General features: G+C 40.7%; 3 protein-coding genes across 17 annotated transcripts; 1 reads left to right on the forward strand and 2 right to left on the reverse strand.

Annotated features, from left to right (window-relative positions):
• The first annotated feature begins 945 nt into the window (after positions 1–945).
• PSAL (photosystem I subunit l) lies at positions 946–2,175 on the forward strand. Its single transcript, XM_010270014.3, has 2 exons — positions 946–1,344; positions 1,520–2,175. The coding sequence occupies exons 1-2, from the start codon at positions 1,183–1,185 to the stop codon at positions 2,009–2,011; spliced, it is 654 nt and encodes a 217-aa protein (XP_010268316.1). The 5' UTR covers positions 946–1,182; the 3' UTR covers positions 2,012–2,175.
• A 2,870-nt stretch (positions 2,176–5,045) lies between these two features.
• Positions 5,046–37,208, reverse strand: LOC104605294 (eukaryotic translation initiation factor 3 subunit H-like). The gene is made up of 12 exons (XM_010270013.3): positions 37,054–37,208; positions 36,875–36,954; positions 34,245–34,361; positions 34,006–34,109; positions 28,666–28,732; positions 24,251–24,384; positions 24,116–24,164; positions 23,444–23,515; positions 23,220–23,321; positions 23,068–23,135; positions 5,769–5,921; positions 5,046–5,333 (listed from the first exon to the last, which is right to left on the reverse strand). Exons 1-12 carry the CDS (start codon positions 37,061–37,063, stop codon positions 5,276–5,278), a joined length of 1,014 nt encoding a protein of 337 aa, XP_010268315.2. The 5' UTR covers positions 37,064–37,208; the 3' UTR covers positions 5,046–5,275.
• A 7,730-nt stretch (positions 37,209–44,938) lies between these two features.
• LOC104605293 (uncharacterized) lies at positions 44,939–91,810 on the reverse strand. Of its 15 annotated transcripts, XR_016081152.1 has the most exons (9): positions 91,190–91,609; positions 90,989–91,065; positions 90,721–90,919; positions 53,242–53,609; positions 52,043–52,104; positions 51,504–51,733; positions 47,510–47,666; positions 47,258–47,426; positions 44,939–45,516 (listed from the first exon to the last, which is right to left on the reverse strand). XR_016081152.1 is itself a non-coding variant. In XM_088896303.1 (7 exons), exons 3-7 carry the CDS (start codon positions 91,011–91,013, stop codon positions 66,474–66,476), a joined length of 720 nt encoding a protein of 239 aa, XP_088752429.1. In that variant the 5' UTR covers positions 91,014–91,065; positions 91,166–91,184; positions 91,440–91,609; the 3' UTR covers positions 65,905–66,473. The 15 variants fall into 15 exon arrangements, 7 of the variants coding, with proteins under 7 accessions (XP_088752429.1, XP_088752428.1, XP_088752427.1 ...); XM_088896303.1 differs by lacking the exons at positions 44,939–45,516; positions 47,258–47,426; positions 47,510–47,666; ... (1 more) ...; positions 52,043–52,104; positions 53,242–53,609 and adding exons at positions 65,905–66,623; positions 66,704–67,113; positions 91,166–91,184 and having other exon boundaries at positions 90,721–90,824; positions 90,889–90,919; positions 91,440–91,609; XR_016081151.1 differs by lacking the exons at positions 44,939–45,516; positions 47,258–47,426; positions 47,510–47,666 and having other exon boundaries at positions 51,014–51,733.
• Between the last annotated feature and the right edge of the window lie 52,369 nt (positions 91,811–144,179).

Below are 144,179 nucleotides of genomic sequence, written 5' to 3' on the forward strand. Positions count from 1 at the left end.
TTCTCATGGTCTTGTTCAAGTAGAGTTTAGAAGCGAAGTGAAGGAGAAAGAGATCATGTGCTTTGTCTTGTCCATTTTCATCATTTTGAAATATCCCCTCTCCCATATGACTTCAAAAGGATATTTTAGTAAATTAACTTCCTCTATTAATCCAACAAGGAAGGGGCCAAGTATGCGTGGAAAATGTAATTGCATTCACATATATATATATATATATGGTGGTGTAGATAGATATTAGATGGGATGAGGGTGCTCATTGGTGGATAGTGATTTGGGCAATCTTCTTTTTATAAAAGGAGGTACCGCGTGTTAAAAAGACAAAAGCACCCCCCCAGGAGATTGGAGTCCAATTTCAAACATATGTCAGCCAATTAATTGCCTTTTATCACCGATATGGGTTGATTGGAGTTCAATTTTTAACCAGTGTTTTTAAAACAGGACTGAACAGGGTGGTCGGATCGAAAAATTGGGAATTAGTCATTTCAAAATGGCTTTTTGGTCAAAAACCATTGATTTTGCCAGTAAATCATTGGCCCAGTTAAATTGTCGAACCATCGACCCAAACAATAATTTTTTGCCTTTTTTTTGTTAGAACAGGCCATTCATTCAGATCGGATGATTGGACCGTTTGACACGGGAACAGGACCCAGAACGGTTCCCTGTCCGGTCCAATTTTAAAATCCTTATTTTTATTCTTTAACCATTTGGAGTGGGACTTTCACTATGCATCATCATCACGATCATGATCGTGCTTGAGACCTCATATGATAATCCAACGGTGGAAATGAAACAGTCCTAGAATAGATACTCCTTGTCACTATCTCAGTCAGTAAAATCTAAAGCTGAAAGGAAGATAAAGGCCCAGAAAATAAAAGTTAATCAGAGCGCAGTAGGGCCTATTGCTTCTAATTAAACTGGCCACAAGGTCCATCGTCATTCAATATGAATGGATAAGGGATAAGGTGACATCCAATGAGAAGGGATAACAACCACTAGAATAGATACTCCTTTTCCCATGAAATCTTAATTTGATTCAGACACACACACACACACAGGCCACGTTCATCTTCATCTTCTTCTTCTTCATTCAATCACTAATTCCTTCCTATACAATCTTATACTAGAGACCCTCCCTGGTGGTAAGGAAGTAGCTAGCTATAGCTAGGAGACAATCATCAAACAATGGCTGCCGCTTCGCCAATGGCCAGCCAGCTTAAGAGCAACTTCGCATCATCCCTTACAAGGGGACTGCTCTCTCCAAATGGTCTCTCGGGAGCTCCACTGAGGGTCTTGCCTTCCAGGAGAAAGCCTTGCTTCACTGTCAAAGCTGTTCAGGCAGACAAGGTGAGAGAATCATACATACAATATTAATTTCTTTATTTCTTCTTTTTTCCAGTACTCCCAAGTCCCAATCCATCCATTATGATCAGAAACCAAGCCATTTTAAATTTGAATTATGAAACAAAAATGAATTTAATTAGAGAGCTTCTAATTAACAATAGTTGTGTGGACGGTGCAGCCAACTTATCAAGTGATTCAACCCATTAATGGAGACCCCTTCATTGGAAGCCTAGAGACACCAGTAACATCAAGCCCATTGATCGCTTGGTACCTCTCCAACCTGCCGGCCTACCGGACGGCAGTCAACCCACTTCTCAGAGGTGTTGAGGTGGGGCTTGCCCATGGCTTCCTCCTTGTTGGACCCTTCGTCAAGGCTGGGCCTCTACGGAATACAGAATACGCAGGAGCAGCAGGATCTCTAGCTGCAGGAGGCCTAGTTGTGATACTGAGCATTTGCTTGACCATGTATGGGATTGCATCCTTCAAGGAAGGCGAGCCATCCACCGCTCCATCACTGACCTTGACGGGAAGAAAGAAGAAGCCTGATCAGCTGCAGACTGCAGATGGCTGGGCCAAGTTCACTGGAGGCTTTTTCTTTGGAGGCATCTCCGGAGTCATCTGGGCTTACTTCCTCCTCTATGTCCTAAACCTTCCTTACTTCGTTAAGTAATAAAGTAGGCATTTGATTTTATCTTCTCTCTCTCTCTTCATGTATCATCGATCTTTTTAATTAATTAATACCTGCTTATTCAATTCTCAAAGGACATGGGATATTTGTATATTTGATGACGTTTGATTACCTGAACAACATTTCAGAAATTCCTTATTTTGAAACATGTTGATCCATTCATCTTCCCCTTATCACTGATCTATGTGATGAAATTACTTACACAAATATATATAAAGGAATGAAGAGAAAAGGTGAAGACAAGTCAAAACAAATGGGGGGTGTTTGATAGTAGATAGAAAGAATGTGAAATGAAGAAAACTACCCAATAAACAATATTACTTAAATGGAATTAGTGATGAAGCTAATAAAAATCAGCTTTAGAATAGCCATTATAATAGGTGATTTACATTTAGGGAAAACAGTACACTGATAAAGTAATAAAGGAAATAATATAGAGGGAATCAAGGGATTGCAAACAACTATTGATTGAACTAATGAGCAGTAGCAGAAATTGCAAAATGGTTATTTTAATGTAAAACAAATGAATTTGAATTTAAGTATCGAAATGAAAATGTAGGAGATGTGGAAATCACAAGCAAAGTAATAAGATAGATATATAGTACTGCTACTCAACTTACAAAACCAGCAAAGTATTCTCTAAAGTTTCATAGAATTGAACAACAAATTAATATAGGATGATTCGCAAGCAAATCTGATAATTGAATCTTAAATGGCCGGGTTTTTATCATCCAAATTCCACAATACAACTACTAGAACAAGTAAAATAAAAAATTAAAAAAAAAAGTTCAGTGATTAAAATAAATTGAAGCAAAAATAGGACTATAAAATTAAATGGGTTATGATCTTTCCTATCAATCAGTGATGGACTGTTGTTCACACCAATGGCAAGCTTAGAGGATTGATGGCGTTAGGTATGGAAGTTATGTAGTCGACAATCATGGCCTGAGAAATATAGAATTCATATGGCTAGTTGATAGTGAGTTTTTAATGGTTAGTTTTGCATTAAATGCTCCAATTATTAAAGGCATCAAGTTCTTTCCTTTAATTTTAAAAGCCTAAAGCTTTCTTTGATAGTTGAAAGAATCATCTCTTTGGGTGAAAATAACCGAATCTTTTTGGAATAAAAAATCTAGTTACGAGAATCCCTCTCAAGACTATTTCACTTTTGTTTTTTCAGACAAGTGTGTTTTTTTCTTTTTCTATCTCATTTTTTACCTTATTAATTTTTAAATAATGGCACAACTGCCCTCCATTCAAAAAGAAGTGCTATTCTAATGTTTTTCTCTATTTTTCCCCTCCTTCCCCATTCACTTGAATTTGGATTTCCTGCCCACGACAAATCTACCCATATAATATCGCAATCACACATGAAGAACATCATGTTATTATGCACAAGGAGATATTCCTAATACACGGAGGTAGTGTTTTGTGAGTAGGCATTGGTAAAGTTTTTGTGGGCAGGAGATCCAGATTTCATTCTCTCGACCTGCAGCAGCCCAAGGTGTATGCTAAAAGATATGCCATATTTTCTCACTTTCTTTGCTAAGTTAATTAAAAAAAAAAATCATATGTTCGCTAGATGCTCATCATGTTCTGTTTTTTATCATTTTGTATTTTCTTCACTTTTCATTCTTAAAACATAATGATATGCAACGATTGGGAAACGCAACACAACATATTGAGTTGTACCAGTCCGATATAAGCCCGTATTGGTCCATTTCGGGTCTGGATGTGTATCAATCTGTATGCTCCGTATATCAGATCCTCAACGAAATGCAAAATATTGGCCAATACAGACCTGATACGTTGGGAAATTTTAACCTTGCACTCAGGTACCAAGTATGCAACGTTTTGGGTGGGCATAGGCATGGGACCCAATATTTATTCCTAGAAAGATGTTCCTAATGCATGCTGAAACGTGATGTGAGGCAAGTGTGAGGTACACTCTATGAGATAAGTCCAGATCTGCTCTTCATATCTACCTCACAGGCACATCCCACCGTGTATTGAAAACATCTCCCGTACTAATATGTTATTATTCATGAGATGTTCCGAATGCATGGTGGGATATGCGTGTATGGTCAATGTGAAGTGCACAAAGGGTTACAACACCCTCTCTGGTGTGGTATATTGTAAGGTTTTAGGGTATTTTTTTCACAAAACAAGGGGCTACTGCCATTAGGGATTAACGATCCGTTTGGTTGTTGAGAAGGAATGGGATGAGAAGGGAAAATTTATTTTCTCATTTTGGCATTCTAGTGTTTGATTGCTAAGAAGGAAAAATTACTATTCACCATCTTCCTTTGAACTCAAACCAGTGGCATGGACAAGGTGAGTTCCAATCTCTCTCTCTCTCTCTCTCTCCTTTTTTTTCCTCATCTTTTTCTTCGCTTGCCACTGCTAATTGAACCAGTAAATGTGAGAGTGAATGCAAAGAAGATAACAAATCCCATGAACGAGCACAACCGGAAAAGCAAGTTGGAGAAAAAGCTTGCTGCGACATGAATACTCTTTTACCAAAACCCTCAGAAGCTCAGCTATTGCTTGGCAGAGGATTTTGCACCGGCATAGACCGTTGTGAGCAGAAAAAGCTTGCTGCATGCAAAGAATGAGAAAGAAATGCGAGAGGAAATACGAAGAAAGGAGGGTCTGGAGAAGAAACCGAAGGCCGCTGCGCGTGTGGTTTCCTTTACCACTGGGGTCGCACCGTTTCAGTGCGACCCTGCGTTCCAAGTTTTGGGAAACAGCGTCACACTATTTTTCAGTCCGTCTCACAAAACAAACGAATGAAAATGGGAATCTAAGAAGAATATTCCCATTTTCTCTTCTCGGCCACACCAACCAAACAGACTGTAAGGGGATGGGGGAAGGGCTACCTCAATTGTATAGCCCTAAGAAAATAAAAAAGAAAAAAGATAAACTCAAAGGTAAGGTTGTGTAGACAAATGGATTTATGATATTAAAAAGAACTAAGAAATAAATAACAAGGGAGCCGATGAACTCGAAGCAATTATTTTGTGCAGAGAAATAAAATTATGATTGATGACTCGCCAAAAAATCGTCTCCTAAAAACTCAATTGCCTACTAATACTGGTATATAACATCTGTTAAAAACATACAATGGATCAAATTGCTGAAAAGGCTCAACTTTCTTCTGTTTTCCAGCAACAATACAACAGTCTGTAAAAGTACCCCCCCCCCAACTCAAACTAATACCTCTACATGAGCTTTAGCTGGCTTCAGTCAATTCTCATGCAAAGCCTTCATTAGATATAATCTGTTGAAGCTCTGACCCACAACCCTGCAAATTTCCATTTCCAAATCATATAAACAATTCGCAACCATCCTCTAGCAAGATATAATTAAAAAAAAAAACATCCACACCAATCAAAAAAGAAAATGAATAGAAGCAATGTTTACATGTACCACATGAAAGCAACAGAGATATGAACAATTAAGCCAACTTCAAAATGCATACACATTTACACATGCAATCAGATGAAATAGAACTGTAAACTCCCTATTTCTGAAATACCTAACAAATTGCCACATCAATACTTTAGCCTTAATTAGTTATGGTATAACTTCAAAATCCATGACACCAAACGGAACGGAATGGAAAAACAGATGATGATAACTTCAAAATCCATCTATTTCAGTATGCATGACCATAAAATCCACATGTTTCATAGTTAAAGTTACCAAACCAGCTGCCAGTAGAAGGCATATAGCATACCCATTGATTTGATTGCAATAGTTAGCAATTTGATTTGTTATTAGAAAGCTATCCAATCGTGATGGCTCTGGAACTGGCTTAAAGATGGAGTTTGAAGGATCCTCCTCAGGCAATGGTTCTTCTCCTGCAGCTTTACGTGCCATGTTTTCTGCCCTGTAAAAATTAAAAAGGAAGAGGTATTAGAAAGAAAACTGAATGTAAACCAAAAGCTCTATAAAAGGAAACCTGCTAAAGTTCTATCCAAAATAATTTGAAGAGTGAACCTTGAAAAAATAAAACCAAAAAAGAAAAAATTAATAAATAAAAATGAATGAGGACCCATATAACACAATGTTGGCAAGTTGGCAAAAGTGGTCTCTCTTCAACCTCCGTAGGATGCTAGGGGTAAATGTACTAGATCTAGAAGAGACGCAAGAAAAAAAAAACTATGAAATAGATCCAATTCTCCATCCAACACCTGCGGGCACAAAGGCCACAAATTAGAAAAATCATATTTTCTGCTGCAACCGGTAACATCACTTCCAACCACCCAATGAAAACACAAACTCCACCCATTAAATAAAAATCAGATCACCTTATTATTTTGAATTTAAACAAAAAAGTATATTGGGAAAGAAATCAATGGGGTGAACAGTCCATCCAGGAAGGCATGCAAGTTTCCAAGCCTAAGGCTTTAAGTCCAAGCCTGGCCCAGAAATTTGCAGGCCAGGCCTGGGTTCAATACTAATTGGCCCAGTCCAGAATTATATGTTTATTATCTATTGTGATACTTACCTTGACCTCACATCAATAGGACCTTTCCAAATTTCTTTTGACAAGTAATAGAAATTTTATTGAAGATCAATAGTAAGAGTGCAACATGACTGCTTCCCACTGAATTACATATGAGCCCAAAATAACGGATTCGTATGCACCCCTTGCATAGCTAGACAATCAGCAAACCCATTTGTGGATCTCCTTTCCCACTGAATTCTGACTGTTAGATTTGTGGTTAACCATTTGAACCTTCTCAAAGCCCCCCCATAGGACCAAGCTGCTGACATCGGTTCTTGCAACCACCCGACCCCTTCAATTAACAACTGTTGAAAGCACAACTCTTTAGCAATCTCTGATCCTTGTAAAGCTGCTTGGACTTCTGCATTAACAGACCCCCCCCCCCCGGATTGCTAGACTACAGCCATCAATGTTTAGCTTGACAACACCTTTTTTTTTCTGATCAATAACAAATTCATTAGCAACTTCATTAATTCAGCAAGAAAATAATTACAAAGAGGAAGACAAACACTATTATCTTCCAAATACAACTTGAGCCCCTCAAGAAGAAAAGAAAAAGGAAAGGAAAGGAAGAAACAATTAATTACAATTTAGCCCAAAACATTGAATCCCTTTCTTCCCCTTGTTTAGCTAATCCATCAGCTAAAGAGTTAGCTGATCTTTGAACCCACCTCATCTTCACTTCCATCTCCCTCACCAGCCACTTAAATTTTTTCATCTCATTACTGTAATTCCATAGGCTACTATTATCTTTATTCAACCACCCTATCACCACCTCCAAGTCCCTTTCAATTATGAGTTTTCTGATATTCATCTCCTTAGCTTTCTGGATTCCTTCCATAACTGCATAGATCTCAGCATTAAGGGAGTCCCCCACTCCAATTGGGCCTAAGCACAAGGCAAAAATGACCCTATTCTCATCCCTGAAGACACCTCCAATACCTGACTGTCCAGGGTTCCCCCTACTACTCCCATCAAAGTTTAGTTTAAAGAATCCAGCAGGAGGGGGGGTCCAAGGCACACTCAATACTGATTTGATCTGTGAACAGTTTGCAATTTCCTGTGAATAGCACTAAGGATTTCAGCCACTGTACAACCCTAATATGAATTATAGCCCTCAGTTCTTCAGCCCCTCTCTCGACTTCTAAGAAAATCCTGGAATTTCTTTCTTCCCATAGTGACCAGCATACTGCAGCCCTTAGTCCTCTCCACATAGTCCTTCCTCTTTTCACACGCCACTTGAAAAAAGAAGAGGAGAAAAGACTATGCATGTCTGATGGAGGATTCCAACTACACCCAAAGAGAGAAAAGGCCCACTCCCAAATAGACTTTGCAAATTGGCAAGACACCAGTAAGTGGAAACCAGTCTCCCCCTCCGCTTTGTAGAGAACACACCAATGTGGTGACAAGCAAGTAATGGGTCTCTTCTTTTGAAGCAAATCACCAATGTTAATTCTTTCCAGAAAGGCTTTCCAACAAAAACTACAAGATTGGTGGACTGGCTTAAAACCTCATTAATAGGGAAAGGCGGGGTAACAGGATTGGTGGACTGGCTTAAAACTTTAAAGAAGGAAGTACAAGAAAAAGAGCCACTGGGGGTAGGGGTCCAAATTCTAGAGTCCACCTTAGAGGGGTCTAAGAAGACATTATCAAGAAGTTCGAGGAGGCTCAAAATACTATCGAGATTTGAGTCCCTCAAAACCCTTCTCAGACCTAGGTTCCACCCAAGCCCAGAACTAGAAGAGGAAGGGGTGATGAAAGAAGATACTGCCTCATTTTTAAAATCTGAAAGAGCATACAAAGAAGGAAACCGGTCTTTTAGAGGTGCAGTCCCCACCCAAGTTTGTTCCCAAAATTTTATGGAGTTACCTGAATTCAAATCATACCTGATAAGAGGGGAGAAAACTGGTAGCAGATCATGAATGGCTTTCCAAGGAGAGGTGCTTATGGTCCTAGCTCAGATTCCAGCATCCCATCCATTTTGCTCCAGCTCATGTATGCTTGCCACTATTCTAGCCCAAAGCTTCTCCTGCTCCAATGGAAATCTCCACAACCACTTCCCCAAAAGAGCCATATTCCTTTTTCTAATGTTCCCATGTCCCAAACCACCACAGTTTTTTGCTCCTAGTCATCACCTCCCAACTAAATCTATGATCCCTCTTCTCCTCTCCCGGCTCCCAAAGGAAATCTCTCATCATCCTCTCCAACTTGCTAGAAACCTTCATTGGGATTTTGAATACAGACAGGAAATAAATGGGTAAGTTTGCTAGTGTGGCCTTAATCAGTGTAGTCCTTCCACCAAGAGAGAGGTAATTTTGTTTCCAAGAGACAAGTCTCTTTTCAAACCTTTCCACCACCGGGTTCCAAAAGTTCTCTCTTAGGGTTATCGCCTATAGGCAACCCAAGGTAATTCAAAGGCCATTCCGAGACTTCACACCCTAACACTTCTAAACTCTCCCTAATCTCTCCCTCCAAATTCACACCCACTACACAGCTTTTCCCAAAGTTCACCTTCAAATTTGACATTTGCTCAAAGAGTTGTATCACCAACTTCATGTTCCTGATGAGACCCACATTACCTCCTTCACAGAACAAAATCGTGTCATCAGCAAATTGTAAGTGAGTGAGGGGTGTTTCCTCCCTTCCAACTCTCCAACCTCTAATAAGACCCCTAGAATCTTCCCTATGTATCAACTTCCCCAAAACATCAACAATTAGAACGAACAAGGGAGAAAGGGGATCTCCTTGTCTTATACCTCTAATGGCTGAAAAGAAATCTACCACTGTCCCATTCACTAGCACTGAATAATGACAATTTCGAACACAACCCATGATCCATTTACACCATCTAGCCCCAAACCCAAATTTTGGTCATAACTTTCCTCAAAAATTCCCAGTCCACCAAGTCATAAGCCTTTTCCAGGTCCAACTTACAAACCACTCCCTCCTTTTTGTCCTTCTTGAAACTCTCCACACTCTCATTAGCAATGAGAATTTAATTGGTAATTTGTCTTCCACTCACAAAGGCTCCTTGATTTTGTCCAATGATGTCTGGCAATACCTCCTTCAGTCTTAAAGACAACACCTTTGCAATAATCTTGTACAAGCTATTTACCAAACTGATTAGCCTAAAGTCCTTTGGGTGGAAGGCATCTTTCTTTTTTGGAATCAAAGCTATAAAGGTGGAGTTCACACCTGGGTTAACAATCCCTCTCCTATGAAACTCCTCAAACACCAATAGAAGATCACCTTTCAAAATATCCTAACAATCCTGATTAAAAGCCATTGTGAACCCATCCGGCCCTGGAGCTTTTGTTCTATCCATAGAAAACACAGCCTCCTTGATCTCTTCCAGATCAAACCCTCTTTCCAACCTTCTCCTGTTGTCCACTCCTACATCTGGTCAGTCCAACCCTTCTACCCACACCCCACTACTTACAGGCCTTCTTAGAATGGATTTGAAGTGTTCTATACATGCCCCAGCTATCTCCTCTTGTTGTGTCAACTCCACTCCATTCACTACCAATTTGGAAATAAAATTTCTCCTTCTCCTTCCATCTTCTAAAGAATGAAAATATATGGTATTTCTATCGCCCTATTGCAACCATTTACACCTAGACTTTTGCCTCCAGCTTATTTCCTCCTTATGTAGGCAGTCTTCTAACTGCCTTCTCAAGTCTCTTCTAAGTTCATTGTTTTCCTCTCCAAATTCTCCCCCTTCTTCTCTAGAGTCCAGACTTTCAATTTGGTCCATCAGAGCTCTCTTTCTTTCTTCTACCCTCCCAAACTCCAAAAGATTCCACTCAATCTTTGCTTTCAAAAATTGTAGTTTCTTATGGAATCTCATCCCCTCCCATTCCACCATTGGGTTACACTCATACCGCCACTCCCTTCCTCTCTCGGTAAACCCAAGATAAAGTAACCACATATTTTCAAATCTAAATGGGGCAGAACCTTCACTCCTTTCCTCCTTACATATTACTATGGGCCAATGATCAGAATTCACCCTAGGGAGAGCTCTAGATGCCACATTTCCCCAATGTTCTTCCCAGTCCAAAGAGAACAAGAACCAATCCAACTTGGAACAGATGGGCCTAGAATGGAGATTGGACCATGTAAGTGTCTTATGGGCTAGGGGTATCTCCTTGAGCTCAGGCATCCACAAACCTGTTAAACTTCCTCATGCTAGTTGTCACCCTCTGATTAGTCTTATTGGTTTCCTCCGAGTATTTGATCACATTGAAGTCTCCACCCACACACCAGGGCCCATCCCACAGCCCTCTAACATCAACCAATTCCTCCCACAACTCCTTTCTCTCTCTTTAATCATTTGGTCTGTAAACATTTGTAAGCACCCACACATAGCCATCCTCTTGTTGTTTGAACTTAATAGAAATTGAGTATTTTCCAACCAATTCCTCTAAGCCTTCAACCACATCCCTCTTCCACATTGTTATTATCCCTCCTGAAGCACCCCACGAGGGAGCAGCCAACCAGTTAATCCCCTAGCTTTCCATACACTCTTTGCCTATCTAGTATTAAACTCCATTCTCTTGGACTCTTGTAATAGTACAATGTCTGGGTCATACCTCTTTATTACCTCTTTTATCATCGCTCTTTTCCTCGCACTTCCTAATCCCCTCACATTCCAACTAAGTATCTTCATTCTCACTTCTTTCTTAGTTTTGTTCTTCACCTACCCACTACCTTCCCCCTTTCCTTCTATCTCCTATTACCTCGAACTTCTTGTCACCTTCCATATCTCTTTTCAATCTCTCAACTTCACTCAATTTTTTCTTCTTTGTTCTAATCTCCTTCTTCCTCTACAGCAGGCCTTCTTTCAGCACATTCAAGTCTTCCAACCTACACCCCAACTTCCCCACAAATTCTGCTAACATGTCCCCTTTCTTAGAATCCTCCTCCACTATCCTTTCTGCAAGATCCCCTCCAATTCTCCCCTCCTCTCCTTCTTCCTCTCCACCTGATCCATCCCCTCTTCTCTCCTCTAAAATCCCCGTTCGTCTCAACTCTTGTTCAACTTCCTTAAAGATTTTTTCAATAATTTCCAAAATTTTCTCATTCCTATACCTTCCTTCCAGCATCTCCCCACAGTCCTCCCCTCTCCTTTCTAAACCCGTTAAAAGCCCACCACCTTGACTGGAAGCACATACAAGGGCTGTTGAGCTTGGGACAGGAACGGAATCTAGAACATAGGACACAGAGAACACAATAGAAGCACAAACTTAACTCAACTGGTTACCTTGGTTTGACTGGAAGGATGAATGGGGACGCAAAATGTTGTCACTGTCCACCCTTTCTTGTTCAGAGGGTTGGTCACTGTCTGTCTCCCTAAGTTGGTTGGTAGACCTTTCTGTCCTTTGGGCATTTTGGCAATCTATCCTCTCTACCCATTGTCTATCCTTATTGTTGTGTTCCCGCTCTGCCTCAGGTTCTCCAAGTTTACCCCCTTTTTTTGCATCTTGCACAATCAGAAGCCTTGGGAGCGCAATAGTCTAACTAATGTCTTCATTCCCCTTACAAGACTCGGCTCTTCTTCCATCAACTGTCAGATTCCTCCAGCCATCTGAATTCAGTCTCCAATCCTCCTCTAAGTCCTCCTAGAATAAGCTTGTAATGTTTAGCCCACCCAAGTCACCTATATCGCACTCCCCAATATCCTTCACACTTCCGATGCTGCTATCCTCATCCATACTGTCCTCAATCTCTTCGTTGTCTACTCCATAATGCACCCAGCCTTCGTCCCATTCCTCCCTTTCATCATTTCTCTCCCTTGCATATCTGGGATTTGGTTTCTCTAAAGGGTGCCCCACAGAACAAGGCTTAGTAGAAATCTGCTGAATTAAAAAAATATGAAAGAAAGTAGTTTCTTGAAGAGAGAAGGAAGAGAGAAGGAGAAGAAGAGAAGAAGAGAAGTTGAAAGAAAAGAAAGCAATAATCTGGCCGCCCCCTTCACTTATTATTTATACTAAAATAATAGAACAGTACAAAGACAACTATGCCCTTATAGGACGGCAAAACATAAAACATATATAACACTCAAAAAACATAATAAAATTTGGACTCACATAACAACTGTGGTCCCCACCTCTTATCTAACAACTAACATAAAATGTCTACTCAGAAAAACATCATAAAACTAATTAATCTTCAACACTCCCCCTCAAGTTGGGAGTAAATGTCACACATTCCCAACTTGTGTAGATCATGTCCAAGCTTGTTCCTTGCCACCCCTTTAGTGAGAACATCAACCAGCTGCAACTCTGAAGAGACATAAGGCAAATACACTTCTCCGATTGTTACCCTTTCTCTTATAAAGTGTCCATCAACTTCAATGTGTTTTGTCCTATCATGTTGAATTGGATTGTGGGCAATATTGATTGCAGTCTGATTGTCACAGTATAACATCATAGGTTCCTCTGCTTTCACCCCAATCTCACTCAAAAGAGATCTAACCCAAAGAAGTTCTGAGACACCATGAGCCATGGATCTATACTCAGCCTCTGCACTTATAGGAGATCAAGTTCTGAGACACCACCACTTGACCTTACCACAACCGCTTGCTTCTTACTCTTATAGGAGATCAAGTTAACACCTACAAAGGTGCACACTCCTGATGTAGACCTCCTGTCATCTAACCATCCTGCCCAATCTACATCCGTATAGGATTTTAGCTTCAAATTCTCATGATTTGAGAAAAGACTGCCTCTGCTAGGGTGCTTTTTCAGATATGCAAGTATTCTCTCAATAGCTTCCCAGTGTTGAACCCGAGGTGCATGCATGTATTGACTCACAAGACTGACAGCATAAGAAATATCTGGTCGTGTCATACACAAATATAGCAGTCGGCCCACCATTCTTTGATATCTCCCCACATCCTTTACCAATTCACCATTAATTCTGTGATTTGGATCAATAAGAGTGTCTGCTGGTTTGGTCCCCAGCTTTCCAGTCTCTCGTAGTAGGTCAAGTACATACTTTCTCTGTGAAATGAAGATCCCATGCTTGAATCTTGCAACTTCAATCCCTAAGAAGTATTTGAGCTCACCAAGATCTTTGATCTCAAATTCTTTTTGCAATGATTTTTTGAGATCATCAATCTCCTCCAGATCATTTCTTGTCACCACTATATCATCCACATACACAATCAGAATTGACACCAAAGCATCTCTCCTCTTCACAAAGAGAGTATGATCAGACTGTGTCTGTGTGTATCCAAAACGGATGAGTGCCCCTCTGAACCTGTCAAACCAAGCCCTAGGTGACTGTTTTAGTCCATATAGAGATTTTCTGAGTCTGCTCACCTTTCCTTTACCAACATTTTCATAAAAGCCTGTTGGAATGTCCATATATACCTCCTCCTATAAGTCACCATTGAGGAAAGCATTTTTGACATCAAGCTGGAACAAGGGCCATGAATAGGTGGATGCTAGAAATAAAAGAATACGAATTGAACTCATCTTAGCTACTGGTGCAAAGGTTACCAGATAATCAACACCATAGGTCTGAGTATACCCTTTTGCTACGAACCTTGCCTTGTACCTCTCTATCTTGCCATCGGCCTTATACTTCGCTGTGAATACCCATTGACATCCAACTGTCTCCTTGTCTAAGGGGAGATCAACTATTTCCCAAGTTTGGTTTTTGACCAAAGCATCCATCTCATCTTGCATGGCTATTTTCCACTCAAGTTTGGAGAGAGCCTCTAACATTCCTAGGTATAGACACTGAATCCAGGGAAGAAAGAAAAGCACGGTAGGAGGGTGATAAGGCATTGTAGGAAAGATGGTGTGAAATGCAGTGGGTTGTACACTCTCTCTTACCCTTACGAAATGCAATGGGAAGGTCAACGTCAATGGGATCAGTTGCAGCAATGGTGTTAGGGACAAAAACATTATCATCAGAAAACATAGCAGGCTCAAGAGGAATACCTGGAATTGTATCTGTCGAATCTAGAGTTTCAGAAGGACTGACAGAGAGTGGTGTGGGTCGAGGATGTGTGGAGTCAACCATCATCTGTCGGCGTTGATATTGCTGTGAGGCTGCCCGTAGTGGCTCAGGTAATGAAACTGTGGATGCAGGTGCTGGCTGAACTGATGGTGTAGGTGGTGGCTGAACTGATGTAGATGTTGGTTGAATTGATGGAGGTACCACAGAAATAGGAAGAGGAACAGATTGTGAGTTCTCCTCCCCAAAACTCTCCCCTTGAGGAGAACCACTCGAGAAGAAGAATGTGGAATCAAAAAAGGTAACATCCATAGTGATAAATATGCTCCTCGACACTAGGTCATAACAACAATACCCCTTTTGGTTCTGAGCATACCCAAGAAAAACACATTTCTTGGCCTTAGGATCCAATTTCTTGCGATGAAGGCCAAGAATGTGAACAAAAGAAACACAGCCAAAAACCCTCAGAGGTATATGAAATATCTCTCCATCTGGAAAAAGGAGGCTAAATGGCACCTTAAACCCCAAAGTCCGTGAAGGAACACGGTTAATCACGTGTACGGCGGCTATAAGAACTACATCTCCCCATAACTGCACAGGAACTAAAGCACACACCATAAGACTCCTTGCCACCTCCACAATGTGTTTGTTTTTCCTCTCAGCAACTCCATTCTGTTGCGGTGTATATGCATGTTAAGGGCCCGCGAATAGGATCTCATCACAGGTCGGTCCACGGGGAAAACCTCCTGTTTTCCCTTGTTCCTCCATTTTCTTGAAGAACCTATCTTGCCGCCCTAAAAGGTGATTTGTTCAAGAGATCACCAACTCTCCTTTGCTCTCTTTCTTGACTGAAATTTTCGATGATTTTATTCAATATTCTCAGTTCCTTAAATAGGAGATTACAAGAGTCCTCCTTGTAGGAAGACTCCCTGCTAATCTATACCACTTACAGATAAGATAGATAAAGTCTCCCTAGATAAGACTCCCTACTTAAGATAGATAAGACTCCCTAAGATAGATTAGACTTCCTACTAATCCTTACTGAAAACAGATAAGATAAGATGAACTGAAAACAGATAAGATAAGATGGACTGTAACTAGCTAGAATCCGATGAGAACACCAATTCACTATTGCTGCCGGCGGCAATATTTCTTCCCAATAAACGCGTCCATATCAATGCACAACTGCTCTGATGAACTACACTATGTTCTAAGAGATACGTGGTCAGGTCCTTCTCAAAGTACTCACTAGCATTATCTTATCTAAAAACCTTAGTTCTCACTCCAAATTGTGAGAACCATCTGGTGGAATTGTCGTACTAAGTTAGGAACCTCATCACGTGATCTCATCAAATATTTCCAAGAATTTCATGTATAATCAGCCACAAACAAGAGAAAGTAACGGAATCTTCCAATGGAAGGGATTTGATATGGCCCCCCATACATCAGTGTAAACAATATTAAAAGCAGAAGTACTTCTTTTATTACTTAGTTTATAAGACTGTCTACAATGCTTTCCTAACTGACAACTATCACACTCCAAAGTAGATAATTGAACAGACTCAAACAATTTTGGGAAGACATTTCAAAGAACTAAAAGGATGATGTCCCAAGCGATTGTGCCAAAGCATAATCTGGTTTACTGACTCTGACCCACTACTACTGTTGCTACTAACATGATGGCCCTGATGTCTCGGAATCTCATCCAGAAGGTAGACTCCATTCACCTCACGACCACTCCCAATCATCTTCTTTGACTCCAAATCCTGTAAAACACAATTACCAGGAAGAAAGGTCTCAGAACAATTCAATTTTTTTGTCAAAAGCTAACAGACAATAGGTTGGTATTAAGTCTAGGGACATGTAAAACAGAGGACATAGTTATATCATTGGTCACTCTAACTGTCCCCTTCCCAGCAATGGGCATATGTGAACCATCTGCTATAGAGACTGTCTCTACCAGAGCACAACTGATAGGAACTGAAAATGGTAGGGCATTAGTCATATGCTCAGATGCTCCTGAGTCAATAATCCTGGGAGGTCCCTCCTTAACTGAAGTGGATGCGAGATTCGCAGTTGCATATGAACTACCTGTATGTGCAAAGGAAGTGGTGTAGTTGGCTCCTGCATTCTGCTGTCCATCTGGAAGGCTAGAGCTGGGTGAACCTTTCTTACTCATAAGCTGTCCAAACCTCTCCAATTCTAATCTCACTGCTGCTACTGCAATGGATTCCCAATCAGTTTGGGAGAGGACTTGAAGAGTCTCCTATAGTGGCTACATTTGCATTTCCCTTCTTGTTTCTTATCCGACCAGGCATAAGATTTGGATAAAGCTTCCAACAAGTGTCCCTGGTATGCTTAGGCTTCTTGCAATAATCACACACCAAGTCCTTCTTATTTTCCCTTCTAGTCTCACTACTCCCCTTGTCTCCATTCGGCTTAGGTTTTGTTGTACCAACCATAGCCGACTAGTCAATCCCAGGCTATCTCATCATTACATTCCTCCTACTCTCCTGTCTAGAGACAAAAGTATAGGCCTGAGAGAGTGTCACACCCTCCCTAGAAAGAATTTGCTGCCTAGCAATGTCAAAATCAGGGTTTAACCCTGCCAAGAACTCAAAAACCCTATTCCTCTCTACCAATTTGTGATAAGTTGTTGCATCATTTACACTTTCCCATACCACAGTTTCTAAGTGATCTATTTCTTGCCATAGGGTTTTCAACATGGAGAAATACACAGCAAGAGGTTTTTCTCCTTGTTTCATACTTATCACCTGATTTCTTAACTGATAGGCTCTGGCTTCATTTTGCTTCTAAGAGTAGGTTTCAGTCACTCCATCCCAAATCTCCTTAGCAGTATTAGCCCATAGGAATTTTTTTGCAATATGAGGTAACATAGAATTACACAGCCAAGACATTACCATGTAATTCTCGTGCACCCATCGGGAAGAGTCTGTATCAGGTTTCTTCTCCTCCCTAGTGAGATACCCAAATTTTCCACGGGCACCAATAGCCATCTTAGCTGATTGTGCTCACTCCAAATAATTTGTACCATCAAGTTTTACTATAGTAATGATCCCAGACCCAAAAATATCACTACTACCTCCAACACCCAATCCCACAGTACCGGTAGATTTCATTTCAGTATTCCAACTCTCCATTTTACTTCAAACAGTTCAACAGTAAGAAAAAAAAAATAGATTGAAGACCTTCAAAAAATAATTTAATACCACACACAGAAACCAACCCTTCCGAAAGAAGAAAACCCTAGCTTGAGGGAAATCTCTCTCCTCCCCATGCCTCCCAACAGAGAGAGACATGAATCGATCACTCCGGGAGGCCAAGAAAATTTCAAAAACCAAACCGCCCTCTTCAGAAAATCAAAAGAAAACTAACAATACTTGGGCGCCCAAGATCATATCAAAAACAAAGGGTCCAACTTTTCTGGGACTCTTCACCATACTCCAGTTCTTCTTGATTTTGATGTCGAAAAGTAGATCACCTTCCTGGTGTCTAGATCCCACCAAAAAATCCAAGAACTGGGCAATCTATAGCAGATCGATCAGCCCTTTACTACTTCATACAGTCGGCTGATCTAGGGCTGCATGAGAATGCTTCAAGAAACCCTAGCCGATGCTCTGATACTGAATTAAAAAAAAATGAAAGAAAGTAGTTTCTTGAAGAGAGAAGAGAGAAGAGAGAAGGAGAAGAAAAGAAGAAGAGAAGTTGAAAGAAAAGAGAGCAATAATCTGGTCGCCCCCTTCACTTATTATTTATACTAAAATAATAGAACAATACAAAGACAACTATGCCCTTATAGGGCGGCAAAACATAAAACAGCATATATAACACTCAAAAAACATAATAAAATTTGGACTCACATAACTATTGTGGTCCCCACCTCCTATCTAACAACTCACATAAAACATCTACTTAGAAAAACATCATAAAACTAATTAATCTTCAACACGCTTCATGATTCCGGTGAGGTACCCACCGCAGTTCACTGATAGCCACATTCCGCCACTATAGTTTTCTCCTCTCTACAGACACCATTTTAGAAGAAGATAGACTGTGGGCTTTGTCTACCATCGGCCCACAAACTATCCCCTTATCCCGACCCACATGAGGCTTTAAGTTATCACGTGGGTCATAAACTCGTCCCCCTGGTTAGTTGTTCGACTCGCCCCTTCCCTTTCCCATATCTTTGCCCCAACCCACGTGATGCATTAAGTTATCACATGGGTCACTGTTAATACCCCCGGGTTTAACCATCAACCCGCCCATAACTCCAACCGGCTTAGATTGAACCATTTGATGGCTCGGACTGCTTAATTTCTTCCCCACATCAGCATATGATGGGTCGACCACCTGATGTTTCATTTTAAAAATTTTTGAAATATTTCCTTTTTTTATGTGGCCGCCCAAAACCCCTTTCAAGCCCGACTCTTCCTCTTCCCTAAAATGTTCCCCCTGTTCTTTCCCATCCCCTCCCACTAAAGCTTTGCCACGTAAGCAGCCTTCATCCATGTCACTTTCTTCTGTCACCCTCTCCACAGTGATGCTTCCACTTCTGTCAGAACCCAAATCTTCCTCTAGAGCCCCTCCGAGAAGAAAGTTACCAATCATGGAACCTCCTCCGGCTTCATCCCTCGGATTTTTACCTTGACCGCCGTCAGGTCCCTGAGACTGCAGTCCTCCATTGCTCCACCCATCGTGTGGACTATTTTTTCAACGAACGATTTGTTCCAGAGGTTGAACAGCACCCCAAGAAGCTTGATGCCAAAACAAGCTACAGTAATGTCTCGCTCATTACAAGACATACACCATTCTTCAACAACTATCAAACCTTCCTTCATTCCAATAGCAAAGAGTTCTATCTTCACCTCCCCTGTGTCGAGAATAGCTCTGTTTTAACAGATAGGCATCACAAGAACGGATTCTCTAATGCTAAATTTCCTCCTTATCTCCTCTGCAACTAGCTATTACAAGACATACACCATTCTTCAACAACTATCAGACCTTCCTTCATTCCAATAGCAAAGAGTTCTATCTTCACCTCCCCTGTGTCGAGAATAGCTCTGTTTTAACAGATAGGCATCACAAGAACGGATTCTCTAATGCTAAATTTCCTCCTTATCTCCTCTGCAACTAGCTACCAGTCCGCAACCTTCCTCCTAGTTGTCAACACAAATTTTTCCCTCAATTCCTGCTTGTCCACTTCGAACTCAAAATTACTCGATTTAACAGAGAACGCAAAGTATTCCTCCACTACCTTCTGAGTTTTCTGCTCTCCCTTTCCAACCTGAACACCCTCTCCCACCCCCACCTCTGTTTTCTCTATTGAGATTTTTTGTTGAACCTTTTCATTCCTCTCCATCACTACCAGATACTCTTGCAACTTATCTGCAAAACTCTTCCACCATGTCTTCCTATTTCCTTTCAGAATACACATGTACTTCCTGTTACTTTTCCCAAAACTTTCTGTAATTGTTGCGTACCACCCCTTTCCATTGTTTCTCAGCTCCGCTACATAATTTTTCCTTCCCCTATTCAATTGCCCTTTCCATCTGACTTGTTTCTTGTTATATGTAACTGCATCCACAAAACCCTTCAACCAAAACATTGCATCCTTGCAAAGAAAAATAGTGGTCTTCTTCTCTTCTCTGATCTTCAAGCACTCCTGTCCCTTGTTTCTGCAAGCATCAAACATGTACTTTTTAGCTTCAACCTCCAGCCTTCTTCTCCATGTAGTCGCCGACCTGAACTCCATCTTTTTTTCTTTCAATCCTCTAGCCGCTTGCTTAGCTTGATAACACCTTTTTCAAGGGGTATCCACACCGCCATCGGCTTATCCTTCACAACTAAGTTTTTTGCAACCAAATCCCAATTCCTCCAAATATCATCAAATGAAAAGTGTGAGAAAAGTTCCAAGGATTTAGCCCAGTTTATAGCCCTATTGATTATGCAATACCAAATGGAAGCCTCACCCCTCTCCTTTTCATTGAAAATTCTGGAATTTCTTTCCTTCCAAATTGTCCACACTAGAGCAGCCCAAGCACATCCCCACAAGATTTTACCTCTCCTCTTTGGCCACCTAGAGGTAATAGGGTCAAGTGGACTGCTAATTTGCAACAGAACAGTCCACCTACAACCAAATAGACCAAAAGGCTTCTTCCAAAAGCCTACAACAAAATGGTAGGATATTAGTACGTGGTAGCAACATTCTCCATTTGCTTTGCAAAGGATAAGTTAGGGGAGATGATAAGATTAGGTCTCCTTTTTTGCAAATTGTCCAAAATGTTTAGTTTTCCAAGAGACAACCCAAGAAAGAGCTCCCACTTTAGAGGGGATGATGGGCTTGGACCAAATTCCTTATTATGGAAAGGCTGAAGGTTAGTAACTGAGCACAACAAAGAGAAAAAGAACCATAAGGAAATAAGCCTAATGGGTTAAGGGGTGAAAATCTGACCATTAGGTTTAGAAGTGTCCAAGCATACAGTATCAAGAATTTTGAGAAGCATGGTAGCCTGGTCAAGATCAAAGTCTCTCAAGTCTCTCCTAAAAGGCTAAAGCCCATGTTCCAACTTAAGCCAAAAGACTAGGAGAATGATGCAAACCTCTAAATAGCAAGATGCAAACCTTGGCAAGGTGCCAACTAGCTGGTTGGTAAGGTCTCCAGATGGTTGTAGTGGAGACTTGGGATCGAACCCCGCCTGAACCTAGGTTGGGGGATGGGCTACCCCCCGTTGTGTAGCCCTTCAAAAGATCTCAAAAAAAGAGGCAAACCTCTAAATGGGTTCATTTTTAAAAAGAGATAAGGGATACAAGGAAAAAAGTCCTTGAGGGTAGAGTTTCCAATACAAACATCTTCACAAAACAGAACAATATCTCCAGTACACATTGTACTTAATCAGGCTTAGGAATTGGGGAAGAATGCTATGAATAGCCTTCCACAGAGAGTTTAACATAGCCTACCAAGATACACCAAAGTCGCAACCATAAATTACACATCCATGAACTACAACTTTATGCCAAAGCCTCTCCCTTTCCAAAGGCCATCTCCACAACCACTTACCCAATAGAGCTGTTTCTTTCCTAAATTACCTAAACCCAAACCACCTTGCTCCTTTCTTTTACACACTAATTCCATCCTAACCAAATGATGCTTTCTTCCTTCACCAGGCTCCCACAAAAAATCCCTCATTATCTTCTCTAATTTCAAAAACCTCCCCATGTGGCATCCTAGAGACAAAAAAAAAATAGATTGGCAGATTTGCTATTGTAGATTTTATCAAAGTAATACGACCCCCAAAAGAAAGTTTGTCTTCCAAGCTACCAATTTTTTGCACAGTTTCACTTCCAGATTCCAAAACCTTCCTACCCTTGGGTTAGCTCCTAAAAGCATACCTATGTATTTCAAGGGCCAGCTAGATGTAGGGCAACCTAAGGACTCTGCTACTTTGACCAACTCCTCCAAGTTTAGCCCCACCACACAACTCTTCTCAAAGTTGATCTTCAACTTAGAAACGAGTTCAAACAATTTTACCACCCTTTTCAAGTTCCAAGCCTTCCAGGGGTCCCCAGTCTCACAAAAAATAATTGTATCATCTGTAAACTGAAGATGAGTTACAACAGTGCCCTCCCTACCAACCCTCCAACCTCTAATTACATCCAACCTATCAGCTCTCAAGATACGTCTACTAAACACACAAGCTATTAATATAGAAATGGAGAAAGAGGATCCCCTTGTCTCAACCCTCAAGTAGCTGGAAAGAAGTATCTAACCACTCCATTAACTAAAACCGAATAGTGGCAAGTTCTTAGGCAACCTTCAATCCAACCACACCACCTCTCCCCAAACCCATAACTCCTCAACATTTCCAACAAAAAAGACCAATCAACCTTATCATAAACTTTCTCTTAATCCAATTTGCACACAAATCCTCTCTCCCCTTCTCTTGAAATCCTCCACACTCATTCACTGTTACAATTTGATCCGTAATCTGACTTCCTTGAATAAAGTCTCCTTGTGATTGATTTATTACATTGGGTAAGAAGGCTACACTTATTCTTAACAACATTTTGGCCACAATTTTATATAAGCTGGTCACCAAAATTTTATTCCTATTTTTTTGATAAATGAAATTTTATTTTATTCCTATTTTCAACTCCTTAATTTACTCATCGCTCTCTTCTTTAAGCCTATCCCAAAAGGCCCAGATGTAGATGTACGCTTCACACTCAGGGTGCAGACCAGGCAGGAGCTGGGCTTACACTAAACCCCTTGTACAAGATGCTAGGCAAGGCCCATGATAACCCCTAGAAATCAAGAGAGGGCAGATACTCCACAAAAATAATTGGAGCACTGATTATCAGTATAAGAGTGGGAATACTAATAGTCTGAAATGAGTAGTGAATACAATGTGAAACCCTCAAAACAAAAAGGTCAATTATTTATTTACACGTTTACTGTGTACTAGAAGAACATGAAAGCAGGCCTACCCAAAAGAAGTTCCTGGACTTAACGAGGAAGCCAAGAAAGATGCAATTTTATTACCTTCTCTTTTGAAGCCATGCCTGCTGTTGGGCTTGTTGACGGGAGAGGCTCCGATAGTAAAATTGGAACTAGGAGAGGAAAATGTTTCTCTTGTTAGTACAAAAGATATAATATCAAAAAAGAAATAATACAAAGCCAGAGAAAGCACTTACTTTCTGCTGTTCCATTGATAAATCATCCATGCATTCAATCAAAAATTCTACATTCCTCTCCAAAAATGGACCGGTGGATAATTGTAAACGATCATAATCACACTGCCTCAGCAGAGCAGAGGCAAAGTAAGTAGAACAGGGTGGCAGAAAGAAATATAAATGCATGCACGTCTCTAAGGAGATACAGGTAGATTTTGATTAATTGAGAACAATAAAGAACAAACCTGGGAAACTGGTGTCTCGGCCTCCAGCTCTGTCATGAAGGCACTGATAAGTGCAGAATTTGAAACTTTAATCTGTACAGAAATACAACTATAAACATCTAAACAGACAATAAAAACAAGGGTATTATATTAACAACCAGTAAAGACAAGAGACAAGACATCTAATTCTTCTGAGTAATTGGCGTTGTATCAAATAATAATTTTGGTCGAATGGAATAATAACATAAATGATTATGGATCATGAAGAGAACCATTTCATGCCCACTGTAGGTACAAGTAACATCCATAAATCACAGACAAGATCAATGTATAGATCATAAAATGCTGAATCCAACCTGCTTAGTTGTTGATTTTTAGGCTCCAATACTCTATTACACATTAAGATACAAGATGCCCAGCTTACGAATCTTGTACAATATATTACATTGAATAAATATTTTACCGTTATTTATCAAAAAAAAAGATATATTGCATTGTATAATAAATGAATAAATATAGGTAATGGGATGTCTCAGAAAATTCTATATAGTTGGAAAAAACTCAATATAGACACTAATATGGGGAACAGATCTTCACGTATGGAAAGTAGAAACAAGCTTCTTTTTCTAGATCACAAAGCAGAGAATTCTAGTGAATTATTTAAAATAGCGATTAGGAGGCCTGGAAGCATACAGGTATTTCCTCAAAGATATTCACCCATGACAAATGCTTCTCCCTCAACCTATTTAAGCAAAAAAAAAAACATATAAGATTCCAAATAGCAAGTTCCCTTTTATAGACAGACCATGAAACCAGAAAAGCCCATACTTCTCTCCAGTAAAGTTATTATTACGGTAAAGATCCATGAAAGAATCTGTGAGCTTCATGGCCTTGAGAGCTAAAACTCCTTGATTTGTCCGTGTTGGATCATAAATGATGCACACACACCGCCTTATATTCTCCTGCAATAGTAAAATATCAAACAAAAATAAGTAACCCTTAATTAATCATAAGAGAAATTAACAAAACATGTATGTGCACTACAAACTTCTTAAGAACTACAGCAACATCTAAGTGAAGAAGCCAAGAATTTTCACCAAAAGAAACCAATGTCACCCTTCATGAGACAAGGTTAAAACCCAACATGGATTATGACACCATTGACTCCAAATAAGAATTAGGATCAATGAAACACTACTTAATTAAGAATAAGGATATGTGAGACAGATTAAAGATAAAGACACCAAGGTTCACAATGAATTGTATGACTATCTGGTTAGAAACTTAGAATTCATTTTATAACAGAGGGGTATTACTGCTACCTACATTTTGTTCCAAGTACTCACCCACTAGGCCTGCCATGCCACCTGGACTATAATACCTGTACCCATGGCCAAAGGACAAACCTTTTTACAATGTTTTAAAAGGGTTTTCAATGTCCTATCCTAAGTTCTTTATTCCTCCCTACCTCTTCATTTTTTCATCTCAAATATAGTGCTCCATTATGAAGAAAGGAAAAGGGAGAAACAGGGCCAATTCATTTAGGTATGCACCTCCTATCATTTCAAGAAAGAGTATCCAATAAGTGGCTGCTTCCACTGTCAAATACAAGCCTTCTTCCTCAAACAAGTGTCTACCCACTCTTAAAAAATGTGAGTGGCTAACTCCACTCTCAGAAAAAGTGCTAATTTCAAACATATGTCTACTTATAAGAAGTACTCACTTCAAAAGGTGTGGGGCCCATATTAATCTTTCTAATTCAAATACAAGACTCCCATTGATGTGGTCCCATTCTTTTAGATAAAATAGATTGTCAAATACAAATTAAACCTGATTTATTTTTTTAAGTTTAACAAGAAACTCAAATTAGTTATACCAGATAAACAATGAATCTCAAACAAAGGGATATATAGGTGTAGTTGCCCCATACTTTGTACAGGGTCATTCTCTAGCAATATATTTAGTCCATTTAGTTTGCGGGAATGGGGGTCCGGAATCGGAATCAGAACCATCCATTCCAATTCCGACTGTTTGGTTGGGCGGAATCAGAATCCCATTCCCATTCCTCATGGAATGGCATTCCCCCATTTGAGGGAATGGCCATTCCCTCCCCTTCCCCTTGAATGAGAATCAATTCCAGCCAATTCTAATTCTGTTTCTGATTCCAATCTGAACCAAACAGGTGAGGGAAATACACTTCCGATTCCTGTTCCAAGGGATTCCAATTCCGACTGTGCCAAACAGACCCTTAAAGGCATAGGCCCAATGCCCAGCCCAGCCTGAACTTATGTTTAAAGCTTGAGGTCCAGACCAAGCTGGGCCCAGGCCATCTCTCTTATCATAGGCGTTAAGTTAAAACTCAGCATGGGTCTGGCCCATGATCACTCCTAACCCCCTTGCACTTAGGTGCGTTTCACTTAACCCCTTGTTTCTAAACATAAAGTGCCCCTTTTTTCTTTAATTTCAAATATCCTCTGTTGAGTTAGATACATAACCAAATACTAAGCTACAACCCATACATAACCAAAAGCCCTATCTTTTATTCCTCCCTACTTCCACATATTTTTTCTCCTCCAGGTCCTCCTATATGATGTAGTCCATGAATCCATGATTAGAGGGGAGGTGAAAAAAGATAGAAACATGACCAGATCTACACCTTGTAAAGTTCTCAAGGGAAAATAGGGTTTTCCTCGGCCAACGAGGCGCAAATGGCCATGGGGTATTTACAGCATCAGTAGTTTGAAAAATATTTAGTTTTTATAAATTGAAAAAAGAAATCTTGCAAGTTTCTTTTTTGAGAAACATAGTTGTCAAGGTGACGCCTAGGCGGGCACATAGGCAACAAGGCGCCCTTGGAGGCTCAGCTCACCTAATTTCCAAGCAGTTTTGTACTTCCTATTATAAAATACTTTTTATTCTTTATTTTTCGATATTATAATTATAAAACAGACATTATTAAACTAAAATATTCATTTTATGTGCATATATATGCGACAATGAACCCCCAAGACTTCAAAACCAAGAACCCTAAGACTTTTTCTTCTCTTTTCTTCTACTTTTTCTCCAATATCTTCCATACCTTCTGCATTTTTTTATCAGGCAGAAAATATAAAGTTGTAACAGTACAAATGATGACAGGGATGTCATCCCTAGGAGCTTATCAAATTACAGTTACAAAGAATTCTCAAAAAAGTACATCAGGTTACAATTTAGCCCAAAACAAGCCATCTCTATCAGCTCCTTGCTTTTCCAATACATCTGCCATTCCATTTGCAGACCTTCTTATCCACCCAAAAGTGGAATTGAATCTCTTTGCCAAGGTGTCAGTCTCCCTAAAAGCATGTCTGTATTTCCATGGAGCTAATCTGATATTCTTGGACCAAGATATGACTAACTGAGAATCTCCTTCCATTTCTAATTCCCTTACTCCAACTTGTACAGAAAGTCTTAATCCATGTATGAGAGCCATCACTTCAGTTTGTACTGAATCTCCAAAGCCAATTGGTCCTGAAAATAATGCCACCACCACTGCTTCATGGTTTCTAAAAACACCTCCTATTCCTGCCTTTCCTGAATTACCCAATGAGCTACCATCAAAGTTAAGCTTCAGTTTATATGGACTGCTTTTCCTTTATATCATAGCTATAGCTCATTGACCATGCACTGCTCTTTGGGGTTTCTCCACTGTTTACTTGTATAAATTTTCACCATTCATCAAAAAAATCACATGGAAACCTCCTACCACCTTGCTTCTCTAGTAGCTTGAATGGAGAAGGATAAGCTAAAACCTAAAGGTCCTAAACATGACCTCAGCAATAGCAGAATCCCCTGTACCAATAGGTGATGTAGAACCCAATAGTTCTGATACCAATTGATGTAAGAATGTAGGATCACCCACACTGATAACAAATTGTAGTACTAGCTGCTCTGACACCAATTATATATGACTTAAATGAATCAAGGATGGGTCTAGGAGGGTTAGGGTGGGGCTAGAAGTAATGTGGAGATTGGTTAGATTAGAAAAGGTTTTGGGATTAATCACACGAATGGCCAATCTGTTCCAAGACAACAAGCTAATTTGAAATAGGCAAAACAAGTACATGATAGGAATCTTTCAATAAAACTTCATACAGTTAGAATGGATACTTGCAGAGGGCAACCAAGTTCGGTTAGGTTTGATGCAAGACTTGTATATAGTGTCTCACTGTACATGATAAACTAATAGAAGCAACATAAATAGGAAGCATAAAAAGCAACATAAATGGCAAGCATTACATCTAAACAAGAGCATCAAGCATGGTTAAAAATCCAGGTTCGTAAAAGAACCATTTTTATAAGATGTGTAAAAAATACATGTTTTTTACACTACAGAAACTTGTTTTGATTAATACAACAGCAAATTTTTCATAGCAGTACTTTCATTATTCAAGAAAGAATGCATAAGCAACCTTTTTCTTTCAACAAAGATAAATGACAATCGAATGTCAAACCATTTTCTCTTTAACCCCTATCAATTTTGCTTGATTGTTTCATTTATCGTCTAACCTTTATCTTCTCTAGTTTATCTTAAATTATTTCTTCCATGGGTTATCCTATTGTTCCTTACTTTTCCTTATTTTAAATTATTTTATGTTTTACGCATTCCCATCCCTCTATAAAATATAATCTCTGTAATGATAGATAGAATATCCCCACATATTTAATTACTTATGTCTGTTATAGTCTCTCTTAATTGTTACTGCTATAGATTATTATACCACAGCACTTTCTATCTGACACCATTTTCTTTTTCCCCTTTCCTTTTATTTCATTTTTTTATGGATTGTTCCCTTTTCCCTTTCAATCACACTCTTCTTAAAATGACATGCAAGTTCTGCTTTCATGTTTATGCTTCTGCCACTTCGGTGATTTGAGCTGGTTTTTCCCTTCTCCACATCCTAAACAACAACCAAAGCAGAGATTAGGGAGTACTTTTTGCCTTTGCTACAAAATTTGCCACCAATAGAGGCCATCAAATAAACCTAAGTCATTGGCATTATGTGTTAAAATCATAATTCATATAAATGGATTAACAAATAGAAATCCGCGTGGGTAGCAATTAGGATCTCAGATCAGATTTCTCTTATATATGTTTTTCTTTCTAGCATTACTGGTTCTTGACCTAGAGAGTAAAAATAATTCTAACATAGAAAATGTGTGATGCACTACCAAATCAAAAATAAGAGGTCCAAGTTTCATTTCACCTGGTAATTCATAAATGTCTCAATCAACTCCACTGTCTGGAAAGATCCTAACAAAGTTGACTGATACCTGACAAATTTGGATGATAGAGGTAATCAATCACTGCAAAGGCACAAGTATAAAAACAAGTGTGCAACTGGCCTTTACCTTTTTTAATCAATAACACCAATCTTTACATGGGAAGAAAAGAATGGGAGCCAAAAGACTTAAAATAAAAAGGGCAATGACTTGTTTAATTACTGTTATTAGTTCTTGCTTATAAAGGAATAAAAGAGTTGATTGAAGATATAAAATTCTAGCCATACCTTAAATACAAGTTTTCTTTATGCAACCTTGTAACATAATAAGAGGCTTCAAGCCCAATTAAATGCACTTGGAAACAAAAATACGAATAAGCTCACAAAATAATTAACCATGCTATCAGTCAATTACACCAAGGAACATGTTCAAGTGACATAAACAGATAAACTCCAAATACAACCCAAAAATAAATAAATGAACAGCAAAGTTTTGTGAGCTTCAGAGGTATATGAGTTTCTATGAAGAACCAAAGTGAAAATCATTCTTGCCATTAATATAATATCAAATTTAGAGACCTACACAGCTACATTCTAGAAGCAAGAACTCAGGGTTCCCATATAAATATGTATAGGACCAGGTAAAAAAGCTAGCCTAAGAGACACAACTTCATTTAGCCACTTGGAATCTAGGAACATTAACTAGAAAGAGTACAAAATTGATAGACATTATGGGAGTAGAGAGAAGCATTAGGACCCAATGGGATTCCCAAGTATGAATTATGAGAAGGTGTAGGAGAGGTAGGCTTATTATGGCTAACTAAGCTATTCAATAAGATAATGTAAGAAAAGATGTCTGATGATAGGACAAAGAGTAATGTGGTGCCTATATTTAAAAACAAAGGAGATATATAAAGTCATAATAACTATCAAGGGATTCAGCTCATGAGCCACACTATGAAATTTTAGGAGAGAATAATTAAGCAAAGAGTATGACATGAAACAAGTATATCAGAGAACCAATTTGGGTATATGCCAAGGAGATCAACCATGGAAGCTATCTTTCTTTTGAGAAGATTGATAGAAAAGTTAAGAGAAAAAAAAAAAAAGAGAGATCTTCATATGGTGTTAATTGATCTAGAGTAAGCAAATGATAGATTTACTACAACTTACAAGAGAGCTAATAATGGTAGGTCTTGGGAAAAGAAAGGGATTCAAAATAGGTATATAGACCTAACTAAGGAAATGCATGATGACATAACGACCAATGTCAGAACACCTATGGGAGAGACATCAAATTTACAATAGGCCTTTACCAAGGTTCAGCACTTAGAATGGCAAGGGCAAAGAGTAGACCAAAAAGGACATGAATAGAAGTAATAAGGAATGATTTAAGTGTGAATAATTAAATAATGGATATAGCATCAAACAAAATGGACTGGCAAAACAGGATTCATGTAGCCAACCCCATATAGTTGGGATAAGGCTTGGATGATGATGATGATTTGATAACCACTAGCCAAACTGAATGACTTGTTTTGCTTTTATTAAGAAAAATAATTTTCTTAAGAAGGTAAAGCATTTTGTAGTATTTTATCAACTAAACAAATTAAAAAATAAAATATATATTTTTAATAAATAATTAAATAATAGAATACTTGAGGGCATTATAATCAACACAACTTCAACTTCAACCTATAAGACCCTTGAAACTCCTTGGTAACTTACCACAAGACAAAGCAACAAACCATTCAGTTCAGCGAATTCAGCTGTCATCTGATGACCCATTAGTATTCTAATAGTCAGAAAGAACCCTAGTCAACTTTAGCAAGGGAATAGCACAAGTTAAGCACACAGAAGCAACTACACTGCTACAAAGTGAGATGAAAACATTGAAAAGGCCTCGTTCGTTAGTCGGTATCTCGTGGTGGGTAAGTTGGTCAACCAGGTAATTGACCAACTCTCCTGCATTCAAGTGCTGCTATAATGGGTTCCATGGAAAACAAACTCTCCAGAGAGTATCAGTTCCCCAGGTAACCAATACTCTCCCGCCAAAACCATTAGTCATCTCCCGACTCTGCCTTTACCCAGGTAAGTGGAAACACAACTGAACACTAACACCAAAATTTACCCGGGCAACTCTTGCCCAGGAATAACTTGTCCAAGTAAGCACATTACCCGGGTATGGAAAAGCAAACGAGGCCTTAGGTACAACATCACAATCACTGTGGTTTCCAGGGTAGCATGCCAAAAAATTAAGCACAAAGAATAACATTCTAATAACAAGAAAAGACTTCGAGTTGTATTTTTCTATCAGGATGGAGCCTTTTCTTTTCTCAGGAACCCTTTCATTGTACTTTCACTTCTTAATTCCTTTAATCATCAATAAACTTCAGTTATGGATCCAAAAAAGGAATAGAGGGAGAACAAAGTTAGACAAAAATAATACCATGAAAGCTAGAAGGCTCTACTAATGTGACTCTCACAATAATAATTTTTCAGTACCCTATTAATCTAAAAAAAATACGCACTGGAAAATATCAAAGATATGGCAAACAAATGCAACAAATTCCAAGGAACGAACAAAAATCAACTCATTTACAGATAAAAGAGTGGACGGAAAACTTGAGTAAGAGCCTATGCATTCCTTCAATTGCTTCCTCCGAGCATTGGGAAGAGACAATGTTAAAAATAAGTAACATGACCCTGTACATTTTGGCTTAAAGCAGACTGCCTCCTTAAACCAGTTAGAAATCTTGGTAGATTCTAAATTTATGGCAGAAGTTGATTCAAGCAAAAATATGGGAAGTTTATTGAACTGCAAACTGGAGCCGTTGAAGCACAGAAATCTACCAAGATAGTATGGATGAGGGAGCTGGGAGTTCAGATAAGGTGGACCCCAAGGGAAGGAAACAGTATAGCAGGCATCTTAGCCAAATAATGAGATAACAAAACCAATATGTTTTGGGGGATAACCAATGGAATATAGTAAAAGCGTGTACTGGGCTACCAGGACTTGAGCTGTGTTTGGCTTTTTTGTACAGTTATTTACATTCTTTTGATAGTTAATAAAAGCCCATAGTTAATTAGTTAACAATCAAAAAAGAAATATAACAAGAGAGAGAATATAAGTTTTTTTAATAGAAGGATAATATAATGTTATAAAATAAAATTTATTAAACAGAAAAAAGAACATTACAATGAAAGTAACCAGAAGTAACCCAAGAGAGAGAAAGAACACTCCAGCTCTCAACCTCACCTCCAGACCAAACAAGCCAACCAATCAAACAAGAAGATAATGACACACCAAGAACCAAACTCTCTGACCAAATAAAAAAAGGACAAAACAAACAACCTAATTTGCAACAGATTCAAAGGAAAGATAATAGAATGTTGATCTAAAGAAAACTTAAAAATAAAGGAAAAAATATTTGTATAGCTATAAGATGCCCTATGATATACACAGTACTTTGTGCCGAAAACTTGATCCTTAAAATACCTTTAGTTTTGAAGAATTAGTGGTTTCCAGAACTTTGCTTTACAAAGGAAGAGATTTACCTGGGATATCAGGACTTGCCAGTGATAACACAAGTTCCTCAGAATTTTTGTAAAATATTGCAGGCATACTTTCAATGAATTTCCTTCAGATGAATGTTGTTAACCCAGTATTCAGAGTTTTTACTGTTTTCCTAAATTTGAGTGTGATAATCAGCAAGGAGTAGTATTAATGTTTTTTTCCGTAATTTCTTAATCTTTTTTTCCCAAGTTTTTGCTGGATTCCAAAGGTCACATCTCCAAATATCATCAAACAGGTCATGACTAATGCATGCTATGGTGCCAATTGAGGAGTCTCAGACACAAGCTGCATTCTTCAACTAGCCAAAATGCATCAATCTCCAAATGTATGTCTGAATACAATGAACTAGTATGAAATTCAGCAATAAGGTTTTGCTACCACATTGCATATGTTGGGTTAGGAATTTAGGGAAAATTACAAAAAAGCACATGCAAGGGTCTTATACAGGATGTTCATCATAAACCAGCAAAGCTTTCACTGCCTTGACATGGAAACCATGTTGCTGTTTTTCATTCTGAAGTTGAACATGATTGTAAATATCACTCCAACGAACAAAGGCATATATCATGAGAAGCCATTGTGACCAAACATGCATATATACTACCTAACCTCCACAAAAAAGAAAGTTGTCAAAATTTTACTATTTATGATATGATTCACAATTTGAATCATGAATCATAAGGGTTTCAATTTGAACCTTATGATGTCTAAGTCCTTTTCTACAAAAATCTTACAATTTTTATTTAATCCTACAATTTGATTCATGAATGTTATAATTTATACGGTTCATGTGATTTAAATCAATTCAATTAAGAATTAGTTCTCTACTATGTCATTTCTTTGTTTCTTTTAAGCTTTGCCAAGGGAGACTTCTTTTAAATTCCTTACTAGAAGATGACTTATATAGGTTATTTAAGACCTTTTAGAAACCAACAGTGATTTTATATTCCATCAAATGTATGTTTAAAACCCATTGCATGTGAATTATTTGACTTTCAATTTGAGCTAGATTATATCATCTTAGGTTTCCAGTGTACAAGGGTGGTAAACCCTACTGTTTTATAAACATGTATGGTAGACATGGATTAAAAAGACTAATGTCACTTTTCTATGTATATTTAGATTTTTAGTGTACCCATTTTTATTTTTTTGACATGTAAACAAAAAAGAAACAATCTTACAATTATTGATAAGATTCACAATTTGTTTCTATTCAGCTTTCTATATATGATTTAAAGTAGGATAATGGTGTGCAGGACATTATTACAACATGTACAGCTATTTTGACCATGCATGTGAAAAAGCCAATGTTGAACCAAATATTTGTATCCTAATGTTGCATACCAACTTCAGATGAGTGGTTTCTTTTCCTTTATTTTCCTCTTAAGTCAACATAAGATCCCACAGAACTTAATAGAGATGAGTTGCCTGCTATCAATATGCATAGCCAATTTATGTAAGTCTATAAGAAAGTGAAAAGCTACTAGTGACAGGCTTATTACCAGCTGTCATCAGAAAAAAGCTTCTGATTAACATGATTCAATATAAATCCAAACAGCATGTATATCACTATAGAATTACACTAAAGTACCACTATATTCTTGAGCCTTCAAAAACTTTAGAAACTGATTTTTCAAATATTTTCTTAATCTAAGGATTTTTATCCAAGAACTACAAAGAAAATAGCAATGCACTGAAGGCCACCTAGATTTTCTTGGAGTAAATGCCACAATATGTAAAGAACATACCATCCAACAGTATTATTGTCAACATTAACCTCTCTCAAGCACCTCATCATCTCAAGTTGGTAGTTGGCGCCATCTGCTTCAATCTCCTCATCTTCCTCCCGAATCTGAAGTTTCATATGCACAAACATTTCAGTCAAAAAAGGAAAGAAGTACATCTCAAATCTAACGTTTCTGTAACTGGAACTTGTGTGATAGATACTTGCTAACATAACTTAATTTAAAGAGAGCAGTTTACCCACCGGAAAGGGGAAACAGTTGGTTACTTCTAGAACACTACCAACATCTAAACCAAGAAGCTGCCCAGTAACCAATGCGGGAGAAAACTCCTTGCAATGTTTAATTATCTTCAATATGGCCTGTTTTGTGAAAGTTTGAACAAAAAGACAAAACCATGAGGTTACACCATATCTGCTAGAACTTATAGAATGTGAAACCAGCAGCACATGGACCAAAAAAAAAATATCAGAAGTTTAAAACTCTTAATCCCCCTACTAAGACACAATAACATGTATGCAAATGCTTCATTTTCCCTTTCTAACAAGTGATGATGGTGTATTAGTAAATACCAGGGAAGATAACTTTTAAATGTTTACTCATTGGCATGTTTAGTTTACGTGGGCAGATTCATGCATGTCAGAATGAGATATTCAATTCATTCACTGATCTACATAACCCCATGGTGGCACTACAAAACCAAGCAACAATCCAGGAAGGAAATCCTTCTACGTAAAGAGCATAGCCCAGCGAAACAAACATCTCATAGCCATTAAAGACAGCCATTACCTACCACTTCTCCAACTAATCTGATCTAACCTTAGCAATAAGATTGTAAATAGAAGTACTTCAAGAAAATCAAAACACTGTGGAGACACCCCATCCCCTAGCCAATTTTCATGCAGCAATTGAGCTAAAAAAGTAGTAAGTCCAATCTAGAATGATGACTTGATTCCTAACTATTAGCTACTTCTTCTGAATAATATTCGGAATCTTTCCAACTGGATCACAATAAGAAGCATGGAGCTTAAGCATTCATACACGGGTGAAATTATCTTTTTTTAAGTAAAAAAAAAAATTATTAAAGAAAACAAAATAAATGGTACAACCTCCATCAGTGTCAAAAGGCACCACACTCACCAAAAACAACTCACCCACACAAAAAACAAAACAGACACAAACTGAGCAACAACAGGAACCCTACATGAAATCATCCAATTCGTCAAAAAAAAAATTACACAAACAGATCCCCAACATGGACAATTATTCTTCATCAACATAAAAATATTCCTCTCCTCCTTCCTTGTTCCAAATTTCTCCCCCATTCCCCTTAAAGATTTCAAAAAATCTCTTCCTTTCTCTTCTTCTCAAACTCCTCAACTGCCCTTCTAGCAAAAGCCTCACCTCCCAAGAAGAACAACCCCAAAGATTTGCCAACCTCTACCTCCCTATCAACAAGCTTCTTTAAATCCAAGCTTCCTTGCTTCACCCTTCTGCCCTAGAATCCTACAACCCTCCACTTTTATATGTTTCCTCTTCTAAAGGGATCACCAAAGGACCTGGCTTCCTTTCCAGAACCTGCAAACCCTGGCCATCTACTCCCTGAAAATCAGATCTTTGCCCTTTGGGTTTGACTCCCCTTCTTTTGTAAATCTTTTTAAGTTTATTAGTTGGCCCATCCCCAACAATATCATCTTTAAGATGCGAGAAAACCATAGTGACATGAAAGAGTCTTACTCAAATATTTTTCCTTCTTCGAATCCAAAGCAACTGACTTGCAAATCTCCAGCTCCTTCCTCCTACATCCCAAATCAACACCCAGCTTTCCAATTAACACTTCATCAACTAAGAGCTTCTCCCTGCTTTCAGGAAGCTCTAACCAATTTGGCACAACCAGAATCCAAGCCACCACCACTCCTTTTCACCTTATATCCTTCTTCGGTTTTGCCTTACAAATATTATTTCTCTCCACCCCATCCCTGGATCCACCCACCTCCCACGTCTCCACTCTTTGAAAACCATCCCCACCCAAATCAACACCTCCATCCCTACCCTACTTAATTGGCTAAACCGAATCACCAATGAGGCAAGATTCCCCCAACTTCACAGCTATCTCCTTAGATGAAGCCCCACATTCAACCACCTCATGATCACCATCAGGAGGATTAGCAAAGATCACCACTGACTAGCAAGTAGCAGAGGACCGAGCAGAGAATGTATCGGATATTTGGACATGGTACTTTTAACAGGAAAGATATCAGAATTTTGTAAAATTATCTTAAATAGAGAATGTATCAAACTTTTGACCATTGGATTTTTAATAGGGAATATATCATAAGTTTTGAATCATTAATCTCCATTACTGCAAAAATAATCTTAAGGGATTATCTGAAAATGGATAAGTGGCTACTATTTTAATGGGGCAAGATCATCTTCAAACCAAACTCTGTGGCACCAATACCCAACCATTTTACCAAGCATATAAATCTATTTTTAGAGTAGCACTAAGAATGTTTACACACGCCACAAGAAGCCCGCACCATAATTTTCTCTATCTACAACGGATTAAAAATAATCTCTGCCTAAAATACTCGCAACGTAAAATAGGAGATAATGCACCTCCCGCCCTCCTTGCAACGTAAAAGAACATAAATATAACAAAGACGAAACATGAATAAGGTAGCCAAAAGCAGTATTATTAAGGGGATTAAGTAAGCAAAGAAAACACAAAGGCATAATCAAAGAAAATCTGCAAGTAGCGAGAATTTAGACGACCGCAGTGACAACTAAAAGAAAAACCAAATAGCGAGAAGAGAAAGCAAAACACTGAAGAAAAAAAAAAAAAAAGAGGGAGCCAGATATGAGAACAGAATACCAGTCCCTCGATTTGAACTACTCTGAGCGGCGAAGCGACCTCCTCTGAAGCCGCAACTTGGAGGAACGACCGAGCCATGGCTACAGAAAACAAGGAAAGATCTCTTCAATAAATGTATGTTACCAGGCAACAAAAGATTTTGTAACAACAAGGAGGAAAACAGAGAGAGGTGTACGGACGGTTTGCCATTTCCAGCTTCCTCTGGTGCGGAGAGAAGTTGTAAAGTTGCAGAGGAATGTAGTGAAGCTGTAGGGCTCCGCCTGTACTGTCCGAGTCCGCTGAGGAACAAGGGCGATAAATCCTTAATTCGCAAGAGAGACCCCTAACGCCTTTCCTATGCATAGGCAAGCAAAAACCGCAGGGAAATTACAAAAAAGAAAATTAAAATTATTTTAAGGAAGATTGTTACTTTGTTAGTATAATATTGAAAGTATAAAATATAAAAACTTCCCTTGAAGTTTCTGACAATTATAAAAACCTCTCGTTCATTTTAGCAAAATTTCCCTCACTTTTTTTATAAAAGTAATAAATATCTCCCTTTTGTCAATGATCAAAATGGAAAACGTTAAAAGAGATTATATATTTTTTCAAAATACCTATTTTACCCTTTCCCGTTCGAACCCAGCGGCGGATCAGTGAGAACATTCAAACTGTAATACAGGGATTGAAACTGTGTGTTTTACTATTAATCAAACAAAGGTTAAGAATATTTTATTTTACTATTTTTTATGAGAAATGGAGAACAGTTTTCTTTGCCAAGGGCTTAGATTCAATCATACAAGCATCCTCATTTCAATCTTGTATATTATGTGTCAATGATAAAGAAACATTATTGTTACTTAAATTTAAATAAGGGGGGAAACAAAGCATAACAAAATTTTAAAGATAGTCCATGTAATTTTAGAGGCTTGTTTCATTAAGTAAATGCAGTGGCACGTTTCATTTCGGAAGTGTGAGGGGACCCTCTTATTTTTTATTCCTTTTAATCAAAAACACATCTTTTTGGTGATTTTCCCAATGGGAACCACAAGATTTGAATACAAGGGCCAAGGTACACACACTATGAAAAGGTGCTAACATTGTTGGGACAGGTGACCTTATAGTATAGCTTCAAAAATGATATTGCTACAAACAAAACAAGCCCAAAACCCTTCCCTCAAAAACTAAATCTAAGGCTTAGTTAATGGATTCAACAGCTAATCAAGATAGAGCTCTTAATTATTAACTTCAAGAAACAAATGAACATTATAATAGCATTAGTTGTAGGGGTTATCAGTTAAAAACGGATATAACACAATAAAGGCAAATAACTACTAGTGAGAACTAAGAAGATAGCAACTGAAAATATATATAACAATCAAATGTATAGACTGCTATTAGGTTAGTAGTGGTGCAATTAAATAAATAATAAACACTTAATGTAAACAAATTCAAAATGTAAATAGCAACTGAAAGTAAAGTAAATGACAATTGTACTAGTGGTGTGTGCCAAGATTAGCACTTGGAGAGAGGACCAACCACCAATAGGTTGTTAAGAGATGGACTAGTAATAAGAAGGTAGTTGCGAGAAAAAACTAGCTACTCAAGCAATATCAACTTGAGATTAGAGCGGTTGTTAGAGTACTACTAGAAAGTTAGTGAGGCTAGTAGCACAAGAACTGCACTATGAAATCTATATCTTGCATATATAAAGAAAGTAAACAAAATAAAAGTGCATGCTCTACAAGATAATTAGATGTTCAAGTTTTGTAGTTGTGTAGAGATGTTAGTAAAGTAAGTAGCAAATACACTACAAGAACTTGAAGAAAATAAAAAATACACAAAAGGTACAAGGCAACGGATTTTTATAAGTACCTCAGCTTGGTCAACCCATCATAAATCAAAGGTAGACCTTATCGGGTTAAACCAATTATTTACAAAATCATAAACAATTCAGGAGTTGGAACCATCCTAGAATAATAATATTTAAGAATACTCTATGAGGATAATTAAGAGCACATGCATTAATTAGCTAGGTGCACATGGGCAAAATGGGCAAAGTGGAAAGAATGAGAAAACTCTAGAAGACGACCATAAAGACTATAAATAGGGCCCCATACCCATATGCCGACCCATTAATAACCCAATATCCATTAACACTACATATACATTGGATCTATGATCAGGGAGGGTGATTTGGCCTCTCAAGTCCTTAATGACCTTTAATAGCATCAGTTGGCCCTCTCCATGTTATTGGCATGTGTCATTCATGAAGCCTAAGAAAGTTTCCCTCATGCCAGACTTGGACTCCTCCATGTCCTCCTTCGTCTCATTGATGGCCTCCTTAACTTTGGCCAAGTGCACTTCCTAGCTAGCGCTTGGTCCATGGATGCTTCCATAGACTTGGCCTTACTCTTCTTCTTGTTTTGCTCCACCCTTAGGATGTCCAACACCTCAAAGGTCATGTCCTTTCTGTCTTCAGCCATTTGCCTTGCTAGTAGAGATTGTAGAGGCTCTGATACCACTTGTCATGTGCTTAGTCTCCCTTTTAGCCACATACGGCCTTGCGGTTGCACTCCTTGCTTCCACAAGTCAGCCAAACTCCTTGAACACATCTTTGGCTCTTGGACCAAGAGGCCCACTCACAACTCTCACACAAAAGGCAAAGCTAAAAGGCATAAACAGAGAGAGAAACTCACAAGGGTTTAGTTCAAAAGCATTCTTTATCAGCTCAATGATAAGGGTACAAAACTAACTCTTGGACTCCTTCGATACATTAGAAAAATGGGGGAGGGTTCCTATTTATAGGCACTCACACCTCCTATGGGGCACAATCCTAACCATTCATTTTCCACCTTCTTACCCTAGCCATTGGATTGCGCCTCCTTATCCTAGCCACACATTTTCACCTCCTTATATTAACCACATGTTCCACCTCCTCAAGTGGAACCTTCTAGGCATCTTCCTAGAAAATTCCTTCATTGGGCATTTACAAAGATAAGCCTAGCATATTCTAGACCCAAGACTACTCTACGTTATTCTACAACATTCTACACAATACAAGAAGACTCAAAATGACTCTAGAAAGTTATGTAGAGATAGAACTCCATATTCTTCAAGATGGCACTAGAATGTTCTAAAATACCTTGGGCAGGACTAGAAATCTCTACAAAGCTCATGAAACCTCTAGCCTTCAACTTCTTTGTAGCTCTATTCAAACGGGTTGTGACACCTCGCTCTCTTAGGCATTTAATAAGGGAACAAAGAAGAGAGAATCAAGGGGCCTTATCTAGAAAGGCTTCGGAGGAGAGAGAAGTTGAACCTAGACAATAGGGCATATAGATTCATCCAAAAAAGAGAATTAATAAAAAAAGAAAAAGCAAGAAAACAACAAAAAGAAACCCTAGAAGTCTTTCCCATTCAATTTGAACAAAAGAAAGCCCTAAAATCCTTTTGGCCATAGATTTGAATAGAGAAAAACCCTAGAAGCTTTCATCCATTCGATTCAACAAAAAGAAAAACCCTAGAACTCCTATCCCTCTCTCTTAACTGAACCCCTCCCCCTTATGCCCCAGCAGAACCCTCAACCTCCTCTTTCCCCATTTGGTTTTTGAGAATAAAAGAAGAACCTCTTCTCATTCCTCCTTTCTCTACCCAACCAAACCATAGTTCCTCTCTTACTCTCATCACTTATAGTATTGATGAAGATGGTCGTTTCAAGCGACTCTTCTTAGCATTCCATGCATCTCTCCATGGATTTTGCTATGGGTGTCGGCCATTGCTATTTGTAGACGAGGCACACTTAAATGGGAAAAACCAGGGGAAGCTTATAGCCGCCACTATAATAGATGCCAACAATGGGATGTTCCCCATCACAGTAATCAATGATGATAGAGATGTTGTGATTGTTTCGGATAGGGCAATAGCTTGGTGGATGTGGTCCAGCGGATTTTTCGACTAGATCTGCATGCCTTCTGTTGTCGACACCTCATGGAGAATCTAAAATCGTACATGACACGACTTCGTTTATCGAAGGAGTTGTATGGTGCAATAAAGGCTATAATGTTTAAAATCATGTATGCGAGATCTACCGACAAGTATGGCTCACTAATGGGGAGGCTTTTTACATTGAATGAACACGACAGCAAGGTAAGGTCCACTGAACCTGAGCATTGGGCGAACTCCAAGTTCCCAGGAATGTGGTATGACCAAATGTCGTCCAATATTGCAAAGACGTTCAATGGATGGGTGCCAGACATTCGTGATCAGCCTATAATGATCATGCTGAACACATTTCGGTTGAAATTGATGGAACTCCTTTGAAGGCAACATTTTGAATCCCAGGATTGCACAACACTGGTTGGAAAAAGGATCGAAGAGAAGTTGCATGTGACAATTCGCAATAACATCTAGCTCTAGAAAGTGTGCACATGCATGCACGACCATATCATACACGGGGTGGAATGTGTATGAATTTGTTGACCCATACTACACGATTGAAAAATAGAGGGTCATATACTCTCAGCCGATACACCCCATGTCATTTGATGAGTTGCATCCAATAGCCATGTCATCGGTTGTGAGTGCAGACATCGATAAATCATCATCTACTATACTTCGCCCACCGAAGACCAAAAGAACACCGGGCCGACCCCGGACCAAACGGATTGAGTCCCAACCTATTGAGAGAAGGGAGGTTCATTGCAGACGATGTGGTAACACGGGACACTATAAAAGTGCATTTAAGGTACCCATTGAGTAGGGGTATCATCCCTACCTCACCCCACCCCCACCCAACCTTTCCTTTACTTTATGTTTAGTACCTATCTGGAAATTTTAATGTTAGTAGTTGTATCCTCCCTATCTAGAAATTTTAATGAAAGAAGTTGTGTACTTTTGATACTTGTTGGGACGTCCAGGAGACCTCCCCCTACCCCATGGAGGTGGTTTCACCGCCTGTTTACCCCGTTCCCCCCTCCGGGACCGCTTCTGGAAATGGCAGGATCACCTAGAGATTGCTCTGAAGGGTGCGGAGGGGTGCGATGGCCACCAAACCCACTCCCCCCTACTACCACTCACCCACCGAGTATCCCGACACCTTCCGATCGCCCATCGGCCCGATGGCCCGGGCGAACCACCATCGGCCTTCCCCATTGGCCCGGGGCATCTCTGCCTCCTCTAAGGACGTCCAAGAGACCTCTCCCCACCCCGTGGAGGTGGTTCCTCTACCCGTTTACCCCCGCGCCCCCCCTCCGGGACCGCATCTCCGAAATGACAGAATCACCCAGAGGCTGCTCTGACGGGTATGGAGGGGTGCGATGGGCACCAAACCCACTCCCCCTGCTTCCACTCACCCACCGAGCATCTCGACACCTTTCGATCGCCCATCGGCCCGACGGCCCATGCTGACAGTGGGAAACGGTGGTTCAACAAAAGCATCGTTTCCCACCGACGGCCTTCCTCGTCGGCCCGGTGTCACGGGGGTAGTTCTACAGCGGAAGAAACTCGTGCGGCGTCCAGGCCGAGGTTGGCCAGGACAAGCCTTATATGTGCTTGGAGGCTAGGAGTTGCCCGATGAGATGGCTCCACCAAGGTCAGTAGCACTGGATCATGACCTCAAGTCGCATGGCCGGGGCACTCGACTGGCTCTGGCTGGTCCATGGAGGTGCCGCTTACATGCTAAAGGGGGAAGGCCAAGATGTGAGGCGACTGGGCACCGATGTGATGGGTCTCCTGTATGCTGATGATGATGGGCACCTGTGTGCCATGTTGATAGGCAACCGCTGGGCCGAAACACACTCGTGCGCTATGGGCAACGGGATAGCTCATTCAGGTTGGGCAAGGGGCTGGCGTGGTGAAGGATCATACTTGAGCCAGGCCCGCATGCCAAGCCTCCCTTGAGTGTCGGTAATGCAGTGTCGGTCCATGTAGTGTCCCCATGAGCATGTGTGCGCACATGAGAAACCCCGGTAGTCATGCTAGCCATTAACCAGGGCTGCCCCGCAAGGGATGATGGTCTAGGAGTGCCAAGGTTAGGCACCCAAGGAGGCTGACCACCCCTCCTCAAAGAGTACGTTAAGCTTTTAGAGGTCTGCCTAAAGATGACATCAATTCTCCCAAAAATCTTACAGACAAAAATGATAGTGGTGTCCCTTAACGTAAGCCCACAAAGCGTAGGCAAGGCTAAGCTTGTGCCAGACCATGATAGGCTCCCCTACTCAATCCATTGTCATCCTCGACAATGGTCCTTCTATGAATGGGCGTCTGTGTCCCGCGCCATCCACTTGTCTGCCAGTTCTAGGGCTTGCCTGGTCAACCCGAGTCTTGCCTATGTTGGTGTCCATTTATGGGGACAGAACCATTTCACCATGCCGGCCTGTTTGGACTTCACCCCCTGTGTGATGCTTCGCGGAGGTCCGCCCCATGTATCATCTTTACCTCAAGGTTCGACCATCTTCTTGGTATCTTTTCGGTGGTGCTATCAAACACAATGTGATAGGTCTAATCCTGCTGTTGGCGATGTGTCCTAGGTGTACCCTTTCACCATGCTGGCCTGCAGACTTCACCTCGCCGTGTGTGGGTTACTCAAACCTAGTCATAGCATGCTCTATTAGCCCTCGAAACTACACTTTATCTCGCTGGTTCGGGCTACATCTTCGCTCCAAGTGGGCCCCAATGTGTGATGCCTCAAGGAGATCTGACTGAGTTGTGGGCGAGTGTGGCAACTTTTACCCATGATGTTGCTGAAAATGCACTCGCCTTGTGATGAGCTATTGCTGCTACAAGTGTTCCACCTGTTGTTGAGCTGAGCATGTCCTTCGATGCTTTGCCGATGTAGGGACGCCATGCTCTAACGGCTAGTGTACTGACCGCTATCCGCAAGAGTACAGAGTCGTGCAAGTAATAAAGTAAGGAGTACAGAATCATTCCCACGAGGAATGAATTATTTAGCCACCTATTAATTTCTTCTCAACTTGTTTAAAGCAATAATCAATTAGGTTGCGAATTAAGGAATTTAAACTAGCACTACTAATTAAGGAAATTAAATGACAAAAACAAGAACTTGAACGAAATCAATAACAAAGTTGCTAGGGAATAATCCTATAACAATCATCAAGATTCAATACCAATAAAATCTCACGAGGGTTGTTATATTCCAAGGTGTTTCCTAAAAGCACTAGTCGATCTTTCTCAAGAGTCGATTAGCTAAACCTATGTTTAATTAAATGAAATTACAATCAAGGAATTATCATTCTCTCAATTGAAATTCTCTTTGCATAAACACAAGCTGTTAATACACTTATAAGGAAATCCTACCAACAAATGATTTCTCTACCTAATTATTGGCCGAACAAGTGTTATTAGTTCCACCTCGATTATCATCTCTCGATGCATAATCTTGATTAAAGAACGAATCATTGGTGATCAATCAATGATAAGTAATCAGCACAAATAACACAATATAGCAAGAACCTCATTGATTTTACTAATGACTGAAAATCAATGCATGATCAAGTATCAATCCCTAACAATAGAAACCTAGCCACTCATGATGTAATTAAGAACAACCAACCTACCCTAATTAATTTTGGATCAAACCACTTTCAATGATACGAAGAGTACTGCATACAAGAGTTGACAGAACCGATTCAGCAAACAGATCTTGAAGTTGTCCAACCGAGGTGAATTCAGTCTTGGGTTGGCGAAACCCTAATTTATGAGCAGCCTCTCTCGAGCGCAGCCCACTCTATCTCTGAATGACATTTCCTATATCTCTATCGGAAATTTAATCACTAAAGATGCATTAAGAACCAAGAATTCGCCGGTCATCAATTCAGGTATGAATGATTGCCAACCGAACCATGCAAATTATCTCTAAGATGCATGCAGTCCGTTTTTTGATTAGATGATCTGATTACCTAAACTCTTTCTCAAGCAATTCAAGTAATCCAATATGCAAGAACAATTCGGCCAAGATTATTCTATAAATTAAAACCCTAATCAAGAATCCCAAGAATAAAACACACTTAATCGGATATGCTCAAGTTTAATTACAAATCAAAATTAAAACTCATTATGGTTTGCATAAAAGAAAAAAAGAAGAAAAAGATTCAATAAAGAAACCTCAAGAACCCTAATCGAATCTAGGATACCAAATTGCAGAACCAAAGAGGAAGATAACTTAAGATCTTGCATCAATCTTCGATCTCCTTGCTGTGATTCTCCTCCAGTTCGCATTCAACAACCCTTCTCTTCTCTCCAATAGTTCTTCTTCTTTTTCCATTTTGTCTCCAAGGGTTCAAACCCTAATCTCTTCTTTTTCTTTTGTTTTTATATCCTTCTCTTCAGATAAAACCATGTTCTCGTGTAAGTGGGAGAGTGGTGAATTCTCGGATGAAAACTTGCAGGCTAAGGAATTGCTCTATCACGTCAGTAGTCCGGTTGTAGATAATTCAGGCCCGATTTTGTCCTCAATTCAGTCCGTATCTATCATAACTCAAAACATTAAAGTTGTAGAAATTTTTCTTATCTTTCCAACGCATCTTGAATCATCTTAATCTGATTCCGGGTGGGAGAGTTATGCCCAAATTACTACGCGGCGCCGAAACTGTCCAGAATTACCCGATTAGCCTTGTTTTCCACTTAATGCGTCCTTTCGTGTCCTAAATCGAAATATAAGATTAATGAGTCCATTTAGGCACTAAAGAAGTATAAAAGACTACATATTAAAAGATAAAAAAATGATAATTTTCATTCTCATCATGTACCCACATTCCTATCATTCCAATATTGTGGCTTCAACCAAGGACCCATGATGCAAAACTGCCACCTCAGTGATATTCCTTGACCAACCGTCGACACAAACCAATTCGGACTGTTGTCCCTACCTCAATAGTGCATCTGACAAGATACGGAACAATGGCTCATCTGTCATGAAACCAAGATGTAGGTGCACCGCCCACAACTCACTAAAATGAACAACAACTGATGTCCGTGAGGAAGCATGACACTCCCCCACTCAAACCACCACAATATGCCTTCCATGAAAAGGCTCATGCGTCTGCCCCCCGCATGAGCACAACAACCAATGCGCCTGCCCCCGCAAGGGCGCGGTTTTGGGGTCATTGGAATGGGGACACGATGAATGGCCTCTTGCCAGGCCTGATGTGCACTGCTTGCTTGAACCCAGGTGGAAGTGCCTAGGGACTACACCCCACAATGTGATGCTTGTTGGGATGACCGCTTCAACTGGCTTTGTGCTAATCTGCTTTGATACCAACTGCGATAGTAGTTGGCTAGCTCGCTATGATACCAACTGTCATGGGGGTAGTTCTACAATGGAAGAAACCCGTGCGGCGTCCAGGCCAAAGTAGGCTAGGACAAGCCTTATATGTGCTTGGAGGCTAGGAGTTGCCTGATGAGATGGCTCCACCAAGGTCAATAGAACTGGATCATGACCTCAAGTCGCATGGTCGGGGCACTTGGCTGGGCCAGAGCACACCTGTGCGCTATGGGCAACAGGATAGCTCATTCATCTTGGGCAAGGGACTGGCATGGTAAATGATCGTACTTAAGCCAGGCCCACATGCCGAGCCTCCCTTGAGTGTCGGTAACGCAGTGCCGGTCCATGCACTGCCCCCATGAGCATGTGTGTGCCCATGAGGAACCCTGGTAGCCATGCTAGCCATTAACTAGGGCCACCCCGCAAGGGATGATGGTCTAGGAGTGCCAAGGTTAGGCACCCAAGGAGGTTGACCACCCCTCCTCAAAGAGTACATGAAGCTTTTAGAGGTCTGCCTGAAGATGACATCAATTCTCCCAAAAATCTTACAGGCGAAAATGACGGTGGTGTCCCTTAACGTAATTCCGCCAAGCGTAGGCAAGGCTAAGTCTATGTCAGACCGTGACATCGGGGCATCTCCGCCTCCTCTAAGGACGTCCAGGAGACCTCTCCCCACCTCGTGGAGGTGGTTCCACCACCTGTCTACCTCCGGGACCGCTTCTTTGAAATGGCAGAATCACCCGGAGGCTGCTCTGGCGGCCTTCCCCGTGAGCCTGGGCTTCTCTGCCTCCTGCCGGAAGGTATCTTCGATGAATTTACAAATATTTCTTAGTCAAGAAAAAAATATCTTCTCAGCAATTTATGTTTATATACTGATATTTAAAAAGTTGAAATAACTACAATAAGACACCAAAATAGTTCACCAACATGGAAACGAAAGGGGGGGAGTCTTTTAACATAATATTAAAAACACTAAACCTACATATTCACCAATAATGATAAACTATTTCCAAAAGACCAATGTAAGGAGAATAATAACAAAAAGAATATAAACAAGTTGCCTAACTGTAGTCATCCCTTCAGTAGCTAACTCACGAACTAATTTCATAGACTCAATCTACCTTATGCAAACATTGACTGCTCTCTCCACATTTTCAAGGAGTTCCAGAACATCACCATGACGATTTCCCGATGTAACCTCATTCGACCAACCTCAAGGAATCACCCACTCAAAAAATTGCAACCACCAATAGAATCACTTTCAGTTGTTGGGCTATCAAACACCTGCTCCTGCAAGTGCAACACCTGTCATTAGCAATATACATGCCTTATATTGATGCTAACAAATAATATCATCCTACTAAAATTATTACCTCGGATTTTAATAGATAGCTATAAAACAACTTTTGTGGGTTATTCCGAGTTGTCGAAATTTGAAGGATGCAAATTTTCTTTTGCAATAGCAATACTTAGTATCATATTGCAAACTACTCGGAGATTCATTCCCGACACTCCATTGGCTATTCATACCTACAAATGTTCAATAACCCACGGTAATGACATTCATATCTTAATCCACATTAAACACTTCATTTTCATTAGAACTGAACTAAGCAACATTCAAATATTCATTTATAGAGGTCCTTACAACAATCAATTAAGGAAAAAATGTAACAAAGTAAATTGCCTATGGTCGAGCAGCATCAACAAATGAATGGGTGGCCAAACTAGAATGAACCAGAGACATAGAGGTCGTACTGGAAACACGGGGGAACCACCTCCACAGCGGTTGAATGCAGGGGCTTGAGAAACCTTCCAACGACCGCTGAAACCAACTTCGAGCGTCCTTCCAATGGTCAATGCAAGGTGCCTCCAACGGACGATGAACAGTAAATTGATGCTCCTACTTCCTCTGAATGGTGAACATTGAGTGTTGTCCACGGTCGGTGACCAGTGAACATAGGGTGAAGCTCCGGTGATGAGTAAGAGATGAAGCTCTGGTGATAAATGGCTCTGAGAAATTTTGAAATAGGGAAAACGTTGTAGCTCCAGTGATCTGGTGAATAACGACCCTGAGAAACGGAGAAGGGCAAAATGAGGAAGAAGACGATGGGAGGATGTTGTAGTTTTCGGCTCTGAGAAACGGAGAAGAGGGTGTGTGCTGCAGGTTTGAAATGAGGAAGAAGATGATGAGAAGACATATCTTTCTGTAGAGCTCTGGTGATCTATGATTAACAGATTTGAGAAACGATGGGGATGTCGTAGGTTCGAAATGAGGAAGAAGATGATGAGAAGACATTGTATCTTTCTGTAGAGCTCTGTCGATTTGTGATTAACGGGTCAGAGAAACGGCGGGGATGTTGTAGGGTCGAAATGAGGAAGAAGACGATGAGAAGACACTACTGTAGAGCTTTGGTGATATGTGATTAACAGATCTGAGAATCGTAGGTTTGAAATGAGGAAGAATACGATGAAAAATGCTGTTGGAGTGGAGGGGTATAATGGGTAAAACAATAAAATTATGATGACGTGGGGAGGGGGAGCAGAAACAAATTTCATATTTGTTGGGTGGGGGCGACATGGGTTTCGATTTCCATATGTCCCCAATCCATATTTCGATTTTTGAGGGGGAGCTACCTGAAGATTAGAGTTGTTATAGAGCTAATTAGGAAGTGTCATAAAAAAACCAATCACGCGGAAACAATAAAAAAGAGAAAAAAGTGAGAAGTTAGTAACATGGAATCCAAAAATAGAGGAAATCCAAAGAAAATCGAACAAAGGAAGATAATTTAAAATAAAAATTGGAATCAAAAGGTGCAAAAACATCAAAAAATTAAGAGGAAACTCACAAATTCCCTTCCCATTTGAGGGCTAGAAGTAGGGATGGCAATTTTCCCCATTTCCCTGATCCCCATGGGGATCCACCCCAAATGGGGCGGGGATGGAGATGATTTTCCCCCCGTGGGGGATGGGAATGGGAAAATTTTCATCCCCATTAGCAGGGACAAGATGGGGACAGGGGGAGCATTCCTCGCCTCGCGGGGACCCCGATCCTCACCCCGCGGGACCCCCACTAATATATATGTATATGTATGCATACGTTATATATGTATATGTGTACACATACATCTATATATTAATATATTTTTTAAAATATGCTTAAATATTTTATAATGGAATTGTAAATTTTAATTATTTTATTTTTATTTTTTAGATAAAATAAAAAACAAAAACAAAATGGTTAACATTATAAAAAATCATAGGGAATGGGGATAACCTTGCCCCTGTTAGCAGGGATGGGGATGGGGAGAGGCTCCCTGTCCCCACTCCACCCCACCCCATTGCCATTCCTAGCTGGAAGCTAAAGCCAAGGGACCAATGAACCCTATGGCTGCACTAGGTTCTCTAATTCTTCACCATTCGAGGGTTAGAAGTTGAAGCCAAGGGACTAGTGAACCCTATGGTTGTGCTAAAGTTCTCCAATCCCTTATCATTTGAGGCCTAGAAGCTAAAGCCAAGGAACTAATGAACCCTATGGCTGCGTTGAAGGTTATCCAATTCTTCACCATTCGAGGGTTGGAAGTTGAAGCCAAGGGACCAGTAAACCCTATGGTTGTGCTAAAGTTTCTCCAAACCTTTATCATTCGAGGGTTGGAAGTTGAAGTCAAGGGGCCAGTGAACCCTGTGAAGGGTTGAAAGCTGAAGCCAAGGGACGACTGAACCCATGGCCGTGTTGAAGGTTCTTCAACCCCTTACCATTTGAGGCCTAGGAGCTGAAGCCAAGGGACCAATGAGCCTTATGGCTGCATTGAAAGTTTTCCAATCTTTCAACATTTGAGAGCTGGAAGCTAAAGCCAAGGGATGAATGAACCCTATGGCCGTGTTGAAGGTTTTTCAACCCCTTACCATTTAAGGCCTAGAAGATGAAGCCAAGGGACCAATGAACCTTATAGCTGCATTGAAGGTTTTCAAATCTTTTAGCATTTGAGAGATGGAAGTTGAAGCCAAGAGACCAATGAACTATGACCACGTTGGAGGTTCTCCAATCCCTTTCCATTCAAGGGCTAGAAGTTGAAGCCAAAGGACCAATGAATCCTATGGCCGCTAGGGGTGTTCAAATTCGGTTGATAAGCTGAAAACCGAACCGAACCAAATTGAATAAACTAGTTCGGATATCGGTTTGGTTCGTTTTTGTTTTTTAAAAATATCAATTTTCGGTTTCGATTCAGTTTGGTTGAGATTTTCAATTGAACCAAACCGAAAACCGAATTAGTGTTTATTTATGCTAATTAATTATTATATTTCCTAATAATGACCAATTTGGCAATTTCCCATTGGGCTTTAACTGTTTGTGAATAACTTTTGATTAAGGGAAATTGTCCAAAACTCACCATGAGTTTTCAACATTCCTCTTAAGCTCATCACAACTTTTCAAAATGTTTAAAACTCACCATCTCACTAACTTGACGATAAACAGACTAACGGGTGTTAATATATTACCACTTTAACCTTCATAGAAAAAAATAAATTAACGGGTGTTAATATATTACCATTTTAATATTTAGACATGAAAAAAGGAAAAATGTCAAAAAATTATTTTCAAATATAAAATACATAAAAACATAGAAATTACAAAAAAATATAAAAATTGCAAACAAAATAAAAAAGTATTTTCAAATTATAAAAACTATAGAAATTGAAAAACACAATCAGAAAATAAAAATTATAGAAAAACACAGAAATTGCAAATAAATAACAAAAAATACAGGAAAATGTATAGATTGTAGAAAATAGAAAAATGAAATAAAAAACATTAGAAGTTATAACCAAAAAACAAGAAAATTGAAAGAACATTTGTCCTATAATTCACCATTCAAGGGTAATTTGGTCATGAAAAGTATTATTTATGCTAACATGGACACCTCATTAATGGTGCATCAAATTATGATGACGTGGACACCTCTGTTATTTATGTATTTTACATCAAACCTTGGGGAAGGTCTTTTATAATTTATGAAATGGTGCACCAAATTATGATGTATTTTACATCGTCCAGCACCTTGATGTATTTTACATCATTCAAGCATATGGATGGCTTGCGACAAGGCAAGCCCTGTGGCAAAAGGGGAAAGAAACCCTGCGGTTGCGACAAGGCAAGCCCTGCATTTGGATGGCTTGGGCGGAGAAAGAATGGTGCGAGTTCCGAGGTCATACCTATGGCTATGGGGCATGTTAAGGGTGGAGGTATGTATGAGTACGACATTACCTGCCCACCACTAGCCACTAGCATAGCATATCATATAGCCACTAGCCATATAGAGTGGCCTACGCTTTCATTGTGCTGGCTACTGCCTTGCCTCTTCCTACCTGACAATGCATTGATTGTTTGTCCTTTGTCGTGGAACTTGGAAGAATGCGTTTGTGGGGGCAGGCAGCAGTAGGGCCTCTGTGACATAGACTCGATTTGCTAATGGGCGCCTTCCATGCGCATCCACCCTGCATCGGAAAATGTTCCTAGATGTTTACGTGAGGCGCGATCCGGTAGAAGCCCTTGGGTGAATTGGTCGTGGTGATTTTGGTTCCAAGTTTTCCAACAACTGCCAAAAAAAAGCACGGAGGGAGAAGGTAAGACTGAAGCAATTGCTCTGCTCTTTCTGTATTTCATTCGTTTCCCCCTTCACTGGCGCCTATTGACAGTAATTTTGGCCATTTGGGCTTTGTTTTCAACGGATTTTTTTTTTTTGATAATAAATAATATATGGTTCTTTTTCTGATGTCAAGAATAAGTAACTTGCTAGTAGTGCCTTCAGAGCAGAGGGGTTAGGACTAATAAATAACATTAGAGATAGCTCTATCTAAAACTAAGAAAAATTGATTAACATGGAATATTGAAAGCTTGAACTGACCGAATATGACCTCATTTGATGATTACATTGTCCTGAGGAAAGTATATATTTGGGAAACAATCCTGGAAAATACAAGTCAGATGTTCTGTTAACCCCCAAAAATATGGCCGTCTTTTTTAACAGCCTGTTATGATACTGCTTAACTTTGAGAGCATCAGATAAGATCTAGTGTGGATCGACTGATACAAGCCATTACGTGTCGATACAAACAGATATCTACAAACTCTAATATTAAAAAATGCGATATATTTGATATGACATTAAATATTAATATGTTCAATAATTTCAACTTGAAATTAAATAGAATAATATTAAAAATTAATATTTATAATTATAAATGAAATAAAAATTCTATCAATTTTATATTTATATCAAAAATTGATTTTTCATTCTAAATAAATTTATACAAATAAAAATGTTAATAATAGAATAATTATTTTAGTACTTAAAATTCATACATTTGTACATGAATATATATATATATATATATATATGTATTATAAAAATTAAAAATTTTATTTACAAAATATTCAAGCATACAATATTATATTGAATCTATCGAATACACTAATTTAAATTTATATAAAAATGATTTTTATTTCAAAAAATGTATTAAAATAAAAATGCTAATAATAGAATACTTATTTTAGTAATCAAAATTTATGAATTTGTGTATAATATGTATTTTTAATATATAGATATGAAATATTTTAAGTTAAGATTATATATTTTATAAATTATCAATTGATATTTTAATTTACATTTTATAATAAAATTTATTATTTACAAAAAAATATATATTGTTTATCATACATTTCAAAATTTAATATTTTAATATTGAAAAGTAAAAATGGTAAAATAAAAAATAATTATTATAATAATTATATATATTTTGTTTCTTAGACTTAAATAGAATATAACATAATAATGATTCTATGCATGTATTAATTTGTAAAAATCTATATAATACGAGTCTTGGACTCTTGATTGATGGGTTATCAACAAAATTATGTGGTATCTATATATTCCATTATATTAATTGTAAAATATTTTCTTTATATATACCATTAAAATATACATTTATTATGTATTTATATATCATTTGTGGTTATTTTGACCTTACGATTAGTATAATTAATATATTTTTAAAATTTCTATATATTTTTCTAATGTATCCATGTATTTTCATATATCCATACCTTTCTAAAGTCTATTCAAATTGTCCGATATGATACTTTGATCCTTAAGAAAAAATACCTCGAGGAAGATCTATTGTTTATAGATACAAGAGTAGGCTGTAAGGATAAAAGGATAAAATAAGTATGAAGGTTTTAGCATTGTCATTAAGTGCCTGTTTGGGAGGCTTACATGCAGTGGCTTCTGGCATTACATAAGCTTAAGAACCTGGAATGCCATAAAGCCATGTTTGGTAAAAACCTGGAAAGTCGAAAATAGGCTTACAAAAGCTGCGAAATTGACTTTCTGATGAAGCTATTATGTCAGGTAGCTTATCCAAAGTGGCTCGGTCAACGCAGACGCCTTCCAAAACGGGCTCTAAATGATTTAACTGACAAAATAACTACCATGTCAAGTAGGATTTGACAAAATAACTTTGACCCAAACAATGTTGACTAGATTACTAATGTGTCAAAATTTCCTGGATAAATGTATGAGTTTTAATAGTTCACGATGCATCTTTTTCTGCGTAAAACTAGATAATGTATCAGTGACCTATTCTTGGATATTCTTGTTCAAGTTCTGTTGGAAGTGTTCTTTAAAAGTGCATCATAGTGAGAGGATTAGGGGACTTGGAATTCCAGATTACCTTGTTTTACCATTTTAGTAGGAAATAATTTATTTCACAAGTTTCTTATAAAATTGGGCTTATGTGTTGTTTATTGTTTACTGTTTACCACTTGGACTGATTAAAACTAGGGCATGTTTAAAAGAACCAGACAAACTCAGACAGACCAAACTAATTAAAAAATATGAATATTGAGATCTAAACCAAAGTATAGGAGCTTACTAAATTTATTATTTACTTGCTATTACCAATGCTAATACTTTTTCTAGGATATTCTTTCAGGTGGGTCATGTATCTTTTTTAGGCCATAACCTGACCACAGAACAGGGTGATCCAATACTTATAGCTCATTTCCTAACAGGCCAGTGGGTTCAGAAATCATGATGAATCCTCATATAGAATGCCGCATCTCATACTTTAAAAACACTGAATTACATGTGAATTCATTTCTTAGAACTTATTGAAGGAAACTAGTTCATCATAGCACTATCTATTAAAATACACAGACTTAATATCTGCCAAGGTGATAAATATGTCCTACATGGATATCTCCCCCCCCCTCCTTTGCATAAAACAGGCCTCAAATGTCTTCCTAAGATCTTTACATTATTCCACTATTGCCACTCAATACAAAAAACTAATTAAAAACAAAATCATCATAATTTGTAACATATTAGAGCTTTTCAAATCAGTTGCAAGATGCTGCAAAAAGGCATTACACCTAAACTTATCAACTTCAAAAATTATCCTATCTTTCTAAAGTGGCATTCCATTCTATTAGTCATCTTTCTACATTGCAATGATGGATACATCCTTCGATGCCATGTTTTAGAATTTATGTTGTCTCTAGGCAATAGGCCTTTAGTTGGTTTCTAAATGAAGCTGCAATGCAATTTTTGTTTTGTTTCCTGCCAATTGAAATGAACTTAAAAAATCTTTGTAGCATAAGCAAGACACTTTTAAAAGGCTCTACTGAAATTCTGAGTTTTCCATCTCAAACAGAAGGATTTGTTTTGCAACTATAGTCTTAATATTTTCAAACTATCTAATTCCAGGTTCGACCAACTGAGCACAATTGACGAGATGGAAAAAAGTTTTGGGACTTCAAACATCATTTAAATGGTAAATATATCAAGTGTATCTACAAATGGTAAAGATGAAGCCAAGAAATAGAGAAAAGGACAAAAGGCTTTTTTTTGTTAAGGGGAGGGATGAACGTATCTCTAGGCAATAGGACACAATGGGTAGAATGCATGCGCAAGGATGTGTTCTGAGGCAAGTTCACATGTTGAGGCCTTAGCTTAGAATTCATCCAAAGTCGATAAAAAAATCCCAAGATATCATAAAAATATGAGGTGAAGATTTTCTATATAAATGCAACTGTTGGAACATTATGATGGAATTGAATAAGGACCTTGTGGAAAAGCATGTCAATGCACCTAAAAAACAGAAAACTAAGAGAAAAAAACACTTTTAGTTAAAAACTCACACCATCAGCATGCTCAAGAAGTACTACTATTCCAGTTGTTAGTGTATGCACTCAATACTAATCAGATTTATGTATTTTGACATTTATTAGTCAATAAAAGCATATCATTATTATTTCATGTGTGTTTTGGTATTGTTTTTGTGTATAACTGTTTAAACTGGACATTTACGAGACTTATGTTAATTTATAATGTTGTAAGTTGTGGGATAAACTTGGAGAGTTTACCTACCAAGGATGATATTGTTGTACTGCTGAATTGGTGGAACAATTTGCCTTAACTGCTAGGGTTAGACCTAAGGTACAATTAGTGGGTGTTTTGCTAAAACACCGAAAAAGGACCATTTCCAATTATGACATGGAGCAAACTTGATAATGGTACTGCACTAAGTGTTAAACTGGCCTGCTTTTGCGGTACTAACCAGTTAGATCCTCTAAGGGTCAAATACTAGGGTATGTTGGAGTAGTTTGGAATATCACTTTGAGTGGATGATCAATGTGATAGGATCAACCACTTTGTTAAAAAGAGAATATCCTGATTTACACTCTCTCTAATTGAAACCTAAAACTATCGGTAATATATTTCAATGTGTTTTGAAATCAACTTGCAAAATGTATTTATATTTATAAATAGTTTATTTTATGAAAAAGGTTTGTAAAAAGTTTTAATACAAAGATCCATCTAAACAAAGAGTGTGACTGCATTTCATAATCAAGGAAGAAGTCCTTCCTTGTGAGCAATGTATAAGGGCTAAAACCTAATCGCCTTGTTTCTCATTCATTGGCTTTGGATTTCATAGGGAGGCTGAAACCAAAGTGCACTTACGTTTTAAGTGTTGGGCCGATTCTAAGCCTAAATAGATTGGGTAAGAGGCTCACTAGGTATATCTAGTGAATTTGGCCCATGTAGAGAACATGGGCCAAACCCATATGGATTAATGTGAGAACTTAGTGGGTCCCATGCCGTACAATATTCAGGTCTGATGAGCTAGTTAAATATGTGAATTAAGTAACTTGAGTGTAATGGTCCAATTCATATTAAAGACTATTGTGAATAGTCACATGACTAGTTTGACTAGATGTCTGGATAATTGGACTACATGGGTCGAATTTGGAATGGGCTTGGACCTTTTAGATAGATAGATAGATAGAAAACTGCACCATCTTCAGTTCTTGGACTCGATTTGGACCCGAATTTTGGGCGTGAACTACCACTTTGGAAGCTGCAATTATGGTATCTGCATCAGGTATGATTCCAACATTAATCTGGGCATCAAATTTGATCATCTAAATTTCTCCATGAGAATTTCGAATTCTCCATTCTTAGACTGATAAAAGATTTAATTTCACATCCATAAAACCGAGCAAGGTTCAACTTTTTTGGGCTTAAATTATCCCTTTTTACACTAGTCAAATGACTGACACCATTGAATTCTTCCGTCGGACCTTTGCTAACATTTTTTATTAGTCAGGACATTTCCACCTGTCACACAATCTCTAAGTGAGTGATGAATGAATCAACCAATGTTTTACTATGCCTTATCATGCCAGCACACAACTTGACATGCATGTAATGGTGTGCCTTCATCCCTGTTGTTATTCTAGAAGCAAAACAGTCATTTACAAAATTCAAGGATAAGACCTGATGAAGGGTGATTTGGCCAGACCTCCTAACTAGGTGACACGTGTACGTGATTCAGCATACACGACAGCTCGGCATAGGCGAACCGGTACATGAACATGACTTGACACAGGTGACAGCTCAGCAGGTATCAGCTCGCGGCAGAGCGAGCTCGAGTACGCCGATATCCCGAGCTGCACTCCGAGTTAAGCTCATCCCAGTTCGCGAACTAGAACAAGAAGTTCGCTCCGGGCCCAAGCAAGTGGGCCACCTCGAAGATAACTCGTCTCAGGCAGAATCACCTCGGCACGCCACCAGTAGCTCGTCACAAGGTAGCCCGCTACGGGAAGTTTCTCATCTGACAAAGCTGTACTTGCCAGACTACTCCCGCGTCCCTCGTCTAATGGCACAGCGCCTGCCAATTGAGAAGGCTGCGCCCCTGTCTCCCACCTGGTGGCGTCGTGCCTATAGGTTGTCTCCTGGCTGGCGGGACCATACCATGCAACGGTCACTGTAGCCCGCCTGCTCTCTGCCTTGACAGTAACGGCCAGCCACTCCGAGGTACAACCTGATAGCGGATCGCCACAGCAGGGATTCAGGATCAACCCCACCGAACTTGTCAGACGCCAGTATATAAGCACTCCGACCCCTCAGAGGCAAAGGTATCGCATATTCACCACTCTCTAGCTCTCATCTTCTTGCATACTCATTCTCTTTCTCAGCTCGCTACCGAGTTCTAACTTAAGCATCGGAGAGTCCCCGCCGAGTGTTCAACCCCGGGTCCCTTCGTCCTTCTTGCAGGTATCTCTTGCCCATTGCCAACTAGAAGCCTCGCCACTTCCAGCTAGGAGTGGCCGGATTGCGCATCGTCAATTGGCGCCGTCTGTGGGAAACGTTTCAAAAGGCTTCTCTACCAAACTTTCACCAGCATCAATGGCGTCTTCTAGCAACGCCGGGCTTAACAACGAAACAAACACCTCTGGGGGGCACCTCCAAGCTCCCACTATACGTATTGGACAGTTTACTGTACCCCTTAACACCTTCAGAGTTCCCAGGTTGGACCTACCCCAGGTCGCCGAAGCTGTGAACTCCCCACTCCCTTCTGCAGTGAACACCAACTTCGCTGAACCCGCCGTGGTCCCCCCTGCGGTGGAGCAGAGCCAGCTTGGTGACTTGGTGCAGTGCGTACGAGTCATGCAAGCCCAAATGCAGCACGTCCAACAACTTTAGCATCACCAACAACAAGTCATGTGCCACTTCTACCAGCAGCAGTTCCCAGAGCTGCAACAGAGCCAGCAGCCAGCCCAACCGCGGTGCCCCATAACACCGCTGAACCAGCAACCGTTCGATCGCCACAGAAGTAGCCGACCTCCTCACAGCAGCCCAAAGGTAAGGCGGGAGCAAACACGGGGGTCACGAAGGCCGTGCCCCTCCTTTCGGTACCATCTCCCCTCTCTCCTGACCTCCTAACGGATCCCATGCCAAAAGGCTTTAAAATTCCCCCTCTGGACAAGTACGATGGGTCGTTCGATCCGAATGACCATGTGGACTCCTTTCAGTCCCAGATGCACCTCGCTGGAGCTAGCAAAGCCTGCATGCGTGTCGCCTTCTCCACGACCTTCAGAGGAGTAGCGCGCACATGGTATAGAAATCTCCCATCCGGGACAATCCGGAGCTGGGCGCAGTTCGTGCAAGCATTCACCTCGCACTTCATCACTAGCGAGAAGTGTCAGAGGTCGCAGGAAAGCCTTCTCAACATCATCCAGAAAGAGGGAGAGTCCATCCAGAGCTACATCAAGCGCTTTGACGACACCTGCCTCTCGATCCCAAACTTGGACCCCGCAGTTAGACTCGCCACGGCCAAAAGAGGAGTCACTCACTGGGAGTTCAAGTGGCACGTGGTAGTGAACAAGCCTAAGGACATCACCGCCTTCTTGAAGCTCACCGACCAGTTCATCAAGACTGAAGAGGAAATGAATTAGAAGGCCAGAGCCCCAGCGGAGAAGAGGAGGAGAGACGACGACAAGGCACACCACGTAAACAGTAAGAGGAAGAAGAGTAAGTCCCCACCCAAGGGAGACAAGTCAGGTTGGCACCCCCGAGCTCCTCCAGTTGAGAGGACGAATTACACCCCTCTCAACGCGAGGCGAGGGGAAATCTTAACGACAATTAAAGATGCACCATTTGTAAGGTGGCCACCCCGGATGAAGGGGGACCCCGCCACCAGGAATAAGAATGTATATTGCCATTTCCATAAAGACTACGGTCATAGTACCGAAAACTGTAAGTCTCCGGGACGAGATTGAGGAACTCATCCGTCGCGGGTGCTTAAAGAATTTTGTACAGAAAAGTAATAAAAGGCAAGCAGATCGACAGGGGTAAAAGAGGAGAGATGCCCCCGAGTCCAGTAACAGGCGAGCCGAGCAGCAAGAACCGCCCAAAGAAAGACAAGTCCGCGGGGTGAAAAACACAATTACTGGCGGATCCATCGTCGTGGGTTGCACCTCGGCAGCAGGGAGGACCTCGGTCCGCGAACTGGAGCATGATGAACGGAACCCACCGAAGCGCCCATGACCTACAGACCCCATATCTTTCACCGAGGACGATGCGCGAGGAGTCCAATACCCCGATGACGACGCGCTGGTCATAAGGATGAAGATCAATGACTTCGAGGTCAGACGCGTCTTGGTGGATTCAGGAAGCTCAGCCGATATCCTGTTCAGAAGCACCTTTGACAAGTTACAGCTCTAGGAGAATGACCTCTAGCTTGCGAGAACCCCTCTAGTGGGCTTCAGCGGAGAGGAAGTTAGGCCCCTCGGCCGAATCTCATTGCCTGTAGAGATCAGGACGTGGCCCAACGTCGCAAGATTTAAGCACACCTTCCTGGTAGTAGCCACACCTTCCCCATAATCACCCTTATAGGAAGGCCCATCACCCACACGCTTCGCGCCGTGGTGTCCACCTACTACCTGACGATGAAGTTCCCCACTGACTTTGGCATAGGAGTAGCCCGAGGTGATCAACTCGAGTCCCGAGGTGATCAACTCGAGTCCCGAAGGTGTTATGTGGTGGCCCTCAAAGGGAAAACCAAGCTAACGGAAGGTGCTGAGCTCTAGCGGCCCAGGGAATACCCTGAAGAACAAGCCACGCCGATCGAGGAAACGGTCTCCTTCCCGACCTCAAAGGAAGACCCGACCAAGACCCTCCAGATCGGAGCAATAGTAGTGGAACCCCTTCGAACTAGGCTGGTAAGTTTCCTACTCCAAAATTTAGACATATTTGCATGGTCCATGGCAGAAATGCCCAGCATAGACTCGAAAATAATTTCTCACAAGCTAAATACTGATCCCCTAGTCAGGCCCGTTAGGCAAAAGAAATGCAACCTCACCCCGGAGCGTTGGAAGATAGTCGACGAGGAGGTCAGAAAACTTCTCGCAGCCGATTTCATCAGGGAGGCCCATTACCCGAGCTGGGTGGCTAACCCCGTTCTAGTTAAAAAGGCCAACGGTAAATGGCGCATGTGCGTTGACTATACCGACCTAAATCGGGTTTGCCCAAAGGACTGTTTTTCGCTCCCCAAAATCGACCGTCTGGTGGACGCGACCTCAGGGCATGAGTTGCTGAGTTTCCTACACGTACTCGGGCTACAACCAGATCAAGATGGACCCTGTCGACGAAGAGAAAACGGCCTTCATTACCCAACTAGGCCTGTACTGCTATAAGGTCATACCCTTCGGGCTGAAAAATGCCGGGGCGACCTACCAGAGACTTGTAAATCGAATTTTTGAGCCACTGATTGGCGACAAAGTTGAATGTGTTAGATAGTGTATGCCCTTAGCTCCAATCAGATTGATGTGCATTATGACATTTATTGTAAATGAATAAAGTACATATTTGATTCATATTATTGTGGTGTGTTTCTGTGTATTACCCTTAAACTGAATACATAATGAGACTCATGTTAGTTTAGAATGCTCATAGCCATTGGATAAGTCTGGGGAGATTTATCTTGCTAAGGCTGACACTGATGTGCCGCCAAGTGTTGGGGAGGCCTGTCTCAGCTGCCAGGGTGAGACCCGAGGTACATGTAGTGTAGGTTTACTTGAAACCCTGAACCGGACCAGATTTCCAGTATTGCCATGGACTTTGGAGATTAGTGGGTAAAACTAGAAAGTTACACCTGACCCCTAGACTCGATTATGATACTGCACTAGGTGTCGGATTGGGTTGTTTTTGATAAACCAATTAGTGAGATCCTTAGCGGGGGTCAAAACCTGGGTATGTTGGGACAGTCTGAGAATTCATTTGAGTGGGTGATCATAGTGACAGGATCAACCCCTTTGTCTAAGAATTCATCTGCCGGCAGTCGATTTCAATCGTTGAAATTTGTTTTGCAAAATATATTTATATATGGATATACATATATATATATTATGGTTTCAAAATGTTTGCAAAAGGTTTTAATTCCCGGGATCCATGTGAACAGAGAGTGCAGCACTGTACTTTGCAGCCGAGAGAGAGGTCCTCTTGTCGGGCAGTGTATGATCATTATAAGCTGAAAGGTTAAGTGTAAGACAATTGAGGGTAATACTTGATGGGCTAATCTTGCATTTGCCCACAGTCCCTGGGTTTTAATAAGGTGTTTGACCCAGGGACCACTTAGTGTAAGTGTTGGGCCCATTAGGAGTCCATGTGATGGGCTTCTGGGGGTTCACTGTCTTTTCAGTGAATTCAGCCAGGCCTTGTAACAAAGGCTGGGCTGATGGCTGATGTGTAGATCAATGTTTGGGTCCCATGCCATACAAAGAAGCCCAATTGGGCAGCAGGTTGGAAGAAGTTTGAGCACTTAGACTTATTGGGCCTAAAGCCCATTTCGAACAGGCCTAGTTTGACTAGTTAAATAAGGGCGTGGATCTAGGATTAAATAAGCAGATAAGATTAAATCAACAGATAGGATAAGGTCTTACCCTATCCACTCAGAGAGTCCAGATCTGGAAACCTCCTAATGAGATTAGGAGAGAGCTGATCTAATCTGCAGATAAGATAAGGGCTTATCCTTATCTTTTAAAGAGAACTCCTAATCCAAATACAAATTTGGATTAGGAAACTCCTAATGAGATTAGGAGCTTTCTTTAAGCCTATAAAAGGAGGAAGGGGGCGAACCATTCAGATCATCCTCAGCATCCCCAGAAATCTCAGAGATAAGATCTCAGAACATCCAGAGAGAAGACGACAACAATGTGACTACGCCATTTTCTCCCAGCGATTTCCTCCAGTTGCCGCCACAGCCAGTTCGATCTCCTTCCTTTGTAGGAGCGATCAAGAAGTGTCTTGATACCAGTCTTTGGAGAAAGGCTGATAAGAAGTCGTGCTCACTGCCTCCATCGAATTCTTGTTGAAGAATTCGGTTCGTTGGACGGACCCTGTTGATTCTGCTCCACCATTCACTGTGTCATCTTTAGTGGGAGCAGTCTTTGGAGTCTTTCTTTGGGCGTGAACACCTTCTTTGGAGATATTGCATCTTTGTTGGGAGATATTGCATCTTAGTGGGAGCAGGTATATCCCTCTCCTGCTGTTTTGGTTCAGATCTGGTTCGGTTCTTGGTTCAAGATTGGTCCTTGAAAAATGCAGTTTTTCTAAAATAGGGAATGCGATTCCTACATGGGAGAGAGAAAATTTTGAAACTTCGCCCTACCTTCCTGCAGGGTTCGGCCATCTATATGTTGGATCTCTCATCCCTTCAGAATGTTATGTAGACAACATGGTCGTCAAGACCCGACTTTTGAACTATTTGATAAGTGACCTGCAATGCGAATTTGAAATCTTGCGCAAGTATAATATGAAACTAAACCCGAACAAGTGTGTCTTCGGTGTCACATCGGGAAAATTCCTGGGCTACATAGTTAGCCGACGTGGTATCGAAGTTGAAGGAGGTTCAGAGGCTGAATGGTCATATAGCTGCCCTGAGCCGCTTCATGTCTAAGTCGGTAGATCGCTGCCTGCTTTTCTTCAAGGCCATTAAGAAAAGTAAAGACTTCGAGTGGACTGAGGAATGCCAGTCTGCCTTTGACGAACTAAAAAATCACCTGACTAGCATCCCAGTTTTAACCCGACCCGAGGAGGGCGATGTTTTAAAACCGTACCTCTCCGCAAGTGACAAGGTAATCAGCTCGGTACTGATAAAAGAAGTAGATCGGGTCCAACGACCTATCTATTACGTGAGCAAAGTTTTGCAGGATGCCGAGACTAGGTACCTAGAGATCGAGAAACTGGCATATGCGCTGATCACGGCAGCTCAGAAACTTCGGCCGTACTTCCAAGCCCACACGATTGTTGTCCTTACCAATCAGCCTCTGAGGCAAGTACTGCTCAAGCCCAAGGTATCTGGGAGGCTGACGAAGTGGGCTATAGAGCTCAACGAATACGACATTCGGTACGAATCTCGAAGGACAATTAAGGCCCAAGCCCTGGCCGACTTCGTAGCAGAATGCACTTTCAGCACTACCACACCTGAACTGATGGAAATCAAGTACGTGAAGGAAGCCTCCACAAGTGCGGAACCAACCCCAATTAGAACAAAGTCAACTTGGGATGAAGAGCATTGGATCCTCCACGTAGACGGTTTGTTGAATTAGCAAGGAAGGAGTCATCATATACGGACCAGGTGGAGCGAAGCTGGAGTATGCCCTTCGCTTCGAGTTTGCGGCATCCAACAATGAAGCGGAATACGAAGCACTGATAGCTAGACTCATGCTAGCAAACGAAGTACAAGCGAAGCACATCGTCATCTGCAGCGACTCGCAGCTCGTGGTTAACTAGGTAACCGGCGATTACGAAGCTCACGACCCCACAATGGCCGCCTAACTTGCCAAGGCCAGGGGGTCCTATGCGGCTTCTAATCGTACTTCATCAGGCAAATTCCAAGATCTGAGAACGCTAAGGTCGATGCATTATCCCGGTTAGCCAGCACAAGCAACAATTCCATGAGGACCATTTTTATAGAGAACCTACCCCGGCCTAGCATTCTCGGGGGGGCAGAGGAGGTAGCTCCTATTACACAAGCAGAGCTGACCTGGATTGACCCACTCGCGAGCTACCTACTGTACAGGACCCTCCCTGAAGATCGCAATGCAGCTAGAAGGGTAGAGCGACAGGCAGCCAAGTACATCATTATAGATGAACGGCTATACAGAAGATCCTACACGCTCCCCTATTTGCGCTGTTTACGACCCTCAGCGGCCGAGCTCGTTTTCCACGACTCTCATGAAGGGCTTTGCGGCGGACACTTGGGGGGCAGGGCCCTCGCCCAGATGCACTCGAGCTCGTCAAGAAATGTGATAAATGCCAGAGGCACGCCAATATCCATCACCAACCCGCTGCCGACCTGAAGTACCTCACCAGCCCATGGCCCTTCGCATAGTGGGGAATCGACCTTCTTGAACCATTCCCACCAGTGACAGGATAGAGAAAATTCCTGGTGGTAGAAGTGGATTACTTAACAAAATGGGTAGAGGTGGAACCCCTAGTGACAATCATAGCTCGAACGGTACAAAACTTTTTCTGAAAGAATGTAGTATGCCGCTTCGGACTACCTCGAGAGCTCATCTTAGAAAATGGCAAGCAGTTCGAAGATATTAAGTTTCAAGACTGGTGCGCCGAGATGGGGATACAGCAGAACTTCACCTCGGTAGCGCACCCTCAAGCGACGGGCAAGCAGAAGTCACGAACAGAGCTATACTCCGTGGACTGAAGGCCCGCTTAGCCCGAGCTAAAGGGTTATGGGTGGACGAACTGCCCAGTGTACTATGGGCCTACCAAACTACTACCAAGACTTCCACGGGTGAAACCCCCTTTAACCTCACCTATGGCACGGAGGCGGTGATCCTGGCTGAAATCGAAGTACCCATGTTACGCTTAGAAGCATACAACAAAGAGGCCAATGATGACGAGCTCCGCACCAACCTCAACCTAATAGAAGAGGTACGGGACCTCGCGTATATCCGGACCGCAACATACCAGCAAAAGGTGGCTCGGTACTATAACAATCGGGTCAAGAAGCGGCACTTCCGTGTAGGCGACCTCGTCCTTTGGAAAGTAATGGTACCTGAGCCCAGAGCGGGTAAGTTGGGGCCGAACTGGGAAGGTCCCTACCGGGTAAAATGAATACTCGGGGAAGGCACGTACGAGCTCAAAACGTTGGAAGGAAAGCAGGTGCCTCGAGTCTGGAACATTAGCAATCTAAAGCAATACTACCTGTGACCGTTGGTCCAGAGTGGACACCGAGTCGCTCTACTTGGGTAAACTAAGTCCCAGTCGCCTCTACGACATGGGCGAACTGAGTACCAGTCGCCTCTACGGCGTGAGCGAACTGAGTCTCAGTCGCCTCTACAGCATGGGCGAACTAAGTCCAAGTCGCCTCTATGGCATGGCCAAAGCTTAAGAGTGGACACTGAGCCGCTCCCAGAGCTTAAGGTCCAAGATGTCGAACGGATAAGGACCTCCGCACCAACTAAGTCCTAGTCGCCTCTACGGCATGGGCAAAGCTTAGGAGTGGACTCCGAGTCACTCCCCGAGCCTGAGGGCTATGAAATCGAACTAACGGAGGCTCCAAACAGTGCGTAGGACCTCACCCCCTCGCCTGCTAGAGTCTAAAGTGCAGATAGCTCGGGCATCAACCCTACGATACCTACATCACCTCTGCAACGATCACTGTTCGGGTCCATTAGAGGACCTACGTTCAAACAGACGGATTCTATACGGACAGCTGGAGGCAAGAAACTTGGGAAAAATCTTACCAAGGTTACCCCCACTCGCTACCAAGCCCGGTAGCCTGATAGTTCAAGGTAACTCGCGTAATTCGGGATGACTCCCACTTCAGTTACCCTCGCTTGTTGCCAGCTCGGTAACTCGACAGCTCGGGTAACCTATATACGTATGGCTTGGACCAGAAAGGAACCATTCTAAGCAAAAAAAAATATTTCATTAAGTACTGAGTTTTTTATAAAAAACCAGGCCTAACGGCCCGGGAAAATACACCAAAAAGGGAAGGAAAAAGAAAAGGAAACAGGGCTCAGCCTCCCGGGAACATAAACTCAAAGTTCAAAAAAAAAAGAGAGAGAAGAACAACCCCAACATCAAGGGTCCACCACTTCCACGTCCTCGTCGGTCTCCTCCAAGGAATCGGGCTCCTCCTCCTCCGCCGCATCCGCCATCTCCGGGGCCAAACCCTTCATTCTGATGCCATCGAGGCAAAGGCCAAAAAACTTCTTCTGGACCAGATACCGACAGAGCTTGAACCCCGAGTGATAGGACTTCGTGTCGTACTCGACCTGAAGGTCGCGGAACTCCGGGGACTCTTTAAAGCGGTCCACCACCTTGACCCTTTCTTCCTCCATGACAGCGTCGAAGGTTTGAGCTCGTTCGTAGAGGGTGGCCTTCAGACTTCAAACCTCCTGCCGAAGGCGCTCCCTATCCTCGGCCGTCCTTGAGGACTCCTCCCTGTAATGAGTGTTCTCCTCGATCAGCCGGGAGATCCGTGCTTCCTGGTCTTGAACAAGTAGCCCTTGGGCCTCGCTCCCCTTCTTGGCCTCCGTACTTCCGTCCTCTGGGCGTGGGCATCCTTGGAGTGAACGGCCGTCTGACAAGCCATGGCATGGAGGGCAGAGATCAACTGCCAATAGAAAGCCAGGGTAAGTTAAAAAAAAAAGAAGGGGGGAAAAGGAGAAGAGAAGAAAAAGAGCAAACACTTACCACCATGCAATGAGTCGTAGGCAGCCCCAGGAGCCGCCTAGGGTGCATCCCCGACCATTCCGCGATCTCCTCGTGGAAGATCAAATCCCGACTCCTCTGCATGGCCAAGACATAGTTGGTGATGCTCTCATTTCGCCCCTCGGTAGGAAACACTGGCATGGCAGAGGGATCAGTTGGCGCAGATGGCGGGTACGGCCCCGTAGGAGGGACCTCTTCTTCACTGCCTTTCGCGGCTACTCCCTCAGGGGGTGTGGGTGGGACCTCCGGCAGTGGAACGAAGGACAGGTCCGCGGCCTCGAACTCGGCGGCCCCAGAAGCAGATGCTTCATCTTGGCGAAACCTCTTCTTCCTACGCTTGTCCCTCTGAGAATTCAAAAGGAGGCGACGCGCATCCACGTCCGACATTATAGCTGCAAAAAAAACAAAGAGGCATTAGCCCAACTCGCAAAAATAACAAAGAGTCTAACGGTGTCGGTTGCTCAATGTTTGGCTGCTCCACATCTCTATCACATCGTTGATCTCTACGGCGTGTACGTTGGAAGACACGAAAGGGAGTAAGGTCCGAAATAGAAGGAAGAGATACCTGAACCTGCTTCTCCTCTTCCACACTACTACTCTCCCCCTGAGGAGAAGTAGGGAAGAATGGCTCAAACTCAAAGAATGACACATCCATAGACACAAAAAACTTATGACTAACAGGATCAAAGTAGCGATTCCCTTTTTGAGAGGAGGGATACCCCAGTAAGATACAAGGAATGGACCGAGGGTCTAACTTACCTCGAGATGGAGACAAATCATGGACAAAGGCACGACAACCAAAGACTCTCATGGGAATGGAAAATAAAGGGGACTAAGGGTACAATAATTGATGAGGGGCCATGTGGTTCAGCACTTTAGAGGGCATGCGATTGATGACATAAGCAACTGCAAGTATAGCAACCACCTAAAATCTTTTTGGAACATTCATGTGTAACATCATCCTGCGAGCTACCTCAAAGAGGTGTCTGTTTTTTCTTTCTGCAATACCATTTTGTTGTGGTGTTCTGGCACAGGAGATCCTATGAATAGATCCGTGGGAGACAAAGAACTCATTGAGCTCACCATGGAAGTATTCTTTTGCATTGTTGGATTGGAAGATCTGTATTTCAACATGAAACTGCGTAAATACCATCCTCTAGAAGTCTTTCACAATCTTTGGAACTTTGTCTCTACTACGCATAGGAAATACCTATGTATAGTGAGAGTAATCATTGATCAATGTGATAAAGTACTCATATCCGTCCTCAGAGAATACATAAGTTGGCTCCATACATCAGACTACACAACATGAAAAGGAACATTTGATCTTTTATTACTTGAGTGAAAAGTTGTTCTACATTGTTTGCTCAACTGACATGTTTGACACTGGAACTCTAACACTGAACATGACTTAAATAAAACTGGAAACAAAGACTTTACTATTTCAAAAGAAACATGACCTAAACGACTTTACTCTAAGGATGACACCAAGAGACCAGTTTTGTTGTCGAGAATGTAGAGACCATCCACTAGGCTCCCTCTACCAATCGTCCTCCCAGAAGTTAGGTCCTAAAAAACACATGAGCCAGAAAAAAGGTTACACTACAGTTTAAAGAGCTTGTGATACTACTAATTGAAAGCAAATTTATAAAAAGTTGAGGGACATGCAATACACAATTCAGGTTAAGGCCATGGGGAAGAGATATTGATCATTGGCCTGCAATGGAGGAAAATGAATCATCTGCAAGTCTCACTCTATCGCTTCCCGACAAAAGGCTATAAGTCTGAAACAAGTTTGGCTTACCGGTTATGTGGTTGGAGGCCCCTGAGTCAATGATCCAAGGGGAACCCGTGGGAGTGACATGGAATGCGGAAGCTGTATTACCTAATGTAGATGCAAATGAAGTAGAGGGACTACCAGTGACTAAGCTATCCATTTGTCGCAAAGCCCTACTATAAGACTCCGGGTGTTCTCCGAAGGAATTCATTATATCTTCCTTGGGGTCAGAATTATTAAGGTGGTCCCAGGTAGTACCGGCAACCTGAGTATCTTGGGTTGCCACATGTGTTGCATTCTGTGCTGTGTTCAACTTCTTCTGACCTTGACTTTTACCATGTTCCTGGTTCTTGACTACCCACTTGGGTTTCCCGTGGAGTTATTATTCATCACAGCCAAAGCAACTTGTTGCTCTCCCTCAGCTGTAACCATCACACTCCGCCTACTTTCTTCCGACTGAACAAGGGAGTATACCTCGTGAACCGACGACAACTCTTTGGTTCTTAGGATCTGAACCCTCAAAAATTCATAGGCAGGGTTCGATCCCAACAAGAAGGCAAACACACGTTGCTGAGAGACCAGCATCCTGTAGGCCTTAGCATCATCATCATGTTTCCACTCTATAGCCTGATAATGATCCAATTCTTTCCATATGGAGGTAAGGGCTGAATAGTATGAAGACAAACTACGGTTTCCCTGTTTATAGGTTGAAGATTCAGCTTGTAACTGGTAAACCTTGGCATATTGCCTTTGCTCAGAATAGGTAGTTTTGGCTTGTTCCCAGATCTCACTAGCGGTGTCTGCCCACATAAAGTTCTTCTTCACATCAGGTTCCATGGCTGCAAGGAGCCAAGACATCACCGTACTGTTTTCTTGGTCCCACCTATCATGTTCAGCTGTCTCACCCTTGGGTTCTTTCACCTTTCCATTTATGTAACCAGCTTTTCCCCTTGTCGTTACATAGAGTTTTACACTTTTAGCCCACTCCAGGTAGTTTAGACCATTTAAAGGGGTAATTGGCATGGGAAACATCATGTTTTCACCTCCCATACCAGCTGTGCTGCGGGTCGGTGTAACCCCCGATGAAGTTGATTCATAATTTGCCATAGAATACTACTGAAAACAGTCCAAATCCCACACAACTATACAACAGTCACAAGCAGAATACCAACCCTCAAGGAATTTACTTCTGGGATGTAAGGAAGAGAACTAGAAACTGCTGAAATCAACTCTGAGATGGTTCAGTCATTAAACTAGCCCGGTAATCAATCCAACACAGCCAAGGCAGACATTACTGTCAGTTCGACTACAGCCCATACTGTCTAACAATTTGTACGAAGGTGCCAACCAGAAATCGACTTCACAGCATCGAACAGAGAATGAAAGAAGTCTCTATCAGCATCGCCCTTCTTCAACTAGGGTTTCCTTGATATTACGACCAAGGAAGAACCCACAAGAGGTGCCGCTAGTAATCTGCTAGGGTTTCTTTGTCTTCCACGTCCAGGAATTTAAAGAAGGAAAAAAACGGCGAAGCAGGTTCAAAACAGGAGGGAGCGAAATTCTTTTACAGTCCAAAAACCTAGCTCTGATACCATGTAATCATTCATGGAGAGTGGGAGACGAGAGAGAGAGAAAGAGAAGGAAAGGGAGATACGATTGAGAGGAGAAGAAAACTATCTCTGGCTGCCGCCAGTTCTCTATTTATATTAACTTAATAAAAAAGTAGAAATTACAAGTATACCCCTAGCGGCACACCCTAGAAACAAACTAATAAGAAAAAAGGAAAAATAACTAACTGACAGTATCTTAAGAGGACAACCTACTAATAGTAACTATAAAGTAACAATTAAATAAGCCTTACAACAGTTTTCAAAGTGCCAAGGTGAGGCTAGGTGAAGGGGGAGCACCTTGCCACCTAGTCACAAGGCGATGGATTTTTTTTCAAGTTCAAAACATATATCCTAGGGTGGTTCCCTAGGTTCCATAACCATATTTCCTTAATAATTATATAAAATTTTCATAAGAAAATTATAAACTTCATCTTGAAGTATACAAAATCAACATATTCATAAGAAAAGGTAGAAAGAAAAGAAAATCCAAAAAATATGGGTGTTGAACCCCTATTTTGTTATAGGAAAAGAAGAAGAAAATACAACATTTAGCAATGCTTGTGTTGATTATACCCCACAAATAAGAAAATAACAAAAAGAAATTAGTATATAAACACACAAAATGAATATTTTAGTTTAATAATGTCTATTTTATAATTATAATCTCAAAAAATTAGGAATATAAAAGTATTTTATAACACAATGTACAAAACTGCATGATGATTAGGTAAGGCGAGTCTCCAAAGGCACCCGCCTAGGTGTCGCCTTGATAACTATGAATTACATAACACTTGTTTATATTAATTTCATAACATCAACATATATCTCTATTAACAAGTGTCTTATTTCATTTTTATCAAAATTTTTAGAGTGAAAGCAATCAAATCAATTTAAAAAAAAAATCTAAAGAAATTAACAGAAAGCATATATATAATCAGTTTTTTCTCTCCCAGTGTACCGTGGTCATAGGGCGCAACATTTTATACTGTAAGTGTGCATAACTTACAACAGTATATGTTGATGAATAAAGATATATATGCATAACTTACAAAAGTACAGACAAGATGAGTAAAGGGTGAAGCCCACATGGAAGCACCCCCCCCCCCCCATTACAACAAAGTTGGCCTTAAAAAAATATAGGACCTTGGAAGGGTAAACTACATATGGACCTCACATTTGGCATTTTCTTGCACAAGTGGTGCTCTCATATTCATATCCTTTTTTTTTCTTGAGAAAATAAATAAAAAAATATAGATTTGAATCTGAGAGCACCACTTGTTATCCAATGATCATGGTTTCAAACGTCGCCAAATGTCGCTAATGTCGCCCATCGACATATGTTGATGTCGAGGCTCGCCAAATTACATTATGTCGGTCAACATTTCCTATATTTCGGAAATGTCGACCAAATCGGTCCAAATAACCAAAAAAATACAGTTTTTCCTAATATGTCAACTAATGTACATAAAAAATATAATATATTAGTATATTATATTAATATAATACAGTATATTAATATAGATTATTCCATTAATAATTTCTATTTAATATTTCAAATAAAATATTTATAAAAAAGAATTAACAAAATATAAAAACAAAAAAATAAATAAATTACTTTATAATATAAAACATAAAATATTTTTTAAGTAATAAAATATTAACTAGTTAGTATTTTTTAAAATATTTATTAAAATCAGAAAATGTTTATTAAATTTTATAATAAACCATATTCTACATTAAATATAAAAAATCAGAATAAATTTAATAAATTTTATACTAAATCATAATTTATTATAAATTTAGTATTAAAAATCATAATAAATTCATTAAGTTTTATAAGAAATCAGAATTTATCATAATCTTAATACTACAAAAAGGAGAATCAGTTTATTAAATTTATAATAAAACATAATGTATTATAACTTAATATTTAAAAAATCAGAATAAATGTATTTCTATATACTAGTGTGAAATAAATATATTAGAATTTATAATAAATCAGAATTAAAAATAAGAAAAGAAAATATCAGATAACCTTGTAAGAAAAACAAAATGCATAATAAATCAGTAAGTCGTCATTTACTAATTTGTTATTGATCTTAGTTTCTTAGCTTTATATAATGGTTGGGAATAAGATAATAGTCTAGAAATATGTATTAATGCTTCTTCTATCATTTTACAAAATATCTTTGCATATTTCCACATATTTCATAACATTTCCACAATGTCTCTAATTTTTACAATATTTCCCCTCGACATTTCCGACATATATCCTATATTTTGGTAAGCAACATTTCCATCGACATCGACATTTTAAACCTTGCCAATGATTTACCAAGCAATGCCCACTAACAGCTCCAAATATATATAAAAAAAGGAAGATGTACCCATTTATAGATGGAAGCAAGGAATCTGATCTTCAGTCTACAGTCTACACTTTTCTCCCATCCCCTCATCTCCTCTCCATCTCCACTAATTCTTTCTCAGTAAACACATGTTGTTTACAACTTGTTTCTCTTCTGAAATTAAGCACTTGAGCATCATCTCTTTATTGCATTTGAATTGTGATACCATGCAAACATAAGTTTATATTTATAATTTGGGCATCCTCGGAGGTGTCTGCATCCTGAATAATGCATAAACAGAACCTATACCCTATACAAGGTTTATGCTTTCACAGATGCATCTACATGGGAGGTGTATGCTTTAGGTGTATTATAACTGTCTTTACCATGTGTCAGGGCATTTTTACATGTGAATTACTCTCTACGGAAGGAAACTAGTTCATCATAGTATTATAAATACACTAGACTTGGATATCTGCCAAGGTAACATATGTCCTACATGTATATCTTTTCCTTTTTTTGCCTTTTACTTTCTCATAAGCAATCACTAACTGTCACATATGCATAAAATAGATCTTAATAACTTTATATGATCTTTATATTATTCCACTATTGCCACACAGAACAGAAAACCAATTAAAACCAAAATCCTTACAATATTTACTACATTAGAAAAAAGGAATTACCAAAACCTTATAAAATTTAAAAGTTATCCTACCTTTCTTTCTAATTTGTCCAATATATGGCAAGCTAATCCATCATCTAAAGAACATGAGTCTTAATGAAACTGTGGACTAAGAGAGAATAGTTTTACCAACATTTTTTTCTTGGGGATGGATGAATGAAAAACTACAAAAAATAGAATAAAAAAATGAATGTATTCGAGAATGAATTAGGAGTAGCTTCAATTAGTAAAAGGATGAGATGTAGTCAATGGAGATGGTTTGGTCATGTGCAGAGATGACTACTATGGAGTGACTTCATGCAGGTAGAAGGCTTCAAAAGGTTAAGGAAAGACCAAGGAAAATATGGTCTGAAGCCATAATACCTGGATACCTGTAGAAGGTATCATATTGAGTTTGATGCTTGAATTTTTAAAGTAAATTCCATATCTGAGACCATATCCAGATGTTTCACCGCTTTACCTCGGTAACAGAGTTCTGAAGTGGTAAGAAATTACCTGAGGACTTAGAATTTGATAGAAAACATAGCTCAAGAGCACAATTGATTTGTGTAGCTGACCAGAAACAGTTGGAATTAATGCTTAGTTAAGTTGATTCTTTTTTATTCTCAGGGGAGGGGGTGGGAAAGAAGATATCCTATAAGGTAGGGTTTCCCCCTAAAATAAAAAAAGAAAAAATGCCATTGAGTTGCACATGGCATATCACCTTTGTTAAGGTAAACAATTCAAGCATATAGCTCAAACGATAAACAGGGGGGGGGTAAGGTAGGAATGCATTCAATACCCATTGAATTAACCACCCTTCTAGTAAGAGACAGATTTAATAAGAAACAGTAAAAAATAGATCCTTGTGTCCAAAAAAAAAAAGATAGTAAGGTCTGAAGCAGTATAAAAATTACTAACGTCTGCCTGTTAGTTACAAATCTTCTCAGGGTCTTGGAGTACCCTACACAACATGGTACATCCTTGTATGGTGTCATTTTTATACTGCTAAAATGAGCTAGGGAATCTGGCAAAGAATTTGTAGCTCCAAGGAATCACCTAAAATGAGCAATTCAAGTTAGTGGCTAGAGACTTTGCTTCTCTAGCCAAGATTCTTAGCATCCATGGTACACCCTTGTATGGTGTCATTTATTTAATCACCATTTGACAACCACATGTAATTCTTTCCATTTAGCTGTTGAAGCAAACAACAATCCCTGTATTAGGAATAAATTGAGCTTTTAATGAGTTCCCAACACCAATGGACCCTAACAAACTAAGTAATGCTATAGTATTCTATAGTCTGCTAACCTTTTTTCCAGAGCATTGATAAATTCTTTAAATACCTTACTTAACAAAATCTAATTTGCAATTGTCATCATTATCATTGATTTTTTTTGTCTAATAATCACTCATTCTTATTTCCATATGTTCCACAAAATAGAAGCTCTAGTATAAAGGCCATTACCCAAAGTTTCGTCCCAGTTATCTGGGGTCTTGGGATAAGTGGACTGGATAGTCCTAATCTTTGGCATTGTTGCCCATATAGTGCCACAGCATTGCCACCTTCTCATATGACAATGACCATTTGAGATAATAAAAGATTCTAACATTTGAAGGCACTATCCATGATGTCCTAAACAGGGAGATAAAGTCGTTCCACAACTGAGATGCAAACTAGGCTAACTAGCAGGACAAGAAAACCGATTAATACTATCTCCACTTTTAAAATAGAAGATTAATGAAATCTCTAACATTTGTCGGCAGACTCCATGATGTCCCAAAGAGGGAGGCAAAGTAGTTCCATGCCTACTTATCAAAAAAAGATTCCATGCCTGAGATGCGAACTGGCAGGACAAAGAAAGATTGATTAATAAAAGGCACCGAGTCATACATCTTCTTTGGAAACATCTCACAAGTATTGACAATTTGGAGTCTAACCTCCCAGTAGAATGTAGAAGGATTTAACCTTGGGCATAGAAGGATCCTCCCAAATGACTTTAGTAGGAAAGAATCGAGAAAAGCTTTTCTTTTCTTTTTTTCTGGTGAAGTGTTCTAAAAATTAAGCACAATGAACTACGGAGAAACAAATAAGTTTTTCCAATTCCCGAATGAATTTCAGATTTTTTCGGTGTCAGGGATATTGGTACTTTTTGTGTTTTTCTAATTGTACGTTTCTTAACAATAGAGCTTTAAGTCCTAGAAATTTACTGTTAGTGTTACAACAAATTTACTTTTTATGGTAACTTCAGACTTTCTATCTACAGTACTTGTAATTACAAATTAAAGTAAACTTATGAATTACTACTCTCATAAATTTCTGATTTCTTCACAATAAGTTAACTTTAGTAGGTTTTTAGTGTTTTTTCATCAGTAAAAAGAGTTCATTACATCATATTACACAAATTTTCCCAACATAGAAGAGGCCTATCAACTCCTTGTTTTGCAAGTAAATCTGCCATCCCATTGGCAGTCCTCCTTCCCCATCTGAAAGTCACGTTGAATCTTTTTGCTAGGGCATCAATTTCCCTAAAAGCTTGTATGTATTTCCAAGGGGCCAATCTTTTTTGCTAGGGCATCAATTTCCCTAAAAGTTGTTTTGACTCAGTGCCCTAGCCCAAAATAGATTCTAAAATGAAACCTGAGTTCTTTATGGCAAATCAATAAATAGAAGCATTGTAAGTGAAATTTAAAAGAGTTGATTTCGTAAAATAAATTTTGCTCAAGTAAATTGTGGTTGCTTCCAGGTACTTGTTCTTTCTATTCCTTCTCTCGTTGATTTCTTATTCAAAGTTAGCTGTCTCTTTTCTGTTCACTCTGATATTTCTAACATCGTTGATCATTCTAGGTGTACAGAAAATTGTCATACTTGCTTCTCCATCTCCATTATTCATCATTAATCACCCAAATCTCTTTTCATCACCCCAGAGGGCCTACCACTATATCCGAAATTTGTAAGACTCCTACCGTATCCTACATCACTTCAGACACCAAATTCTCTTGTCTAAAACAGATATAGAGAGGGAAATCTTCCAAAAGGCCTATAGTTTTAGAATCTCTAAACTCTTCTTTCAACCCCAAGTTCCATGACCCTCATTTGCTAAGGAGAACAATTTGGAAATGGTCTAATTCTTGTTATTGGACAAGGCATATAAATTCCAACATAGGTCTAAGCAAGGATATGTCCAACCATAGACCTTCCAAACAAAGTTCAACCTAGATGGTATAATAGGGTCATATCTGAAAATGCCATCAAATGTATAGTAAATTGAACTTTTCTCCGGCTTTAACTGTGTGAGTCACCTCAGGCTGTTTCGGACCTGTATGGGGCCAAGTTTGGATGCTGAGCAAGAGGTGGTTATTGAAAAGATAGGTGTTTTCAAAGATACTGATGGAGGGTAATCCAAGTCCAAGGGTTGGTGAAACATATCAACAGGTAGATTGGGGGTTGAATTGGGGCATAGAAGAAATATTGCTCAGGGGCAGTTTTAGAGATTAAAGTGACATTGGTAGGAAGGATCATCGAAATGTCATCCCCTTTCATTCAGATATATATTTGAACAGACTGGATTTTGGATTAAGTATTGGAATTTGGATTCTGTAAACAGCCACAAGGATGTTTACTTCGACTGACATTACTGAAGCAATCAAGAAAAAGAATGAGGTTAATGATGCAATCCAATTGTTTGAGAAAACTGGGTGTTGGAATTGGAAACAAATAATGAGGAATGTGAGGATGTAAAGAAGTTTAGGGAGACCTCTCTAGTAGTTTGCAGATTTAGTAGGAAGAGGAAGCACCAAGACATCTTGGTTTCAATTGTCTTTGCTAGATTTAAAGGCTATCTATTTGCGATTGGGCCAAACAAGAAATTAGTGGTGTCCCAGACTACAACTTCTATCAAATCTATTACTTGCCATAAAGACTTCGGTGTTGAGAAGTATACAGCTAATGGTTTCTCCCCTTGTCTCAAATTCTTCACATCACCTCTCAACTTGTAAACCCTGGCCACATTTAATTTTTGGGAATAGGGTTCAGCAACACTATCCCAAATTTCCTTTGCTGAATTCATCCACAAATAGTGTTGACTAATTTGTGGTTGCATTAATTTCACAAGCCATCCAATAACAGTATAATTTCCTTGCATCTACTTTTCATATGACGGATCATCTTCTGGAAGAGCCTTTTTGCTCCCGGAGATAAAACCCCATTTGCCTCTACTACAAATATGAATTTTTACTGATTGTGACCAAGCCAGACAAATAGTTCCATCCAGCTTGACTGTGGTCACAGCCAGTAGAGAGTCTACAAAGGCTCCCGGAATTTGTCCGGCTTCAGCAACATGCTTGTTTTCAAAGTCTGAGGAATTCATCTTCTTAAATATTTCAAAAATGACTTCAAACAACTTCAAATAACAACAAATGAAGACAAAACAAAAATTGTGGTTGTGAGCCAACCTTTATGCAGCCGTACCAGTAACCTGCGTCACACTCGGAAGTTGGGAGAAACAGAGAAAACTCAGATGCTCCTTGTAGACTTCATAGAACACCAATCCACTTGATTCGATCGTCAAGAAGAAGAATGAGAAGGCCTTCAGTCACAGAGTGCCCAGGTCAAACTCCCTGTGGGGCCCGCAATCAGATTTCTCTAGAAAATTAGGGTTTCGGGCAACACACTTGAATCTGCCAAGAGGACGACAAAACCAGTCCCCTTCTCTCCATAAACCACTAACAACTGGGCTAAAATAGGTTTCTTTAACTATTCATACGATTCAGTTCTCCATACACTGTATGGGGAAAAACGGTGAAAAAAGGGAATAAACGAGCCTGCTCTGATACCAAGAAGAAAAACAACCTTTTGAGAAAAAAGAACTGTTTAGAAAGTTGCAAAAATTCAAAAGAAAGTAGCAAAAATCAGAGTTCAAGAGGAGAGAAGAAGAAGCAGAAGGTGGTGGCAACTTGGGTTCAGAGAGAGATTTTCGAACATAATCTCTTCTCTTACTCCCTTAACTCTATTTCATTAAGTTAAACTTTAGTAATTTACAAAGAAGCCCCTAGCTGGGCAGAAAATTAAAAAAACATAACATAAGAAAGAATAAAGCCCAGATTAAGGCCCATTACAGCAAAGAACATAAAAGATAAAAAGGATAAACAGCCTATGGGCCATTTGGCCCATCTTCTCTACAGAATTGAAAGTTATAAAATTACTTTATTTTATCTATCTATCTTAATTTTTTATTTTACATATAAATTATATGTTAAAAATGAAAAAAAAACATTTATTATATGCAAAAATAGAGATTTTTTTTATCAATAACAAAAATTTCATTAATAAAAAATAAGTAGAGATATTATTTATATGGAAAAGTAGAGATATTATTTATATAAAAATACTAATAAATTTTTGCAACATAATAAAAATTGAAAATTATAATTATAAAAAACTGAAATAAATAATTTAAGATTTACTGTTTCCCACAAAATTAATAAAAGATGAAAATTATAAAATTAAGTAATTTATCTACTTATATGATTTATATGTTTTATTTTACAATTATATGTAAAATAAAGCAAATATATGTTAAAAATGAAAACATATTTATTATTTGAAAAAAAAAAATTATCTATATAAAAATACTAAATAAATATATTTTCTCAAAATTTTAATAAAAATTCAAAATTATAAGTGATAATTATTGTATTATGTGTACATGCTTTAGGGTCCCATTAGTGTTGATTGCAATGTTTCTCTTCATATACCTATCAAAGTGTACATTTCTCATGTGCTTATACCTTTTATGATTCAAATATAGATTTAGTGTTATTAATGTAATTTGTATGCATTTCTTAGCATATTCAAGGGTTCTAATATCTTTTGTCAGTATACATGTGTTTCCAAAATGTAGCCATATCTAAGTTGTCTGATACAAAACTCGATACTGATACTTTGATTCTAGATCATAATACCTTATATATTCTATTCTATTCATAATACTTTTCCTAGAAGCTTTTTTTTTGGGTTTGTGAACAATTCAGGTTTGAACATTGACAGAAAGAGTTCTAAAATACTTGAATCGAATTGAGATGCTGTTTAGATGATAAAAAATCTACTAAGGTGCTTTGGTATGTGGAAATATTGTGGCATGTAAGAAACTATAGATAATTGATAAATTGATAAATTGAGTTATGATGCTGAGTATAAAGCCATGGTCCATAGTGTATCCAGCCTTTGTGGGTTAAGTTTGTTGGGAGAAGTTGGATATACTTGTGGATGTCCATACAAAGCTGTAATATGATAATAAAAATACTATATATGTAGTTCATAACTTAGATGGAATTTGATAACACTTTTTCAGACGTTAAACTTGATTTTCAGATGTGTGACTCGTTTCCATTCATGTCTAAACACGAACTCTGAAAGGATAAAATAGCTCTAAAATGGTAAGACATGGCCCAATCACTTAACACGGTTAGATGCATTTCAAAGCTTGGCCAAAATCCTAAATAACCCTAAAACATTTTGAAATGACCCATGTTTCCATTTCTTAAACTCATTTTGAAATCACCAAAGAAAAACCTTTCATCATCCCCTTTGTTTGAACACCAACCCAGCGAAGACCAAACACACTTGAACTCCAACCAAACCACATGTAGAGAGGGGGATTTTATCATGTTTCTTTCCTTCCCTTTCTTCTTTCTCTTCCTCCTTCCTCTCTTTTTCTTCTTCTTCTTCAACAGATTGAACCAGTCCAACAGCCTCTCTCTCTCTCTCTCTCTCTTTCTTCTTCCTCTTCTTTTCCTATTTTTTCCTTTCTCTTCTTCCTTCTCTCTTCTTTCTCTCTTTCTTTCCCCAACACCTTCCTCTTCACAGCCGACAGTTTCCATTCAAGTAGAGCATCACCAACAGCACCCTGCCTCCCAACTTTCTTAACAACATTTCTCTTTCTCTCTTTCTCCCCTACTTCATCCTCACCCTCATCCTACTACTGAAACCGAATTGAGCATCATTGGATTACCTGTTTACCCATAGTCAAATTAGTCCCAAATCTCTACTCTTCTTCTCATCAACCAAATATAGTAGAGGAGATAGAATGGATCAATTGGTCATTGACTGATTGCTACCACCAGCACACCATTGAACCTGACCTTCAATTTATCTCTGCTGCAGCTACAATTTACAACTAGTCCGTTCCAACTTGAACAATCTATTTTGGGCAAAATTTATAGTTTCAGACATTAGAATATCATCCCAACTCAGACACTTATTTTTTCAGAGGCTTTGAAAAGCAGAAAAGCATTTCTACTAGTTTTCAAACTTCAGACCTGAAAAATTGCTTTTTGACTTTTTCGGAAATCAAACTTCAGAGTTATCAAATGCCACCCTAGTTCAACATGATAGAATTATTAACATATTGTGATTTTGGTTAAATTTTCATTGGAGAAAAGGTTACTTCCAATAAAAATTCTCATGCTTGTGATAATCAAAGGTCAAGTTGCTAATTTCCTTCCCAAGGATGCTGTCAAAACTAAATTAGAATGTCTTATTCAACACAATACTCCTTATCACTTTCTAGTAGATTGGCATGCAACTCTAAAGCCAATTCAACATAATAGAGCCTTGAGTTTTTCAACCTGGGAGATGGAAACTTCAAACAACGTAAGCATGTCAATATATTCTATGTGAAGAAATAATTGGAGCCACATCCAATATTCTTTACACATGATTTTGTTCAAATCCTCAACTATAAGGATAAATCAAAAGAGAAGAGAAGAGAAGAGAAGAGAGAGAGAGAAAGAGAGAGAGAGAGAGAGAGAGAGAGAGAGAGAGAGAGGAAGCCCACTTGCTAGAAAAACCACCAAATTTTCTTGTAAAATTTTTGGTAGAAAACCAAAATTCAATGAAAAACACATCCTGATATAGCTCAGGATTATCAAAAAAAGCTTTGCAGATTGAAGTAGATAACACAAATAACTCCAGTGTGCTATACTGTTTCTCAACTATTCATTAGTAACAACTAACAATCAAGTAAATTGTCCATGCTTGGCTTTACAATGAATACTGGATGGAGCATGCAGAGAAGAAAACAACTCACCATCATAACTTTCTTTCTTTGATTTTGTGACTGACATTATCTAGTCGATTTGCATGATATTAAACCCAAAGCCAACTGCAACTCTAGCTAGGGTCAAAATATTAATACTAATCTGCATCTCATGCTAATGTGCTATTGTTGTCATGATTAGGCATCTCTTTCTAACTAAAGCAAATGTATCCCTAACCATATCTTGCATTTGTCATTACTTGCCTAGGAAATGGTGGCAAGATTATTATTCACTAAATCAAATGTACATTCACTCAATTTAGTTGGAAAACTGTCACTACCTTATTTCTATAACTGTTGTCACTATCTAAACTGCTTAACCTACTTGCACCCCATAAGAAGAAAATAAAGAACAGTAATCCATGAATTCAATATTTATGGAAATTCGGCAGCAGTGGGGGTTAACTAAGCAAGATATAAAAAAATCTGTATCATAATCATATCCTGGTAGCTATATATAGGGTTAGCCTTTTTGTTTATTGATATGGGGGCAGGGGGTGATGTTAAGTCTTATGAGCTGATTGCACATCCTTTGTAGAGAGAGTTAACTTTTCTATCTAAAGCTTCCCTACCAAACCTGTGGTGAAAACTAGATCTGATTTCCATCCACCTTATCTAAGGTCCTTTTTCAACCCATTAAAACGATTTGTAAAATTTCTACTAAAAACCTTAGTTCTTAAGGTTTTGAGAGCTCTTGTCTTTTTGTGCTAAACCTTCTCAAACCCCTTCCAAATTCAATCCAATTTTTGTTCACTGCATAAACCTTCATCTAAACAGCCTGAAGAAATTCCATTCCAACCTTAAGGATATTGAAATTTTTTGTTTCTCTCTCTAGATTTCAGCATTAAAATAGACATACTCCTAGCCTCTCAACCCCAAACATTGGACTTAATCCTTTACCATCATCACTTTTTTCTTTAATTTCTTAAATCTGTTACCAGTCCAGCTAGGACGAAATCAGCCCTACATTAAATAGTGTCCCTCACTCAAAAATATGTTAATGAATGCTTGAGAAACCACTTGGACAATGAAAGACCTTGTCTTGTCTCTTTTGATGACCTTTGTGCCCTGCCTTTGGTAGGCCTAAAGTTTTAAATGGAACCTTTTGTACCTAAAAAACAATCATTTCACCTAATTGGCCATCCTAAAATTCCTAGTGAAAACTATGCCTTTGTCACAATTAAGGTGGGATCCAAAAGACGGGTGGCAAAAGGATGGGTTTGGTGCGGGTTGAATACCAACCCAATTCATTAACCATCCACAGCAATTGATGACTCATATTTCTAATAGGTAGATGGCTTGCAAACCAACCCAATCCACATATTTCCTAACTTACTCATCTTACCTGTTTATATTTTAAACTATGCTAATCAATCTTTATGGGTAGAGAGAGAAAGGAGATAGAGGAGAGATAACTCACATAAGCAAAAGGAGAGGGAGAGTAGGGAGAAGAGAGAGAAATAAAAGGAGAGAAAGGAGAGAACTCGTCAACCTTTGTTTGGCCAACAAAAAAGGGAAATGCATGTGGAGATGCATTAGAGCAACTACATTGTGGACTATTTGGAAAGATTCCTTCTAGAATCTTTCTTGACAAGGAGAGAACTATTCCAGCAGTGAAGGAGTGTATATTAACTAAAGCTATACATTGGTTGAGAACCCTATACTCCTTCACTCATTTTTCCTTTGATGATTTTTGGAGAAACTGGGTTGTAATTAATAGCTAACACGACTTCTCAGAAGAATAAATCTGTAACAGTATGGGTACCTCCTCCGGAAGGTTTTATTAAACTGAATTTTGATGAGAGCAACCGAGGCAATCTGGGTTTGACAAGGATTGGAGAGGTCTTGAGAACTGAGGAAAGCAATATCTTATCTTTGTTTTCAGGCCTGGTGGAAGTAGGTGATTCTACAAGGGCTGAACTGTTGGTTGTTGTAAAAGGAATTCAGATTGCCAACCAACTTGGGATAGAAAAATTACAAATTGAAGGGGACTCCAAGGTGATTGTGGGTTGGTTGCAGAACCCTGGTTCAATTACTTGGAGCTATAGGGATCTCATGAAAAAATTTAAATGGTTAACAAGACACATGACAATTAGAGTCCAATGGGCAGGTCTATAACTTTTTTTTTTGGTTTTTTCTTGTTTCACTGTAATGTCTAGGAGAGGCTACACCTTGCGCCTCTCCAAGGGATGCTTGTAGCAGCTTATATTCTTTGATTAATGAATTTAAAATTCAATTATCAAAATTACAGGAGAGAGAAGAGAGAAACATGGGGGGATAGAGGATATAAGAGAAAATCGAAGAATAGGAGATAGAAAAGAGAGAGGAGAAAGAAATGTAGGAGAAAGGAGGAGAGAGAGGAGAGAGAAGTGTAGAAGAGAGAAAGAGAGAGAGATGATATGAGAGAGAAGAGAAAGGATAGAGAAAAGGAGGGAGCATAGGGAGGAGAGAGAATGGATAGAAGAGAAAAGAGAGGAAAGTGAGTATGTAGAAGAGAGGAGAAAGAGAGAAAAGAGAATAGGGATGGAAAAGAATGGGCAAAACGAGGGAAAAGAGAAAGGAGGAGGGGAAAGAAAAGAGAGAAAATTTGGGGAAGAGAATAAAAGAAGAATAGGAGATAGAGAAGAGAGAGGATAAAGAAATGTAGAAAAGAGGGAGAAATGTGGAAAGAGAGGGGGAGGAGAGAGAAAAAGAGGGAGAATAGGGAGGAGGGGGAATGGAAGGGAGAAAAGAGAAAGGGAAACAAAAGAGGAACATTAGGCAAGAGAAAGGAGATAGAAATAAAAATTGAGTGAAACTTCCTTCATGCAGCACTTGAAGCAAAAAGGAAAAAAAGAACTTTTTTGAAAATAAATAAAGAATAAGCTTTTTAAAGAAAAACAGCAGAGATTATAAAAGGTGACAAGGTATCATCCGAAGACTCCATAATCAAACTAACCCAACCCAAATCCAAAAAAAAGAGCCCTTAAACAAAACAAAACCAAATAAACCCAAAACCTCTCACATGCACAACCCAAAACATAACCAAAGTCCCGATCTAAGACTTATCTCCCATCTTTCCAAAACTAATCAAGCAGACAACCCATCAAACCCCTTACCATATGCAATCCTCATACCCTTCCCTCCAATCCTTCATCAGTGGGAATCAAGACATCTTTTTTCTTCTTCATAGCTTTTCTTGTCATCTTTACCCTTTTATTTACCACCCAAACAGCAATCAAGGAGGAAGATGATGGATTGATACCATCATCCATCAAATCCCCAAACTTTTCCATCAATTTGGATCGACCCATGTGATCAACTTAAAAAATCACGTGGGCCACCCTCCCCCACTTTATTAGTCTCCTAACCCTATTTCATCCCCTATTTGTTCCTCTCTCCACCCAGTTTAACCTTATTAATCTCATGTTGCACCTTTTCTTCCTAAGGGCCCCATCTTATACATGAAAATGCACCCTTTTTAACAATCTCCATGAAAGTCATAACATCCACCCCTTTCTCTATTTTCAAGAGAGATTAAATTGTTTTCCTTTTCCAAAGAAGCCCCCGTATCGACACTCATTGTAACGAATTAGCTTCCTTAGAAACTTGACCCTCAAGCTTCCTACCTTTCTCCTCTCTCACTACTCCATGTGTCCTCCAGTCTTCCAAGATTTCATTGTCTTCTACCTTGGAGCAACTCTTCCAAAATAACCCTTCGACTTCCAAAAAAATCCAGACCTTGAACCAGAGACCATCTATGAGCAAGTTCAAAGTTCGAGGAACATCTTCAGGATTGGGTATCCACAGGTGGCGTGGCCTTCCCTTCTTGCAGGATTGGGTACCCACAAGTGAAATTTTATTTCGCGTGTGAAAATCGCTTCTAGCGGGATGAGGTATCTGCATGTGAAGTTTTTTGTCACGTGAAATCTCTTCTCCAGCTTTCGTCCATGCCTACCAACTCGGCGATCTTCTGGAAGGAACTATTTCTCTTCTTCTCTCTCATTCTCCTCCCTCTGTTTTATCAATCACCACCGTTGCAACTCCAGGCAGCGGCGGTTTCTCCGCCTGCCCGCTCTCTCTCTCTCTCTCTCTCTCTCTCTCTCTCTCTCTCTCCTTCCTTCCCCTTTTTCATTCTCTACTCCTTCGTCTTCTCACGTCCCCTCCCTATCATCGCCGCCAGTGGTTGACTGGACCGATTTCCCCATCTCCTCCAACGAACTGAAGAGTTGACCGTACACCGTTCACCATCCCTAACATCTGACACTCGACATAGTGACGGAAACAACAAGAAATAAAATGACCCATCCCTTCTGAATATTGTTCATTGATTTCCCCAACAAGAACAGAGGATCTAGAAGCAACGCCAACCTGTTTTTCCTTCCTACTTTTGGTGATTTCTCACCATTTTTGGATTTCCCCGACTGCTCATCGATTCTTCGTTCTCCATATTCTTCACTAGTTGAGCAAAGTCACAAAATATCCATCATCCGAGCTGTCCCTCTTCTAAGCTTGGGAAAAACTTGCATCCAAGGAATTGCTTCTTCTCCCATGCTCCCGGTTACAGTTCATGGAGATCATTTTTGTTCCAGCTAGCAGTATCCGACTATAGCAGACTGAAGCTCCTTTTTCTCATTTTTTTATCCTTTTTATTTTCTTTCTTTGTGTTTTGCAATGGGATGACGAGGATCTGTAGAAGTTACCAGAGACGGTGATGAAACTCTGAAGAGCTGTTCTCGGTAAATTCCCTGGCCAATGACGAATGAAAAAGGGAGAAGGATTGAAATGTGCCCTTGTTTATTTGTTATTATCGTTATTTTTTTCTTTATTTAGATCTCCTTCATGCTTCAAATTCTTCAGGTTCCTATTAATCGTCGTTAATTATTTACTCCTCGTTTTGGGTAAATCGAAGTCTTGGAGTGTTTTCATTAGGGAATTGTATGATTAAAAATTGTGTTTGCCTTATCAATTGTTTTATTCGAATATAATACTTTTTAATACTTCGAATTAACTGGGTGTATCGATTTAAATAGATTCTTTCAGTTAAGTCTCCTAGAAGGCCAGAACCGTAATGGATAATAATTACAAAAAAAAGAGAAATAATAATGAAAAGAAAAAGGGAATGAGAGAATGAAGAATGGTGATAGGCATATGATATTAGAACAAACTCTGTTTGTAGATTCTGAGAGGGAAGAGTGATTGGCGAGAGGATTTGATTAACTAAATCTAAAGAATAAAAAAAAAAGGAAAATGAATAAGTAATATAATAAAAAATTGGGAAATGTGAAATGGATAGACTGATTTAATAGACTCGGACATGTCATGGGAGACTTAGGGGAGATAAATGGAAGAAAGAGAAAAGTAATAAAAAAACATACAAATAAAAAAGGAGAGGAAAACAAGTAGAAAATGTAAAAATTAAAAAAAAAAAGTAAAAGAGCAAAATAATAATAATATGTAAAAAGTAAAGATGAAATGAAATGGGGTTCCAAAAGAAAATAACACAAATAATTGTTTAAATAAATTCAAAAAAAATAAAAACATAAAAAATATAAATATAAAAGATAAAAATATAAAATATGAAAATAACACAAATAATTGATTCATGGAAGATATTCCTAATGCAAGGTTGCAATGGGCCACTCGAACGATGCGAGCACCAACCTACCCTATAGAAGTTGAATTCGGTTGGGGACAAAGAAATCAATGTTTATTATCCTAAACTAGTTTTGTCAAATTTAGATCCAAAACCAGTTCTCAGACTATCATAATATATACAAGCCCGTGCTCAACACGGGTAACTCCGCTAGTAGGGGCATTAACATATTGGACAAAAATTATCCAAAAAATAGTTCTTTGATAAGTGGGAGGGTTTAGGTGGACTACAATTGGATGGGTTGGATCAGAAATGGCCACCTATAATCCCAGATTGTTTGAAGCTTCCTATTTCCCTTTCAATAGATCCCTCAACATTGTGTTTCTACATGTTTGCACATGAGTGTGGGCACAGATTGATCATAAACATATTATAAATATAAAGGAGAGTACACATAATACTGTAAATAAACAATGCATATGTATATATACATAAACATAAATACACAATGCACATATATACATGGAGTAAGCATATTATAGAAGCCTCCGTAGGCTCAGGAAGGCTCAGGCTCAAGTTAAGTTAGTCAGTTTTCAGGTTCAAGTCTAACCCAAGGACCATTTATTCAAGCTTGATCTATGAAAAGTTAGGGTTTGATCAGGTCCACCCTAGTTGCAGCTCTAAGTGCCGTTAATGGGTCAACTTTGGCTTGGACATACAAAATTCCAAGTTCAATATGACTAATATTCCAATCCAAATCAAACATAAATACATGTTTCAGACCAAAGCAAACTTGACTAAAAATTTTCTTTGATAAGTACGGTATACATACCATGGAGATAATCAACCAAGAAGAACTTTTATAAAGTCTTTTTGTCAAAACTCATGAATAGGAACTAGGTATTCTGAATAGGGAACATCCTACCTTGGGTTGAGCCAGCCAAAATCGACATAGGACCAAACGTTTACTAGGTGCAAAATCTCAATCCAGTCCACAATAAAGAGAAGTGTTCTACTGATTCTTGCAAAGATCCAATTGATGGTACTGGAGAGAACAGTATTGATTTTATAGGATTAAGGGAGACGCTTTGTTTCTTGCAAAGATTCAATTGATGTCCAAGGATAAAGCGCTTTTGACACTTCGAAGGATTAAGACCATGTTTTTGGTTCTTTTTAAGATGAAGGATTTTTTTATAAATGGAGATCTGATATTGAAATGAGAATATAGAATGGATGTTTCAATGAGCTTAGGTGAGCTAGATTAAATTTGTGTTTGTCAGATTAGGCTCTTTGGTAAGGTGAGGAGAATTTTGTAAAGAGTTCTTGGGCCGCAAAGCTCTTGTTGCATAGTTTTCAAGGTGCCAAGGTGAGGCTAGGCAACAAGGGGGCGTCTTGTCGCCTAGTTGCCTAGGCGATGGATTTTTTTTATGTAGAAAACATAGATCCTAAGGTAGTTCGCTAGGTACCATAACCATATTCCCTTAATAATTATTCGTAATTTTCATAAGCAAATTATAGAGTTCATATCAACATATTCATGAGAAGAAAAAGAAGAAGGAAAAGAAAATTCAAAAAATATAGGGGTTGAACCCTTATTTTTGTTATAGGAAAAGAAGAAAAGAAATAGTAGTAGAAAATGTGTTGATTAGATAAAATTTTAAGTTCCTCCTTACTTATTGATTCAGGTTCTAAAGCCTTTGAGGGTTCAATACAACATTTAGAAATGTTTGTATTGATTCAACCCTAACAAATAAGAAATTAATAAAAAGAAATTAGTATATAACCACACAAAATGGATATTTTAGTTTAATAGTGCCTATTTTATAAATATAATGTCAAAAAATAAAGAATAAAAAAGTATTTCATAATACATAGTACAAAATTTCTTGTCGATAAGGTGAGGCAAGCCTCAAAGGGTGCCTTGTCGCCTAGGTGCCACCAAAATCAACAATTAAATTGGATTGCAACTTGGACAAGATTTTTTTGGAATCTCAAGAAGACCTCTCTCTCTCTCTCTCCAAATCAAGTTGGCATGTTACCAAATTTTCTAGTTATAGTTTTCCAATACTAGTAAGTAGTACTAATGCCAAATTTTAAGATGCAGCGAATTACAATTAAATTATAACTCACATTTTATGCATACGTTAAGAATGTAAGAACCTAACATGGACTTGTTTGTGCTTGCCACAAGGGGCTCAATACAAAGCGGTCCATACACCATGAGTAATGTGATTAGGAAAGCAAAAAAAAAAAAAAAAAAGATTGGAACTTTCACGTGCTTGCTTTATTGAGTGCTTGAATATGCGACTCTATTTTTTACATTTTTACTTTATATGTTATATTTACGTTTTTTATTTTGAGATGATATCCTTCTTAAAACATTTAGTTTTAAATTTAAGTATGCATTTTTCATTAATATTATTTTACAAATTTTCTGATTTTGTTTTGCATTTTTACATATTTTTTGAAATTTTTGAAAGATTTTCCTTGCTTCAATAAGGGGCATGCCTTGCCTTGCGTCTTGCACCTTGGGTGCAAAAAGGTCCTTGTACTTTTTTTTGCACCTTATGCTTTGAAAACACTAATTAAAATGAAATTATAAATTGCTATTTTCATTGGTAATTATAGGTGCACCAAGTATGGTCAGGTCTAATTGGGTCAGACCCAATTGTCCTATTTGGATTGGTTTTGTATCCTTCATACTGTCCCAATAGTGATTGATAGATCTAAATGGAAAAAAAAAATAACTAGATCCAAGGCTGTAACCATATAGGGTTAACAGGCATAACTAATGTGGGATGGAGAGTACTCATTCCTAGCCATAGACAACATTCAAACCTTTGCAAGCCTGGAAAGCTAAGCTAATTCACTTAAAAGAATGGGAAATTAACAACCTTTTGTTTCAAGAAGGATCTAGAATTGACTATACTTAAAAGAGTGGGAAACCTTTTGTTTCAAAGGATCTAGATTCTAGAACCGTTTCCACTTAAAAGAGTAGGAAAGCTACAAGCTTTTGTTTCAAGAAGGATCTAGAACCCGTTCCACTTAAAAGAGTGAGAAAATTACAACTTTTTATTTTAAGAAGGATGTAGAACTGGTTCCTCAGGTGAAAACAGAATATCATGAATGGATGTTTAAGCAGGTGGACCTGTAGTCCAGCTCTCTAATCTTCACTAAAGTGCAATAAGAATCTTGAATTTCGTGGCACATGGAGAAACTCCAACCATCAACTTTTCAGCCAATGAAATACATCCACTGACAGCATAAGATAGGTTTAAAGTTGATATAATGTCCTCAACAGGAAAGTGTAGGACAAGACCATTGCCGTACTGATTGAACTTTGTTTATAGGCAGGTTGATCATCCAATTTATGCAATTTAAAATATCAGTATAACAAAATTAATTAACACTTGATTTAAATTAGAAATCTCCAGAAGTCAAGTTGGGTTAGAGAGACAAGGTCGTTCTAAAGTTTTCATAGGGTGATAAAGATTAGGGAACACGGTTGTCATAGAGAGCCGTTTTCCACCAAAAAGGGAACTATTGTTTGGACTTGTCAAAGAGAACAGCTGTCAACCTCTAAGACTTAAGTTTTGACTGTGTGGATCTAGCTGAAGAAACAAACCAAATCGAGAAGACGCAACCCCTGTTAGGAAAATCATTTCAAGGAGTTCTTTCCTTTATCCGTATTTTACCAAGAAAAGGAATGAGAAAGACAACAATAAAGCACAACTCTTAAATGTCAACCAGACAACATTCAAGAAACCCTATATATCACCACTTCCAGTTTGCGTGTTTCCACAAGCAACACTCAAAAAGCTCTAAATGGAGTATAATAAACATTATGCACTTGAAACAGAAAAAGAACTCAGAAAAAAAAAAAACAAAAAAACAAAATAAAGAGAAAACGAGATGGGTTAAGAATCTACCAGGGAAGTTGTTCAGAAATGAAATCCTCCATGGACGCACCAATATTTCATGTGGAAGAAGAAAGAAACGAGCTTTGAGAAGCAAATCGAGTGACAACAAGAGAAAGCACGCTTGTAAACAGCCATGCCCTTGCATGAATGCCGACAAGCGTGCTCTCTCTCGTTGTCAAGCAATTCCGAGACAAAGCTCGAACCAAATCTGCAACAAAATAAGAACCGTTACAGATAAGAACGATCGTCAACTCGGAATTTTTCACTCAAACTATACCTCCTCTAATACCAAGTCCCATCATTCCACTTTTCAGAACATGCTAGATAAGTCCAGATCTTCAAAACCTCGAAACCCTGAAAAAAGAAAAACCAAAAATCAGAACTCAAACCCGATAAAACCGAAATCTGACAACTAAAAGAGCCAAGAAAAGAAAACAAAGCAACTCATGCCCACCCAAAAACAGCCGAATAATCTCACCAGTTTAAAGTCGCGTATGAGAGAGAATAAGAGGAAGAAGCAGAAGAAGAATCAATCAGTAAACCTCAAAACATAATAAAAAAAAAGAAACTCACACACGGTTCTGCAAACTAACTGACCATCAGAAATAATCTCCACATAAGAAAAAAATCAACAAAAAACTAAACCAAGAGAGAAGCTCATGAAAGATTTAGAAGAAGAACATGAGAAAGCAACCAAGCAAGAAGAAGAAGAAGAGTAGAAGACGAACCTTCGAAGCAGAAATCAGAAAACAAAAAAAAAAACAAGAGAAGAGAGAACAACTAATGGATGATCCAATCGAGTCTGAAGCGTTCGTGACCTTCTTCTATTCCTTCTTTATAGAACCATTCTGAGGCTAATTTTCTAGCTTTTTCTTTAAGAAAAAAAAAGAATCTATTCCGATACCTTCAGAAAATCGAACGTAAATATCTCTCATGTTTCTTCTTCTCCTTTCTTTTTCTACAGTTTCATTTTACAAGAGACGAAACAACAGTTAAGTGGGATTAGAGCAAACAGGTGAGGAGAGGTAAAATCAAGTAAAAAGAAAAAATAAGAAAATAAAGGACGGAACTGATGATTACGGAGAAGACGGTCTCTCTCTCTTGATTGCAGGTACTATTTTCAAATCAACCTCTTTTTTACTCCAAGTGTGTCTACCTTTATCGTACGACGCGTGTCACATTCAACGGCCTTCTATCGTCCACGTATCGCTATGTACTTGCATAATTTCGTAGACCGAGGAATATCCCAACGGAGGGTTTTAATTTAAATCCCATTTAAAAAAAAAAAAATTACCCGAAAAGAAAAAGATGGAAAGTTTTTAAAAGCTGTACGGTCAGATGCAGTGCTTGACGCTAGCTAGAAAGTAGAAACCCCTTCCTCTCTCCCTCAGGCTCAGGTTTCGGCTATCAAATTTACGTTTTTGTCCCTGTGATCTTCGTCTATTAACGAGAGTGTCTGTATTTTAGATGGGACATTGTCCTTTGGTTACTTGTCGGTACGAGATTCCATGAGACCGGCCTCACGTGAGGATGTCGTTGATGTGGCAAAACCTGTGGGACCCGGTGATGTGAATATTCTGATCCAATGGGTGATTGCGGAGGCCTGAAGAGAGGTCGATCTCACCGGGTGGCTTTTTGTTTTGTTTTTTAGTTAACGTTTATGGTACATGAAAGCATATTAATGTGGTGGGTCCCACTACAAGGATAGTTATCGCATAGGGGAGGGGGCCGGGGAGTGATTGGGTGAAGAAAGACTGAAAGCGATGAGATCATCGGGGTGGTCACGCTGGAGAAACCGTGCGACCAATTACGTGTGTATCGATCATTGGTTGCAAGTTGACACACTTAGACCCCTAGATTGTTCATCTAGTCAGTGGACGAACACGTCAGAATATCAGGGTTAACTCGGCGCGACAGACTCCGCATGGCATGACCGTTGCTCGAATTGGGAATGGGAGCGAGAGCGACGCCTTAAGGTACCATGGGCGGAAGTCTTGCCACGTGGCTAGACTTGAACTATTTACAATGATAAAAGTGAATGGTACGCCACGTCATCATGAAGTGTGCCACGCGTACGAAACTGACGTGGTGGGTCGTGATTAGCTCAGTGTTTCTCGGAGTAGAACTGCAGGAGATTTGGAATGGAGAGCAGTCGACTTTCAAGGAGAAAGGTCCGAGGTGATGGGATTAGATCATCACAAATGGGCACTTCACATGCACATCCACCATGCATTGGGAACATCTCCTGTGAATAATAACAAATAAGAATAAGATGCATGATAGGATTTGTGTATGAGGCGCCTGTGAGGTGTCAGGTGTGAGAAGCAGATTTAGTCTCAGGTTCGGGGGGCTGAGAAGGAACGGAATGCCACTGCAAGTACAATGAATTGACATCTCCACCCCACAAAGGGTCGCCCCACAATGCCCTATAGCACATCTCCGCTGTGTATTGAGAATATCTCCCGATATTAGAACTGATGACATCATCATCGGAAGATATTCTCAATACACGATGGGGATGCATTGTGGGGCGGAGATGTGAACTCAAATGCAATTAGGGCGAGTGGTCGTCGATTAGATCATGCAAGGGAATGGCTGCAGGCCGGCACAAGTAGGTCACACAGCCACATAAGCATAGAGAGGGACAATTTCAATGGGGAAGAATGAAGATTATTTCTTTTCAAATAACCAAGGTGGTTTTTGGATCTTTGATAATACTTCTCTAATGTCTTGAAAATTTGATTTTAAGATGGTATTGGCATTTGGATTTAGGTCTGATTAGGGGATTTGAAACATAAATTTAGGCCTAAATTGGTAAGACTTGGTTTTATATCTTACTACAAATCAAATGCATTTCAGACGTGATAAAAATGACATTAATGCCCTCATTATTGTCATCTATTTACAAAGACAACAAAAACAACAACAACAATAATAATAATAATAATAATAATAATAATAATAATAATAATCATTGTTATTATTTATTTAAATACTATTATTTCATCATATTAAACATATTATATAATAATAAATTTTATTACTAAATAATCATTGTTAATTAAATAATAAGTAATATTTTATTTGAAAAAATAATAACAATTAGTAGTAATATTTATTTAATAATGATATTATTATAACTAGTATTAACTAATATTGTGTTTATCAATAATTATATTAGTAGTAATTCAATTAATATTGTTTACTAATAATAAAAAAATTAGTATTGTTATAAACATTTATTATTACTTAATAAATAGTATTTCTTTATTTAAATAAATAATAATATTAGTAATGATATTTATTTAACAAGAATATTAATTAATAGTAATACTATTATTATTATTTAATAATAATAATAAATATATTACTATTATAAAATTATAAATGATATCATTTTAATTTAAATAAATAATAATATTTAGTATTAATATTAATATAGTAAGAATATTTGGTAATATGTTTACTAGTAATAATTAAAAATGCTTTTATTTATTATTAGTTAATAATAATAAACAAATATTATCAACAATAAAATAATAAATAAGTATTTATTTTAAAAATTATAATGTTTATTTATTAATAGAATACTATTTTTATTTAATATTCTTTTTTATTATTTATAATCTTATCAAACTTCAAACAGTCTGTTTCTAATGGTAAAAATGTAAAATAGTAAACTTCACAACTTCAGATGTTGAAGAATTGCTTCAATTCAAATGATCTCAACTTTTCATAACCTCTAGAAAGTAGAAAATTATTTTTACTTATTTTTAGATTTCAGACCCAAATAATAACTTTTCAACTTTTTAGACATCAACTTTAGATTTGTCAAGTGCCACCTAAAATATTGAGGACTGGATAAATCTGATCATTTGATCTTTAACCACTCAAGTGGAAACAGTGGAAGAAGTTTGTGCAAACAACTGGCTAAGCATGAGTTTTTCAATTATCTATGCTATTATATAAAGAGAATAATTTGTGGGCAAATCTATAAATTCATCAACCAGGTAATTAGTTGGAATTGCTTTATTTTGATGAATATCTATTTAGGGAAGAGTAACGAGTGTCATGTTTGAAGAAGGCACATGGATGGAAAGATTAGGATCTGTTTGGATAGATTTTAGGAAAGTACTTTTGTACTCTTTAAAGTAATTTAGGGCCTGTTTGGGAGGGGTTTTGCATTGACCTGCATTGGTTAAGCCACTTCAAATAGCTGCCAAAACTAAATTCATCGGAAAGTCAAATTTTCAGCTTTTTTAATTGTGAAAAAACTATTTTCAGCTCAATGTAAGTGTTTTGGGCTTCTAGGGTTTTCATAGAACATAATTTCACGGTTTCCCATGTGGGGCCTACCTTGCTACATGAAAAGCACTCCCAAATAGACTTAGCAGGTAAAGCAGTAAAGCACCCTTCTTGCATTAGGTAAATAGTGTTTTGTATACTTTATTAGAAACGCAAAATAAATGTATGAAAAAGTAAGACGAAATTATGAAGTAAAAATAGACTTCGTAGTTTTGGTGATCACGTGAGGATCACATGACACCCTTTTACCATAAGTAAAAATAGAAATTAATTAATTCATTCAATAAATAAATAATTACAAAAATAATAAATTAACCGACTAATAAAATGACTAAATAATTAGTAAAAATAATAAATAAAATAATCAATATATATATATATATATATATGAAAACTTATTAAACGCATTAGCAAGTCTTACAATAAATAAATAATTATGAAAAAAACAAAATATTTGATTAATGGTATGAAAAAGCATGCGACTAATAATAGAGTTGAATAAATAAGGGAAATTATTTAAATAAGTACTAAAATAAATAATAAATGATCAAGTGACTAATAAAATTATTAAAATAATGAATAAAATAATCAAATAAATATGAAATGATTAAATAATACAATTATGAATTAATTAAATAAAATAATGAAACACTTAAATACTTAAGGAAAAATGTGTTAAATAAGAAAAAAATAATTAAATATTTATATAAAATATGCCATGTGGTAAATACGGAAATGCCATTTGGCATGTTCTTGAATTGTTTGGAAGATAGAGCTTAATTATTTACTTTGCATCAGACAACACGGCATGTGTATGAATGCAGATGTGCATTGCCGTGTCTGTGCCACGTTGGGCACATAACATAACATGTGGCAAATATTGTCCACATGGCATTGTTTGCCACGTAGCAGATACGGGCATACCATTTGGCATATCAAATGTTTGATATATAGATAGGGCGGTTGATTGTCCACGTGACATGTGTTTGGATATAGATGTTTAAACACGTGCTCCACATGTAATACATAACATGATAGGTGGTGCATGTATATACGTAAAGTGTCACATGCTGTATAGAGCATGTTGTATTCAAAGGCCACATTAAAAAACATGCTTTAAAAGCAAGATTTGCCAAAGCTTTCCACACTTTAAAAAAACAAACAATAAAAACACTAAACTATGCTTTCTACTTTCGTAATCCCAAAAGTAAAAGTATATCCAAACACTACCTATTTTTTATCTCATGGTGGTGTTTGTGGGTAAGGTTCCATTTGGTTGTAGTGGTTCTTTGCACTAGTGTAAATGCATAGGAGTACAAATAATTTTGGTTTTTTGTTTCAAATTTGACCTGTTTCATTTGTTTGTAAAGCTCAGTTTGGAAGGAGTACAAATACAACAAAATAATATAAAATACAAGATTTTGCACTCTACATATTTGTATTTGTACTCTTTTCAAATAGAGCCTAAGACTCAACTATATTTGTTTGCTGTGCGAATTTCATTTGAATTGGTGTAAATGTATGGGAATACAAATAAGTTGAGTGTGATGTTGGGTTTACTTTTTCTTCAAATTTGACTTATTTCTTATTTGCTTATGAGAAGTAAAATAGGAAGTAAATTTAAGTGGAAGGAGGAGGGTCATTTTTTTAGAAGAGAGGTAGAAAACAAGATGAATATATATGAGAGAGAATTGAGTTAGGAGGAATGTAAAACAGATTTTGCATTAGTTCATAGGATGCAAAATTTGTACTGCCAATAAGGGCACATGAGGCAAAAATACAAATTTTATATCAGGTAGGAGAATCATAGTTGCAAAATGAACACAAAACTAAACTGGGTGCAAAATTTGGATTTAGTTCAAATTTGCATTGCAAATAAATAGAGATTCAGGCTCAGTTTGGAAGGAGTACAAATATAAAAATGTACTGTACAAATACATTCAAAATAATACAAAATACAAGATTTTGCACTCTACAAACTAAGCCTAAAAAGTAAAAACTTATGGTATGCGAATCTTCAAGAAAATACCAAAAACCAACAAAAAGAGAAAAAAGAAGGTATAAGAAGAAGAAAAGAGAGGAGATATTGGGGAATAATTCCCACAAGGCGTGAGAGAATTTCATTAAGAAAAACAGATACATACAAAGAAAGAATCTGTACAAATATAATGGAAATTGTATAAAGAAGAGCAACTAAATAAAATAGAAACTTTACAAAGGGCTAAGAAAATCTTCCAATGATGCCAAAAGGTCTAGATATACCAAATTAACTTGGGATTCAAATCAGGTTGGAGTTAATGAGAAAATCTTCTCAAATCTTAGCTGCTCAAACATGTGTTTAAAGAAAGGGTGTCATTCAATGGTGCCAAAAGGGAAAATTACCATTCAAAACTTTTGTGATATGTTGAAAAACACACAGCTCAATATGCATCAATTTAAGATAATAACAACTTAAATATTTATAAAAAACAAAACTTATATATTAGAAGAAAATGGCTATAAATACATAGCCCAAGTGGCAAGGAAGAGAACCACATATATGCCTTGTGGTGAAGGCCCAAAATAACCTAACCTCTGATGCAATCATATTCATCCCCAGTGGCAAAAGTCCAGAGTGTGGTCACTTATTCTTATAATGCAAATAGATACAACAACCCATACATGGGTCTCAATAGCACATGTAATAATAAATTAAAATGTATCTAACTTGAAGATCAAATATTCAAAAAAAATAAAATATTTCAATAAAGACAAAGTGTAATTAACATAATTTCAAACTACAATTAACTAAATTTTTGCTTATAATCTATAGTTTCATAAGGTCAACTATTTTTCTCATGCTTGATCCTATTACATACTTTTTATTCAATTAGCATTTTCAAAACTAATTAGAAAGATGGAAGGTCACTTACCTGGTATGCTAAATCCCAAGTATCCAATATATATATACCAAGTTAAGGTGTACCGTGAAAGCCTATAATAATAAATAGATAAATAAATAAATAATTATTGTAACAAATTCTGAATTATTGACATTGTGTACATGATGCATATGCCTCTAACTTATTGCACAAATCCCACTAAATCTAAAATGGTGCATCACTTTGTGACTAGCTTCCAACATTTATAACTCATTTTCTAATGACAAAGTTTATGAAGTTATCTTTCAAATATAGATTCTCCATGACCAACTATAAAATAGAATCAAATTTGACCCAAAAATATTATAAAATGGTTGTTTTCCGACCACCCAAATTTGTCATGATCAAGTACCTAACTTCTCAAACTCATAACTTTTAGTTTTGTTATTATTTTTAAGAGTATAACCTATCATTTAGAAGATTTCGTGACATACTATAAATTAGACACAAACTTCAACCATTTCTATCACTGAATAACCCCTCTAATGGTCTAAAATTGGCTTACCACCATTAGGGGTGTCAATCGACCGGTTTTGGTTTGGATCTAATCCGATCCAAACATTATCAAATTGGATTTGGATGGTCCATTATAATTATTGGATTGGGCCAATCCAAAATAAATTGGTCCATATTCTTTTTGGTTTGAATTAGACCTAAACCAAATTTCCAATAATCTGATCATGAGGCCAAACCCTTGTTCAATTTGAAATCAATCAAACCTAAAAACAACATAAAATCACTTTTATGAAAATACTTTATAAAAGCACTTTTATAAAGTTACTTTTATGAAAAATACTTTTACGAAAGCACTTTTATAAAAATACTTTTCCAAAAGCATTTTTACAAAAGTACTATTGTGAAAGCACTTTTACAGAAGTTTTATAAAAGCACTTTTACAAAAGTACTTTTACAAATGCACTTTTACAAAAGTACTTTTATGAAAACTCTTTTACAAAAATACTTTTATGAAAGCACTTTTATAAAAGTACTTTTACACGAAAACACTTATGAAATCACTTTTACAAAAAAAAACTTTTACGGAAGTTCTTTTATGAAAGCACTTTTATAGAAGTACTTTTATAAAAGCACTTTTACGAAAAGGACTTTTAGAAAATCACTTTTATGAAAGCACTTTAGAAAAGTACTTTTATATACACTTCTATGAAAGTACTTTTATAAAAGTACTTTACGAAAGCACTTTTAGGAAAGTACTTTTACAAAAGCACTTCTACAAAAGTATTTTTATAAAAGTACTTTTACACGAATGCACTTTTATGAAATCACTTTTACAAAAAAACTTTTAAGGAAGTACTTTTATGAAAGCACTTTTATAGAAGTACTTTTATAAAAGCACTTTTACGAAAGCACTATTAGAAAATCACTTTTATGAAAGCACTTTTTAAAAGTACTTTCACAAAAACACTTCTACAAAAGTACTTTTATAAAATTACTTTTACACGAAAGCACTTTTATGAAATCACTTCTATAAAAAAAACTTTTATGGGAGTACTTTTATGAAAGCACTTTACAAAAGTACTTTTATAAAAACACTTCTACAAAAATACTTTTATGAAAGCACTTTTAGGAAAGTACTTTTACAAAAGCACTTCTACAAAAGTACTTTTACAAAAGTCTATGAAAGTACTTTTCGAAAAGTGCTTTTACAAAATTACTTTTACAAAAGCACTTTTCTACAAAAGTGCTTTTTCAATGCTAAAAGTGCTTTTATATAATTTTTGATATTTCATTCGGTTTGGATTGGATCCAAACCAATCCATTTACATTTTAATGGATTAGATTGGATTTGGACTGAATTGGGTCCAGTCCATTTATAAGTGGACTCACATTGGACTGGATCGGGTTGGACCAAATCCATCCAATTGACACCTCTATCCACCATTCTTTCCGAATTTCCTAAGTTTAGTATGTTTAGGATGTCAACTTCCAATGACCATAGCTTTCCACCTAGAAGTCCAAATGAGTAGTTCTTCCTACCATTTTGAAGAGCTCACCAAGAACTATAGTTTGAAATCAAAATTCAACCAAAAACATTGCAAAAAGGCTAGTTTTCGGTGACCCAAAGTTGGCTAACATCCATTCTATTATAGTCTAAAATTCAATATAATTCCCAATCTACAAATCCAAATGCTATAGGATTGGATTTATTGGGGTCTTAATGGCATTTAGTTCCAATCAAAAACATTTTTCTTGCTAGAAAGTGACCAAAAAATGGACATATTCTAAAATTCAATATAATTCCAATCTACAAATCCAAATGCTATAGGATTAAATTTGTTGGGGTCCTAATGGCATTTGCTAGAAAGTGGCAAAAAAATGGACATGATGTGTTGTGAGGTTTCACTACATGAAGAGCAAAATGTGCTATGCTACAATAAATCTGTAATTCATGATGTGTTAGTGCGGTAGGGAAAACCTTGAGGAAATCAATAAACTCATAATATGAGACAATGTGATGTACCATGCAATGGTGAAATTTAACACCTAGTTTCTTGCATGTCCAAAGCTCATATGGAATCTTGGGAAGTGGGAACTATTTGGTTGGAACCTAGTTTAGCACATAAATCACAATCTCTAATGTGCATCCCTAAAAGGATATAGGTATCTCCAAGTGGACAAGGAGTGATCGAACCACATCTAATAAAGCCCAGTTTTTTCACTCTAACACACTATTCACAAAAAGAAGTTCAACCCATATACTAGTCCAAAACCAAATGTGCTAATGTTGCCTTAATATAAATAAAATTGGGTTTCCAAGCATGGGCCAAATTGGTCCATGTAATGGCCCATCAAACCCTTGATTTAGATAAAAAATTGATCACTTAACAGTGATCTTTGTGGGCTTCTAACAGTCCCCAAATGACCATAGGATCAACCCAACTAATTGGACTGATTCTAGGTTGATTCGGCTTAAGGTTTGGTGTTCCAAAACATGCACCAAAATTAAGGTTTATGATTTGAGTATTATCAGTTTAGATTCATAGTCAAAATAGTAGAAACAAACAACATAAACACATCCATAACAAATTAAAACTGATTGGGAGTGTGGTGGTCTAAATCCGATCTAGACAACTACAATAATTCATTGAACTACTTGTGAATTGATCTTAAACTTCTTTAATGTTGCAATCTCCAAATCTTTCTCTAATATAAAACAAAATAAAAATCTTAATTTTTCTAGTGCTTACATCATTAGAAAACCTAACACAAATTGTTTAATAAAATAAAAAATTAATTACAAATTGTATAAAATAGGGGAAATTGCCCCATGTAAATTGATCTTGCATTTAATAATGAATTCGATTTCCACCACACCCAGGCCAATAAGTTAAAGATTCCACTATAGGAAAGCCATGGTGAAACCATCTGGCCCTGGAGCTTTGTCTCTATCCATGGAAAACACTACTTTCCTAACCTCCTCCTCTTCAAAAGGTCTTTCCAATCAATTCTTTTGATTTCCTATTAGACTACGTCAATCCAAACCATCCACCCACAGAATTTCAACTGGAGGCCTTCTAGAGATTGATTTGAAATGCTCCACAAAGGCCTGTGCAATATCTCCCGGTTGGGTGATGACTTTACCTCCTATCTTTAACTTGGAAATGAAATTCTTTCTTCTTCTAACATTGGCCATAACATGAAAAAAATATTGTGTTCTTATCACCTTCATGAATCCATTTTGCCCTTGATTTTTGCCTGGTGGCGAACTGCCTGGTGATGCTCCCTGGTGATGAACTGCCTAGGGGCGAACTGCCTGGTGGCGAACTGCCCGGTGGCGAACTGCCTGGTAGTGCTCCCTGGTGGCGAGCTGCCTGATGGCGAACTGCCTGGTGGCGAACTGCCTGATGGCGAACTGCCTGGTGGCAAACTGCCTGGTGGCGAACTGCCCGGCAGTGCTCCCTGGTGGCGAACTGCTTGGTAGTGCTCCCTGGTGGTGAACTTCCTGGGGGCGAACTGCCTGGGGGTGAACTGCCTGATGGCGAACTGCCTGGTGGGGAACTGCCTGATGGCGAATTGCCTGATGGCGAACTGCCTGGTGGGGAACTGCCTGATGGCGAACTGCCTGATGGCGAACTGCCTGATGGCGAACTGCCTGGTGGGGAACTGCCTGATGGCGAACTGCCTGATGGCGAACTGCCTGGTGGCGAACTGCCCGGCAGTGCTCCCTAGTGGCGAACTGCCTGGTAGTGCTCCTTGGTGGCGAACTGCCTGGTGGCGAGCTACCTGGTGGCGAACTGCCTGGGGGCGAACTGCCTGGTGGCGAACTACCGGCAGTGCTCCCTGGTGGCGAACTGCCTGATGGCGAACTGCCTGGTGGCGAACTGCCTGATGGCGAACTGCCTGATGGCGAACTCGTCACTTGACTTGCTCCTAGGCGGTCTGCAACTCAGAGGATGGTGGAGCTCCCTGGTGCAGCGCAACCCGACTACCCTCCGCGTGAGGTGATTCTCTCTCCTTTGTAGACGGCGGGAGATGAGGGACCTGCGGGAACTGAATCAGAGGACCCGGGGGTATTTCCCCGGTGGGGACTCTCCGATGCCTAAGTTAGCGTTCTGATTACAGAGGGCTTGGAGAGAAATGAGAGAGCTAGAGAGCGGGGGTTACCATACCTTTTTTCCCCCTCTTTGGCTTTGGGGGTCGGAGTCCTTATATAGTGGTGCCCTCACGGGTTAGGTGAGTGAAAAGCTTTCAAATGGTAAGACGTCATATCCCGTCAGAACCGGGGTACGGTGATGAACTCCTCGAGGTTGTCAGGCTGGCGCTTGTGCCAGGCAGCCAGGTCGGCGCCTGGGCCAGGTTGTCAGGTCAATGCCTGTGAGTCGGCGGGTCGGTGTCCGGGCCAGGTTGCCAGGTCGGCGCCTGTCAGTCGGCGGGTCGGTGTCCGGGCCAGGTTGCCAGGCCGGCACCTGTCTGTCAGCGGGTCGGTGTCCGGGCCAGGTTGCCAGGTCGGCGCCTATGTTAGTCGGTGGGTCGGTGTCCGGGCCAGGTTGCCAGGCCAGCGCCTGTGTCCGGGTCAGGTTGTTAGGTCGGCGCCTGTGTCCGGGTCAGGTTGTCAGGTCGGCGCCTGTGTCCGGGCCAGATTGCCAGGTCGGCGCCTGTGTCCGGGCTAGGTTGCCAGGTCGGCGCCTGTGGCAGGCTGATCTGGCCAGGTCGTGCAGGCCGCGCGCAGGTCACGCCAGGCCAGCCAGACCGGTGCCCGGGGGGAGACCAACTTGGTAAGTTATTGCCTGGGTGCTTGCCTAATTGTCACGAGGTGCCACGTGTCGCAATTTCACTGGAGGGCCAAATATGCCCTCATCAAAAATATTCTTCCTTAAACTCAAAAGCTGATAACTAAATAATCCAAGGGTGACAGAAAGGTCGTAACGTTCCCTATCTATATCTAGTATCAATAGCCATAATCATAAGCATCTCTCAATGGCTTTAATTTGGAAAATGAAGCATTAAATATCACTCAAGCATAAGATGTTGATAATGATAATGACGGCGACGACGACGTTACGCTCAATTAATTGGTCAATGGAGATGATCAAATCAAAGTATCAAACAAACCCCTATATTAAGCTTCTTTATTGAGAAGGAAACGTATTCTAGTCCAATTATAACACGTAGGCCCAATAATAAATCCAATTGTAGCACATGGAACCCCCTATATTAGACTCCTCCATTGAGATTGAGAATGAAATAAGCCCCTAGATTAGCTTTTATTTTTGTTGACAGATGAGAAAATATTGGATAGCAGTTAGGATCAGATTATTCCAATTATAAAACCTTTTTTTTTTCTTTTATGGGACTATACAATAGGGATAATCGGTGGTTAGAACGGTTTTGTTTCCGAATCGACCCAGAAACCGGTGATTAGAATGGTTTCATTTCTAACTAAAATATTACTTATTACTCATAAGAAATATTTCAAATTAGTGGAATAGTAGTATCTTATATGATTTTCAAAATCGGGCTGAAAATGGAACTGTTTTAAGGACTGGTTCCTTAGTCAAATGGTCTGACCATCTGACCTAGATCTGAATCGGACAGTTTTGGGGTTTAAAACCGAACCCAGATTCATGACTGGTTTTCAGGTCAGTCTATTAAAAAAGAAAAAGTTATGACAAAGGTAGGCAATGGCAAGGGTAGAAACGAAAAAAAAAAAAAACACACTAAAAACTGAAAAACAACATTTAACAGAAGTTCAGACCTTAAAAAGGACAAAAGCAAATTTGGTAAGGCTTGGAAACTCCTATTTCCATGGATAAACAACCACACACTCCCACCTTGCAAAGTCCAAACTCCTCCATTATCCAATCTCTCCCCTTAATCCAATCTGCAGCCATGACTCAGGAGTTTTCAATCATCTAATACTCATCATCATCTCCCTTTCCTCTCTTCTGTCATTCTACTCTGCAGACGCTGTACGCGTGCCTCGCAATTTCAGCTTCTCAAATCATGAACATGCACCTTTCTTATTGCCTCTACCTTCACAGCGGCCCACAGCATCTCACCGAACTCCTTTTCCACCACCTCTGCGTTCTCCCAATTCCCAAATTTACTTCAAGAATCTCATCACCGCCATCCAGAAAAACCGCTGCAGCCTCGACAATTGATCCAGCCATCAAAAAGATATGCGATGGCACTGACTACCCTGAGCTTTGTCTCTCGTCCATCAAGCCCTACCTCAGAGGAAGAGGGATCCTGTGTTCGTCCCCGAAATGGAGATCAAAGCCTGCAACAGTGAGTCTGGATTTACTTCTCACCATGTGCGCTTCACTCCAATCTCACAAAATGTCATAGCTAAGACTGTTCATGGATCGGGTTGGATCGGTTTATTGCAGTTTTTCCAATCGACCCGATCTAGTCAGATTACCTGACATAGAAACCGAAACCGACCTAGTGTTAAGCAAAACCGACCTAGTCGGTTTGAGTCGGATTGGATCGGTTTTGGTTCTAAGTTCTAATCCAAAGTTTCTTGCAACCATTCAAAAACTAGGTGGCCTAATGGGCTTTGGAACTTCATGTTTGAACTAGAAACTAAGTCGGTTTGGGTCAGGTCGGTTTTGGTTTTTTTGTGTGAAAATCGAAACTGACCCGAATCATCGGTTTAGGAATTTGCACAACCCAAAACTGACCCGTGCTGATGAAAACCTGGCCGACTCGGGTTGGGTCGGTCCGAGTTGGTCGGTTTGATCGGATTGGGCCTTCTTATGAACAGCCCTAGTCATAGCCACACATCGAAAACATCTCTTTACTTGTATTTATTATTGATGGGGAGATGTTCACAATTCAGGGTGAAATGTTGAGTGCAACGATAGCAATCAAAACTCGTGATGTGGGTACAATGAATGAATAGCATGCTTAACGCAGTCAACACAGATTTTGGGACGTGCGAAGAGGCATTTGCCAAGGTTTGTACGGAGTAAGGTTTTAAAAACTGACCCGGTCAGCGAACGGATGAGGGGTCCTGTCTCCGGGTTAAACCGAACAAATGGCTTGTTTTGACAAAAAAAAATTAAAAAAATAAAAAAGGGTTAGAACCGTTGAACAGTTCAAATGGTTCAACCGCCTGAGTCAGTGATTTACTAACCAAATCAATGCTTTTTAACAAAAATCTAGTTTTTTTGGTCTGACCATCCGGTCTGGTTTTGAAAACCATGGTGTGGAGTCGCCCATCAGACGGCATGGTACACGCTAGAAAAGATCACAAGCAATTGTCTTGCAATTGTTTCCTTGATCAAGTAGTGAGAATCGGTTAAGTATTTCTCCTGCTGCAACTTTGTCATACCCTTCTATTAGGTGCTTACATTAAGGTGCGAACCAGCTGATTGGTAAGGTCTCTTGCTAGTTGTAGTTGAGATCTGCCTGCATCTGGGTTGAGGGGGCTATGGATTGGTGGATGGGCTATGACCATTGTATTAGTGTGGACACACAACAGTTAGGTGGTTAGAACCAAACTTGTTGACTTGGCAAAACAGCTGCACAAGATTCAAGATCAACTTCAAGATCCCAACCAATCAACCTCCCCATCATCTATTGTAGAGGAAATGGTTGACCAACTTGTGGTCCCACAAGCTCATATGTTCTTTCTTGTCTATAGTACTGTTAAACCTTTTTTTCTATTGTTTCTGGTGGCAGGGGCATTCCTATCATTGTACCACTAATGTTGAAGACTTATTTTAAATTTCATTTGGGGCAATAGACTAAGCTGGTCGAAACCCTCATTCTCTTATATTCTCTTCTCCTCTTCTCTTCTCTTCATTTCTGGTTTACTTTTCTTACTAAATAGGTCTGAACCTTCTTGGTTTCAGACAACTTGGTATCAGAGCAGGCCTAAACCTGGCTTGGGCTCTCATGTAGGTGTTGTCCAGCCAGCTACATGGGAGTTGCTCTAGGGCTAGAAACTACAACTTGAGTCGCCTAGTTCTTGGAGGTCATTGGAGATCGAAGAAGGTGCCCAAGATTCAAATCTCTTGGAGAGTTGTCTGGTGACTAGGAAGAATCGGAGAAAACAGGTTGGTTTCTGATTTAGAGCTTAAATCAGAGATTGAGAGTGGCACCCAATAATTTTTGGGTTGTTTTTTATTTTTCTGGACAGTTAAAGTGTCCGAAATTTCTCTAAAATTAGTATAGCTATTCGGTTGTTCTTTTAGACTACTTTAGCCCAGAAATTTCTAGGTTGTTTTCATATTTTTTGGACTTTCAAGTGGCTAAAATATCTCTGGAATCAATATTGCTGGTAGAAAATATAAAGAAACACTACTTAGATCATTAGTCTAAAACTAAGAACCGAAGTCCCAGGGTAATCAAATATGCTCAAATCAAGTGTTAAATATGGACCTAATGCACTTATACCACTGTTGAATGGATTGTTAACATCGACATGTTGGCTAAACCAGCTGGGGTTTTTTGACCAAATTTTAATTTTTTTTTTCAATCTGAACCTAAGAATCAGTTTCTCCTAGGATCGATCTAGCATTGGATTGAACCAAATTTGATTCCCAAGTAAATTATGAATATACCTAATATGGAGACCACAAAGTGTAGCTCCTAAAGCGGTGGTTCATGCCCAAGATTCAATCTCAAATCATCCTCCTAATTGAAGATGGCACAGTTGATGTGTAGAGGTCGATCTTGCAACTAATTTCAACCAATTTCCTTTTCCAACTAGCATGGATTTTTGTTGTTGTAAAACCAGTTTATTTTTTATGTTTCGTAGAAAAAAACATAGCACAAAAAGAGAAAAACAAAGACTAGACTAGTTTCTACCTCTAGTCTCTTATATATAGACCCACTTCTAATGTAATTAGGACTATCCAAATTGGATTTGGTTAGGCGTCCAATTACATTAGATGATATGGAGATCCATACCCAAATCCACACCCATATTCAACCCAATGCACATTTATCATGTGACTAGTCTAACTAATTAATGGGCCATGGCCCATTACTTAATTGGTCCAATAACATAACTGTTGCAAGCCTTATTGGGCTTGAATAATGTATGGCATGGGACCCATAAAGGTCTTATATCATTCCATATGGGTTCGGCCCTTGCTAGAACCACATGGGCTGAATTCATTGACCAAACTTAGTGAACCCTTGAACTAGTCAAATTGGGCTTAGTATGGACCCAACACTTAGCCTAAGTGATCCTTGGTTTTGGCCACCCTATAAAGCCCATGGATAATGGACTAACATATGATAAATCCCATCAGTTTTCATCCCTATAATGATCTTTTGCTCTTAACCTTTCAGCCCTAAATGATCAAGCATTGCTCACAAGGAAGGACCTCTTCCCTAATTACTAAATGTAGTGTCACACCCTCTGTTCCGATGGATCTTAGGATTAAAATCCATTATTGACCATTTTACGATTTCATCAAAGAATGTGTTAACCCGATATTCTCTTTGTTTGACAAAGGGATTAATCCTATTACAATGATTACCCATTTAGGTAATACTCTAAATTGCTCCAACATACCCAAGTATTTGACCCAAAGAGGATCTCATTGGTTGGTATATCAAAAGCAACTTAATCTAAGAGTTAGTGCAATATCACTATCAAGTTTGGTGTTAAGTGCAACTTTTCAGTTTTTCTTATCTACCACCATGGTCTAGGGCTTAACTGGAAATTGGTCCATGTCTAGTGTTTATTATGAACACCTATTGACTATACTTTGGGTATAACCCCAATAACTGGGACTAGTTGTTCCATCATTTTAGCAATACATTAGTGTCAGCCTTGTTAAGATAAAATCTCCAAGTTTATCCAATGGATGAAAACTTTTTAACTAACATAAGTCTCAAAGGTGTCTAGTTTAAGGAGTAATTCATAGAAACACACCAATCAAACATGAAATAATAATGAATTGATTATATTAATTCACAAATATTAGTATACATAAGTCTGATTGGATCTAAGGGCATACACTGTTTGACAACTGATGGAGGGTGATTTGGCTCGACCTCGTAATAAGGGGACACGTGGACGTGACTCGACATGGGTGACAACTCGGCATAGCCAGCTCGCTACAAAGTAATACTCCACTACCTCGAGCTAGGGATCCTTCGAGCTAAAATCATCCCGAGCTAAGAGCACCTCGGTACTCATCCCGAGCTAAGAGCACCTCGGTACTCATCCCGAGCTAAGGGCACCTCGGTACTAGGTCGCGACATCAATTCATAATTCAGTTCAGGGTGTATGACCCTTAGCTCGAGAATATCAGTTCGAGGTAGAAACCAGCTCGGGTATACCGATCTGACCTCAACATAATCCCGATAATCACTCTAACGGTTCCCGAATTCCGCGGGGTCATGTCTTGCGACAACTAAGCATTATCTCACCATCTGATTCGGGCGGAAGTGATTAGCCTTATCAACTGATAACGTTATCTCCAGATAACACAAAAACAGATTCTATCATGGCAAAGATCATGGAACTACTTCGTAAAGCCCGCGAGGACTCCATTATATAAAGGCCTCCCTCCCGGGGCCCAAAGGTATGTGCATTTTAATGCTTACTAGCTCTCTTGCTCTTTGATTACATTCAGCTTGCATAAACTGACTTAAGCATCGGAGTGACCTCGCCGGGTAAGCCCCCTCGAGTTCTCTGATTTTCTTTGCAGATTCTCCACGTCTGTCGTCTACAGGAAGCTAAGCCACCGCTAGCTAGGAGCAGCCAGATTGCGCAACATCAATTGGCGCCATCTGTGGGAAACGCTTCAGAAAGCCCCTTTCCCCAAAGCATTTCATATCTAGTTTCCATGGCTTCTTCCACACTGAACATGCCTCAGGTCATTGCACTGGTAAACGCACCACTCCCTTCTACAGTAGGTACAACCTTCGCAGAGCCCTCTGTTATTCCTCCGGTGGTCGGACATAATCAACTAGATGACCTTGGTGCACTGTATGCGGACCATGCTGGCCCAAATGCAGCAGGTCCAGCAATTCCAATTGTACCAGCAGCAAGTCCTCCACCATGTCTATCAGTAGCAGTACCAACAGCAGGTCTGCTTCCACCTCAGCGTCCAGCTACACAACAAACCAAGCCTCACCGTCGTAGCGAATGCCCTCCTCGCCGGGGAGAGGCCTCCCGAATCTAGAACCTTTAAGGGAGTCAAGTCTCATCCCGCGACAGGAGGGAGAGACAGATTACTCCTCCCACCTCGCAACAAGTAAATAGGTCGGGAGGCACCAGCCCACCAAGCCCACTTCGCCTCGGCCTTCGCAATTTGAAGTTCCACTCGCAGAAAACCGGTTTGGCACTCTGGTTGCGAACTCCAAACAAGACCCTTCAGTCCACAGCAGCCGCCGTCAGTAGTCCGAGCAACTGCTAGTGAGAACGGTACCTGACAATACTGAGGCTAGTAGCACTAATGCGGAGCTGGTAAAGAAGCAGCAAAGGCGACGCCATAGAGCTCATCGAGCAACAGTCCAAAACTCCCCCGAACTGCCTAAGGGAAAAGAAGAGGCGAGCTAGGGGACTGTGAAAACCACTCCGCTTCTTACTGTGTCGTCTCCTCTATCTCCCGAACTCTTGGCCACTCCAATGCCAAAGGATTTCAAGGTACCTCCCTTAGACAACTATGATGGATCGTTTGATCCAAACGACCATGTAGATTCATTTCAGTATCAAATGCACCTGGCCGGAGCAGATTAATCCTGCATGTGCGTTGTTTTCTCCACAACTTTCAAGGGGGTAGTTCGCACATGGTATAGAAACCTTGCACTTGGGACAATCAAGAGTTGGGTGCAGTTCGTGCATATTTTTACCTCGCACTTCATTACTAGTAAGAGGTGCCCGAGGTCCCATGAAAGCCTCCTTGGCATAGTCCAAAGAGAAGGAGAATCTATCCGTAGCTACATCAAGAGATTCAACGATGCATGCTTGCAGATTCCTGATCTAGACCCCGTTGTGAGACTTACAGTTGTGAAGAGAGGAATCACCCACAAAGAATTCAAGTGGCACGTGGTTGCTAACAAGCCAAAAGATGTCACAGAGTTTCTCAAGCTCGCTGACCAGTTCATCGAAACAGAGGAAGAGATGAACCAGAAGAGTGAGAATCCACCAGAAAAGAGGAAAGGAGAATGTGAGACCACAACTAACGGGGAAAACAAGAGAAAGAAAGATGAGCCAGTCCGAGGAGGAAAACCATATCAGCATTCCCGAGCTCCTCAAATTGAAAGAAACTATACTCTCTTGAACGCAAAGTGAGTAGAAATCCTCCTGGCGATCAAGGACGCTTCTTACGTGAAGTGGCCACCTCGGATGAGAAGAGACCCGAACATAAGGAACAGAAATGTATACTACCACTTTCATAGAGATCACGGTCATAGCAACGAGAATTGAAAAAACCTCTGTGACAAGATAGAAGAACTCATCTGTCGCGGATATCTGAAAAATTTTGTATTAAATGATAATAAAAGTCAAACAGGTAGGCAGGGGGAGCCACAGAGACAACTGCCCTAAGAGAGGCCAGTTCGTGGAATAATACATATGATCACCGGCGGACCGATTGTCGCGGGTTGCACCTCAGCCATGGCGAAGACATCAGCTCGCGAGATCGAAAGAGAAGAACAGAATCCCCCGAAGTGGCCAAGGTTAGAAGAACCCATTTTCTTCACCAAGGACAATGCGCGCGGAGTCCAGTACCCCCATGATGACGCACTCATCATAAAAATGAGAATTAATGATTTCGAGGTGAAGCGTATCCTAGTCGACTTCGGCAGCTCGGCGGACATTCTCTTCAAAGATGCATTTGACAAACTGCAACTTCAGGAGAGCGACATCAAACCTGCAAACACTCCCTTGGTAGGCTTCAACGGAGAGGAAGTCAGGCCCTTGGGAAGAGTCACAGTACCTGTGGAGGTCGGTACCTGGCCTAGCATAGTGAGATTCGACCACACTTTCCTAGTGGTCGCAACTCCCTCCCTGTACAACACCATAATTGGTCGGCCTATCACCCACGCTCTACGCGTAGTGGTGTCCACATATTACTTGGCCATGAAGTTCCCCACGGATTTCGGAGTTGGGGTGGCTCGAGTCTCGCAAATTCTACGTCGCCGCCCTTAAAGGGAAAGCCAAGGCAATATACGACCTTGAGTTGGAGCGACCTACGGAGTACCATAAGGAGCGAGCTTCATCAATAGAAGAGACGACCTTTATACCCGTTTCAGAGGAAGATCCCACCAAGACTCTCCAGATGGTAAGCTTCTTACTTCTAAACTGCCCGACATAGATGTCTGCCCGTTGGAGCGACTTAGATGTTTTTGCACAGTCCACGGCAAAAATGCCCAACATAGACCCAAGCATAATCACTCACAAATTGCACACTGATCCTGTAGTTAGGCTCGTTAGACAAAAGAAACGCAACTTAGCCCCAGAGCGCTGGAGAATAGTTGACGAGGAGGTCGGTAAAATCCTTGCAGCCGATTTCATCAGGGAGGTCCATTACCCGAGCTGGGTAGCTAACCCCGTTTTAGTAAAAAAGGCCAACGGTAAGTTGTGCATGTGCGTCGACTATACCGACCTGAATCGAGCTTGCCCAAAGGACTACTTTCCACTTCCTAGAATTGACCGTTTGGTGGACACGACCTCAGGGCACGAGTTGCTGAGCTTCCTGGATGCTTATTTGGGCTACAACCAAATCAGAATGGACCTTGCCGATGAGGAAAAAATGGCCTTTATAACTGAGCTCGGCCTGTACTTCTACAAGGTCATGCCCTTCGGACTAAAAATTGCCGGGGCAACTTTTCAAAGACTTGTAAACCAATTGTTTGAGCCATTGATCGGGAAAAAAATAGTGTTGTGTAGACGACATGGTCGTCAAAACTCAATTTTCAAATGATTTAATAAAAGACTTATCTTGTGTTTTTCAAATTTTGCGTAAGTACAATATGAAATTAAACCCCAACAAATGCTTCTTTGGTGTCACTTTGGGTAAGTTCCTGGGTTACATCGTTAACCGACACGGTATCGAGGTCAACCCTGAGAAAATTAAGGCAATCCTAGACATGAGACTACCCCGAAAATTGAAAGAGGTTCAGAGGTTGAATGGTCGAATAGCCGCTCTAAGCCGTTTCATGTCTAAATTGGCAGATCGCTGCCTGCCTTTCTTTAAGGCAATTAAGAGAAGCAAAGACTTCGAATGGACCGAAGAGTGCCAGCTTGCTTTCAATGAGCTCAAAAGGTATCTCGCCAGCATCCCAATTTTGACCAGACCCGAGGAGGGAGATATTTTGAAGTTGTACCTCTACGTGAGTAACGAGGTAGTTATTTCGGTACTGATAAAAGAGGTAGATCATGTTCAATGATCCATCTACCATGTTAGTAAAGTTTTACAGGACATAGAAACGAGGTATCCAAAAATCGAAAAGTTAGTGTACGTGCTAGTCATTGTAGCTCAGAAGCTTCGGCCATACTTCCAGGCTCATACCATCGTCGTCCTCACCAACAAACCTCTAAAGCAAGTCTTGTTCAAGCCTGAGGTTTCCGGTAGATTGACGAAGTGGGCCATCGAGCTCAGCGAGTATGACATCCAGTACGAGCCCCGAATTTCCATCAAGGCCTAGTCCTTGGTCGACTTTGTCCCAGAATGTACCTTTAGCATTGCAATCCCTGAGTTGATCGAGCCCGAACACGGAGAAGCTTCAACCGGTGCGGCACCACTCCCGGTTGGAAGAAACCCGACTTGAGATGAGGAGCCCTGGATCCTTCATGTGGATGGCTCATCAAATCAGCAAGGTAGTGGAGTTGGAATCATTATGACGGGCCAAGCGGGGTGAAGCTGGAGTATGCACTTCGGTTCGAGTTCGTTGCATCCAACAATGAAGTAGAATACGAAGCGTTGATAGCCGGGCTCGCCTTAGCAAGTGAAGTACAAGCTAAACACCTCATTATCTGCAGCGATTCCTAGCTCGTGTTCAACCAGGTCACCGGTGACTATGAAGCCCGCGAACCGACCATGGTCGCTTACTTAGCCAAAGTCAAAGAAGCTCTGTGCGACTTCCAGTCCTACTTCATCAGGCAGATCCCGAGGTCCGAGAATGCTGAGGCCGATGCCCTATCCCAATTAGCCAGCACAAGCGACAACACCATGAGAACCGTGTACATAGAGAACTTGCCTCGGCCTAGCATTCTCAGGGGGGAAGAAGAGGTCTCTCTTGTTGTGCAAGCAGAGCCGAGCTGGATTGATCCACTCGCGAACTATCTGCTCCGTGGGACCCTCCCTGTAGATCGTAATGCCGCCAGAAGGATAGAGTGTCAGGCAGCCAAATACGTCATGATAGATGGATGGCTGTACCGAAGATCCTACACGCTCTCTTATCTATGCTGCTTACGACCTTCCGAGGCTGAGCTTGTACTTCGTGACACTCATGAGGGTTTGTGCAACGGACACCTAGGGGGCAGGGCTCTCGCCCAAAAAGCGCTACGATAGGGCTACTACTGGTTAATGATGAAGGCATATGCGATTGAGTTCGTCAAAAGATGCAACAAATGTCAAAAGCACGCCAACATCCACCACCAGCCCATTGCCGACCTAAAGTACCTCACCAGCCCATGGCCCTTCGCACAGTGGGGAATCGGCATACTTGGACCTTTCCTGCCAGCGACAAGACAGAGGATGTTCCTAGTGGTAGCAGTGGACTACTTCACGAAGTGGGTGGAGGTCGAACCTCTTGCGCGACGATCACAGTGCGAGCCATACAAAACTTCTTCTGGAGGAATATAGTTTGTCGTTTCGGACTACCTCGAGTACTTATCTCTGACAACGACAAGTAGTTCAAAGACATAAAGTTCCAGAACTGGTGCAAAGACATGGGGATACAACAGAATTTCACCTCGGTAGCGCACCCTTAAGCCAACAGCCAAGCGGAAGTCACAAACAAGGCCATCCTCCGTGGACTGAAGGCACGATTAGCCCGAGTGAGACTCCCTTCAACCTCACTTACGGCACAATGGCAGTGATCCCAGCCGAGATCAAAGTGCCTACCTACGCCTGGAGGCATACGATGAAGAAGCGAATGAGAGCGAGCTATGCACCAACCTCGACCTACTTGAAGAGGTACGGGACCTCGCATACATTAGGATCGCGGCCTACCAGTAGAGAGTAGCTCGGTACTATAATGCCAGAGTCAAGAAGCGGAATCTCCACGTTGGAGACCTGGTTCTTCACAAAGTTATGGTGCCTGAGCCCGGTGTTGGTAAGCACAGACAAAATTGGGAAGGACCCTACAGGGTAAAGCGGCAGCTCGGGGAATGTACGTACGAGCTCAAGACCTTAGAAGGGAAACAAGTACCCTGATCGTGGAACATCGTCAACCTAAGGCAATACTATCTATAATTGCTAAACTAGGGAGTGGACTGCGAGTCGCTCCCTCAGCCTAAGGGCCAAAGCATCGATTTAACAAAAAGACCTTGGCACCATAAGACCCAGTCTTCTCCTCGGCATAGGTGAACTCCAAAGGAGAGTGGACTATGAGTCGCTCCCTCAGCCTAAGGGCTTAAAGCACCGAGCTCGCAAAAGACCTCAACACCATATAAGACCTAGTCGCCTCATCGGCATAGGCAAAATACTTTTAATGCCAAAGGCATAGGCAGCTCGGGTTTGAACCCCATGATGCATAGCCCACTCCGACATACAACAGGGTGAACCCGCTAGGGACAACTGACGTCTATTTAAGTAGCCCGTGTGTAGACAGGTCGGGCATAAACCCAAATATGTCACACACCTCGGCGTACATTACAAAATTTCCCCAAGTACTGGGCGACAGTTCGGGGCAACGACAAAGTGAGGAACCCCCATTTCGGTTATCTAGCTCGATAGCTCAACAGTTCGGGAAAAAATCACTACAGTCAGAAAAGATTAATTGCACAACACTTAGCAAAAAAAATGTATTTCATTACAAAGAGTTCATTACAAAAGGGGAGAAAAAAGGAACAGATGCTAAGCTCATAGGCTCAGAGTACAAAGAATTATTCGGGGCACTCATCACCCTTACCCGAAGTCTCGGCGGAGGAACCAACCTTGTCGGCAGCACCGACCTCTTCAGTGTTGAGTAGCTCATCATCGCTCTCCGCTTCGGAGTCCGGGTCTCCAGCGGCTTCAAGGGCCATCTCATTTGTGATCCACGAAGTAGTGATGGCACTGATATCAAGCTGTGGGAACTCGCAGTTGGTCAGCCACCTACTGAGCTTGAAGCCTTTACGGTAGCCCTCCGATCCGGCTTCGATTAGCTCTCCCTCGAACTCCTCCGAGCTCTTATAATCCTCGATGACCTTAATTTTGGTTTCCTCCATGGACTTGAGAAGGATCCCAGTTTGCTCCTTGACGTCGGCCTCAAGGTTCTCCACCTGGCGCTTCAGATCCGTCTTCTCTGACATCAACGAAGCGATTAGCTCTTCCTGAGCTCGTGCACGGTCCTCCAGTTGAATGATCTTGTCGCGAGCTAGATTCAGCTCGATATGAGCCTCACGAGACGAATTCTTAGCAACTAGAGCCCATTTCAAGTGTTGCTCGGACTCGTAAGTCAAGGCGTGCACGGCGGAGTTCACCTACCAAGAGTATAAATTAGTACCAGCAAAGTTACAAGTACAAAAATCAAAGTAGAACAAGACTTACCACCATGCAGGGGTAGCTGCCCGAGCCCCGAGCTGAGCAGGCGTTAGTTCAGCCCAACTCGCAACTTCCTTAGAATACATAGCCCCTTTGCCCTTTTGGAGGCTGCATTGCGGAGTTAGGATACTCTGAACTGCATCTCCGCTTCCCGAAGAAGCAACAGTCATCGCAGGGGTAGGCCCCAAAGATGTCTCGGGCATACAAGGAGGGACCTTCTCCGACTCCAAGTCAATCACTGGAGGCGCGCTGTAAGGCTGTTCGGGCTTAGGGATGGCGGGCTCTGGAGACTCAGTACAAGCTCTTTTAGTAGCTCGCTTCTTCTTCTTCTTCCCTTTCATCCGCCCAAGAATCTTGTCCGCGCTGAGATTCAGGGGAGTTGCAACAGAACATGGCGTTAGCAACGTCGACAAGAATAAAATACCAACTATCAAAAATAAGATTAACTTTAAACCAAGACGACCTACCAGGACTCAAGACAACCTGCATGATCTTATCTTCGGCAAGGTAGTCCTTACAGTGGAAGCCAAGCTCCGCCCAAGAATGGAGCGTCTCCCTTGTCTTCAGGTCCAGCCTAAAACCGGAGTCCTGAATGGTAGCCCTTCGATGGGTAGGAAAAGACCACCCTGCGGGATTACGAACTACGAAATAACTTCGCTTCCAGGCCAGGATCCTATTGGGTAGTTCGTGTAAAAGCTTATAGCCCGGGCGAGGAGACAAATAATAGGTTCGCCTATGCTTGGGAAGGACACAAGAAGAGTTCTTCTTGATGGACAAGATAGATGAGAAAATCTCGAGGTCGAGAGGTAGACAATACTCGTAAAAAAGAGAGATCGTCCCTACTACATTTCGAATTGAGTTTGGGTGTAATTGGTCTATGGTGATGTTGAAGAACTTTAGGACCTCTATGACCAAGGGGTGCAAAGGTAAGCGAAGACCAACCACGAGTTGCTCTTTGAAAATTACGATCTCATTATGATCGGGTTCCCAAGGGAAATTAATTACGGGGAGACTGTAGGTGTACTCATCTGGGAGGTGGTATTGACCTATTAAAGCCCTAAGTCTATCAACAGTCAGCATCGAGGGACCGAACCCATCCGGCGCCTGACCTCGATGAGAAGTAGATGTCGGATTATTCATGGCCTCTCGCGCCTCCCAGGATGACTCCATCTCGGGAGGACTGACCTGAGCCGAGGTACCTTCCTCGGGCTCATCTAAAAGACTATCAAAACTAAACTGCGACATAACTACGAACTGAACTAAATTGAAAAAGAAAAGCTAGGGGAGACTCACCCAGAAAAATGACCGAGCTGAGAAAATGGAAAACTGGGAAACCCGAGCTAAAGAGTCTAAGCACGATCTCTGAGCGAAAGCTAGTGAACTTATGGCGAGGGAAAATGTCTTGGGTCCCCCTATTTATAGCCACTATGTCCGGGAATCTACGATCAAGATCAAGGCGATCCAACGGCTCTCAAGAAAACCGGTTGCACGACCCCCGAGGTTGAAATCAATTTAGCGCATTTTTTGGTGTCCGCGAAATTTATAATCGCGTGACATCCGCGTGTAAACCGTACGCAACCCGGGTTATCCTTGATTGAGCCGAGCAGCGAACTGATCCGATCGACGAACTATCTGACTGGACGGCCTAGACTTCAAGCCAAATCCACCCGTCATGTCGTGAACTCCCCACACCAGGTCTGGACCCCTGGCTCGGGGAGTGGGGGCAATTGATAGAGGGTGATTTGGCCCGACCTCGTAATAAGGGGACACGTGGACGTGACTCAACATGGGTGACAACTCGGCATAGCCAGCTCGCTACAAAGTAATACTCCACTACCCCGAGCTAGGGATCCTTCGAGCTGAAATCATCTCGAGCTAAGAGCACCTCGGTACTCATCCCGAGCTAAGGGCACCTCGGTACTAGGTCGCAGCATCAATTCATAATTCAGTTTGGGGTGTACGACCCTTAGCTCGAGAATATCAGTTCGAGGTAGAAACCAGTTCGGGTATATCGATCTGACCGCAACATTATCCCGATAATCACTCTAATAGTTCCCGAATTCCGCGAGATCACGTTTCGCAACAACTAAGCATTATCTCCCCGTTCGATTCGGGTGGAAGTGATTAGCCTTATCAACTGATAACGTTATCTCCAGATAACACGGAAACAGACTCTATCATGGCAAAGATCACGGAACTACTCCGTAAAGCCTGCGAGGACTCCATTATATAAAGGACTCCCTCCCGGGGCCCAAAGGTACACGCATTTTACTGCTTACTAGATCTCTTGCTCTTTGATTATATTCAGCTCGCATAAACTGACTTAAGCATCGGAGCGACCTCACTGGGTAAACACCCTCGGGTTCTCTGATTTTTTGTGTAGATTCTTCACATCCGTCGTCTACAGGAAGCTAAGCCACCGCCAGTTAGGAGCAGCCAGATTGTGCAGCATCAACAACCTTGTCGAATTAGGCTTGGAATTGGGTTAGGATTTGGGCTTAAAACTGGACCTAAGCTTGGTGTATGTAGCATTTTCTGAATTAGGCTTGGAACTAAGCTAGGATTTGGGCTTGAAATTTGGCCTAAGCTTGGCCTATGTGGCCTTGGTGGAATTGAACTTGGAACTAGGCCAAGATTTGGCTAAACTTGGCCCATGTCACCTTTGCCCAATTGGGCTTGGAACTAGGTCTAGGATTTGGGCCTGAAATCTAGCCTAAGCTTTGTCTATGTGGCCTTCACCAAATTGGGCTTGGATTTCTTTCTTTTTTTTCTTTTTTGCTATTTTCTTCTATTTTTTCCCTTTTACAAAATGGGACCTATTTATTAAGGGTCAAATTTCAATGTTTATAGGGCATGCAACATTTCAATTGATACTATATGAGACCCTCGATTCTTATTTATCTTTTTATGATATTTTTGCTTTATGTTCCCCCTTTTCTTTTGCATTTTTTGTTAAGACTAGAATGTATTTCAAATTAGAAAAAGTTGTCTTATACTCCAAAGAGGCCTACAATTTTTTTAATCAAAATTTTCTCCCAAGGCCTTTTGCATTTAACTTTCTAAATCCCCTTTTGAAAAGTTTGAAATTACCTTAAATGAGAACAAATTATGCCATTAATCTACAAAATAATAGAGTTGAAATTTCTCCCGATTTTTTCCATATTCCAAGACTATAAATTGGACAAAAAGTTTGGGAATAATGGCCACCTAATCAAAGATTATTGAATTTAGAATTAGTTAATTATGGGTGGATTATACCTTGGCCTTTTGTAATCATATGACCAAAGATTCACATTCCCCAAAATGTCCTTGGCATCTACATGCTGCTTTCCCTTCAAAGTATTGCTATGGATTAGCTACAACATTAGAACTACAGGCTCTGCAATTATCAAGCTAAAAGCACTTACCAAAAAAAAGACCGTGGATTACCTCAACAGAAGTTAGTCCCAGATGCTCTTCATCCTTAAGATACATGACAATTAAAAAGCTATTAGTAAGATACAGCCCTAAACAACTGATGCCTTTCGTAAGATATAGGACAAAAAGAACAAAGCAAACCGTAGTTCAGGGGACAAAACAATTAAAAAGCTATTCGTATGGTAGATATGGTCTCCCCCGAAATGACATGCAGTAAGAGCTTGTGAGTGTGGGAATTAGGCCATTTCCCTACATTGCAGTACGACACATGTCTCCATAATGGCAACACAAGGACTTGAGCCCTTAACAACTTGAAGAATATTTTGGAATTCTTAAGTCATTTACCACCTAGGGAATATTCTAGAATTATTGCCCTTGCACAAAGTGAGCCCTCCCTTCATCTATAAATAATAGGGTTCATGATGTGAAAAGGGATTCATTTCATTCAGTTATTCATTCAGCCATGATCCCAATTTGGCTTCCAGCCCTTCTGCTCAGACTTAAGTAATCTTCTAAGCTTTCTAACCTTAGTATCATCCTGTCATTTAGTCCTTGAGATTCGCATTTTACATCTTTATGAACTAGTTTTGTCTCTGAAGTCATTATTCTCTCCAACATCTTATTCGCATTCTCTAGAATTTATTCCATTCTCACACTGCCTAATGTACAATACCTGTATATTCTTTCTGCATATTCAGTGATGCTCACAGCTCATTACAGCTCATCATTTAGCTAGTTATTAGCTTTATTTTATTCTTTTATTTTATAGGGTGAGGTGGCAAATTTGTTAGAGAGATTGTTCTTTTCTAGATCATTCTTTTTTGTCAGCTTGTATATATATGTAGAGAGAAGGACCTTTAGCTTCTGGAATAATATTTTACAAAGCTTTTCCTTCTCTTCATTCTATCTTTGCTCATGGTATCAGAGCAACGATCTAGGGAGAGGTATTGAAGATTTGAAGACGAAGGATTCATCTTGGTTTTCTGCTTGATTAAGCAATACAACAACCTTATTGCAGCTATAGTAATGGCTAATGAACAAGAAGTTGTAGTCGAAGGAGATGAAACAGAGGTTGAAACAAGCTTGAAGAAAGATCAAAACACAGTGAATAATGGAGATCCACTTTTCCTGCACAACTCCACCATCCAGGTATGGCTTTGGTCACTGCACCTTTAACTGGTAAGAACATTTTAGCCTGGAGTAGATCTCTTAAAATTGCTCTAGGAGCTAAAATGAAGTTGGGACTCATAGATGGGAGTTATAAGGTACCAGAAAAGGATTCACCAATTTATGATCAATGGAATAGGGTTAACTGTATGGTAACCTCCTGGATTTTAAACTCAATATCAAAGGACCTAGTAGAAGCCTTCTTATACACTTCTACTGCAAGAGAGCTTTGGTGTGAATTAGAGTAAAGGTATGGAGACAGTAATGGACCTCTTCTCTACCAAATACAGAGGGAAATTAGTTCCATTACTCAGGGAATGATGACTGTTACACAGTATTATACTAGACTTAAGAAACTTTGCGATGAGTTGACTGTTTTAATGCCAATACCTGAATGCACATGTGGATCTGCAAAGGCAGTAGCAGATCTCACATCTTTTAATCGTCTAATGCAATTTCTAATGGGGTTGAATGATATTTATGATCATAATAGAAGTCAAATTTTACTAATGGATCCCTTGCCCTCAGTCAATAAAGCATACTCAATGATAACAAGGGTTGAGAAGCAGAAGGAGGTTCAAGTTTCTTATGTGGAACCTAATGAGAATGCAGCTATGCTAGCTAGAACACAGATGCCTAGGAAGGATGGAGGAAACAAGGGAATTACAAAGAGAAATGAAGTGACCAAAGAAGAGAAGAAGCAGCAATATTGTACTCACTACAACACTAATGGTCATCTCAAGGAATCATGCTTCAAGCTTATTGGATATCCAGACTGGTACAAGCAACTCAGAGACCAGAAGAGAAAGGAGTCAGGGACAAGAAATGAAATAGGAGGAAAATATGCAGCAAACTTGGTGGATACACCATTGGAAGTGAACACTAAAACTAGTATAGGAAAAGGACTTGACTAGAATGTAGGGCTTGCAAATTTAATTCAGCAAGAGCTTATTAAACTAATGAAAGGGAAGATGCCTGCAGCTGCGAATATGATGAATTTTGCACATCTTGAAGACTTTGCAGGTACTGTTCTAAATCCTGAACTTAATTTTGCCTTAAATACTGTGGATTTGTTTAGATTGGGAACCTGGATAGTAGACACTGGGGCATCTAATCACATGTGCACAGACATTTCACTTATACATAAACCAACAGTTGTAAGCCACATGACACCTGTGTATCTTCTAGATGGAACCATAAACTTAGTGAAACACACCGAAACTGTCCAATTGACCCCAAGAATCTGTCTCACAAATGTTTTGCATGTACCTAGCTTTAAATTTAATCTGCTATCAGTCAGTAGAGCTGCAAAGAATGCAAACCTGAAATTTCTTTTTTTACCTACACACTGTTTGCTGCAGGACCAGCAGAGTGAAGAGGTATTGGCGGTGGGAAAATCAGTAGGAAATCTTTATTTCCTAGATACAAAGTCTTTTCTTCCAAGCACTATATACAAATACACCTTTCCTTCATGTAATTATGTTTCATTACCATCTTTACCTTTGCATTGTAATGCAGTTACGAATTCAGAAATAAAGTTAAAGGACAAAGCCAACTCTATGTCACTTTGGCATAAGAGGTTTGGCCATGTTTCAGTTAATGTTTTGCAGCATTTGAAAATTCTAAATTCTTGCACTAAACAATCTTTATTGCCCTGTGATGTATGTTCCTTTTCTAAACAGCATAGATTGCCATTTCCTACTAGTCATATTCATACCAATAAACCTTTTGAATTAGTTCACTTAGACTTATGGGGACCTTACAAATATGCATCATTGACTGGTTCTCATTATATGTTAACAGTAGTGGATGACTACAGTAGGGCAACTTGGACTTTCTTGTTAAAACACAAGAGTCAAACTTTTCAAACTTTAGTGCAATTTATCATTATGGTTGAAACTCAGTTTGAAACAAAGATAAAATGTTTTCGATCAGACAATGGAACTGAGTTTTTAAGCAAAGAATTTCAAAGTCCTTTACTTGAGAAAGGAATTTTACATCAAAAGTCATGTGTATATACCCCTCAACAAAATGGTGTAGTTGAAAGGAAGCATAAGCACCTATTGCAAGTTGCAAGGGCACTTATGTTTCAATCAAACTTACCAATAAATTTTTGGGGATATTCTTTGCTTATGGCAACTTTCATAATTAACAGATTGCCAACTAAGATTCTTAATTGGAAGACACCTTTTGAGATTTTATATAACAAAGCACCAGAGTATCATATGTTAAAGGTTTTTTGGTTGCCTTTGCTATGCAACAAATACTAAACCAGCAAAAGATAAATTTTCAACTAGAGCCTTTAAATGTGTTTTCATAGGCTATCAGCCTGGACAAAAGGCTTACAAAGTGTATGATTTAACTTCCAAACAAGTTTTTACCTCTAGGGATGTCACCTTCTTTGAAAATGTTTTCCCTTTTAAACAAGAAACAGATTCCATCTTGCCTTTACCCATGTCAACTGCTGACAGTGAGCATGTATTTGAAGAATCTGTTATTCCAGAACCAATTTCACAGCCTGAATCTTCATCACCCACACCTAATCTTACTCCTGATTTGGATTTAGAACTTACTGACCATTCAACACCAGGCCAAATATCAGATGTTGAACCTGCAGTTGAAATGCTACCACTTCAACCTAATCTAGACCTCCAACAAACCAGACATAGTACAAGGATTAGGAATAAGCCAACCTGGATGAAAGACTTTGTTACTAATCTATCTTTTACTGATCCAACTGCTGCCAATACTTACTTACTCAAAACCACACCCACTAGTTCCAAACACACCCCTCAGACTCTTCCTTTCATTCACTCACCACTGTTTACATGTGATTACTTGTCCTTTCTAGCAAATGTTACAACTATTCAGGAACCAAAATCTTACAAAGAAGTCAGTGTTAAAGCAGAATGGGTGCAGGCAATGAACAAGGAGTTAGAGGCTTTAGAATCAAACCAAACCTGGGATTTGATGCCATTACCTGCAGGGAAGAAACCTATTGGCTCTAAATGGGTATATAAGGTAAAACTGAAACCAGATGGGACAATTGACAGATGCAAGGCAAGATTGGTGGCCAAAGGGTACAATCAAGTTGTTGAGGTAGACTATTTCGAAAGCTTTTCTCCAGTAGCCAAGTTGGTTTCTGTCAGAATTTATTTAGCTATGGCAACTGCATTTTCTTGGCCAATTCACTAGCTGGATATAAATAACACTTTCTTGCATGGATTTCTCACAGAAGAAGTTTATATGTAGCCTCCAGAAGGGTATACAAAGGCTAAAGAAGGAGAAGTTTGCAAGTTAAGGAGATCTCTTTATGGCCTTAAACAGGCTTCCAGAGAATGGAATTCAGAATTTTGCAAGAAATTGCAAACTTATGGTTTTCTGCAATCACAACATGATCATTGCCTTTTTACTTTGAAATCTCCCACCTATTTTCTAGCTCTACTTGTGTACGTGGATGATGTTTTAATTACAGGAACTTGTGAAGAGTAGATCTTAGTTGTGAAGAAGTTTTTGGATACTGAATTCACCATCAAAGATCTTGGTCTTGCAAGATACTTCTTGGGAATTGAGATTGCACGCAGTGATACTGGCACTTATATTAATCAGAGAAAGTATGCCTTAGATATCGTTACAGATGTTGGATTATTGGGTGCCAAGCCTACTGCGAGTCCTCTACCTAAAGGCCATAAATTCTCTTCTCAAGCAGGAGATCCTTTACTTGATCCTGACAAATATCGCAGATTGGTGGGAAGATTATTGTATTTGAATCTTACTCGACCGGATTTGACTTATGCAGTTCAACAATTAAGTCAATTCGTTAATATACCCTGCAAAAGCCATTGGGAAGCAGCTCTACATGTTAAATACTTAAAGGGGACACTCAGTAAGGGTCTTTATTTTCCTGTCCAGAATTCTTTCAAGTTACAAGCATTCAGTGATGTTGACTGGGCTTCCTGCATTGACACTCGTCGTTCACTCACTGGATTCTGTATTTATCTTGGTCACTCTCTTATCTCATGGAAAACAAACCACAGTGTCACGTTCTACAGCAGAGGCTGAATACCGCAGCATGGCTTCCACAGTCATCGTTCACTCATTGGATTTGACTTATGCAGTTCAACAATTAAGTCAATTCGTTAATATACCCTGCAAAAGCCATTGGGAAGCAGCTCTACATGTTGTTAAATACTTAAAGGAGACACTCAGTAAGGGTCTTTATTTTCTTGTCCAGAACTCTTTCAATACCTGTATATTCTTCCTGCATATTCAGTGCTGCACACAGCTCATTACAGCTCATCATTTAGCAAGTTATTAGCTTTATATTATTCTTTTATTTTATAGGGTGAGGTGGCAAATTTGTTAGAGAGTGTGTTATTTTCTAGATCATTCTTTTTTGTCAGCTTGTATGTATATGTAGAGAGAAGGACCTTTGTGATTATTATTAGCTTCTGGAATAATATTTTTCAGAGCTTTTCCTTCTCTTCATTCTATCTTTGCTCACCTAACCTTCATTAGAATCTCTGGTTTTGGTTTTGTTCAAGTGTAGCAGGATTCCGCCTCATAAGAACACCATTGTCACTGCTAGAGACAAAAAGCAACAACAAGAACCATAATAGCGTACACTAGAGGAAGAATCACCAAATCTTCCGGTGCATGAACAATAGGAGGTGTTTTTTGACAAAGACCCTATCCACAACCATCTAGCCAGCCTCATTGGCAAAGTACGGTATGTAGGAGCACCTCAACAAGCTGGAGGACATCCAACACTAATGCTTTGTCAAATTAATGGTAAAGTAGGCCAACTCTTTAGTTGGTTGAAAGAGAGATTTGTAGCATTGTTGGCCTAACAACTAGCACTAGAGGCACTTGAGCCCAAATCTATGGCTTAGGTGTCAGTTCATCGATGCCAAGAACCTACCATCAACTGACCCTGAGAACTAGAACACCACCAGCTTGGCTCTTCATCACCAAGAACCTCACCAATACCACCCCTAGCACCTTGCCCACCATCCCCGGCATCTTAAGTCCTAGGAACATTAGATTTGGGTTTACTAGCAGGGGTGACTAGCGTGACCGCCTATAGGAAAGAAAGAGTTGTTGGACTATCTCCAATCAGTTGTGGGAGGTGGTTCAAGTAGTAAAGTTTATCAATCTTTATACCAAAAACATTATTGCCAGTGGATTGCCCAGAAAACCTACCCTCATCTTCTTGGCAACAGTATTATGGCATCAATGGCAATGCCAAGGAGAACATCATCAAGTTCGAGGATGCACTCAACCCCTTTGCAATGGACGGAGACTTGGAGGTAAAAGATTTTTCTAAGTCTTTAACGGTCTTGGTCTATACTTTGTTTACCAATATGGCGTTAGGGAGCATCCAATCTTGTGAGGAGTTGGTAGAGAAGTTCCTATCGAAGTGGTTCATGGTGGAGACCAGGCTCACTATGGCCAATTTGAGGGGAGTTTGCTAGTACGCTAATGAGGAGCTACTGGTGTATCTAGAAAGATTTAGGACTCCACCCATAAGATACATGATGATCGGGTGAGGAAAGCTATCCTAGTGGAGGAGTGCATCAGAAACATGAACGCCCACTACTACGTGAACCTAGAAGACCTAAACTTGTAAGACTTCACCAGCTTGTGGAAGTGCGCCAAGAGGATGGCACAGACATTGAAGAGGTCCAGAGAAGTCCATGGATGGGGGCAACACTCACAGGAGATAAAGAAGGAAGCAATACAGGTAGGTCCCTATCTTGTGGAAGAGGAGGAAGAGGAAGAGGAAGGCCAAGTTCGCCACGACAACACATCCCCATCCCCCTCACATGTGGGAAGAAAGAAGTACTGGCCATCATAAAGAGGCTATTCGTAGAAGGCAAGATTTAGAGGCCACAATTTGCATGGCCACCAATTGAGGAGGAGAAGTGGAGCAAGTACTTCTGCAATTTCCACCAGGTGGTCTCCCACAACATCATGGCCTGGTACAAGTTGCAGAAGTATTTTGAAAAGTTCGTGCAGTTGATGGACCCTGCTCAAGTCTTAGCCGAAGATGTGGATGACCATCCCTTGCTGCCCCACCTACCCATAAGGAGCATTAACATGATCAGCAGTGTTGTCTACAACATGGCTTTGCCCGCAACACTAATAGCAAGGTTTCTCATGAGTGGCCATCTACAATAGTTCTTTCAGGAGGAAGGCATTTCTGTAGAGGCACAATAAGAGATGGCTAGAGCCTTGGTCAAGATAGGGAGAGAGGGGACATGACAGAGGATCAGGGTTGTTTCTCTTGGACCTGAGGATATGTTGGTGGAAGATGCCCACCACAATCATCCATTGTACGTGACAGGGTGTCTCAACGGGTACAGAGCAAGGAGGATGCTGATAGATGCATTCAGTTCTGTGAATGTAGTGCCAGTGCACACTCTACGGGCCATTGGGATCGAGGATACAAGGGACAAAAGCATTGTTATGGAAATCTTTGACTTCAATGCCAATGTCTCCCAGACTCTGGGCTCATGGATGTTGCAGGTGGAAGTTAGGCCCTACAATTTGAAGGTGGAGTTTTGGATCATGCAGGCCACACCATGTATCATGTTTTGTTGGGCAAGCCATTGATCCATTGCCTGTCATATCTTAAATCTTTGCAAGAAACACTAACAACATTAGAGAACATCATCTTATAGAATGCTATTGTAATGACTCACAAATGGCACATAAAACTCAATAACAACACTACATTCAATTAGAAAGCACCACAAAGCAAACTACCCACACCACGGGTAAGAAAACAATAGCAACCATAGCGGACAAGGCCATGAGTGAAACACTAGAATATGCAGTTGAGATCCCACGAGTGCCATGGACATTCCAAGAAACTATAGACATAGTCAAAGAAAAATTAGAAGAATATAAATGTCTCAAACTCAACTGAAGAGAAGAAACCACTTTGCATCCCTGTGGACCTAACTAAGGTAGAAAAGGTAGAACTGACCTCATTGCTGAAGGAATTCAAAGATGTCTTTCCATAGTTGTACAATGAGATGCCAAGGCTTAACCTTGGGCTACTAGCACACTTATTGTACATAGAGACCAATGTTCCATCTTGGCGTCCAGTTCAAAATAATGGAGGAAAAAGAAAAGTTGCCAAAGGTAGCGTTTATCAAACCCATAGCACATCCATGATGGTTAGCCAATATAGTACCAATAAAGAAGAATGGACAAATCAAGTTTAAAATCCATCCTCAACATAACATTCCCCACTATGTTTTAAATAACAAAATAGTAACAATAAAAAATCTTGTAGGTGTTGCATTGACTTCCGTGACTTGAGTAAAGCATGCTCCAAAGGTGAGTTCTCACAGTCAAATATAGAGATATTATTAGATTCCCCTGCAAGAAATGAGATGTACTCCTTCCTAGATGCCTACACTAGTTACAATTAGATACTTATGAACCAAGTAGATGCATTGTCTATAGCCTTTAAAACCTAAATAGGGAACTTCTACTATAAAGTAATGCCCTTTGGACTGAAGAGCATAGGGGCAACTTACTAGAGAGCCATGATTTTCATATTCCATGACATGGTTTACGAGGAGATTGAGTGCTACATAGATGTTATAGTCATAAAGGATAAGAAAAGGGAGGATCACCTCGTGGTGTTAAGGAGAATATTCACTAGATACAGGGAGTACAATCTCAGGTTGAATCCATTGAAGTGTGCCTTTGGAGTATAGACAGGAAAGTTCTTATGGTGTAGAGTAGACAATAAGGGAATTCATGCAGATAAAGCCAAAGTCAACCACAGAAAAACAACTAAAGACCTTAGGAAGACATCATACCTCAAGAGATTCATTCCTAAAATAGCTTTAGTGGCAAAGCCCTTGATGGACCTGACCAGGAAAAATAAAACAAATTGGAAGGAGGAGCATGAGAGAGCTTTTACTAAACTAAAAGAAACTCTAACCAATACCTAGACAATACATAGCATCCAATTCTAAAGCCATAGGTTTCTTGTTCAAGGAAAATGAAGAACACGTGAAAAGCCAATATATTATGCCAACAAAGTACTAAAAAATCTAAGTTGAATTATTTAGACTTGGAGAAGCAGTGCTTAGCTTTAATCTTCATGGCCCAAAAGTTCCGACACTACCTACTTGGTCATAAAACCCTTGTAATAATTAAAAGTGACCCAATGAAGTACTTGGTGGAGAGAACACCTTTATCAGGGCAATTGGTTAGATAGTTGATGTAACTTAGTGAATTCTCAATAAAGCTTGTACCAACCAAGGCAATAAAATCCCAAGCACTCATGGACCTTCTAGCAACGTTCCCCACTATGGACAACCTAAAAGTAAATGAAGAGATACTCAAAGAGCTACCCACAGTTGCACTCACAGAGGAGGTAGAAAAAAGCTTATTTTTTGATGGAGCTACAACCGTGGAGGTAGGAGGAGCAGGAATAGTGTTGCAATCCCCAAATGGTACGAATATAGATAGAGCCTTCAAGTTACAATTTCTAGGGTCGCACATCATGGGAGATGGGAGCCAAAGAGTTGCAGTATATAGAGATTCATCATTAGTGATCCAGTCGACAAATGGAGACATGGCAATGAAAGAGATCACATTCCTACCCTACAAGACCCTAATCAACCAACTCTGGCAGGACCTAACCATCACCTTCCAACACATAAATAGAGCAAAGAATATATTCACAGACTCATTAGCAACACTAGGTTCACTGATACAATTCGAAGGGGCAGAAGCCATACTGACAGTACACAGGAAAGTGTAATCTACCCCAGACACTTCAGCCCATTTTGTAGAACACTCAGACAATATTACTAAAAGAGACTAGAGACACAATGTAGTGCAAAAATTACAAAATCCCATAGCTTCAAGAGAAGACAATCATATCCTCGCTAAATTCCAGATCCTAGAGAATGTGTTATACCATAAGATGACAGACATAATACGAGAAAGATGGTTGGGTCTTGAAGGGAGTGAGGGAGTCATAAAGGAAATACATAGGTAGGTGTGTGGAAATCAAATGACCAACTTGTTCAGAAATTTGCAGAGACTAGGTTATTATTGACCTGAGATGAATAGACAAGCCAAGGAGAGACACGAAGACTGTGTAGAATGCCTACTAGTGGTAGATTGATATGAGTGCTTAAACATAGTAGCAAGAGACTGGAGACAACCCTATAGGGACTACCTGAACCCTTCCCGTAGACCACAATGGCGCGGCATCCCATGTAAGGAAATCCAAAAGGTACCACCAGATTGATGGATTGTTGTTTAGAAAGTCTTTCTCAGGTAAACCCCTAAGATGTTTGGGAAAGGATGAGTCCCAAGACACATTAACCCTAGCATACAACCAATAGCCTACCACCCACCAAGATCAACAAGCACTCTATGACCACATCATCCAACTATGATTTTATAGGCCCACCATGCTACATGATGTCATGGTACAGGTTCAAACCTATAGGTAGTGTCAGATCTATGCACCATTGATACAAAAATTCCTTAGAAATTTTGGGGCTAATTTATTTCAAAAAATATCTTAGAATTTTGGAGGCTTTTTCTTTCAATACAAGGCCCATTTTTGCTCAATAGTGGGCCCACTCTTGAACATGGGCTAATGTAAGGGATAAACCTACATAATACCAAAGTATCTCCGTGGGCTAGCTACGATAGAAAAACTATAGGCTCCATAGTAATCTAGCCAGAAACACTTGCCTAAGAAAGACTATGAATTACCCATGCAGAAGCCAGCCATGGACGCTCTTCATCCTTAAACCCTAAAACACATACTTTTTTTGTTTTATACAAGACAAAAATGAATAAAGCAAACTGCAGTTCAGGGAACAAAACAACTAAAAAGTTGATTGTACAATAGATATGGTCTTCCCCGAAATGACATGTAGTAGGAGCTTGTGAATGTGGGAATCAGAGCTAGTTCCTTGCATTGAAACCAAAAATGTACCCCCATTAGGGCAACCTAAGGACTTGAGTCTTTAACCACCTTGGGGATATTCTAGAATTCTTTCCCATGCACAAAGTGAGCCCTCCCTTTGTCTATAAATAATAGGGTTCTTGATGTGAAAAGGGAGTCATTCCATTCATTCATTCATTCTACCGTTATCCCATTTTGGCTTTCATCCCTTCCACTCAGATTTAAATTATCTTTTGATCTTTCTAACCCAAATATCACCCCAGCCTTTATTCCTTGAGATTCCCATTTTCCATCCCAATGAACTAGTTTCATCTCTGACACCATTATTCTCCCCCACATCTTATTCGCTTTCTCTAGAACTTAGACCATTCTAACAGTGCCTATCCTACAATTGGATTTCTTATCTCTTCATAGTATTGGGGTACACTCAACTCAACTTCTTGTTGTTACTAATAGTAAATAGTAGTAATCCAATTTCTAAGACTTTTAATAAAAAAATATGAAAACCTCACTACTTTTATCTTACAATATATGTCCATCTCTCTTTGTCAAGTAATAGTAATATGTTTCATCAAGAGAATTGAGGCCTTATACTAAGACCTTCTATTAAGATCGATATCATATGCGACTTAGCCTGCTTCATTTAGTTTGGAAAACATTGATAACCTGCTAAATCGCCTTGAGTCCCCTAGCTGTAGGGATTTATGTAGTAATGCATCCAAGGGGAAAGGGGCAAAGAAAATGGTGTCTAGTAAAAAAGTAGCTAAAAATTAAGTTGATTTGTGAAGGTATTTAATGAGAGTGGTGCTTTGTGCTTACATGATTTTGGGCCATTTAGATGCAGTTTTTGTTAGACAATGTATGCCCTTAGCTCCAATCAGCTTGATGTATATTATGACATTTATTGTAAATGAATAAAAGTACATATTTGATTCATGTTATATGGTGTGTTTCTGTGTAATACCCTTAAATTGGACACTAATGAGGATCGTGTTAATTGAAAATTTTCGCAGCCGTTATATAGACCTGGGGAGGTTTATCCTGTCAAGGCTGACACTGATGTGCTGCCAAGTGGGTTGGGGTGGCTTGTCTCAATTGCCAGGGTGAGACCTGAGGCACATACAGTCTGGGTTTTCTTGAAACCTTAAATCAGACCAAATTCCAGTATTGCCCTGGACCTTGGAGATAGATGGGCAAAACTGGAAAGTTACACCTAACCCCTAGACTCAATTATAGTACCGCACTAGGTGTTGGATTAGGCTATCTTTGATGTGCCAATCAGTGAGATCCTTAGAGGGGTCAAAACCTGAGTATGTTGGGACAGTTTGAGAATTCACCTGAGTGGGTGATCATAGTGACAGGATTAGCCCCTTTGTCGGACAAAGTGAATGATCAGAGAATGCATTCTCTTTGATGGAAACCTAAACTGCCGGCAGTTGATTTCAAACTTGTTGAAATTTGTTTTGCAAAATATATTTATATAGAGATGTACATATATATATATATATGTATTCACAAGTTGTTTGCAAAAGGTTTTAATTCCCGGGATCCATCTGAGTAAAGAGTGCAACATTATACCTTGCAACCGAGGGAGAGGTCATCTCTTGTCGGGCAGTGTATGATCATTAAGGGCAGAGAGGTTAAGTGTAAGACCATTTAGGGATAATAAACCTGATGGGCTAATCTCACATCTGCCCATAGTCATTGGGCCTTCATAAGATGGCTGGACCCAATGACCATTTAGTGTAAATATTGGGCCCATTAAGAGCCCATACTGATGGACTTAGGGGTTCACTGTATTCAGCAGTGAATTCGGCCAGGCCTTGTAATAGAGGCTAGGCTGAACCCATGTGGCTTATGTGAAGATCGATGATAGGGTCCCACGCCATACAAAGAGAGCCAAGCTAGCCATCATTAAAGGAAGTGAGCCTGAAAGTTAATGGGCCTAAAGCCCATTTCGAACTGGGTTAATTGGATTAATTAAATAGGGGGCGAATCTGGGTATGGATCAGTAGATAAGGATAAGAGGACGACTCTTATTCACTTAAAAGAGTTCAGATCCAAATAAAGATTTGGATCAAGAAAACTCCTAATCAGATTAGGAGGTTAACTCTTTAAGGTCTATATAAAGGAGGAGGGCGAACTGGAATAAAACAAACAGTTTGACTAACTTTTCTATATTCAATTCTCTCTCTCTTTGTTCTTGCCGCCCTACCCTGTTCGATCTCCACCTCTTGGAGTGATCAAGATTGAATCTTGATATTGTTTCTTGGAGGAAGAAACAATCTTGAAGCTGTGCTCACATCCCTACACAATTCTTGCTGAAGAATTGGGGTTCTTGTTGAAGAATCTACTTGCTGATCTTGCCTCACCCTAAGCTGTGTCATCTTCAGTGGAGGAAGGATTTGGTACCCTCTTTGGGCGTGAACACCTACGTTGGGAGGTGCTTTTTGCATGGATTCTGTATCAGGTATTCCTCTCCCTAATCTCGGTTTTAGATTTGGTCCGGTTTGTTTCAAGAACGAACATTGAAAACATGCAATTTTTCTAAATCAGATAATAGAATTCCCGGATGGGAGAAAGAAATTTTTGAAATTTCACCCAGCCACCCTACATGGTTCGGCCATCCATATGATGGATCTCCCATTCCTTCAGTTTTCATTGGGCAAGGCAAGCATAAGATTGCCCTTTCTGACTGTAGAAAAATTTGTTTGGGAGTTTGAATTATTGACCAAGATTGTATTGAATGGCCCCACATTGAGATCTCATGAGGAGTCTATCCCTATAGTTCTAGGTCAATGTACCCTTAGATCACAACTTGCAACTTTTGGTGCAACTTGGTGCTCTATATTGCTTTGTGGTGTGGAAAGTTAAGGATGCTAAGTCACTAGAGCATGATATTATATCATATTGCTGCTAAGGATGGGGCCAATGGCAACAAGGTAACTTCACTGATGTCCGAGGCCATAGGTCCAACTTGTGAGCATGAGAAGAGCACACATCAGAGGCCCCGGGTGTTATCCCAGGGGCGGAGACTTCGACAGTCAAGTTAGCCAAGTGTAATGAGAGGTCGGACCATGCTTGAGATGAGGGCTCAGAGCTTAGTCTTTAAGAGCTCAAACGAGGTCTCTCGAGAGTAGGAGTGCAAGAGGGCAAGAGTGAGCAAGACAGATTTACCTTGAGCTGGGCATCCCCTTTTATAGTTGACCTTGTCATGGAGTGGTTGGAGGCAGTTAGAGATGGATGACCAAGATTCCATCCGGTTGATGCCATGTGGCACAATCCGGGGCCTGCCATGTGTGCCTACATCAGTATCATAGAGTCTATGAAAATAGGATGAGCCCAACTATAGTTGGGAAGTTAACCTCATATGAAGCGAGGGATTGATGAATTGTACAAGAAGGTTCTCTATCCCTAGATACGAGATTCTTCAAGCAATTAATCTTGATATTCTCCCAAAGGTAGTTCTCAATACGGCTATCTAGACCATATACAGCCATTAATATTATTGGCCACTCTGTATAGAACTTTGGGTTGACAATTACTTCGTTTTGAAGGTGCTGATGCCAAGAAATCATGGCATGGATTATCTTGGAAAGACTATGGACTCTGCATTGGCCACTCTGCTGAAACTTCTCCAACTGTTGAGGATGAGATGAAGAAGATTCACATAAAGTTTTTGAAGGAACTAAGCAATGGTTATTAGGGGTCTATGCTTTGTCATGGAGCAGATTTTCAAGTTAGTTTACTAATCTCTCTCTCTCCCTCTCATACACACACGCAAACACATTTGAATTGATACTTAAATAATATTAAAGGACATTTTAAATGTGATCTTGAAAACCAATTCCATTTTCTTGATGTATAAAATATAAAATCTATTACTTTGCATAGCAACAGGATGAATCTAGGCATATAAATTTCGACAGATAAGATCTTATTTGAGTCTGAATGTTAATGGATAAAATTTGGAGGTAGGGATATCCAATTTTATCTGATCTATTTGTAGCCCTGGAAGAACCCAGAATAACAATATAACAGTGTATAAGAAATAGATTTAAATTAACATACCTGTGCTCTGCTATCAACTTTTGAAAGTATTTGAAAGATAATAGGATATTTTTTTCAGCTGTCCTTCAAAGTAACATTTGATCATGTTCCGAGTCTAGAACTAGTCTATATCGATCCTTCTCCTTTATATTTCTCATAAATTTGTGAAATACTTTTTGATGAAGGAAGATTTGGCTCGATCTCGCAAATCACGCCACGTGGCAAAAAACAAGTAGCTCAGCACTTAAAACAGTGTACCGAGGGTACAAGCACCAAAGGGAAGAGACCAGCGGTCCGAACTCCCCTCGAGGAGACTGAACTCCCCTCGAGAAACTCCATAAGAGGAGCCCGAACTCCCTACAAGGGACCCGAACTCCCTACTTAGAGCTCGAACTCCCTACGAGGAGCCCGAACACTCCCTTTTGGCCCTGAGTCACACAAAGCAGAGACCCGAACTGGCCCGTCTTATGACAGTTCGAGACACCCCCCCCCTATCCGAACTCAACACTTCACCTCACGCACCGCTCCAGGCACTTCGCCTCCAGAGCATCGAACTGGACGAACCACACCATACCTGACACCGAAGGAGTCCGTATCCAGGGGCGGCGCACCTGACTGACTTGGGATCTGACGCTTGACAGCCGCACTTCAACGGCCACCTGCCACCGCCATCTCCAGTTACAGAGACGGCTCTGACAAAAAGAGCAGTGACGGTTCTGCCCCAGCAGAGGCAATGATGCCCGAACTGACAGAAGCACGGAAATAATCATTCCCGACCTGACAGAAGTCTAGGAGGGAGTGCGCGAGGTGGTTATAAAAGGCTCTCCACCCCCCCAAAGAGGAGGTATGCAAACTTTGCGCTATCTGATTTTATTTGCCTTTGAAGGATTCTAACTTGAGCTTTGGAGCCTTTATACCGGGTTCCCCCGGAGCTTCCTCATCTCCTCCGTTTCAGGTTCCCTGCTACCGAGTTCAGAGGCAAGGTCGTTGACAACTAAGACCGGCCGGATTGCGCATCATCAATTGGCGTCGTCTATGGGAAACACTTCAAAAAGCCTCCCTCCAAACTCTCATACCCCCTTTTCTTCTTCAAAAAACCCAACAATCATGGCCTCTTCCAGCAACGCCGGACGTGGCACAGAGACAAACACCACCGGGGAACAACTTCAAGTTCCCGTGGTATGCGTTGTATAGTTCACCATCCCCCTTTCGGTGGATGGGATCCCTAGCTTGAATGCGCCACAAGCAGTGGCGCCCGTAAACCTTCCTGCCACAAGCATCCCCTTTCCTCCCCCTATTGAGACAACCTTTACTGAACCGACTGCCGTCCCCCTGGCAGCCAGCCAAAACCGGTTGGACGACCTGATGTAGTGCATGCGGGAAATGCAAGCCCAAATGCAACAGTTCTAGCAGCACCAAGTGCTGCACAACATCTCCTAGTATCACTATCAACAGCAGTTCCCCCAACTGCCACTGAATCAGCCCCTACTGCCACCTCGGCACCCTGCTCCGAGACCGGTTAAGGACTCCCCGCAGGATGGACGCCCCCACCAAGGAAAGGCCTCCCGGCCCTAGAACCCCCCTAACAGCCAGGCCTTGTCTCCAGGCCGAAGGGAGAGAAAAATCACCCCCGCCTCGCAGCTCGCAGGCGGGTCGGGAACCTTGCCCGCAAGATCGGCACCTCGGCGCTCCAAGCCCGAGTTCCCACTCACGGAAAACCGATTCGGCGCCTTGGCAGCAGCAGACTACCAGTATTCCGGGCCTATCGAGCTCGGCAACACGGAGGCCAGCAACGCCAGTACAAGGCCCACTCAACAATGAAGGCGCCGGCAAAGTCGCCGAACCGCCACCCGTGTCTTGTCAGAGCTCAAAGGCAAAGAAGAGACGAGCTCGGACGAGGTAGAAGCTGCCCCGATTCTCTCAGTTCCTTCCCCCCTCGCATCAGAACTCCTAGTGGTCCCCTTGCCCAAAGATTTCAAGCTCCCACCTCTGGACAAGTATGACGGGTCCTTCGACCCCAACGACCACGTTGACGCTTTCCAGTCCCAAATGCACCTCGCCAGGGCCAGCGAATCATGCATGTGCGTGGCCTTCACCACCACCTTAAGGGGGGTAGCCCGCACTTGGTACAGGAACCTGGCCCCCGAGTCGGTAAAGTGCTGGGCCCAGTTCGTGCAGGTCTTCACCGCACACTTTGTCACCAGCAAACGGTGCCCTAGAACAGAGGAAAGCATCTTCGGAGTAGTCCAAAGGGAAGGAGAATCCATCCGGGGCTACATCAAGCGATTCAATGAAGCATGCTTGCAGATACCGTGGTTGGACCCCACGGTGCAGCTCGGGGCGGCCAAAAGAGGGGTAACGCACAAAGAATTCAAATGGCACATGGTAGCTAACCAGCCCGCAACCGTGGCCGAATTCCTCAAGCTCGCGGACAAGTTCATGAGGATAGAGAAAGAAATCAACCAACGAACCGAAGGTGGAAACGAGAAAAGAAAGAGGGAAGGCGAGCCCTCCAACCCAGTCGACAGGAAAAACCCGGCCCGGGAGCCGAAGCCGAACCAGTCGTTCTGAGCTCCCCTAGCAGTTTGGACGGATTACACGCCGTTAAACACAAGGTGGACCAAGATCTTAATGACGATCAAGGACGCCCCATACGAGAAGTGGCCACCTCGACTAAAGGGAAATCCGAACGAGAGAAATAAGAATTTGTATTGTAGTTTCCATAGAGACCATGGTCATAGTACCGAGCAGTGTAATAATCTCCGGGACGAGATAGAGGGGCTCATCCGTCGCGGATACTTGAGAAATTTTGTACAGCACAACAATAATAACAATAAGGCAGGTCGGCAAGGGGAGCACGAAAAGGATGCCCCCGAATCTAGCAGCAGACCTGCCGAACCGTTGCAGCGACAGCCTCCGGAAGAGAGGCCAGTTCGGGGAACCATCCATGTAATTGTGGGAGGTTCGGTGGTAGCAGGGTGTACCTCGGCAGCAACCCGGACTTTAGTTCGCGAAGTGGCCCTTGAGGAACGGAACCCCCCAAAAAGATCAAAGACCGAAGAACCAATCTTCTTTCCACTACCCCCACGATGACGCGCTTGTCATTAAATTAAGGATCAGCGACTTCGAGGTCAGACGCGTACTCGTAGATTCGGGCAGCTCAGCGGACATCCTCTTTAAATCAGCATTTGACCAGCTACAGTTACAGAGGAGCGAGCTGAAGCCCGCGAACACTCCCCTGGTGGGTTTCAGCGGAGAGGAAGTCAGGCCCCTCGGAAAAATAACAGTACCTGTGAAAATCGGCACATTGCCTTGTGCGGTCAAACTCAACCATGATTTCCTGGTGGTCGCGACCCCCTCCCCATACAATGCCATAATAGGGCGGCCAATCACGCATATCCTACGGGCGGTGGTCTTCACCTACTATTTGGCCATGAAGTTCCCTACGGACTTCGGTGTGGGGGTAGCGTAGGGCGACCAGCTCGAGTCCCGCAAGTGTTATGTTGCCGCCCTGAAGGGAAAAACCAAGGCGGCCGACGACCTCGAACTAGAGCGGCCTGCGGAGCAAGGCGAGGAACGAGCTTCGCCCATAGAGGAAACGGTCACAGTCCTGACTTCAGACCCTTCTCGCACACTTCAGACCGGTGCTTCCGTCGAGGAACCCCTACGAACCAAACTGGTGAGTTTTTTACTTCAAAATTTAGATATTTTTGCCTGGTCCGCGGCCGACATGCCTGGCATTAGCCCCGGCCTGATAACTCACAAACTTAATACTGACCCGGTAGTCAGACCCGTTAGACAGAAGAAATGCAACTTAGCCCCAGAATGCTGGAGGGCGATCAACGAGGAGGTTGAGAAGTTCCTCGTAGCAGACTTCATAAGGGAAGTCCATTACCCAAGCTGGGTGGCCAACCCAGTGCTGGTAAAAAAGGCGAACGGCAAGTGATGCATGTGCGTCGATTACACTGACCTGAACCGAGCTTGCCCGAAAGATTGCTTCCCCCTCCCCAGAATTGACCGCCTAGTGGACGCAACCTTGGGACATGAGTTGCTAAGCTTCTTGGACGCCTACTCGGGCTACAACCAAATCCGGATGGACCAGTCCGATGAGGAAAAAACCAGCTTCATAACCGAGTACGGCCTGTACTGCTACAAGGTCATGCCCTTCAGATTAAAAAATACCGGGGCGACCTTCCAAAGACTTGTAAATAGGCTGTTTCGGCCCCTGATTGGCACGAAGATAGAGTGTTATGTAGACGACATGGTCGTCAAGACACAGTTTTCACAAGACTTAGATTCTGTCTTCCAAATCCTGCATCAGTTTAGCATGAAATTGAACCCCAACAAATGTGTCTTCGGCGTCACATCGGGCAAATTCCTAGGCTACATTGTCAATCGGCGCGGTATTGAGGCCAACCCGGACAAGATAAAAGCCATCCTAGATATGAGACCACCTCGGAAAGTAAAAGAAGTTCAGAGGCTAAACGGCCACATAGCCGCTCTAAGCCGCTTCATGTCCAAATCAGCAGACCGCTGCCTACCTTTCTTCAAAGCAATCAAAGGCAAAGGGTTCGAGTGGACCCAAGACTGCCAGCTCGCATTTGACGAGCTAAAAGGTTACCTCACTAGTGTGCCAACCTTAGCCCGGCCCGAGGAGGGCGAGGTCTTAGAACTATACCTCTCGGCAAGCGACGAGGTGGTCAGTTCGGTACTAATAAAAGAAACAAACCGGGTCCAGCGACCCATCTATTATGTTAGTAAAATTTTGCAGGGAGTAGAGACAAGGTACCCGCAGATAGAAAAGCTAGCATACGCACTGGTGATAGCAGCTCGGAAACTCCGCCCGTACTTCCAGGCTCACACCGTCATCGTCCTGACTGACAAACCTCTGAGACAAGTTTTACTCAAACCCGAGGTTTCCGGTCGGCTGACGAAATGGGCCATCGAACTCAGCGAGTACGACCTCCAGTACAAGCCAAGAACTGCTATTAAGACCCAAGCCTTGGCAGATTTTATCGCCGACTGCACGTTTAGCCACGAAGCCCCTGAGCCGGTCGAGCCCGAAATCCCCAGTTCGGGCAACCTCGGAGCTCCCAAGCCAATAGAGTCTGAACCCCGTGAAGTAGCAGCCAGTGTAGCATCTCTCCTGGTTAGACCAAACGCGAACTGGGATGAGGAGCCCTGGATCCTTCACGTAGATGGCTCCTCGAACCAGCAGGGCAGCGGGGCTGGAATAGTGCTACGCGGCCCGAGCAGAACAAAGTTGGAATACGCACTACGCTTTGAGTTCGCGGCATCCAACAACGAGGCGGAGTACGAGACATTGATAGTCGGGCTGAACCTAGCACAGAAGGTCGGAGCAAAGCACGTAGTTATCTGTAGTGATTCCCAGCTCGTGGTCAACCAAGTTACAGGCGAGTACGAAGCATGCGAGCTCACTATGATTGCATACTTGGCAAAAGTAAAGGAGGCTCTGCTCAACTTCCAGTCACACTTCATCAGGCAAATCCCGAGGTCAGAGAACACTGAGGCCGACGCCCTGTCTCGGCTAGCCCGCACAAGTCACAACACCATGAGAACCGTGTACATAGAGGACTTACCTCGGCCCAGCATTCTCGATGGGGCAGAAGAGGTCGCTCCCGTCTTTGAAGCAGAACCGAGCTAGATCGACCCACTCGCGAGCTTCCTGCTAGATGGAACCCTCCCTACGGACTGTAATGCAGCCAAAAGGGTGCAGCGCCAGGCAACCAAATACGTCATAATAGACGAACGGTTGTACCAACGATCCTACACACTCCCCTACCTGCGATGCTTGCAACCTGCCGAAGCCGAGCTCGTACTCCGCGACACTACCGAAGCCGAGCTCGTACTCTGCGACCTGCCGAAGCCGAGCTCGTACACGCTCCCCTACCTGCGATGCTTGCGACCTGCCGAAGCCCTCGCTCAAAAGGCACTTCGACAAGGATACTACTAGCTAATGATGAAGACAGAAGCCGTCGAGCTCGTCAGAAAATGCGACAAGTGTAAGAAGCATGCCAATATCCACCATCAGCCTGCTGCCGACCTCAAGTACCTCACCAGTCCATGGCCCTTTGCACAATGGGGCATCGACCTTCTAGGGCCATTCCCGCCAGCAACAGGTGGGAGAAAATTCCTAGTGGTGGCAGTAGATTACTTCACAAAGTGGATAGAAGCTGAACCTCTAGCAACAGTTACAGCCTGAAACATATAGAACTTCTTTTGGAAGAACATAGTATGTCGCTTCAAGCTACCTCGGGTACTGATCTCCGACAACGGCAAACAATTCGAGGATATCAAGTTCCAATAATGGTGCCAAAGTATGGGAATTAGTCAGAATTTCACGTCGGTCGCGCACCCGCAGGCAAACGGTCAAACAGAAGTAATGAACAGAGCCATCCTCCGCGGACTGAAAGCACGACTAGACCGAGCTAAAGGGTTGTGGGCGGACGAGCTACCAAGTGTTCTATGGGCTCACCGAACCACGGAAAAAACCGCCACGGGAGAGACTCCCTTTAACCTCACCTACGGCACCGAAGCGGTAATCCCGGTGGAAATCAAAGTACCTACGCTGCGACTAGAAGCATACGATGAGCTGACAAACGAAGACGAGTTACGCACCAACCTCGACCTACTGGACGAGGTGAGAGACCTCGCGCACATCCGAACTGTGGCCTACCAGCAAAAGGTAGCTCGGTACAATAACACCAGAGTAAAGAAAAGGAACTTCCGCGTCGGCGACCTGGTTCTCCGTAAGATCATGGTACTCGAACCCGGCGTAGGAAAACTCGGACCAAATTGGGAAGGACCCTCCAGAGTAAAGAAAGCACTCGGGGGGGCATACGAGCTCGAAACCCTAGAGGGAAAACAAGTACCTCGAGCATGGAACATTGTCAACCTAAGGCGATTCTACCTATAGACCACCAAGCAGAGTGGATAAAATCACCACCAAAACAGGCCGCGCAAGTGCAGTAGCCCGGACGGGAAACAGATCGGATGCATGATTAGTTCGGAAAATATGCTCAGTTCGGGAGAAAGAACAACCAACACTTAAACAAAAGTCATTCCATTTCAAAAGTAAGGTAGTACATAAAAAAAAATTACAAGCCCGGAGCTATTTCATAACCATCAGAAGGCACTTCAACAATACCCGAAGGCCCCGCCTCGCCCTCGGAGTCTGGCTCGGCATCAGCAGCATTGGTCATCTCCTGAGTTATGCGCAAAGTGGATATGGCGCTAACATTGAGCTCGGGGTACGTATTCCGGATCATCCACCGGCTTAGTTTAAAACCCCACCTATATGAGTCTACCATCAGATCATGAAAGCCCGGCGAAGCAATTTACTCATCGACGGCCTTCTTCTTGGCATCTTCGATACCTTGAGAAAAGATCTGTGTCCTCTTCCTGATGTCCTCCTGAAGATACTCGACTTGATGCTGCAGATCCAGCCTTAAGTCCGCCATGTGCTTCACCACCACTCCCATGGCCTCGGCATCTCTCTGAGACCTTGCCTGCCTGATCCGTGAAAAACGAGCAGTCTCTTCGGCAGCACGGGCAGCCTCCTTGGCAACACGAGCAGCCTCCTCGGCAGCACGACGAGCCTCTTCAGTAACTCGTGCCTACCTCGAGCTCCTCTCCACCTAAGCCGCCAAGGCGTGAATAGAAGAATTCACCTACCAAAAGGAACCGAGTGATCAAAAGAACCAACAAAACAAAAGCCAAAGAGCTCTAAAAAAGGGATAACACTTACCACCATGGCATGGGTAACGGCACGGCAGGCCACTTGATGCAGAGGGAGATCAGTCCACGCCGCGACCTCCTTGGGGAAGATAGTCTCCTTACTCTTTTGAAGAGCATGGGTCGGCGACAACACACTCCTAAAATCCCCCGGGGCCCCCGAGCCCGAGGGCCCAGCACGCGTATGAGCAGACCCAGAGTAAGCAGGAGCACCGGAGTATGTAGGAGCCCCTGTGTATGTAGTCTCAGCGTAAGGGCCCCCTGCCGGATCCTACGTTGGAGGGACCATCTCGGGCTCCCTGGGCAGATCTTCTGGCTGATAGTCCGGCACCTCGGGCTCCGCATCCCGGGGCATCTCGGCGCGACTTTGCTTGGCAACCCGCTTTCTCCTCTTCATGCCTTGGAACAAGTGTCCACCCCGGGTCCCTCGAGAATCCATCACACCTGCGAAAAGAAGTTCGCCATCAGTAAAAAGCAAGAAAGACAACAAGATAAGAATCTCTAAGTGAAGAACCTACCTGAACTCAGGCCGGCCGCAATGAGCTTGGCCTCCGTCAGATACTGTTGGCACTTCAGCCCAAGCCGCTTCCATGCTGGGACCTTGTTGGGGAGCTCATGTAAAAGCTTAAAGCCCGGGCGAGGAGACAGGTCGTAAGCCCGCCTACGCCCGGGGAGGGGACCCACTTGCTTCTTAAGCATCAAGATTGAAGAAAAAATCTCCAAGTCCAATGGAAAACTCTCGTCACAAAATAAGGAGATTGTCCCCACCAAGTTTCGAATGGAATTCGGGTGAAGCTGGCCAACCGTCACGCCGAAATGGTTCAAGACTTCGACAAAGAGGGGATGGAAAGGCAATCGCAGCCCCGCGGTGAGCTGCTCCTGGAATATCACGATCTCATCAGGACCGTGCTCCCAAGAAAAGCTACCCGAAGGTATGAAATAAGCGTACTCCCCGGGCAAATTATAGTAAGTAATGAGGGATTGGAGCCCCTCGGGCGTCATAGTCGAAGGGACGAACTTGTCTAACATCGGACCCTGACGAGAGGTGGACGCCAAACTACCCGAAGCGCCACGGCCTACAAGCTCGAACTCTTCCTCGAGCTCTACCTCCGGCTCGCTAGGGCTATCGGGGGATGCAACTCGGTTCGTAGAACCTGCATCAGACCCGCTGAAAGGACTATCTGAGCCATCCGAGCTAGACATCGGGAGAGATGAGATCCAGGAAAGTACTCACTCGGACAAAGGCTGTAGACCACAGGAGCTCGGACGAGCGGAAGACCTTGAGCGCGAACTGAAAAAACCTGGACGCGAACTGGATGCGAGCTGAAACTTAGACGCGAGCTCGAGAGAAATACAGAAGTGACAACAACTGGGGTCCCCCCCCCCCCCCCGCTATTTATACTCACAGTGACTGAAAGGCAACGGCTTAGATCAAAGCCAATCCGACGGCCTACAGCCGCACTGACCGCACGTCCCCCAAGACCGAGACGTGATTGGTGCACGTCTTTCTGAAACTGACAGCGCCGGTGCACATCTTTTCGAAACTGACGGAACGACAGCGCACGTCCCCTCAGAAAAAACGGTAGCGGCACGTCTTTTTCAAATTTGAAAAGACGCCCGCTGTCGCGCCCCCCAAGTGGCACGCTTTTTTGAAATTCCGAAATAAAGCGCGCGCCGTCACATCTATCAGCGTTTAGGCAGGCCGGCGCTTTTCCCGCCTAATGGACGCTCGAAGAAGCCCAAGAAACCCTGATAGCGCACCTCGCGCCG

The sequence above is a fragment of the Nelumbo nucifera genome, chromosome 1, assembly GCF_055504915.1.
Source record: "Nelumbo nucifera cultivar China Antique chromosome 1, China Antique-T2T, whole genome shotgun sequence".
NCBI lineage: Eukaryota > Viridiplantae > Streptophyta > Magnoliopsida > Proteales > Nelumbonaceae > Nelumbo > Nelumbo nucifera.

Bases quoted from the DNA above. Each gene is read 5' to 3' on its own strand.
- PSAL (XM_010270014.3), top strand. From the start codon at position 1,183: ATGGCTGCCGCTTCGCCAATGGCCAGCCAGCTTAAGAGCAACTTCGCA. The intron at 1,345-1,519 runs GTGAGAGAATCA...TGGACGGTGCAG, and splicing joins AAGCTGTTCAGGCAGACAAG to CCAACTTATCAAGTGATTCA.
- LOC104605294 (XM_010270013.3), bottom strand. The intron at 24,385-28,665 runs GTGAAATGAAAC...TTACTATTGCAG, and splicing joins AGACATTTATGAATTACCAG to GAGAATATAAGGCGGTGTGT. The intron at 23,516-24,115 runs GTATGCTTCCAG...ATTTCTGTACAG, and splicing joins ATATCTTTGAGGAAATACCT to ATTAAAGTTTCAAATTCTGC.
- LOC104605293 (XM_088896302.1), bottom strand. From the start codon at position 91,013: ATGATGGGACTTGGTATTAGAGGAG. The intron at 67,114-90,720 runs GTAGATTCTTAA...TTTTTTTTGCAG, and splicing joins ATTTCTGAACAACTTCCCTG to CTATAATGTCGGACGTGGAT. The intron at 66,624-66,703 runs GTAAGTGTTTGC...TTCTATTGGCAG, and splicing joins CTACGACTCATTGCATGGTG to TTGATCTCTGCCCTCCATGC.